Source organism: Taudactylus pleione, unplaced genomic scaffold, assembly GCF_031769625.1.
Source record: "Taudactylus pleione unplaced genomic scaffold, aTauple2 ptg000431l, whole genome shotgun sequence".
Classification (NCBI taxonomy): domain Eukaryota; kingdom Metazoa; phylum Chordata; class Amphibia; order Anura; family Myobatrachidae; genus Taudactylus; species Taudactylus pleione.
The window spans coordinates 5389612-5533790 of NW_028284833.1; the positions used below are offsets into that span (position 1 = coordinate 5389612).

Here is a 144179-nt window from a genome sequence, read left to right on the forward strand (position 1 = left end):
AAGATCCCTGGATGCAAAGGAGACCAGTGGATGGAGTGGAGTATAGGATCTTTTTTCAGCTACACCATTGAGAATCTACAGGACAAGAGGATGTGAACATCTGGCAGCAGGTAAGTATGTGTGAGTGAGGTAGGTGTGTAATAAAGTTATACTATATATGGTGTGTGTGTTCTGTCTTTTTTTAACTATGTATTTTACAGTAGGGGTACGGGTGCCGGTCACCTGCTGGCACTTATAGTTCCACAAGTGCGAAAGGGCAGACATGCTGGCACCTGTAGTTCCACTGTAAAATACAATAGTTTAATACTATTTAACACTTTATTACCCCCGTAACCAGCACTCCAGGGGTGCAGGGCAGAGCCCCAGGCTCCAGACCAAGCCTAGGGCTTCGGGAGAGAGGGGACCCCTTTTTTGGGGGGTCCCCACCTTCCCAGAGATCACCGACTTGGCCTGAGCGGCTTGGGGTGAGAATGCCTTGGCCATAGAGACCTGGTAATAGGGTCTCCTGGCTGTGGCATTACACCCTGGTCGGTTTGGACCTGGTGCTGGTTTTAAATATAGGGGGATCCCAATGCATTTTCCCCCTATATTTAAAACCAGCACTGGCCCTGCAGCCAGGTGCTGGTTCTTAAATTACGGTGGAACCCTACATGTTTTGTTCACCATAATTTTCGGAACCAGGACTGGCTGACCAGTCCAGGGCTGGATAGGTTTTTTGGGGGGAACCGCACGTCAATTTTTTCCTAAAAATTAACCCTTAACATATATATAAAAAAAAAAAAACGAGCAGCCTGCACATATTTCACTGATATGTGCAGGCAGCGTGTTCAGGAAAGAAAGTCGGGCAGGGAACTCGGGGCTTCAACACGGACAGGATCAATCAAATACACCATCAAACAAAACGATCCTGTCAAAACCGAGAGCTTGGTAAACTCCTGATTTTTAATGTGAAATAAAAACGCCATTTTTGATCGATCCTATCTGAGTTGAGAAATGGGACAAATCGGGACCAACACGAATCTTAGTAAATTTACCCTTTGAAGCGTAGAGACTGGCAATAGTATTCAGAATGGAACTTCAGTTCACTTTATTGCACTTCATTTTATCTTTACTGCTGGGCACACGGGCTCTAGAATGCTGTTCTCAAGGCATTCTGGGCACAAAATCTGCAGTTATGTCAGCAGCCAGAGACTGTCAGTGAGCCCCATTATATTGTGGTCCCCGTTTCTGGCCACTGTGGGAGGACTATTAAAGCCTTCATATCTTGTGAAAGTTCAATTAAATTTATTTTTCTAAAATCCATATCGGCAATGATGGAGGCATCCTCTTTAAAGCCATTTTCAAGTATTTAATGTATCTTGGAATTAAAATATTTTTGATGTTACTTAAAATATTCTAAGCTCTTTAAGATAAAAAATTAATGATGCTGTAAATGCATGCAAAAAGTAATATCATGTTTATAAAATGTAATTAGTTAAGCTATAATGATAGCTGCATATTATGTATGCTTTAAGACTGTCATTGCTGTTTATATTCATTATTCTGTTAATTTGAGGATGTGAAAGTCTTTTATGAATGTGATATTTATTTATCGTTAATACATGGAATTGCATTGCACTGGTTACTCATTCATTCAGTGCTATGTAATTAGGAAATGTACGTATATTGTTTACTATCTGATTTACACAGGGCCTGATTAAGAGGCGCTCGCTGTTTGAGAGCGCTCGCACTGAATCAGGGCGGGGATTTTATTTTTTCTCGGCCTCCAGGCCACTCGCTAAGCTGTGGGTGACCACACACAGCTTTTGCGAGTGGCCTGGCGATGGTCACGTTTATTGCGACAATTGGGCTTGCGAGGAGACCCTGTGGTAGGGTCTCAGCTCTCGCAAGCCCGAGTGGACTTCCTGCGTTCATAGAGCAGGACGTCCACTACTGGCATCACGAGTGATGTCAGTAGAGTCGCCCACAAACGCCAGGTGTTCCTAAGAGAACGGGGAACGCCTGCGTTTGTGCAACCCCTCCCCGCCTACAAACCCCTCTCCGCCTACAAAACGGGGTGAGTTGTCAATCAACTTCGACAGCCGCCCCGTCTTGTAGTGAGACCCGCTGCGACAGAGTTGCTGTAGCAGTACGGGTCTCGCTCATGCGCAGTCGGGGACCATCGACCTGCTTGCGAGCGCCGTGCGCTCGCGAGCGGGTCTGAATCAGGCCCACAGTCTTTTACTTGTATTTTTTATTTAGGGGTAGAGATGAGCAACATTTTGGTAGCTTATTTGCTTCATTCCCCATTGGCTGCGATATGTTGCATTATTCAACAACCTGTTTCTGAGTTCAATGTTCTTGGAGTCGAGTGTTTTCTCTTGCGCATGTGTGTGGTCACTATAAAGTCGCACTGCGCATGTGCCCACAATGTGTATGCACAGAGGCCCAATTGTGATGGAGGCACATGGTCTCAGAAATGTATTGGGCGTTCCTGGGTCGTAACTGGGAGATGGCTTTTGAGATGGACGGAGTTGGTCTGTCTTATGGGTGTGTTATGGGAGTGTCAGGACGAGTCGCATAACTGGTTGTGAACTCAGATGATTAATTGCTCACATTGGAGGCCATATTCTGATGGAAATTCTGCTCCTAGGCTGGGGCTGATGCATGTTTCAATGTTTACGCACCAAGGGGTAAATATAATAGGGTCTGAGCTTTCACTGCAGGACAAACTCAGACCTTCTTGCACATTTAAAGGTCCATGTTTGTCCCAGAACTCACCAAATGTAGTAGCCTGTGAACTTGTGAGTTTGAGGCTAATACATTATGCGAGTCTGTGCAAGTTTTTTCCTATAGAAACTCTGACATTTTAATGCGACTACAGCCATGGCCAAAAGTTTTGAGAATGACACAAGTATTGGTTTTCCGTTTTTCACAAAGTTTGCTGCTTCAGTGTTTGTAGGCCTTTTTGTCAGATGTTACTATGGTATACTGAAGTAAAATTACAAGCATTTCATAAGTGTCAAAGGCTTTTATTGACAATTACATTAAGTTTATGCAGAGAGTCAATATTTGCAGTGTTGACCCTTCTTTTTCACAACCTCTGCAATTCGCCCTGGCATGCTGTCAATCAACTTCTGGGCCACGTACTGACTGATGGCCGCCCATTCTTGCCTAATCAATGCTTGGAGTTTGTCAGAATTTGTGGGTTTTTGTTTGTCCACCCGCCTCTTGAGGATTGATCATGAGTTCTCAAAGGGATTAAGGTCTGGGGAGTTTCCTGGCCATGGACCCAAAATTTCGATGTTTTGTTCCCCGAGCCACTTAGTTATCACTTTTGCCTTATGGCATGGTCTCCATCATGCTGGAAAAGGCGTTGTTCGTCACCAAACTGTTCTTGGATGGTTTGGAGAAGTTGCTCTTGGAGGATGTTTTGGTACCATTCTTTATGCATGGCTGTTTTCTTAGGCAAAATTGTGTGTGAGCCCACTACCTTGGCTGAGAAGCAGCCCCACACATGAATGGTCTCAGGATGCTTTACTGTTGTCATGACACAGGACTGATGGTAGAGCTCACCTTTCCTTCTCCGGACAAGCATTTTTTCAGATGCCCCAAACAATCTGAAAGGGCATTCATCAGAGAAAATAACTTTACCCCAGTTCTCAGCAGTCCAATCCCTGTACCGTTTGCAGAATATTAGCCTGTCCCTGATGTTTTTCCTGGAGAGAAGTGGCTTCTTTGCTGCCATTCTTGACACCAGGCCATCCTCTAAAAGTCTTCATCTCACTGTGCAGATGCACTCACACCTGCCTTCTGCCATTTCTGAGCAAGCTCTGCACTGGTGGTGCCCCGATCCCGCAGCTAAATCAACTTTAGGAGACAGTCCAGGAACTTGCTGGATGTTCTTGAGCTCCCTAAAGCACTCTTCACAATTATTGAACCTCTCTCCTTGAAGTTCCTTACGATCTGATAAATTGTTGATTTAGAAGCAATCTTACTAACAGCAATACCCTTGCCTGTGAAGCCATTTTTGTGCAAAGCAATGATGACTGCGTGTGTTTCCTTGAGGGTAACCATGGTTAACAGAGGAAGAACAATGATTTTAAGCTCCACCCTCCTTTTAAAGCTTCCAGTCTGCTATTCTAACTCAATCAGCATGACAGAGTGATTTCCAGCCTTGTCCTCATCAACACTCTCACTTGTGTTAACAAGAGAATCACTGACATAATGTCAGCTGGTTCTTTTGTGGCAGGGCTGAAATGCAGTGGAAATGTTGTTTTTGGGATTAAGGGCCTGATTTAGGTTGGTTTACAATGCTGCGTTCGCACGCACCCCGCTCGCTATGAAAATATGCTAGTGAATGCAAACGCACGGCAACCACAGCACTATACCAAGACACCCATCACAGTATAAAGCCTGCCCACTTCCCATGACATGCATCCGCAAGTCTGCGAAAACATCAGTACCATCGAGTAACATTGGAACCATCCTCACAGTTGTGGTTGACCTCGCCCTACCGCAGAAATTGCTATGCTTCCTGTCACCATCTAGACTTCTGCCAGCGTATGCTATTGCAGGGGCTTAATTATGCATGCCCCTATAACGGCATTTAAACTCCCAGGCACGCCTGCATTTCTCTAACCATCCCCCCCATCACCACCCTCAAACGGTCACTTCCTGTCAATCACTGTGTGCTGACTCTGCAGGCTCACTGCAATCGCTTTCCGATCACTGTGGCTGGTTCGCGCATGCCCACTGCGTCACAATGCAAACATCGGCTGGCTGCGTGTGAACGCAGCCTTGCAAACCAACTTGAATCAAACCCTAAGTTCATTGTCATGGCAAAGAGGGACTTTGCAATTAATTGCAATTTATCTGATCACTCTTCATGTCATTCTGGTATATATGCAAATTGCCATCATAAAAACTTTGTGAAAACCAATACTTGTGTCACTCTCAAAACTTTTGGCTATGGCTGTAGCATTAAAAGGTCAGAGTTTTACAGAAGTCTTCACAGAACAGTGAGATCTGTGAAGGCTTCTGTGTTTAAAAAAATTGTAAAATTACATGGGGTTCCCCCCTAAAAGCATAACCAGCCCCGGGCTCTGTTGTGACTGTCCTGGTTATTAAAATACAGGGGATAAATGCATAAGGTTCCCCTGTATTTTATGAACCACCACCAGGCTCTGTTGAGCCGGTCCTGATTGTGGAAATACAGGGGACAAAATTAGTAGAGGTCCCCTGTATTTTGCATAACTAGCACCAGGCTCTATCTTGCAGAGGTGTAATGAAACAGTCAGTGCCTCTGTAGGAGCTACCCTGTTTGTCAAACTTCCCCATAGACTTCAAAGGTAGGAAAGTGCCATTGAAGTCTATGGTGGGAATCGGTACATTGTAGCCTAAATTGTTCACCCATATTAATCTTTCAGTTCCTATCATGGGCTACAATGTAGCGGTTCCCACCATAGACTTCACCTCCCCAGGGATCCCTGGTCTGGGTTGACAAGCGGTCAGGTATAATGTTTTGGTCGGGGGACCAGATTGTGGAATTACACCCCCCTGCTAGAAAGAGTTGGTGCTGGTTGCAGAGAATACGGTGCACCCCTACTCATTTTGTCCCCTGTATTTCCACAACCAGGACCGGCTCACTGAGCCTGGTGCTGATTGATGAAAATAAGGGGGGACCTCTACATAATTTTTCCCCTGTATTTTCGTGAGAAGTGAGAAGTTCTGGAAACCAGATCAAAGGAATTTTCTCTGGGGTGTGAACCAGTAACACACTTGAAGTGTGACACTGAGGAGATGTGTGACAAGAGTTGTTGTAGGCAAATTCCACGAGAGGTAAATGTTCAACCCAGTCTTTGTTACACTTGGACATGTAACATCAGAGGTACTGTACCAAGGACTGATTGACTCTCTCTGTTTTCCAATTTGACTGAGGGTGGTAGCCAGAGGAGAGACTGATGTTAATACAGTAGCTAATGAAGAACAGAAGGAGTTCCAAAATAGGGCAATAAATTGGGTACCTCAATCCATGACAATGTCTTTTGGAAGACCACGAAGATGAAAAACATGCTGAATAAAAAAATATGCTGAATAAATAGAGTAGACAGATCTTTAGCAGTGGGGAGTTTGGCAAATGGGATGAAATGGGCAATCTTACTGAACTGATTCACCGCTATTCAAATGGTATTACATCTTGAAGATAGCGGAAGGTCCACCACAAAGTCCATCACGATGTGCGACCACGGTTTGGAAGGTATCAAGAGGAAGAAGATATCCAGCAGGAGCGACACGGGGAATCTTATTCCTGTCACAGATGTCACACGCTGCTGCTGGGGTAAGCAGCTCACATATCGTCGACAGCCAAAACTGTTTGGGGGCCTCACCTGACTGACTGTGCAGTGTATTGAGTGAGACATCATATGCCCTACTGCATAATACTGAGGGCATTGCCGGCATTATATGTGAACGATTTAGACAATATAAATGATATAAGGGCAGTCTATTTTCACCACCTCTAATCACTACATTGCGCTGGATTTGGAATAGTGCCTTATTTGTTAATATACCCATATTTTATGGATTCTGGACACCAGATAAATTAGATTTGAAGGGGAACGGGTAATTTTATCCAAAGAGTTAAGCTGTCTTTTTTTTCTTTTTTAAAATTAATGTTTGTGATATTTCAAATATGCTAGGACCCATCCATTATTGTATATAATAGGTAGTTTTATAATAAACAGGAGCAGCCGCTTCTGATTGGCTGCCATTCCGCGAGCTGGGATTGGCTCGTGGCCAGCTCCATATTTCAAATGCTGTGGAGTGCCAACAGTTCCCCCCTGATGGCGGCCCTGAAACCAGCCACTAACAATTGTATGTAGTAGGTGTAGGCAACGCTTACTGTACCTAGGGCCAGCCCTTCTCTAACAAATCCCAATCCCACCCCCACGGATGGCGGAACCCACTCAGCAGATCCTGCACTGAAAGGAGACGCCAGGCTGGAGAGGCGCTCTCCCTGCAGAGCTGCAGAGTCCTCTGTTTCTGTTGCTGACAGCCGCTGCGCCTGTCAAACTGTATGGCAAGCAGCGGCAGCCCAGTGTAGACAAAGGCAACCAAGTCAGAGTGGCTCTTCCCACTACTCCTGCTATGCTGAGTGTTACGTGCTGTTGAATGCAGGCAGGCTCAGTGTCAGTCATAAGCAGCTCAATGTCAGTCATGACACCACCCGTGTCATCACAGCTCATTCTCCCTGGCCGTGGCCGGGTCTCCCCCTTCATCCCCTATGCAGCAGCACCCTCTGTGCCTGTGAGACTTCCTGTTAAATGCATGCCTGAGCGGCTTCTTCAGCGGCGGGCGGCACTGCAGCTCTTGTATTCTCCCCCTTCCGCACTGCGCGCTTCTGCCTGATGAGTCTGAGCCTGAGCGGCTCTTCACCGCTGGAATTGCAGCCCTTGTTTCCCTGCCGGGTCCTCGACTCCTCTCCTCCCCACCTGACCTGGGTCTACCCACCTGACCTGGCTCTTCTTTCCACCTGACCTGGCTCTTCTCCCCTCCCCACATGTGAATAAAGGCACTGGCAGTCTCCAGTGCTGCCTTTCCTCTCTAGCTTTCCCTCTGCTCCATATCTTCCCCTTCCCTCTTATAATAGATCAGGTGGGGAATGAAATGGTGTCCAGCCGAAGAGTAGCTTGAAGAAATTGAAAAGCAGTGGAGAAGACAGAAGAAGCAAATAGTTGCAGGAAAAAAGGTAAGTGTTTTATTTTAAATGTTTATAATATATCTATTTACTAAGGTAATACAGTATGTGCATTAATATAATAAATAACATACTTAATATTTTAAATGAAATATACACAGTGTATATTTAATTCAAAATATTAAATATACTATTTATTATTACTTATTGGGGATGCGGTTATAAACCCGACTGCTGGGATTCCTGCTGTCAGAATCCCGTTGCTGAAATGCCGACACTTATCAGAATACCAGTGTCGGCAACCCGACCACCAGGATCCCTAAGGTAAGTACTGGGGTTAGGGGGAGGGTTAGGGTTAAAGGTTAGGCACTAAGGGAAGGGTTAGGTTAAATTTAGGCTGCGGGGAGAGTTAGGGTTAGGGGCAGAGCCGGCGCAATGTACTCAGTCGGCTCTGTGCTGGGGGAAAGTGCAAGGCTGGAAAGGCGCTGCCGCTGCATACTCTATTTGCCGGGTACCGTTGAGATTTTGTTACCAGCAGGCGCCCGGCAGCTCCTTTCCTGCAGCAGCAGCCAGAGCCTAGAGCTCGCTCCTGAGCTCCGCCATCTGGCTCCTACAGTGGAGCCCAGCGTGAGGACCAAGGACGGAGCAGTTGGACAGCGGCAAGTGCAGTAGCAGGGCTTCAGGTAAGTATAATATTGTGTTGTGAGTGTCTTTATGTGTAAGAGGCACTACTACTGGCTGGGGGCACTGTATAAGGGGGCCTACTACTGCGGGCATTATGTGTATAAGGGCCACTACTAATGTGGGCATTATGTATAAGGGGCACTACTGTGGGCATTGTGTATAAGGGGCACAACTGTGTGTTGTAACACTACTATGAGTGGTGTGAATAAGATTGTGCTACTGTGTGTCATAATTTGAATTGGGGGTACTATTGTGTGATCACGCCCTTTTCGCGAGACTACTCCCATTGTGCACCGTGCGCCCAAGGCGCGCACTGTCCCTTTGAAGAAAACTGGAAGGAAGGGCGCAAATTTATAGTTTGCAGGAGGGCGCCAAACACCCTAGCACTGGCCCTACCCACCCTGGAGCAGGCGCCCTTTCCCACCCTGCAACCAGGGTGGTCAACACACTCTGCTCTGCCATAGTTACGACTGTGCGCTCTATTGGGTGAGACATCATATGCCCTAATGCATAATACTGTGAATGATGTAGACAATATAAATGATACAAGGGCAGTCTATTTTCACCACCTCTAATCACTACATTGTGCTGGATTTGGAATAGTTCTTATTTGTTAATATCCCCATATTTTATGAATTCTGGACACCAGATAAATGAGATGTGAAGGGGAATGGGTCATTTTATCCAGAAGATTTTATGCATTATTATATTTAATAGGTAGTTTTATAATAAACAATCTATGTTTTATGCAAATTGCACTTGGAAACAATATTGGCAACACCTATGACTTTGGCTGGCTGGTATAGCACAGTTCATACTTGGTTTTTATATTTTGGTTTTAAATTTATAAACTGCAGAGAGTTTCATTTTGAACAGCTGCTTAATCATACCCCTTTAACACTGACTTAAAAATACCCCGTTGATGCATGTGAACGCGCATGAACCCGGGATTTTCGTTGGTGTAAATAGTCCAGTGACCCGGGTATATGACCCGGCTAGCTTGCAGGGTAGAGCACGGGTCGTTCCCGTTTCAACCTGCAGTGTAAACGGTGCGACCCAGGTCACAATGACCGTGTCACGCCGCATGCTAGCTGATTGGCCGGCTTCAGCGGCGCTTGGAGATGACATCATTTCCAAGCGTTAACTGCAACCACCGCCAACCGAGCAGCATGGAGTAGAGCACCCCACCCGCCCTTCCTGCCTCTGGACCGCTGCAGAGTAAGGTAAGAGGGTAGCAGAAGGGAAAGGAGTGGAAGAAGCACTGCTCACCTGCACTGGAGAGCCGGGTCATCGCTGACCCGGCTCCAGAGTGAATGGTGCCGCCGTGTAAAAGGGGGTCTGTGGGTTGGAAACATGTTCCAAATCCTGGGTCAGACCCTGTACTTTGGTATAAAAGGGGTATTAGCCTATTGGAACATTTCTATTTCTGTAGAGGTGATCAGCGTCCACTGGGGTTTTTTCGTGTGTTTTGTGTTATATATTTTTCAAACACAGCATATGATATGACAGTTAGGAGATAATTGGTTGGTGTTTTATCTCCATCCACTTTATCTCTCTCCAAGGCTTAGTACAGTACATCTACCCCTATATCACTTAGTGGTAAATAATGTTTTCTGTATTGTATGACTGTCACTGTGATGCTCTTTATGTTGTATGTTGGTTATCTGAATCCTTTGTGTTGTATGTTGACAGTTACTGGTATATGTTCTGGTTAGTATGGTGGTCATTGGGATGTTTTGTGTCTAGTATTACGGTCAATGGCATGTTCTCTGTTTAGTGTACATGGTTGTCACTGGCATGTTCTGAGTTTAGTATGGTGGTAACTGGAATATTTAATACTTGTACTTGAACAAGCTAATTAATTAAAGTCATCTGTACATGGACAACCTCTTTGAGTTACGTTTGACCGTTCATAATTTTTTACAGGGTCACTTATAATTATTATTCCCCCTTCCTCGCACAATCCAATTCTCTACAATTTAATATTGAGAAGTAAAGAATGGATGGTATTTTAATAAGCACTTTTACCACCCTGGAAAATATGTCAGTCATGTTATTGTCCCGTTTGATACAATACAGCTTGGTATTTGACATCACAATAGAAGCAACATCCAATTAACACCCCTGCAAATTTAATGCGAGCTGCACAATGCAGCCACTGTTTATGATGTAATCATTCACTACAGTCAATGTCAGCCCCATTCTCACTGACATCATTCAATTATTGTTTTTTATTATTATCATGAATCTCAGTAAACTGTCACCAAGATTTCCTGAAGCAAGGCTGGTTTGCAAACTCTGCCTCTTTATATTGCTCACACTGGGATACGACAAGATGGCTTCCACTTCATGTGCCATCTGGGAGACGAAAGCCCGATTTCTCCACTTCTAAGAAGGCTGCCAGGAAAACACGCTGTCATTTTCAAAGACTGAGACACTCTGCATGCTTTCCTTTTTACCAAGATGAATAGTTTATTTTTTTTTCTTTTCATCAAATGAAGCATCACAAAAGTTCTGTTGTGTGACAAAAGAAAAAAAAATATTATACACAAAATATCTCTATTTTATACATATGCCTCCTACTATTCCTTTTTTTTTCCTTCCTTTTTTTCTTTTCCAGCTGTCACTCTCATATTATTATCTGATCTCCGTTCACTGGCTTTATCTGCAAAAATTCCTGACATAGAAAATCTTACTATTTCTAACACACTGGAGTACAGATGAGTCTCTCTTTGTGTGGAAACCGAGTCGTTTCTCTTTCCTACATTAGTTTTGTGAAGAAGAAAAAAAATACAAAAGACATATATTTGTCAATGAGAAATATCTATGACAAAATTTATTTTTTTTCAACCTCCAAAATTGAAACAGCCGCCTATATGAGCAGTGTTAAATGGGATATGCTAAATTATTTACCACATGAAACATTCTTCAGCACATTTTGTGTCTCTTCACACACAGTAAGAGTGTATTTGCATGTTCTATGTGCATTTGAAGCGATCAGTTTGAGAAATAATACACCGTAGACCGTGCATACATTTACCAGTTTAAGTGTTCCCTCTTTTGCAGTTTTCTATAGTGCTGCCATGATCTAATTTTTCCACTGTTTGGCTCACCCCTTACGTTGATTTATTTGGCATTTCAAGAGCCATTCTAAAGCATTTTTAGAGTATGGATTGCTCAAAATAAAGTCATAAAAAATAGATTGTGCTGTATTTTCCTCCATCAGTTTCTCAAAATGAACAGTATGGGAGTTTCTGCGAGAACACCTTCTGCGGCTCTTCAATTTTTATCTGAGATATAAAAATCTCCTTATGTGAGATGACGGCTCCAGAATGCCAGGACACGGATGGAACTATTTTGTTTTTAATTAGAAAAGATAGGTTAGCTTCCTTTCTGTGAATGGTTAGATTATTCTCAGGTTCTGGCATTAAGTTGGAGTTAAGAAGGACATTTATTCAGTGACAAATATAATCTTGTTACATACTGTATTGTACAGAGAAAATGGAGGTGGTAGTTTGCAAGATGGGGGGGTTTTCTTTGTGAGGTATAGAGGAAAATGTGGCAGGGGTAAGAGCATGATATTCACAGGGGGTCTGTTTCTTGTTGTTTATGTCCTCTATGGCACTACGGACACTTGATGGTGCCATATAAATACAGTAAAATAATAATAATAATAATAATAATAATAATAATAGTAATAATAATTTATTCTATTACTTTTATTTTTATATTTACCAAAGGTATACAGTATGTTATCCCTATTTTCTCAGCAAATTCACAGATATTAACTACTTCATGACTTGATAGTTTTCCTCCACTCATGAACAATCCATTTTTTTTTTTACATTTAGTGATATCCCATAGCTCTTTTATTTCTTATAATATACAAGTACATTTTATATTGTTTTTTTTCCAGAAATTAGAGAAATTCATTTGTGAGAATGTGGAGAAAAAAAAATATTTTTATTTTATAGGCAACACATTTGTAAAAAATTAGAAAATATGAAATCAAATTCCCTTTTACTGTACGCCATTATTCCCCTACTTGCTGTACTTTGACACAATTCAACCGGGTACACACTAAACAATGTGTACCCAGCACAATGTCGTTCATGGATGGACCCGGCAGGGGTGCCGGAATCGGCAAGTGTGTATGCCGGCAGTGACGGAACGACAGCAGGGGCCATGATGCATTCGACGATGTCACTGACAATGCACGGCAGCACGAAATAGGGGGTACGCACTGGCCAATGTGCACGATATGTCTTACGATCCGCCGGAGTGGTGGACATATCGTCTAGTGTGTACCCGGCATTCATTGAAACCTTGCTCAAATATCTGATTTTTTTCTCTTTTACCTAATCCTGTGCCAACACTGCACACAAAACCTCAAGGCAGAAGTAAGAAGGAATTGCGATGGGATTTGGAGAACATAGAGTATGTTGGGTATCAGTACCATTGGGACATTTTTGGGAATGGATGTCTGGAGGTGCTGGTCCATCCTCATATGGAAGCCACCACTTTGTCCTTCTGAGAATTCAGTGGGGTTGGTGGTTTGGTTTGGCGCCTCTGATGCTAGTTGATATTAGTTGAAATCCATTTGGGATCTTCCTTGTAACCTTAAGGATTCCTGAAATAGAACTCTGATGGTTTAGTCAGATAGGAGATGTAACCTACAGTACAGTAATGCTGCCCATCCACTACACGACATAGAAACGACAGCACGATTACAACATTTTAATCGTGCTGTCGTTTCTATGGGGTTTAGTTACTAAGCAGTGTTAGTAGACAGAGGGCCTGATTCAGAGCCGCTCGTAAGCGGCCGCTCTTTCTCTCTGAGCGATGTTCGCACAACTGCGCATACGCATGGGTCGTAATGCGCATGCGCAAACCAGTCATTGCGGTCGGAAATCATGCGCTCGCAAAACAGCGAGGGGCTGCTAATTTGACAGAATGTACCGTTTGTGGGTGGTAACAGGGGAAGGTGCTTGAAAACGGGGGAGTGGAGATCCGAACGCAGGCATGCCTAACGGTCAAAAGGGCGTTTAATGGGAGTGCATAATTAGTAAAGGAGCATCATCGACCACGTCACTTGGTTGTCTTTTAGCCTGAACTGCTCGCAGTGATAGCGGTAAGAAAAACCTACCACAAGCACTACGAGCAGTTCAGATGCCTTTCGATGTACCCGATTAATCTAATAAATACCGGAGATGACGTGTGATGCGAACGGCAAAGAGGCGTCTTTACAAAATAGCGAGCGCATTTTTCGTTCGCTCGCTCAGACATAGAGGCGTCAACAAACCTCAAAGAGCGAGTGCTCAATTTAAATAGCCGGCCCCTTTTTTGGAACGACCGTCTGCAAATAGCGTCTGGCTCTGAATCAGGCCCAGAGTGAAAAGTGATAAGGTGCCAGCCACTCAGCTCCCAACTGTCATTTTTCAAACACAGCCTGTGAGATGACAGTTAGGAGACAGAGTGAAAAGTGATAAGGTGCCAGCCAATCAGCTCCCATCACTGCTCAGTAAATAGACCCCTATGTCTGTGATGTACCTACACTGAACGTTCAGTCGTTCAGTGTAGGCACATCCATCATTCCCGTACATACTGGGACTGACGTGATTGTCAGGTTGACCAGCATGTACGGGCGATGATAGATGTTAAAAACGACCAGCGGACACGCGCATCGCTGGTCGTTTTTACATTAAAGTGCCCGATTTGCGGGTGTTTACCAAGCGATTGAGCGATAGCGACGGTCGTTATCGCTCAATCACTAGGTTTAATCGCCTAGTGGATGGGCAGTTGTACTGATTTTCCAACTGGTAATGTTGGAAAATACATACATATTCAGGGATCTATTTACTAAGAAGTGTTAGTAGACAGAGTGAAAAGTGATAAGGTGCCAGCCAATCAGCTCCCAACTGTCATTTTTCAAACAGATGACAGTTAGGAGCTGGTTGGCTGGCACCTTATCACTTTTCACTCTGTCTCCTAACACTTCTTAGTAAATAGACCCCTCAGTCTCTTTAAGCTATCACTGCTTCATTCCCCAAAGTATTTATTCTGGGGTACAACCACAATGCTGAAACGTGTTGCTTGGGTCTCACTGTTACGCACTGCTGCTTTCATGGCTACAATCTAATCTCTATATGGGTGGTGTCTGCACTTCTTTAATCTCTATGGTCTCCCTCTGAAGTGGTATGGGTCCTCAAATTGATGATAGTACCCCAGAAGAGATATATATGACAAAATATATTGTACTTTGTTTTCTATCAAGGTGAGTAACGTAGCATCTAAGTTTCTAATCAGCGTTGGACAATTGATAGCCTTTGTCCTGTGACCATTGTATGACAGCATGTGGACTTGCTCCTATACATACTCCAATTCCATCACTCAGGATTCTATAGGAGCCAAACTGCTGTGTACCTGCATAATAATGTGACGTATTCAGGATATGTGGCTAAGGTGTACTCACCTTCTTTCAGATGTCAAATTACCTTGAACATTCACTTCTATAACCCAATGTCCGTTGTTTTTTGGAATCCAGTGTATTTGAATTTTCACTATTGTGTGTGAATGTGAGACATGAATTATTGTATAATTTATAGCTGCAAGTGTTTATAATGTGTAAAATAATGTGTATTATAAAGTGTAAAATAATGCAAAAAAGTGAATATTTAAAAACACCTTATTTAGCACATGGTATACAAATATCTACGAAATTACTATGGGCCCTATTTATGATGTTAATTATCGAGGTTCGAACGGACCCCGATAATTAACACACTGACTTGCTGCAGACGCCGGAGCAATTCATCATTGCTCCGGTGCTGAGACAGCTGATCTGAAAATCATATTTTCAGAGCTTGATGAATTCTGTCCCCATACTAGTGTATGGGGACAGCAGGCCATTCCGCAAGAGGAAGGTAAGTAGGAGATATCTCCTGCTTTACCTTCGTGATGAATGGCCCGAATACTTAATTATTACAATTGCAGGTGAAAATGGTCAAATGAATAGGCCCGTTTATATTCCTAAAAGCACTAAAGGTTTATAAAATGAAAATACTACATCTATATTAGACTAAGGGGTATATGTAATAACCTGCAGACTGCAGGCATCAGCGAGTTCCGTGCGAGACTGCCCAATGTTTTAAAGTAGCAATCATTTCAAAGGCAAAACCAGGCTAGTTTTGCCTTTTAAATGCCTGCTACTCTAAAATAGGGGGCAGTCTCGCACGGAACTCGCTGATGCCTGCAGTCTGCAGGTTATTACATATACCCCTTAGTCTAATATAGATGTAGTATTTTCATTCAGGCAGCAGTGCTAGTGTTCTGGAGAACTTTACAAAAGTGGCATTATGGGCCTAATTCACAGATATACATCAATTTGATATTTACGTAAATTCTCGATAGTTGCCGATCTGCGTAAGCGCAGGAGCCGCACTCTGTATGTGCAGAGCTGTTTCTGTGATGTCAGTCGAAGTACCCCAAAAAAGCCGCAGCATGATTTTCTGGGCGTGCCGAAGCCAGTGACTGCGCCCTTGGACACAGCTTCACTGGCTCCGCCAGCGTGATTTATTTGGACATCCGGAATAACTTAACAACCTGAGCGTTACTCAGATGTCTGATGGTCACGCAGTTGATCCGATGCTGAATCTTTGGTCGCAGCAGCAGATTGGGCAAGAGGCGTCGCATGCGGCATATCGTACAAAGACGGAGTGGCTGCCACAATAGCGTCCATCTATGAATCAACCCCTATATGCATAGTTGCTTATATAATATGGCATTGAATATTTTTTTAACTAGTTAGGGAATTTACTTGCAGGTGTCAAACAGTGGTACTAGTTACTGAGTTTGTAGGTATGCAATGTAATATCAGCATATGGCACCATCTACCACATGTATAGAAACTTAACATGTAACATTTAGATATTATTTATAATAGAGATGTGCGATTCGGTTCTCCAGAAATCCGAATCCACCTGAATTTCACAAATACGGACAGATTTGAGTCATTTCTGATCTCCTGAGGAGATCCGGAGAGACTCACAGTTCTGATCTTTGGAATTTTGATTTTAAATCCGAATTTCAGGTTTTGGATTGCAAAAATTACATGATTTTAGCTGTTTTTTTTTTTTAACTTTTTATAATTAAAAAAAAAAAATCCAGATGCAAAACCTAAACACTTGAGGGTGATTTTGCAAAGACAATACACGAAGATAAATCCAGATCCAAAACCAAAACCAAAACATGGGGGTCGGCGCACATCTCTGGTTTATGACTACCTGAAATGGTGGTGCTATTAAGTTTTAAAAAGCCAGCAAGGATTTAGAATGTGATGTTAAGCACTGCTCTATTCCTGTGCCTTCATTTTAGTGTGAGGAGAATGAGTTACGTACTGTACAAGTATATTGGCCCACCACTTACCACATCATCTGCTTTCCGCACAAGTAAAATTAAGTGAGCAGCTGATAGCTGTACGATGCAATGGATTTTATCTCATCATCATTTCCTAGTCTAGGGATACAGCAGTGCAAGGAACAACAAGTATTTCATAGTACTTGATAACATGATTGCAAACTAAGTTTCAAGCCTCGAAGTAAGACGGAGATCAGGAGCAGACGGATGATAAGAAACGGAAAACCGCAACAGCTTGTGAAGTCTTCAAGTTCCTTTAATCTGTTTATAAGCTCCACAGAAACTTTTCTAGCATGACTTAATATTCAGTGAACTTTCCCATTTTAAACTATCAAACTGACTGCTATAGAATATTCGCCAAGTGGAGACAGAGGAGAGACGGAAGCTTGCACAGATTATAGATCGCTATGGAGAAACATGCACACAAGGTTCTTAACAAAATGGATGATCAATATGGAAAGGGGAAGTAGGGCTCGCTCTAATTGCATCCGTGGATTTTAAACATCAGTTTTGCTATATACTAGAGATGTGCGCTGACCCCGATGTTTTGGTTTTGGATCCAGGTTTATCTTCATGTTTTGGTTTTGCTAAATCACCCTAACGTGTTTTGGATCTTTATTCATTTTAAAACCAAGTTCTGAGCTGACCGCGAAATACTAAACAATGTTTGAGCAACTCTTTTTTAACGGTCGAACTGAAAGTTACATATGAACCGGAAAATACTGTATATACCCCAAGCTATAATATTTCAACATTAACGATTACGATGACAGACTTTCTATCTACATATATTAATAAATAAGGGGGCTCAATAAATATGGTCCCACAGCAGCAGAAAAAAAATCCCAAAAACACAAAGTTTTTAAACATAAAAACACTCACAGCGATCTCACCAGTTTCTAGTATCCAGCTTGTTTAACTGATCAGCTGCACAATCTCTTGCTGTGTTTGCATACAGCAGTTCTCAGTTCTACTCTTTTTACCATGTATATAGTAAATATACTGTACATATTTAAAACATGACAAGCCTTTCTTCTACCTCATCATTTCCAAATCCTAGTGCATATTATTATTTCACTGATGTCAGCAATAAGTCTGTTTTCTTTTTAATTGACACTTTCCAAAAAATCACCTATATTAAATTTTTAAAAAATGTATAGATGAGGCTCTCAGCTGCTTTAGTGATAGTGGTCCAGAGTGCGTACTTACCTACTCTCCTGGAACCTACGTTTGACTCCCACATTTTTTGGGCCTCCCCCCAAGCTCCTGGAAGAGTGAGTTTTTCTCCACATTCTTCAAGTAAATAAATAATTCCCACCACGGCCCTAACTGTGTGAAGTTTGTATATTCTCCCTGTGCTTGCGTGGGTTTCATCCGGGTACTCCGGTTTCCTCCCACACCCCAAAAATAAACTGGTAGGTTAATTGGCTCCCATGAAAATTAACCTCTAATGTGTGAGCAAGTGGTAGGGAATATAGGCCCTCATTCAGAGCCGTACGCTCTGAGCAGAGCGCACACTCTGAATGAGGGCCGGGCTCCATGAAAATGGAGCGTCCTCCTGGACGCTCGTATAGCTGTGGGTCACCACCCACAGGCTATACGAGCGTGCATTGTGATGGCCGCGATGGTTGTGACCATCGCGACCATCGAAATTGCGAGCCGGAGCCTGCGGTTGAGGTTTTCAACCGCAAGCTCCGGAGTGATTTTGGCTCTATCAGAGCCAAAATCACTCCCACTGACATCACTAGTGATGTCAGTGGGCCGGCTTTTGACGGGAGGCGTTCCCGTGGGAACGCCCCCGTCAGGGAGGCACGCCCCCGGCACGCCCACCAAAGGGGGCGTGCTGTCAATCAACATTGACAGCACGCCCCCTTTGATCGGACACAACGAGCGAAGGACTTTCCTTCGCTCGTCGCGTCTGGCGCATGCGCACGACGGAGCTCCCTCCGTCGTGCGCATGCTCAGTCCATAACATCGACCCACTTGCGAGCGGACAGCCGCTCGCGAGTGGGTCTGAATCAGGCCCATAGACTGCAAGCTCCACTGGGGCAGGGACTGATGTGAATGGCCAAATATTCTCTGTACAGCGCTGCGGAATATGTGTGCGCTATTTAAATAACTGGTAATAAATAAATTAAATTCTGGCCACTTCCGAGTGAAGTGGGCAGGATGGAGAGAATAATGCTAGGAGATGTAGTTCATGGTACATATGGCAATATGACACCTTTTTACGATAATGGAGTCATTTGGCCCCGCCTCCTCCTCACAGAAGTGTGATTCATAGCATTTTCCCTGCGAGGGGACATGGTCTAATGATGCAAATAATCTGACCCCACCCCCATCACCAGCCATATGCATTTCCTCTATGGGTTTCTCCCAGAGTTGAAACAATATAATTAAAGTAGACAATTATGCCAGAGTGGTAGGGGTTAATTGAGAACTTCACTGGGTCAGTTTCTTCAGTTGTGAGCATGCCCGCTGGCGGTAATCAGACGACCGTTGGCTTCCCGACCGCGCAAATGGTGGGGGGGCTAGGGGCTCCCTGGGGGACTTTGGGTTAGGCAGTCCGCTGGGAGGGTTAGGGTGGGATGGGGGGTTTGGGTTAGGCACCACTGGGGGGAGGTTAGGGATAGGCACCCCCCTTGGAGACTCAGGTTTAGGCAGCGGGGAAGGGGGTATTAGGTTTAGGCACTTAAAGGGAGGTTAGGGTTAGGCACTTGAGGGTGGGAAGTTAGGGTTAGGCACCCCTAAGGGAGGGTTAGGGTTAGGGGGGGTTAGGTTAGTTTATACTTACCTTTAGCGCAGTCGGGATCTTCACATCTGCCGGGCTTCCGGTGTCGGGATTTGAAACGCCGGCCATGCGCCCGGCGGTACATCATACCGATCCCCTGACCAAATGTGCACTTTCAAATCCATTTGTTGAACACAAAATGAAAGTGTTAAAAACCACATACTCATGGATAATAATATAAAGCTTATATCACATATAAGGGACAATGTATCAATCAGTTTTTAATGAAAAAAATAAGTAATCCACCATTTCCATATGTTTTGTTTAGGTTAAGTATTAGGCAGATGTATATTATGAATTAATGAATTATTATTAAGAAATGTGTCTTCTTCATGGTTGAGCCGCCATTCCTGGAGGTCAGTTTTAACAGCTAGTCACTGAGATGTTCTAAGTTCTGAAAAGCAGAGCTATTTAGAGCTTGGCCCCCTGAAAGCTAAAGCCAACTTCAGATAGCATATACTGTGGTAGTATATAGGCTACACTATTGCAATGTTTTTTGGGCCCATACAGTAGTGTTGTTTTTTTATACATTTTCAAAAAATTTTTAAATGACTTTATTATGTGTGAACCGGCTAAATCATAGTAGAACCTTATTATTGTCCTTTATTTATATGGCACCATAAGGGGTCTAGTTATACAATAGATCAAACATTTTAGAGGGGTATCAGACAATACAAGGGGAATGGAGGAGTGGGGTGAAGACATTCAGGTGGGTACATTACTCTTTTATTTTAGGGGCTTAATGCTACAGTTCCTGCCTAAAATTCCTATCTCCTTCCTGGTGGGCCCTCCTCCTCCACCTCCTCCTCACAGACCTGCTTCCTGATTGGTGGCAACAGCATAGAGAAGATGATCAGCAACAAGTTTGTGGAACTAGAGGGGTGTAAAGGGTACAGTTGAGGGAAGTTAAAAAGTATAAGGGGGTTAGTTATCATGAGTGAGTTTTACTATGATGGTGGAGGGCTTAATGCTTTAATGGAATTAAGATGAAAGTGTTAAGATGCTCTTATTGGGGTTTTTAAATGAAGGGGTTATTTTGATAAGACAGATGGAAGCAAGGATGGATACTGTAGATGCCTGTAAGGTGTGACCTGAGCCACAACATAAGAGGACACATCCATATAATGAATATGGACCATAGTAATTAGTGAGGCATTAATTATTGATGTGGATGAGGGAGTTAATGATTATAAGGGGATTAATTATGTTGAATGAGGTCAATATGATGATTATGAAAGAGTTAATGATTTTTGAGGAGGGGCTAATTAATAATGAATGGATGATATTGTGTGGGTCACAATAATGTGCTCTGTTTCATAAGGTGGTCACAAAACTGTTCTCTATTGTATCCAGTCACTAACATGCTCCCTGTATTGTATGGCTGTCACTTGGGTTCTCTAGAACTCACTAGGATGCAGTTATTGATATGTACTGCATGACGGTTATAAGAAATCTTTGTGTAGTATGAAGGTCACAAAAATGCTCTCTGTATTGTATGGTAGTCACTATAATGTTATTTGCATTCTATGGTGATCACTAGGATGCTCTCTGTGTTGTATGGAAATCATAAGACTGATTTCTGTATTGTATGACAGTCACTAGGATGTAGTCTATATTGTATGGCGGTAACTAGATGTTCTCTTTATTGCTTGATGATAATAAGAATACTCTCTGTATTGTATGTTGGTCACAAAAAAGCTCTCTGTATTGTATGTCAGTTACTAAGATGCAGTCTATATTGTGTGACGGTAACTAGGATGCTCACTATATTTTATGGAGGTCAATAAAATGCTCTCTGTATTACATATCGTCCCTTTTAGGACATATCGCAATAAATGAAAAAAATTCTGGGTCTGTTGGAAAAACATAATTTACAAAAACAGCACACCTCACCCCAATTTCATAATGATAAAAATCATCAACACAAGTTTAAATATCTGCAACATTATTTATAGTATTCACCAATCTATTGAGCAGCTCCGAGAGCCATTACTGTTACAATCCCCTGCTTTTACATATAAATCATAAACTATGCAATCTGTCTTTAACAGGTTAACATTTGAATTTCATCTTCATATTCTTGGCTTGCCCAATCTATTTCAGCTAAATCTGTGTAGACAATCAGAGTAAGCCGGTTTTGTCACAGGGCACAATCAGAAGCGAATAGCAGAGTCTAGTTATGGTAATGATTTGACAGCATGACATATGGAGAAAAGATGAGAATACTGATTCACTGCATTTGGGGGTAGGGAGAAACATTAAGAATGCATTTAGTTTGTTTATTTAAATTTGTAAGTGGTGCATATTAAAGATGACTCCTTTGTTTTCATTTATCACTTCTGCAGTGAGGGGACACCCACGTAGGTGGGTAAATTAGATTTATAAGAGTATTCTATTAATATTGTTTTCCGAGATTCCAGAAGCTTCAAAATGAATGTGCAGACTTTTATCAGACAACAGTCATCCATATTATGCTTTGAGAATCAGAAGTGAGCTGTGGAAAAATACAGCAAGTGGGACAGAAATTAAAGAAAGTGGAATACAGAATGCCATGGAAAAAATGTAATCAGGGAAATTCACTGCCTTAGACTTCAAGCAAACATTATCATAAGGGTTTATTTATAACATATAACATATCTGTTTGAATGTTTGTGTTTACATTAGGAACATTTTTAGCAAAATGCGTGGAGGCATATGATACATAGCACTGAAAATGCATGGAGGCATATGATACATAGCACTGAAAATGCATGAGATACATAGCACTGAATTGTCTGGTTCCTGTCTGTGTTCAGTAGTTCCTCACTTATTATGAATGCATACTCTCCTTTTCCCAACAATGTTTTTTTCAGTATCCTGATTTCCACTGGGAGACAGTGGATGTGGGTGGATATGTTTAAGTGTGGCTAACTATGGTCATAGTCTAGACTGACTAATAGATAACCATCAGGGTTACGGTGAATTCTAAGGGCAGATCTATGCATTAATGTTACCGAGAGCTTATACCCAAATGTGCATGCCTAACAGTTTTACTTAGAGAGACAATAAGGTGAACGTTGTCCTATTCAACCTATAATAAACTTCCAGAAACATTAGTACGGTATGCAGTTGGGATGCTGCCGGTCTAAATGCCGACCGCCGGCATCCCGACTGTCTAATCCCGGCAAGGGTCTAATGACAAGCGTCGAAATCCTGACACCTGTCATTTTACCTATGCCGGGAGCCTGACACTGGTAAGCCGGGCACTGGTCACGGACAAGGGGGACTTAGGGTTTGGCACCCCCCCGGGAGGGTTAGGGTTAGGGGGGGTTAGGTTAGTAAATAGTAAAAATACTTACCTGTCAGGATCTTCACTGCCGGTCTCCCAGCGTCGGGATTCGAACCGCTGGACATGCATCCGGCGGTATTTCATACCGATCTCCATTAGTACATACTGTACCTCTTAACATAGGAGCAGCACTGGAACAGGGAGCATGACCGTATAACAGTAGGGGCATGTCCAAGTCAGGGAGGAGGTGTGGCCACTGAAATGGGCCAGCCTTACCCTTATCTGCTTTCAGTTCTCCTCCTATCAACCTTTAATTGCCGTGCACACCAGTGGCAGGTCTGTTTAGCATTAGCTCCTTGCTGCTTTGCTATGCAGACCAAAACAGAGATACCTCACCAAGGGGGAGATGTACTAAGACCAATCAGCTCCTAACATAACTTTATCTCTCTCCAAGGCATAGCACATCTACCCCTGTAGTTCACAAAAATAAACATCATGCTAACCAAATGCAGGGGCCTGGGGCAGCGACGGTGCAGCCCACAGAACCCTATGCTCTGGCACTACTCGCAGACCGCTAGTTACGGTCCTGACGTCAAGCAAGCTGACAGACCTTTTTCCTTGGTTGTTTTCAGTCATAGTTGCAGCACCTCACAAGTTGGACAGCTCCTTTTCTCTGTCCTGATCCTCAGCAGTCAGCAGGGCAAGTCCTTCCTTGATGGTCCTTCCTTGATTTGATTCTTGTTTCTCCAGTCACAAAGGGTTTTCTTTTCCTCAGACGCTCCTCTGGTACCACAGGAACTGGACTAGTCCTTCCACTCATCCTCCACTTGGCACAAACTATGGACATGCATCCTCTCCTTAAGCATGTACCTCAGCGACTGGCTATTAATAGCTCTAGGGAGTGGGTTAGAGTTAGGCTAGGGTTAGATTTAGGCACTAGGGGCAGAGTTAGGGTTAGGCACCAGGGGGAGGGTTAGGCACTAGGGGAAACTGGGTTAAATGAAAAAAAAAATGTCGACCATTTTTGTGTCAACATTTGAACATGTCAACCTTTTAACCTTGGCAACCTTCTGCACTATTGACCTTTTGTATCTGTCGATCTTTTGACCTTGTCGACCCATAGCATGTTGACCAGTTGATGTTGAGTCTTTAACTGTCAACCTTTATAGTTTTGATCCATCATACCACACTGTTAGGATCTGTGGCTAAGCAGGTAATTTTTTGCTACTGAGACACTGCATTTCATTCCTGTCTGTCTATGTGCTGATCTCATGTGTTCAGTAATTGCTCTCTGTCTCTGTTCTATATCAGCTGCACACTCATTGATAACCTTGTCTGTGTGCACAGCCCAGGTGCTGGAATCTGTTATTACGGAGGCTTACATGGCGTGCTCAGATTGGGCCCTGTATCTGTTTAATTGCAGCCAGTCCTTTACTCCATGCTGGTGATAGAGTTTCTCATACTTCCGGGTGTTCCAGTCTCCTGATTCCAGTTGAGTTCCTGAGCTAGTGTACTGTGTTTCTCTCCTGCCGTTTATACCATCCAGGCGGCACACCCTGCATTCCACCTTCTCGTGTTGCTAGTGTCATCTTGGAGCATGGTGTGCTTCTACCTCCTGAAGCGCCAGTCCAGCCCGGCAGCTTATGTCAACCCGGTGACATCGGCCGCAATCCAGTGTTCCCAGTGCGCAAGCCAGTGCACCCTCCCCAGTGTCAATCCGGCAGCACCGGTAGCTACTCAGCATCCTCTGTGCACAAACCAGCGCACCGTCGCCAGTGTCATCCTGGCAGCACTGGTAGCTACTCAGCGTCCTCTGTTCGCAAACCAGTGCACCATCGCCAGTGTCATCCCAGCGGCAGTGGCAGCTACTCAGCGTCTCCAGTGCACATTCCGGCGCACCACCACCAGTGTCAATTTGGCGAGATTGGTAGCAACGCTACGTCTTTAAGCTACCACCATATAAGACTCATCAGCCCAAAGAGAAAAAAAACAAATAGGTGCGCTATCTGTTCAGTTGCTGTCTTAATATAAAAACCTGCAGCTGACACCAGAGGGGCTTCTGCAATAAACCCTTAAAATAATGTAGAAAAAAGAGAATTGAGGTATCTGCACTGGTAATTATATATGCATATGACACCTTTATAGTAAAACAAATATATAATTTATTCAATAGTGAACTGCAGTTCAATAAAACATACACACATGTAACAAATAATTGTTAAAAATTAATGCCATGAATAATGCAAACAACCAAATGAATGGGGTGGTTATTTCAGAAAGATGGTATCCAATTGTTCCCAACAGCTAATTAATAGCCAGTGAGACAAAAACAAGCAAATGACAATATTGTTGGTGTAAAAAAAGCTGCCCAATGTTAGGAATAAGGTTCTCAAGATGATCAATGTCACAGGTCGCTCTCACATCCCAATAAGTAAAGTCCAATGATTACAACTCCTTACCCCACAGAGGCTCACAAGAGAGAATTATAGCAGCATAGATGTTAGACTGAGTCGCACCGTTCAGGCGACTCCTGCCCGCACTTTGGGTGGATAACGAAGAACCGTGGAGGAAAGGTGCAACGTAGTGCACACTGGGTGCTGGTATGTAGCTGGATGGCACCAAAGGACCGGCTCCCACACACACCGCAGGCAGATGGACAACAGCCCGCAACAGAGGGGGCACCGCGGCTAAGGAGCCCCAGAGGATAACGGAGACCAGCAGCAATCAACAGGTGCGTGTCCGCCCTGACCAGCGCAGGAGCCTGGCGGCTGAGCGGGATGAAGTCAAATAGCCGCTAGGTGAATATAGGCAGCTGCCGGGAGCTGAGCACACGGGGATCCAGATAGCTTGAACGGAGAGCCCAAATGGCAAACACTTCAGCAAATAGGAAACAGGAGTGTATGAAATTGTCGGCAGTTCACTGCTTCCTTGACGCGTTTCTCCCCTATACAGGGGTTTTCTCAAAAGGCAAACAGCATCTCACAAGCGTCCTTTGGTGCCATCCAGCTACAGACCAGCACCCAATGTGCTCTACGTTGCACCTTTCTTCCACGGTTCTTCGTTATCCACCCAAAGTGCGGGCAACAGTCGCCTGAATGGTGCGACTCAGTCTAACATCTATGCCGCTATAATTCTCTCTTGTGAGCCTCTGTGGGGTAAGGAGTTGTAATCATTGGACTTTACTTATTGGGATGTGAGAGCGACCTGTGTCATTGATCAGCTTGAGAACCTTATTCCTAACATTGGGCAGCTTTTTTTACACCAACAATATTGTCATTTGCTTGTTTTTGTCTCACTGGCTATTAATTAGCTGTTGGGAACAATTGGATACCATCTTTCTGAAATAACCACCCCATTCATTTGGTTGTTTGTATTATTCATGGCATTAATTTTTAACAATTATTTGTTACATGTGTGTATGTTTTATTGAACTGCAGTTCACTATTGAATAAATTATATATTTGTTTTACTATAAAGGTGTCATATGCATATATAATTACCAGCGCAGATACCTCAATTCTCTTTTTTCATCAGCCCAAAGGCTGCATCCAACCACGGGGGCCCAGGTCACACTTGCCAAGGCAAATCAACCCTCAAGGCTGCTTCACCAGCCAAAAGGCTGCATCTTGCTCCAGGCCCTCAGGCCACTACCAGCTAAAGCAAACCAGCCCTCAAGGCTGCCCCATCAGCCCAAAGGCTGCCGCTTGCTTCAGGTCCTCAGGCCACTATCAGCCCTCAAGGCTGCTTCAACAGCCCAAAAGCAGTTCCTCACCTTTAGCCTCTAGTCTGTAAGTATTCCATGCCTATCAGCCCTCAAGGCTGTCCTCAAATTAGGTCAAATCAAAACAGACCCTCTGACCATAATACACACACTGGTGAGAGCAGGGTATCATGCAGAGCCCTCAGGTCTGGACTGTCCTACTGAGACCAGGTTGCTTGGGAAGTATGTACTGTAGGGATGTAGTTTATAGACCGTCGGACTAAATACCGCCAGTCTATATCCAGACAGCAGAAACCCAACAATGGACTTAAGATAGGCGTTGAAATACCGAAACTTATCTTAATCCTGATGCCGGAATGCCGAAGGATGCCGGACCGATCAAGGTAAGTCCGGCCATTCTTAGCACTTAGCCGCAGGGAGGGTTAGGCACCCCCCCAGGAGGGTTAGGTTTAGGGTGCGGGGGGGAGGGTTAGGTTTAGGTACCCCCAGGGGAGACTTAGGGTTAGGCACCACCCCGGGAGTTTTAGAGTTAGGCACCCCTGAGGGAGGGTTAGGGTTAGGGGGGCAGAAGGGTAGGGTTAGGGGACTTACCTGCTTCATCGGTATTCTCCTCTGTCGAGCATCCGGCGTCTGCATTTCATCCCAGCGGCTATTGAGCTACCCAACCCGTACTGTAGTATACATATGAAACTGGTCGAGGTAGCACTAGTAATATTTACAGCAATGTGACAAACATTGCATTTGCCTTAGTCTCATGAAAACAAGTTGTCCACAACTAGCCGAGCTTCTATAAATTGGCCCAATGTGGGTGTTTGTAGACCCCGAGCCATCAAATGGAACAATTTCGGACATTGAAATCAGGTTAGCAGATGATTGTTGTCTATGATGAAATGCTATCTATTAACACTACATTTTGTCTACAAGATCAATGATGTCAGCAAAACTTATTGTGGTAAGTTACACAATAGATTTTGTCTCATAAATAATTTTGTTAATTATAAGAACAGTAAGATAGCATATTTTGCAGCACAACAACAAATGTGGTATGAATTGCCAATTAGTTGGCAACACAAAATCAATTTTCTGAACTGTAAAATTGTTTTATTGACTTTTTTTTGTCAAGCCAGTATCATAGCAATATGATAAATCTTTTTGTGCACACAGCAAAACAAATGTGTTAATACAGAAATGGTAAACCACTGTTTTACAACAAAATTCATTTTGTGACATATTCTAGATAATTTTGTGTGCGTCTATAAAATAAGTCATAAACAGAAGTTTATATCAACCAAGAAAGACTGTTTCCCAATTGCAGAACATAGCGTTCCAAGTCCATATACTTGCTAGCTTGTGTCATACAGCATCACTTTTCCTTTTATCAAAATAGTGGGTATTTGTCATACCAGACTTAGGGGCAATTCTGAGTCACACGCTACGGCGACTGTCTAGCATCTATTGCTGTAGTGGCGTCTGTGACATATATGCTAATGCCAGTATCAGCCCTTCTCCTGGTGTATTTCAATATGCAATGACTGAGTCAACTGCAACTGCGGCTCTGTGTGTACAGTACATAGTGTCGCATTTAGGGATTTTTTGTAGTCATAAAAAACCCACTCAACTCCATGAACATCAGCATTGTGTGTGACTCTGAATCAGGCTCTTAGTTGCTAATACTGAGTTGTACATATGCGTAAAATGGTTGGGTATGGGATGCCGGTACTCAGGATCCCAGTTGTCAGAATCCCGATACTGGCATCCCTACAGGCTTAGGACACCAACACCTGTGGGTAAGTATCCTAACCCTCCCCCTTTCCCTACTCCTAACACTTCCTCCCCGCAGCCTAAACCTAACCCTCCCTCTAGTGCAGGGCCGGCCCGAGCCTAACATTTTTGGTAAGCAAAGATACATTTTGGCCCCCCTGGATGAATTTGCACACTATGAAGGTGCGTGCACCCGACAAAGGAAAGGTCTCAGTGTGGTCTCATGGGAAAAGACAGAATCAAAAGCACCAATCATGCTGGGTACATGCCCAGTGCTCTTGGAGCTGCTGGGCATGCTCCCAGTCCCTTTCTCCAGTCAATAGATGCTGCATGCATGCACATGTCATCTATTCACCATTTCCCCCCCTCCCCCATCTGGAACACTTTGTCGCCAAAATAGGGATGGTTGGGAGGCATGCTAAAGGAAAGGTCTCAAAAGAAAGGGGCGTGGTCACACAATAGTATCCTCAATTCAAACTACACCACACAGTAGCACAATCTTATTCACATTACACTACACATAGTGCCCCTGATTCACTTTACACCACATAGTAGTATCTCTTATTTTTGTTCTAACACACAGTAGTGCCCCTTTTACACAATGCCCACATTAGTGCCCCTTATACACAATGCCCACAGTAGTAGTGCACCTTATACACAATGCCCAAAGTAGTAGTGCCCCTAATACAATGCCCACAGTAGTAATGACCCTTGTACAATGCCTACAGCAGTAGTGGCACTTATACATAATGCCCACAGCAGCGGTACCCCTTCTGCAGTGCCCCCAGTAGTGGTGCCCCTTCTGCAATGCCCCCATTAGTAGTGGCCCCAGTAGTAATGCCCCCAAAAGTAATGCTCCCTGTATTAGTGCCCCCAGTAATAATGTCCCAGTAGTAAAGCTCCCTGTAAAATTGCCCCCAGTAGTAATGCCCCCTTTAAAATTATCCCCAGTAGTAATGCCCCCTGTAAAAGTGCTCCCAGTAGTAATGCACCTGTAATAATGCCACAAGAAGTTAGCCCCCAGTAGTAGTGCCCCTGTAATAATGCCCAGTAGTAGTGCCCCTGTAAAATTGCTCCCTGTAGTAATGCCCCCAGTAGTAGTGCCCCCAATAGTAGTGCCCCTGTGATAATGCCCCCAGTAGTAGTGCTCCCAGTAAACCCTGTAATAGTGCCCCCAGTAACCCCTGTAGTAGTAGCTCCTGTAGTAGTGCCCCCAGTAGCCCAGTAGCAGTGGCCCCAGTAGCTCCTGTAGTAGTGCCCCCAGTAGCCCCTGTAGTAGTGCCCCCAGTAGCCCCTGTAGTAGTACCCTAGTAGTACTGCCCACAGTTGCCCCTGTAGAAGTGCCCCCAGTAGCCCTTGTAGTAGTGCCCCCAGTAGCCCCTGTAGTAGTGCCCCTAGTAGCCCCTGTTGTTGTGCCCCCAGTAGCCCCTGTAGTAGTAGCCACTGTAGTAGTGCCCCCAGTAGCCCCTGTAGTAGTTCCCCCAGTAGCTCCTGTAGTAGTGCCCCCAGTAGCCCCTGTAGTAGTGTCCCCAGTAGCCCCTGTAGTAGTGCCCACAGTAGCCCCTGTAGTAGTGCCCCTAGTAGCCCCTATAGTAGTGCCCTCTGTAGCCCCTGTAGTAGTGCCCCTAGTAGCCCCTGTAGTAGTAGCCCCTGTAGTAGTGCCCCCAGTAGCCCCTGTAGTAGTTACCCCAGTAGCTCCTGTAGTAGTGCCCCCAGTAGCCCCTGTAGTAGTGTCCCCAGTAGCCCCTGGAGTGCCCCCAGTAGCCCCTGTAGTAGTGTCCCTAGTAGCCCCTATAGTAGTGCTCTCTGTAGCCTCTGTAGTAGTGCCCCCAGTAGCCCCTGTAGTACTGCCCCCAGTAGCCACTGTAGTAGTTCCCCCTGTAGCCCCTGTAGTAGTTCCCCCAGTAGCCCCTGTAGTAGTGCCCTCTGTAGCCCCTGTAGAAATGCCCCCAGTAGCCCCTGTAGTAGTGCCTCCAGTAGCCCCTGTAGTAGTTCCCCCAGTAGACCCTGTAGTAGTGCCCCCAGTAGCCCCTGTAGTAGTGCCCCCAGTAGCCCCTGTAGTAGTGCCCTCTGTAGCCCCTGTAGAAGTGCCCCCAGTAGCCCCTGTAGTAGTGTCCCAAGTAGCTCCTGTAGTAGTGCCCCCAGTAGCCCCTGCAGTAGTGCCCCCAGTAGCCCCTGTAGTTGTGCCCCCAGTAGCCCCTGTAGTAGTTCCCCCAGTAGCCCCTGTAGTAGTGCCCCCAGTAGCCCCTGTAGTAGTGCCCCCTGTAGCCCCTGTAGTAGTTCCCCCAGTAGCCCCTGTAGTAGTGCCCCAGTAGTGCCTGTAGTAGTGTCCCCAGTAGCCCATGCAGTAGTGCCCCCAGTAGTACCCTGTAGTTGTGCCCCCAGTAGCCCCTGTAGTAGTGTCCCCTGTAAGAGAGCCACGAAAACACACAGGTAAAAAAAAGTTTACTTACCTTAAGCCCCGATCCCACATCCACTGCCGTCCTCCGCTCCTCGTTACTATGGGAGAGACGTTATGATGTCTCTCACATAGTGCCCGTGTGGGAAGCCTACCTGGAGCTCAGGAGTGAGCTCTGGCTGCCGCTGTGGGGAGCCGGGCCACTTGCTGGCAAAATCTCAGGAGGCGCCCGGCAAATGGAGACTCCCTGCGGCAGCCGTGGGAATGAGTGTGGCGCAGGGGGGGTGGGGGAAGTGGGAAACGGGAAGGAATGTGTTGGCGGGAGGAGGGTTCCTGTATAAGTTTGGCCGCGCTGGGGATTGAGCGCCCTCTGCTGGCTGGCGCCCTGCGCACATGCGTAGTCAGCGTAACGACTGACAGGTCGGGATCCCAGCACCAGCATCCCGACCGCCGGCATCCCAAAGGTAAGTATCGGGGTGTTAGGGGGAGGTTAGGGTTAGGTAGTGGGGTTAGGTTTAGGCACTAGGGGAAGGGTTAGGGATAGACACTGGATAGGGATTGTTAGGATTTGGGTGTGGGGAGGGGGAGGTTAGATTTAGGCACTTGGGTGGAGGTTAGGTTTAGGCTCTAGGGGGGAGGGTGGGTTAGGGTAGAGCTTAGGGTAGGGGTTAAAAAATACTTACCTGTCTCCCTTATGGGTGTCAGGATTCTGGCTGTTGGGATACCGCTGACGGTATTCTGACCAGAGGCATCTCTACAGCTGGGATTTCATACACAACCCTTATGAATACATCCCGCATATAGTATGTAATTTTGCACATGCCCACCAAAAAAGCTACATGCATATACAGTATGAGTATGTAGATTTAGTTGCATCTGATATTTATTTGCACCTACAGATATTTGCAACTAGAAGAGGAAATGGGCAATCTACGTGCTTTCTCCTCCCTGAATTACTGTTGCATCACTTACTTATGTTTTAGTAGATATTTCCTTCTTGCAGCATTAAGAGCGTCTCTTTCAACCTTTTTATTTCATCTTCTCTTTCTTTTGCCAACACACTGTGAGTCTGTAGCTAGTGAAAGGATCTCTTTTTTTTCACCAATGCACTCTTGAAGAGTCTGAGAACATTACAACATTCTGCTCATATAGTTTAAGCTCTATGGTTAGATGCATCTTTCTCTAATTCACATTCCACAAGTCTTGCTTAGCTTTAGCTTTAGATAAAGAATCTCTTTTTTAACATCAGAGTTTGATGGCTTTCTTTGCCCCATGCATTATCTATTTCTCTCAGATGTCGCTGTATAACCTTCTCTTAATGGTGTCTATTCATTATGCTAATTATCACGGGCTGGGCAGACTCCAATAATTAGGTATCCAGCTCGATGCAAGCAGCAGCAATGGGTACAAAGCCCCCGGAGAAATTTAACATTGCTCCAGTGATCCGAAAATCAGCTGTCTCAGCGATGTCCTTCACTGCGGCTTCCCGCAACAGTGAAAATAAGCACTGCCGAGTCTAACTCGTCAGTGCTATCAAACCTGTGTGCATGGTGGTTTACACATGTGCGACCTCTGGCGGAAGGAGCCGGAGCCCGGAACTTCTTCCCATAGGAAGGAGCTGCTGTCCGGGAACAAACGCCATCTGAAGAGTTTGATGAATTTAGGTCTCCATACTAGTGTATGAGGACGTTGGGCCACATCGGGGCTGAAAGGTAAGAAGGAGATATCTGTAATGTAATATACCTTTGTAATGTACAGCTCTGACACTTAATTTACACAAAAGTAGGTGAAAATATAAATTTTCTCCTGCTTTTGTATAAACTAAGTGATAATGAAATATCCCCATTACTTGCTGGATACAAATTAGTTTTTCTTAACTACTTGCAGTGAAGTCTCTTTATGTGTTTCTCTTTCATCAAGGTATTTAGCCATAATTGTCACTGTTTGCATGTCTCTTTAAAAGAAGTGGTAGCTGTCTCTGTATCTTGCTGGCTCTCTAAACACTCTCTTTAAGGGCCCTATTTATCACGATCTTTTTAATGTGGGTGTGATACTTTTTAATGCCAAAATTCATAACATAAAAATGTATATTTTCAAGAAAACTTAGTAAGAATATCTTGGCGATAGACGGCTCCGATAAGAGCCCACCTTGGCAAAGAGATGGAAGCAGAGTGTAGGTTACGCTATCAGAGGGCTATCCCGCAATATTTCTCATAAAAATGCCTCTTAGAGCCTTAAGGTTTATACTCTTCTCCTTTCAGATTCACATTTACAATCTGTTTTTAAAACTCTCCTATTATTTCTTTTAGCCAGTGTGACATTTTTAAGAAAGAAAGTTCACTCTGTAAGCTTTCAGCACTTTGCTTTGCATTGTTTTCTCTCTCAAGTATTTGTTGTTGCTCAAAATGACTCAAAATTAGGGATGTGCGCTGACCCCCGTGTTTTGGTTTTGGATCTGGATTATTTAAATTAAAAATAGATAAAAAGTGTTAAAACAGCTAAAATCATGTAATTGATGCAATCCAAAGCCCGAAATTCAGATTTAAAATCCAAATTCCGAATCGCAAAAAGATCAGAACCGCGACCCGGATTTACCCGGATCTCTTCGGGAGATTAGAACCGCGACTCGGATTTACCCGGATTTGGGTGGATTTGGATTTCTGGAAAACCGAACCGCACATCTCTACTTAAAATGCACTGAAATAGAAATTGTTTCACATAATCAAGGTCTTCCATAATCACATAATTCACTCAGTCACACCCAGCACCATATTTTTGGAGTGACCATAACTCTTTTTAGATACATGTCAATGTTGCCTTTAAATGTCTCTCTCTCTCTCTCTGAAACATCTTTTTGCAGAACAGTATATTAAGGTGGTTATACTCCATCATAGCACAGAGTTGCTTATACTGTATATTTGAAATCTCTTTTTACATGCATCGACTAAAATAAAAAAGGCATATTGCAAGTTACAGTAAGTTCAGAAACAAAAAGTTGTTTGAGGAGATACAGTAGCACAGTAATGTTTTGAATCCTTACACCTATGGGGCTGTTATTCTCTACAGTAAGGCACAACCATGCAAATTTCTCCTTGTTTTATTGGAATCTAGGCCAGGATGTATGACACTTACTGTAGCTTGCGGAATGTCAGGGTAGGGGGAAATGCTGCCAATCGGACTTTACGTTACCTTTTCAACTTTTTATTTCTGCTGTATTATGATTACAGATTTTTTTTTTACTTTCCCTGTGTTTATTTAATGCCTCTCTATCAGTGTCGGACTGAGGCATGAAGGGCCCACCGGTGGAATGCAGTGGTAGGGGCCCATGCTTAAGGGGTGTGGCAAGGCACAACAGGGGGTGTGGCCAGCCACCACAGACGCTTGGCTAACCAATAGGCAAATCTTTTAGTTTCTATAGAAAGGAACCAAGCCATTATGTTGATCAGTGCGACTACTCCACCAGGTATCTGATCATCTAATGGAACCTGACACCTAGAGGAGGAGGATGGGCCCTCAGGCAGTGGGGCAGACCGGGGATTTCCCCTGTACCCCTGCGGGCCAGTCCAAACCTTCTCTCTATACACTTTAAAGCAATTTGTCTATTATGCATTTCTCTTCTAATCATGGGCGTATCTATAAGGGGTGCAGGGTGTGCAGTGCACATGGTCCAGGGGGGCCAACACCGCACATCCTGCACCCATATATAATTATACTTACCTCTCTTACATTAGCGCCCCTGAAATCATGATCACTTATGCAAAGACTTTAATTCTAGGTACAGACCATGTTGAGTGAGAGCTCATATGTAGTCTGCAGGCTGTGCATGTGTGATTGGTGATTAGCAGAGAGGGATCTGTAGGATGCATTAGCATTAGTTAGCAAGATGCCCCCAATCCCCCTGGCCTGACACTACCGGCATCCTCCGCTGCCGCCGGCACCCCCTGCTGCTGACCCCCATTCCCTGCTGCCGACACAGCTGGCACCCTGCATTGAGGACACCACTGGCACCCATGCACTGCCATTACCATCAGGACCCCCACACTGAGGACTGCTGGCACTCCCGCTCTGCCGACACAGCCGGCACCCTACACTGAGAACCCTGCCAGCATCCCTGCACTGCTGCCCCACGTACTTAGGACACCGTCAGTGACCCCACACTGTCAGCACTCCCACACTGAGGACACCACTGGCACCCCTGCACTGCCGACACTGTCAGCACATGTGCACTGAGACACCACTGGCACCCCCGCTTTGCAGACATCCAGTCCCCAATCAGCAGCAGCCAGTCCCTGATCAGCTAAAGCAGCAGCAGCCAGCCCTGATCAGCAGCAGCAGGATAGTCTCAGTCACCATCATCCGGTCAACCGGCCGCCTTCACGGAGCTGACTGAGCTTAGTTCAGCTCCTGTCGGGCGTGAAGGTGCAGCAGCATTTGTCACATGGCGTGGAGGGGGAGGAGGAGCCGGGAAACTGCGTGTGCAGTGAAGGGAAGGCTTATGAACTATGAAGCCTTCCACTGCACCTCTGGTACTATGCACTCAGGACATTGCCAGGACCCCCACTCTGCCAACACCGCCACACTGCCAACACCGCCGGCACTTCTGCATTGAGGACACCGCTTTCACTCTCGCATTGAGGACACTGCCAGTACCCCGCACTGCCGACACTGCTGTCGCAGTAAGTGCACTATTGGTGTATCCAACCCACACTGTATAACACACTGTGGCCCCGATTCAGACCTGTTCGCTAGATGCGTTCGCACACAGGGAAAGTATGCATATCCCGCGATTGCACAGCAAGGCATTAGCATCCAGCGACCAGACCCCCCCTCCCCCAGACAGATCATCTCCCCCGCCCCTAATATATCAGACCCCCCTCCCCCACAGACAGATCATCATCTCTCCAGCACCACCCCTAGTATATCAGACCAACCCTCCCCCAACAGACAGATCACCACCCCCTAGACTGCAGCCAGACCCGATTGTCTCCTCTCCACTCTGCCCCCTCCCCAGGCTGTGAAATGAACAGCCTGGGGAGGGGAGAGTGGAGAGGATGTGATCAGGCTGAAAGACTGCTCTGACCGGCCGGCGGCCCCCCATCCCCGCCGCAACTTACCCTCACCGTGGCCACGCTGTCACCCGCGGTCCAGCGCCACTTCACCTCACTCCGACTGTACGCTGGGTGGAGCCTTGATAGGATGCTGGCCGCTGGCCTCTCTTCTTGCGAGAGAGGCTAAGGCACGGCCAGGCAGTACTGATAGGCAGCCAGGCTGCTTGTGTAAAACACACAGGAGCCGGCTGGGTGACGCGAATCGGGGGGCGGGGCCTCAAATAACAAGCGGCCCCACAACCAATCGGCCCACCGGGATTTTCCCCGCAAAAAGTAATGCCCAATCCGCCCTTGGCCGAATGCATGTCCGGTGGTTCAAATCCCGACGCAGGAAGACCAGCACCAGTGAAGATCCCGACCGTGCTAAAAGTAAGTACTAACTAACCTAACCCCCCCCAGCCCTCCTTTAGGGATGCCTATCCCTATCTTTACTCCCTAGTGCCTAACTCTAACCCCCCTCTAAGGGGTATATTCAATTGGCCGCGAGAAAAGCCAAATACCCGCACCTGCGAGGTATTTCCTGCAGGTGCGGGTTTTTTGCTATTCTATTAGGTGCGTGGTTTCTATAAAACACGCGCCGGGAGGTTTTTTTTGCGCACCTCCTGAGCAAGTGTGATTTTTCCAGAAATGAATGTTCTTAGGAAAAATCACGTGTACTTGCTCTGACAACACCCCCCCTCCCCAAAGGACTAATTAAGCAATTGGAAGTATCCAATTAGCTTAATTAGTCCTTAATTACTCACCTTCCGAAGCGCTGTCTTCTCATCTTCTTCTGCATCCAGCGTCGGGAGCCGGCTCTTCTGCAGCAGTGGTGAGTATGTCAGTGTGTGTGGTGTATGTAAGTGTGTATGAGTGAGTGTGTGGTGTGTGTGTGTATGAGTGAGTGTGTGGTGTGTGTGTGTGTATGAGTGCATGAGTGTGTGTGTGACATCCGGTGCGGTGTGTGTGGCCCCCCCCCGGAATGGGCGCTGGGAGAACTACATCTCCCAGCAGCCCTTGCTCCTCCCATCAGCCCCCGGGACTCCCAGCAGCCCCCTCTCCAGTAAGAAGAGAGAGGGGATGCCGCCGGGAGCTGCGGAGACCCGGACAGGTAAGTGATTTTTTTTTTTTTTTCTTTTAATTTACGTGGCGCGTGGTTTTCAGTGCTGAAAACCCCGCGCCCACTGTATTTTTAATTGAATCCCGCGGGTATCGGGAGCGCGGGATTTCGAAATTGGCCGCGAGGGGCACGAGGTTTTTTCCTCGCAAAACCTCGCGGCCAATTGAATATACCCCTAAGTGCCTAAACATAACCCCCCCTTCCCCGCTGCCTACACCTAACCCTTCCAAGGGGGTGCCTAACCCTCTAGCCCCCCCTTAACCCTAAGTTCCCCCCAGGGAAATGACAGGCGTTGGGATCTCATCGCCTGTCATTAGACCCTTGCCGGGATTAGACAGTCAGGATGCCGACGGTCGGAATTTAGACTGTCGGTATCCCGACTGCATACCGCTAGGCATAGTCCATTTGTGCTGCACATCCAATAAACATGATGTCCACAGATGGGTTATTGCCACTTACTATAGTGTCAGTAAAATAAAAATAAAAATCCTTTCTGAAGCTGTAAGGCATATACTGTAAGCCAGCCTTATCCATCTCCTATTCACAAAAACTCTTCCAGAAATTTTAAAGAAAGTGGACACATATGGTTCAGGATGGCCTCATCACCTTGGCCGCAGCTGTGTTAGATTCCAAATGCTATATATCTGATCAGTAAATAATTTAAGGAAACATATTTATTTCCTTCATCCCCTCAGGTACACAGCGGTTACACTGATATGGATGACAGAGCAATTTAACAATGGTTCATTTCTTCAGTTTTTTTTTCCTTTCATTCAAAGGAAAATGCACTTTGAGCTACAAGAAGCTCACAAATAATAAAGGTAACCCCATGCTTTGCTCGGAGGAAAGATTAGAAACTAGTACAGTATATATTTTATTCTTCTTTATGTCTTTTTTTCTACAGCTATATTCAGCAAATGACCTCAAAGCAGTGTTATCTAGGAGACAATGATGTAGGAAACTTTTCCACTTTGATTCTCCGATATGTTTGTCACTTTATTCTTGTTGTTCAACAGAAGTAACAATCTACCGTTTTCCTCTATAACTATTCCCTGTGCATTCATATTACAAATTAATATTGCAGTTGCTAACTCAGGGCCTGATCCATTACCGATCGCAACTGTGATTACGCACACAATCGTCCGATTGTTGCGTACTGCGCATGCGTATGCATCGCAGTGGACATGGGAAGACTTCAATGCGATCGGGACAGCGATCGCAGTGGCTACGCAGACCCAGCGCAGAGTGATTGACAGGAAGTGATCATTTGGGGGTGGTAATGGGAGGGGGTTGTCGGCGAATAGCAGGCGTGCCTTTGCGTTTGAATGCCGTTACATGGGCGTGAAAAAAATTAGCCATTGCGAAGCCATATGTAGCTTGGGCTTTCACTGCGTGCGGTGAGGTTAGGGTCATACCTTGCGCAAGTGTGCGTGAGGCTGCATCTGAAGATTGTATCAACTGTGTGACTAACGCCATCTCTGATCCTCTGCTGCATCTGAAGATTGTATCAACTGTGTGACTAACGCCATCTCTGATCCTCTGCTGCATCTGAAGATTGTATCAACTGTGTGAGTGCCGCCATATCTGATCCTCTGCTGCATCTGAAGATTGTATCAACTGTGTGACTGCCGCCATCTCTGATCCTCTGCTGCATCTGAAGATTGTATCAACTGTGTGACTGCCGCCATCTCTGATCCTCTGCTGCATCTTGCCTATGCCGGGCACCATTTTGCAGCCATAAAAATAACAAACAGTAACGCTACCTCATCAATCCTCATTGGATGAGTCAGAACATCACTGGCACAGCATGCGTCACTGCCTTCATCATTCACACTCTGATCAGCTGATATAGCGATCACATGTTTGCTGCAGTATATATCGGTGGTACTATTTTCGGGCAGATTTGCGTATGGTTTTTATGGTATTTGTTTAAGCACATTTGTGAATGTGTGTGTTTCACTGTGCAATTGCCCACAAATTATGTCCCAATTTCAGTGTCACTTTACCTTACCCACTTGACTAGCTAATATATATTTTAGATATTTTTCATAATACTTAATATTTTTTCCCAAAAACCGTTCAGAAATATTTTTTTTTGCATGATTGAATTAGGTGAAGAGCATCTATTTATAACTGATCCAACAAGATTTTCTAAAACAAAATAATATTATTTATATATATATATATATATATATATATATACATATACATATACACAGTATATATATATTTTTCTTTTTTTTAAAACACATACAGTAGCATTAATATAGATTGTAAAAAACTATATTGATCAACGATATATACCATTGGTGATTGGGACATCACAACATCATGACTTTGCATTTCCCCGCTGGCTGGTCCTATAAAACCGGATATACAACTGAGGTTGCGTAACTTGCATTCTTGCATTTCCCCAGAGACTCACTGGGTGGGGTAGATCCAGGTGGAGGGCGATCAGTGCGTTCACCCCGCCCCCCCTACTTCAGCATCTTACCTTGTCCCAACAAGTGAGTCCCTCATCCTCGGCGGCACCATATTTCCAGCGAAATTCGGGAAGATGGTGCATGTGCACTAGTAGAGAGCAAAGAGTATTTGCTTTCACTGTGTGGCATCATCTCTCCGAGATGTCACTGCGAAGATGGCAACATGGACGAGGAGGGACCCATTTGCCAGAACAAGGTAAGCATACTCAGGGGGGCAGTCCCGGGTCCCCGCTGGGCTCCTCCAACAGGCCTTTGCCCGGGTAATTAGTACCCGCTCATCCCCCCTCTCGGCGCCCCTGGCTGCTACAGTAAATCCTTCTGCCAATTGTGGCTGCTGGAAGATCATCATCCAGCAGCCACTCAGTGGGCATTTCTGACTGGTCGCATTGTTAGTGACTATGTTAGGAAACGCAAGGCCTGGTATGGTTGCAAACGATGCAACCATGCCAGGCAAGTGATTAATACACTTGTTTGAAAGTTTATGTATATGATAATTGCAAAAGTTCTGTACCATCTCCTCATTGTGCGTGCAGTGGAAGCCTGGGCAAATGCTCCAATGGTTAGGTTATCTGCCGTGTGGACTAAGGGCCTGATTCAGAGGCGCACGCTATTTGCGTGTGCTCGCTCTGAATCAGGGCGTCCCTATTTTTTTTAAATCCGGCCTTCAGGCTACAGCTTGTGCGAGCGGCCTGGCGATGGTCGCGATTATTGCGACCATCAGCATTGCGAGGAGACCCTTGTGGTAAGGTCTCAGCACTCGCAATGCCAAGTGGACTTCAAGCTGTAATAGAGTCGAAAGTCCACTACTGACATCACGAGTGATGTCAGTAGGGCCGCCCACAAACGGCAGGCGTTCCAACATCGACAGCCGCCCCGTTTTGCTGCGAGCTCCGGAGCAAGTGATGGTCTCACTCGCTCCGGGGCTCGCGCGTGTGCACTGGGCCACCATCGACCCGCTTGCGAGCGTCTAACCTCCATCACACAGTGCTGACACCTATGAACATCATAGAATCTGCCAATAGTGTGCCCATCAGAGAAGAGCCACTGGCGTAGGATATTCTGTTGAAGATAAATAAATGTTTACTTGTGTTATTTTTCCTTTAGAGATAACAGGTCAGGACTTAGATGAGACTGTGTTGTCCAAGGCACGACATGATGTCATACATGCCTACTCTCCCAGGACTGTCGGGAGCCTCCCAAAAATCGGGTGCCGCTCCCAACACCCCGCAAGACTAGGCAAGTCCCCCGGAATGGCTGCCGGCACCCCGCAAACCCCTGCGCCAGCCGCAAAAGTGGGTGGTCCGGGGGTGCGATGACGCGATTCGCGCTGAATCGCATCATCGTAGCCCCGCCCCCTGCCTTATAATGCCAGTAATATTGGCATTATAAAGCAGGGGCGGGGCCACTATGACGCGATTGCATTGGCACGCCCTCGCTTCGCCTACTTGAACCGCCCCCACTCTCCCTGCTGGATGGACCTGCCAGCCCCCTCCCAGATCCCCCTACAGAAATGTCAGCAAGTATGCATGATACAGTGGCCCTCATTCAGAGTCGCTTGCAAGAAGCGAGCGCTCGTTGGGAATGAGGACGGCCACTTCTTTTTTTAAGTGCGGCCTACTGGTCGCTAGCTAAGCTGTGGGTTACCAAACGGGCCGAGCTGTCGATCAACATCGACAGCCGGCCTTTTGTAGTGAGCTCCAGAGTGAGAGAGTTTCTCTCTCGCTCCGGGGCTTGCGCACGTGCAGGGGATAAACATCGACCCAGTTGCGAGCGCTTAGTGCTTGTGACCGGGTCTGAATGAGGACCAGTATGTGTGTAACTTCATTCAGTATTTAGCAGGGACAGACTGAGGGCCTGATTCAGCAAGGATCGCAATTTGCAAAGCTGCACACAGGCTATAGATATACAGTATGATGTATGCACGCAGGCAGCTCTGCAATTGTGATCCTTGTAGATATGGCATTGCAGCATGCCTCTTGTGCATTACTTATCCGAGCTGTGTTGTCCAACTCAGTATCGGATGATCTGCGTAACATCGGCCCGCTAAGGTGACCAATGGTGTCATGCAGCCGGCCGCCACAGTTGAGATGAAAAGGCAAGGAAATCTCCATCAGCCGACGGAGATCCTGGCTTCTTCCCTCCTCCCCAATGACAAAGAAACAGAGGCCATCGCCGCCCCCTCACCACCCCCAAACGGCAACAGACTGTCAATCACTGACAGTCTGCTGACAGTCTGCGAGCGGTATCGCATACCCGTTCTGCACATGCGCAGAACGGATCATGCACCTGCACAGATTCCCGATCATTGGGAATCTGCGTTCAGCAGTGCACTAGCGTGCACTGCTGAATCAGGCCCTGAGGCCGCAGATCAGCCCTGGTAGTCCTCCTGTGCTAGCTCGCAAAAGGGGGCATGGTCTTGCCACAAAAGTGGCATGGTTAAGTCTCACGGGGGAGTGTCGTGAGTCACGGGAGGCCTTGCCTCGTGGCATGCCCCCGTCTATCAGTGTCCCGGTCAAGCAGAGAGCCGGGAGGCGGAGCTGCTCGGCAAAGTTTTAAGACTGGCCCATTAGATCATCGGCCCTTCTGACATTTGCCAGAAGTACTAGATGGCCAGTCCGGCCCTGGTATGTAGGTCTTTATAGTAATTGCATTTTATTATCTTATGTTTTCTCCATTTTTTTTTACCCCCCTGCCCTATAGTTGCTTACAGAAACAAGTCCATGTTTTAGAAATGTCTCCTATGACATCCTGTAAGGGCCAAGTAAACAAAGAGGCAAACAAGCCATGACCACCAGTCATCCCCCATTCGGCCAAATTATGTATGTATGGTGCAATTATGTCATGACAGATCATTGTTAAGAAATTATGGGCCTGATTCAGACCCACTCACGAGCGGCTGTCCGCTCGCAAGTGGGTCGATGGTGTGCACTGAGCATGCGCACGACGGAGGGAGCTCCATCGTGCGCATGCGCCAGACGCGACGAGCGAAGGACTTTCCTTCGCTCGTTGTGTCTGATCAAAGGGGGCGTGCTGTCGATGTTGATTGACAGCACGCCCCCTTTGGTGGGCGTGCCTCCCAGACGGGGGCGTTCCCAAGGGAACACCTACCGTCAGAAGCCGGCCCACTGACATCACTAGTGATGTCAGTGGGAGTGATTTTGGCTCTGATAGAGCCAAAATCACTCCGGGCCTTGCGGTTGAGAAACTCAACCGCCGGCTCCGGCTCGCAGTGGCGATGGTCGCGATGGTCAAGACCATCGCGACCATCAACCTGCACGCTCGTATAGGCTGTGGGTGGTGACCCACAGCTATACGAGCGTCCAGGAGGACGCTCCATTTTTATGGAGGACGGCCCTCATTGAGAGCGAGCGCTCTGCTCAGAGCGTTCGGCTCTGAATGAGGGCCAATGAATGCATTTGTTTCTTCTACAGATTTGGTGATGAGTTGGCTTCATCAAGTCCGATCATCTTACAATACCTGCATTGCTGGAGGACAGCATTTGAATATTTTGCTTTTTATTTTAAGCAAGGTGCACAATCCAGCTCTGCCGCATTAACCTTGCTCTTTCACATGCTCTTTAATATAAGATCATTGCAACTAGAGGCAAGCTCTAGGTTCCTAACCATATAATTTGCCTAACCCTGCTCCATCTGTACAAACCATCAATATTTAAATGTTGCAAGCACCTTTATAATTCTGTCATGGTTGGGGAAATATTTCATACAGTACAGTATATACTGTATGTGTATGTGTGTGTTAAAAAATATTGAATCAACTTTTTTTTAAATACACAAGCACTATGGTATATTTTAGTCAGCAGCAAATTAATTAACGTAACAATAAATTTTTGGAGCGCTGGTGAAAAAATGGAAATGTATGCAAATATGGGGAGACCATATGAACTCCACACATAGGGCCTCATTCAGAGGCGGTGGGAGGATGCAAGCGGTCGCTCAGAAACTGGGCGGCCACTTGCATCCTGACCGCCCGCCTCTATTGCGGTCGTTAGGCTGTGGGTTAACACCCACAGCTCTAACGACCGCTCCGGTGATGGTCGCGATGGTCAGAGACCATCGCGACCATCGGGGCTTACAACGAGACCCTAGGGTAGGGTCTCCCTTGTCATAAGCCCCGGAGAGCTTCTGGCTCTGTCTGAGCCGGAAGCTCACCACTGACATCACTAGTGATGTCAGTGGGGTCTCCCCAAATGGTAGGCGTTCCCATGGGAATGCCTCCATTTGGGCTGCCACCCCCCCGGCCCGCCTTCCAAAAAGTCTAGTTACGGCTCTGAAGGACACACACAAGTCACCTCTCTAGAACAGGACACCTCACCTTATTTCAGAGGGGAAGTGCACCACACTCATCAATCACAAACTTATGTCAACCACGGCTCCTGAAAAGCAATGCCAGCAGCCAGATTCTAAAGTAACCACAGCCTGCCACCCATGTGACCAACACCAGCCAACAACAGAGCTGGTTGTATCATAAGAAGCTCAGCCAGAGTAGCAAATGCTTCTAGTTTACTCCATTAGATAACAGTGATATATGCTCCTGGCTTATGCCAGGAAATACAGCTTTGTGGTGATAGTATCTACAGAATATATTACACAATTCATACGGTACACTAACAGCGACATTCCTATGGTTAAGATTCATAAGTGGGAGACTACGCAGGTACGCTGTACTTTACCTGAACTTACACCCCCCACCAACCTCTATTCTGCTTCTCGATGTGCAAGGGGTCATAAGTGCAAAATACATCCCAGTTCCCATAGGGCCAGATGCATTCGTAGTTTTGGTAGTTATGCAAGGTAAAAAAAAAAGTGTTTACAGGGAAAAATAAAGCGCAAATTGTGTTTACGTCCAGTACCAGCTCCAGCATGGAATATCCAAGACCTTATCTTTATACGTATGGTCTGTTGTGCTGCCTGCAAGTGGTTACCCAGGATTCTGGTTGCTTGCTATTGTTATTTTGGGGGCTTGATAACATGGTCTCTACATAATTAGTTACAGTCTCTAGGGGAATTTTGAGTGAACCCAATAATTCCAACACCAGTGATCCTCACATTGTATAGCAGGGGGCGGAACCACAATGACACGATTGCACAGTCACGCCCACCACACTACTTATGTTGGGCCACGCCCCTCGTGCCACTATGCCACTATGCCGACCTGGCTGCCTCCTGGAAAGTTGGCAAGCATGCTTAAGTTACAACAACTTCATTGCAGTTATTATATTAAAAGTTCAAAGCCGTCCTATCAATTAAACCTGATTTTTAATTATATTGCAAGCATATAATCTATGTTTAGATTTAGTAAACGGTTTAAAATTACCAACTCAAGCCAAGGGTGAATCTGTGCGGCACAAATGGATAGTATATTGTCACTGAGCAGATGATGACATAAGGGCGCTGCTGTAGAGCTGGAAGATAATTGGGAGTGCAAGGGTCAAAAGCAGCATGCACGGAAAAAGCGCATATATTATTCACCAATATGCAGATCTGTACGCATCTCAAGTTGCGACTACACCTGCGTGTACAGCATATGCACCTGATTTTCATCATTATGATCATCTGTGAGCCCTTGCACATGCCCTGTACTAGGGACCTGATTCAGAGCCGTTCGCTAAAGCGCGGTCGCTCGCTGCCGGGCGATTGTTGCTCAGTGTGTATGCGTATAATTCGCAGTGCGCGTGCGCAAGCCAGTCTCAGAGATGGGGATTCGTGCGCTCGTAGTACACTCTACTTTGAGTAACAGATAGTGCCATTTGTGGGTGGTAACAGGGGAAGGTGCTTGTAAAGGGGGGGAGTGGTGTTGCAGATGGCTTGTCAGGCTGACAAAACGGTGTTTAATGGGCGTGCATAATTAGCAAAGTAGCGTCATTGTACACGTCACCTGCATGTATTTCAGCCAGCACTGATCACTATGCTTGCAGCGGAGAAAGGCAACCTCAAGGGGTGCGAGCGGCTCCGATGGCTCTCGATGTTACCGACTAATCCTACAATTCCCAGAGATGACGTGTTGCGAGGGGAAAAGGGGCGTCTTTATACACTAGCGAGCGCTCAGTGCCGTAGCTCGCTAAGAAATAGAGGGTGTCCTTACGCCACGAAGTGCGAGCATGGATTTTGAATATCCGGACCCTTTTTTGCAAGCGACCGGCCGCGTCTTGCAAGCAGGTCTGAATGAGCTCCTAGGTGCTTACATATACCTCTACGGAGTATTTTCCTTTACCTCAAACAGATTATTATCCTTTAAAAGAGAACAGGAGTATTTTACCTCACCTCCAAACAGGCGTATTTCGACTTACTGTATGTCCAAGTCTGCATTTGCGTGAACTCACTGATCTTTGCCTACATGAGAACGCCCCACCATAACCCAGTTCCACCTCTTCAGCTGAGTGTGGCTGCGATCAAAATGAGTACGACTCAGTTTCATCTCTACTTGTGTGCGCCCAATTTTTTTGGAGCATGCACAGAGCAAATTCACACATCATACGCTCTGCAATCGAACGTGTGCTCAGCTCTTTATCAAACCCACTTTGTTTAAATCTTTTACCTTCCCATTAACACATTTCCTACGGACCATAATAGACAAGCAGCGATTGACCGTTTACAAGAAACCAAAATATATCCACCACTGTGAAGGAACATTATGGCTGCAAGAACAAGTTGAGTGACGCAGAATATATTCCTCTGTGTATTTTCCCAGCCTATAACATCTATGCCATGCAGCTGCACAGCATTCATATATGATGCACAAACTATAATAATCTGCCCTCTTGATGCCTCAAAATTAACTGGAACACTTCATCCAAAGCAAATATTGGAGCCAACTGCAGGAAAACACATAAATATATGCATGCGCCTCTGGAAAACAAGAGATACCACTCACCAAAATGGCAGGGGAACAGCATTGCTCTTCACATTTTTAATTCAGATCAGAAGTTGAATTTTTAAGTGCAAAACTCATAGGAAGAAACATGATTTTAGGTTAAGAACCCTTCACTGGGTTTTTGAAGTGCCGTGACATTACACAGATATTTAGTTAGTTAATTTTATGGCTTAGAAAACTTGTGCGCTGTACAAAAGACTGTTCCGGGCAGAGAATGCAGAATTCAGCGTGCAGCCTTATTACAGAAGGAAAAAGAGAATGCTTTTAGCATGGAAGAGAATAGGCATTTGATTAGGCCACACATTACTGAAATAATATATAATTTACAAAAATGACATGGACAGGGAGTTGCACGTATCTTAAAATAGAAATTAAATTGCACATTTTATCGCACTTAAAATACAAAAAGTGATTGGACACTGACAGCAAATAGATCAACGAGATGTTAATGACGTCAGTACTGTGTAGGTCCACCACGTGCAGTGATTACTGCAGACACCCTTCTTGGCAAACTGTACACAAGTTCCTGGACAGCAGCAGGCGGTATGTTTTGCCATTCCGTTTTAGGTACAGTGACCAACTATGACACTGACAAAGATCAAATTGGCCTAGTACATACCTGTCGCTCCAATTCGTCCCATAGGTTTTCAATGGGGTTAAGATCTGGATTCTGAGCTGGCCAGTCCATCAGGATTAGCGAATTTTCTGTATACCAGTCCAGCATCACCCTGGAAACATAACAGGTGGCATTGTCGTCCTGATAAAAACATTTGTTGTTTCCATATAACTGCAAGTGCATGGGCCTCCCTAGCAAGTGTTCTTGTCGTAACCGCCACATTAGTGGGCATTTTGGAACTCGTGTGCAATGGTACTGTATGCATGGCATGCATTTCGCTTGCACGGAAGTGTACAATCACTTTTGTCTACATAGATTATATATATTTTTGGCCTGTAGACTAGAAACAAAATAATATAAACAGTCACCTTGATGCCGTCAAGTGCACTTATTACGAGTTGCTGTCAGGATAGGGTTAATTTAAGGAGAACTGAAATAAGATGTAGCACCTTTTTCACTGGGGTGTTGTGGTGTACCCATGCTTGCCAACATTTAGGCTTCCTGCTCCTGGAAGTGGGCCAGTGACTCCTCCCTTATCCTGGAAGATCCACCTCCAGCAGCAGCAGTAGGCCTAGTGCTCAAGGATTCTTCTGAGGAATCCAGGATAAGGGAGGAGTCACCTTGCCTTATCCTGAATGCAGAACTACCTCTGATTATTAGTGAGGATATTGATGATGAAGGTGTTGGGATCTAGCTGAGGGAAGGGAGCTAACTGATGCTGGATTGTCTGTTGTTATTTTTTTAGCATCAGTTTCTGATTTTCCAAAAAATGCTCCATGAACGCGTTGCAAATGGCGTAACAGGGTGGAGTATCCTAGATGGTTAAGGTCCCTACCTCTACTTACTGTGGCTTTGCAAACGCTACAGATGGCTTGACAATTTTCGGAATTGGGTAGAAATAATTACACGCAAAAGAGGTGGATATTTTTGTCTTATGCCCAGGCATGACAATGGGCTTTTTTCACAGTACTCATATGGATACACTGGGGTACGGCCAGCCGCATCACAGTGCTTATATGGATACAGTGGGGTACAGAAGCATACACTAGGATATGGCCTGCAGTGTCACAGTGCTTATACAGATACACTGAGGTACGGCCTGCAGTGTCAGAGTGCTTATACAAATACACTGGGGTATGGAAGCATACACTGGGATATGGCCTGCAGCATCACAGTGCTTATACGGATACACTGTGGTATGACCTGCAGCGTCACAGTGCTTATATGGATACACTGGGGTATGGAAGCATACACTGGGATATGGCCTGCAGTATCACAGTGCTTATATGGATACACTGGGGTATGACCTGCAGCATCACAAAGCTTATATGGATACACTGGGGTATGGAAGCATACACTGGGGTACAGCCTGCAGCGTCACAGTGCTTATATGGATACACTAGGGTATGGAAGCATACACTGGGGTGCAGCCTGCATTGTCACAGTACTGTATGAATATTACACTGCGGTTTAACCTACAGAGTCACAATACAGATGGCAGTGTCTCAATAATTGTATGAATATACACTGTGGTACGGATAGCAGCATCACAATACTTGTACGAATATTACACTGAGGTATAAATGACCTACAGCGTCATAATACTTTATGAATATTACAATGCGGTATGGATGGCAGCGTCACAATATTTGTATGAATTTTACACTGCAGTATTTCTGACTAACAGTGTCACAATACTTGTTGAACATTACACTGAATGACCGAAAGTGTCAAAATACTTGTGTGAATTTTACACTGCGGTATGAATGACCGACAGCGTCACAACACTTTTATGAATATTATACTGTGGTATGGCCAGCAGCGTCACAATGCTTATATGGATAACCTGGGGGGGTACAGCATGCAGCGTCACACTGCTTATATGGATACACTGGGGTACAGCACACAAAAAAATATTTTTAACTTTTTTTTCATTTATTATTTCTTTATTTTTTTATATTTTACTTATAGTTACTTTTTTTTTTTTTTTACAGCCCATGCACAGACAACACACCCCTGGATTGGATACACAGCCGCCCCTGGACAGAGTACAGCACACCCCTGTTTTGGACAACAGCCCCCTGGACAGAGCACAGTGACAGCACATCCCTGGATTTGGCACACAACCCCCTGTTTTGGACTAGAGCCAGAGCACAGTGACAGAACAATGGATAGAGCACAGAGCACAACAGCCCCCTTGTCACACAGCCCCCCCTGGGGTGGACCACGAAGCACAGCACAACCACACAGCCCGGGACTCAACAAGGAAATGGCACCAATCACCGCGGGGAGGGACTTATATACAAGCCAAAACACGCGAGAATCCGACAGCGGGAGAATGACGTTTTGCCCCGTTTTGGATTCTGAGTCAGGCGGGAAAACCCCAGCTAGACTTGGATCCTACTTGGATCCCCTATGTTAGGGTGAGTCCGATCCTCTGAGAACCGGACCCGCTCATCTCCATACACTACACATACCAGGTTAATGGTGAGGCGTTCCATGTGGAGGCATTACAAATGGTTCCATTCTGCCATAATGCCACAGTCACATTTGCATGAAGGAATTGGTACTTTTTCTATAGGTTTCAAAGGTTGTGTTAGACCAGTGGTGTGATATTTCAGCAATCTCGTCGGCCAGTGCTACCTCTATGGTTTGACAGAATTTTCTGTAGGTTTTCCTGTGGCTAGTGATACTGCAGCTTAATATAACTGGTAATTTGTATTTTTTGGGATGTATTCAGCATGCCTCCACACGGCATGCCGACGGACTATATCCTGGAGCTGGAATCCCGACAGCAGTTGGGATCCCAGCTCCAGAGTACCGACTGAAGTCATGTCAAAGGTAAGTATTAGGGGGTTAAGGGGGGTTAGGTTTAGGGGTTAGGCACCGGGGAGAGAGAGGTTAGGTTCAGACACTAGGGGGGAGGTTAGGGTTATTCACCAAAAAGGGAGGGTTAGGGTAGGGAGAGGGTGAGGGTTAGCATACTGACCAACAAGTGTTGGAATATTAACCCTGTTGGGATCCCAGCATTGGGATTCTGACCACAGGGATCCCGACTGTCGCCATTACATACCCATCTCATATTTTTTAAAATCTGAGTGATTTGAGGGCGCTGGGTTTGGAAAAGGCAACTGTGCTGTGATTTTCCTATAGTTTTGCTTTAATAAATCTAGTGCTTTGTAAGACACACAAAAACACGCCACAAAGCATCAATTTAAGCAAATCGTGGTTTTATACATTTATTCCAAGGAGTCACCATCTTGGTACTTACCTCAGCCTTCTTACTGTAGCTGTATTGGATGATCATTGGGCCTAATTCAAAGTTGTACGCTATTCCGATTTTTACACAGTTGAGTGATTATTTGGTACTGTGCATGCGCGAACAGGTGATCCTGTCCATACTGCGTACATGCGAACCAAGCTCTGTGATGGCATTCACAACTTGTACGGGATAAAACAATGGTCTGACCACTGTGATTTCTGTGCGCTCCTGGCTGGACAACAGGGCGGTGGCCAAAAGTGAAACGTGAAAATTGAATGCAAAAAAAGACCTGATCATGGGCGTGTTGAAGGAGTATCCTGTGCCGAGGAGTGACACCAAGGTGCAGACTCCCCCTCAGTGACAGGACCCTGGTGCTGCACTGTAGTATTAAGTGCAGCACCTGACTCCTGATATTGTGAGGGAGCTGACACTGCAACCACAAGGCAGTCCGCACCTCCCCTCCTGCACACCCGACTTCCCCCACCGGTAAGAAGAACGGGACCACGGGAGTTCAGCCCGCAAGGCCACGCCCCTTTTTCACAGCAGGGAGGGACGCCACTGATTACCGTACACTCTGAATCATGACTTCCACACAGATGAGAAGTTCTTGCAGGGTATTTGTGTGTGTGCGCGAGTACAAAAGAGATCAGCCTGCAACCAAAATTAAGATCTTTCATAAAGACTCAACAATTGTAACCCAACATGTTGTGGAAACACTGCAGAAATCCTACTGTTAATTATACAAATTTTAGATTTCTTAGACCTTGGTCATTTCATTGTTCTTTATGGTCTATGGGATTTCTGTGTACTATGATGGTTTGCATCAACCTTTTGAAGTTGCTCATTTTAATTTGGAACATATACCATGTGATTTACTTATTTAATTACATGATAGATTATTTATGTGTTGATAATTAACCATAATCAGCTTCTTTGGGTGCAATGGTAATCATTTGTTCCCTTTTCTGTAAATTGTATACTGGAGTTGGCACTTACACTTAGCCTTTGCTGACCTAGGTAGAGATACTCACACTCCATTAAATTCCGTAATGCACACAGTATCATTTATTACAAAACAGATGTTGTCAAACGTTTGGGCTGTTTCCCAGGAATATGCTCCATCAAATTGCAACCCATCCACTGTTAACAGTTCTTGTACAGTGGTGACCAAAGAAAGAATCCAAAATATAGTGCATATATATACTGGCAGCTAGTGCTAGTTGAGTGGCGCAGAAAATTAGCCACTTGCTAAGCACCATATAGGAAAGAGAGGGTACAGATATCCATGTTTGCCATATTGCCGTGTGTACTGGAGATATATATGTATATATATATATATATATATATATATATATATATATTTATATATATAACACATTGATTCCATGTTGCTCCAGCCATGGCTAGGATGCTGCAGGTAAAAATTACTTAGTGAAAGGTCCGGAGTTGGATGCAATTCCAAATATGGATCCTGTGGTCATCTGCAAGCTGCACAAACCATGCAAAAAGCAATAATAGACTTTACATGTACCACACTACGCAAATGCACACGGATGGGGATTGAAAGTGCCGGCTGCTCAATGCATCAATCAACGGGTCACTCTGTCTGTGAAATGGGTTTACTGGGATGCAATTGGGTGAAGCCATGCACACCACTGATCCGTCTCATGGGAGTGTCATGGGCCAGTTGCAGATGACTTTTTTGGAGCACGCTTACAGAGATAGGACAAAGGGTTCAGGTGGATCTTTTGCACCCAGTATACCGGTGGGTGCAAGTCCAGTTACTACTGTGCATGCAGAAACAGTGGGCAGGCCTGCCATTCACATGAAAAATGACACATAATTAGCATAGATGGGCGGATACACGCATTAGCATAATTTAGCTAACGTGCTGCTGTTGCGGGACATAAAAACAGCTGCAGGTGCATCTGACTGAGAATGAGGTCCTTAATCTTAATCCTGCCCAAATGCAGATATAGGAGTACAGGGTGAGTCTCCCAAATCCAAATATTCCGAAATACGGAATATTCCGAAATACAGATTTTTTTAGCATGACTGAGATAATGAAACCTTTGCTTTTTGATGGTTCAATGTACACAAACTTTGTCTAAGGAACAACATTATTAAAAATATTGTATAAAATACCTTCAGGCTCTTTGTATAAGGTGTATATAAAACATAAATGAATTTAATTTCTGTACACAAACTTTGTTTGAGCCACAAATTATTGAAAATATTGTATAAAATGACCTGCAGGCTGTGTGTATAAGGTGTATATAACACATAAATGCATTCAGTGTTTATATTGAGGTCCCATTCCCAAGATATCTCATGATGGTATGGAATTATTCCAAAATACGGAATATTCCATTATCCAAAATACCCCTGGTCCCAAGCATTTTGGATACGGGAGACTCAACCTGTACAATAATATCCTGGAAACATGATAATCAGATGTGGTACAAAACTAGATACAAAGAAGATAGGAGTCATGAAGATACCACCAATAAACTGTTTTAAATGATCAGTATACATTATCTAAGCAATTAGCACAAAATAATTCTCTTTAGTTATAAAAAGACAAAGAACAGATTATAACACTAACAAAGCTTTTGAGACTGCCAAAGAAATGACAACCAACAAAACACAAACAATATCAAGAGTCCAATTTGTCCACATTTGTACCACGCTGATCAACATCTGTTATCACCGCTATTTGCAGCAGTAACAGATTACTTATGTGCATGTTAATCATATAGGGTTCTATGTACTAAGCCTTGGAGAGAGAGAAAGTGGATGAAGAAAAAGTACCAACCAATCAGCCCCTAACTGTCAATCTTCAAACACAGCCGGTAAAGTGACAGTTAGGAGCTGATTGGTTGGCAATTTATCTCCATCCATGTTATCTCTCTCCAAGGCTTAGTACATAGACCACTTAGTCATTCCAGAACAGTGCTTCTGTTAGGAGGCTGTCCCTGCGATGACTTGGCCCCATTGAAAGCTCACCACAATGGTAAAGGAGATGTTTGTACCCAGCACTTGGCACAATAGTTGCCGCAGAAAGATCCAAAGATCCCTCTCTGGCAAAACTCTGATATCTCCTGCGTTCAGTCTTGGTAAATACCAGAATAGAAAATGTCAAACTGAAGATCCCATTTTGTCTTGATTTTCGGGGCAAAGGGCATTAATTAATAGCCCCCTATGATTCTTGGGTTTGACAGAGTGCTGTGGTTCTAGTGGATTTACTACAAGCAAAGCTAGAGGCAGTGCTCCCTTAAGGAGGCAAACCAGAAGCCTATAGCTGGGTATGATATGTTATTTTCAGCCGAATCAGAGCGACATATTGTCCGCATCACTCAGTGTATACGGCTAATATGCGTGCTCCCGCGTTTTCATTCGGTTTTGTCCGGTCGACTGTGCTGCACGTCCAACCGGATGATATCGCATGCAGCCACATGGCAGGTAATTAAGGACGAAACGAGGAATTGTTGGCTGGGCACACATCGCTCAGTGTGTACCCAGCTCGTGTGTCACCGTGATTTTAGCAATGGAATGTAAGGTATTTCCTCATTATATTTATGAGGGTAGCACAGTGGTTGTAACAGACAATTAGCTGGAAGAAATATTTGAGATCCTCTGAAGGCGGCTCCACCAAGCCAATAAAGGTTGTTTTTTAAATGACAGAGCTTTAAAAGTTTTTTTCTATGTGTTAAAACTGCTAATAAGTTATGGCCTCAGTTGAGCCATCAGAGGTTAATCTAACACTGCCTTCCAAAAAACACATTTCTAAAGATTTGCAACTTACCATTTAATTTAATACTGTTTGGGGCCATGCATCATAAACTACATTAGGAATGTGACTTTTGACAAAGTATATAATAACATAATAAAATGGAATACATCACAGAATTGTACAGATCTTAAACTGGACTTAATGATCTTGTTTACAAAGACTGCAGCATACTAGTTTATCAAAAGATTGTTAATACATATATTTTCTCTCTCTTTCCATGTTTAAATTCAGCCCCAGTATTCAAAGTCCTTGTGGCAATATCAATTAATTCTCTGAGACCATTGTGTTGGCAGCCTGGTAGAAGTCTCTTCTGCTCTAGGCTTACTCAAAATTAGACCCCCTATTGTAGTGTCCAGACCAACATGGACCCCAATAGTTTAGGATAGAGAATCCCTGGGATGGGTCCTCCAGAATTCCAATAACAGTTACAATGAAGTATGGGACAGTTTGTAAATGATTTGCTAAGGTAAAGCATAGTCACGGACTAGTATTTGTGAGGTGCCGGTAGTTCTTTAAACTTATAAATAAATCCACCACTTCTAATAACTGATTTCCCACCAAGGGGTAAATCTACTAAGCAGTGGCTTTTGTAAATCGCTGCATCTCTGAGTATTGAAGCATAAAATATAAACTGGCAATGGTATTAATAGCAAAAACACCAAAGCTGTGTTATGTCACATACAGTAACATGACTGTGAGGTTGTGTTGTTAGGTTAGTAGTAGTTATAGTTAGTGTTTTGTTTTACTATACTGTATGTCACTGCTTACAGTATATAATAATACTGTAGGTGTATTTGTAATGGGTGCAGGATGTGCAGTGCACACAGGCCCCTGGGTCCAGTGGGGCCCCGCACAGCACACCATGCCCCCAAAGTAAACTTACATAGCCTCAGGAAAGCAGGTCCCTCCTCTTCCGCTGCACCTTCTACCAGTGACATCTTCAGAAAGATGGCAATGGGCAGTGAAAGCAAAAACTCTTGCACTGTGCCATGGCCTTTGTTCTCTAGTGCTCATGTGCCCCCTTCCTGAATATCACTGGGAAGATGGCGCTGCATGGATACGCCCCTGATCCCAATGTGGGGAAAATCATTTCTGTGGGGCGTATTAGTCAACTCCTTTTATTCCTTCCCTGAGAAGCAGACAATGGGAATTTAAATGAATGTCCAATGCTTTTATTTAAGATATTTGCATTTTCACTTCTCTATCCTATATATGCAGCTGTAGCTGCTCTTACCTTTCTTACTTTACACTTCACCTTTCTCATTAGAGTGATACCCTGGGGTGGCTTGGCTGAGCTGGTTTGGGGGTGTCCTGTGCTCTGGATTTGAACCCTAGTATGTTAGGGATCTACCCTACAGAGGTTACCTGGATATGGTGGGTAGGCCCATAACCTTGGCCATGATTATGGTAAAAACCTATTTATTTATTTTATTGCTTGATGTCTTTATATATAATTAGCAATTTGGAGTTGTGCACCTGTGATTTGTCTCTTTTCTGTGCCTGCATTAATAGTCTCAACAGGTAGCACCTCCCATTATATATATATATATAGATATATATATATAAAACACTAATCCACGGCACTCACCATTCCTAGTTTTGGGGTGCAACATGGTATGTGACCCTGTGATTTACATATATATATATATATATATATATATATATATATATTATAGTCAGGATGTGCAGTCTAGGACCTTTTCCTATATTTAAGATATACAAGCACCTGGGATCCATGTATTGGACAGCAGACTGGACTGGATAGCAGAAACACCACAGTACATTGTTGCCCAAGCAACCACTGTTGGGTAACAGTAAGTGGTGAGTGTTGTAGAACCCTTATGAATACCATTTCATCCACAGTGTTCACCATTGTCATTTTCTTTAGTTTGTTGGTGTACATACTGAACATCAGATACATTACATCCTTCATTTGTACTTCTATGGACAAGGCTGCAAAAGCATCAGAACTACTCTTTAAATTATTAAATGACCTATCAAGAAGCAATCTTCAGATGCTGGGACTGACTCTGAGTAGGGAGAAAAGCAAAACAAAAATAATAATAAGAAGAAAAGCAAGTAACTTTGCACCTGGGTGAAACCATGTTGCACTGCAGGTGGGGCAGATATAAAATTTTCTACAGAGATTGAGATGTGACAGGGGTGTATCCTAACTCAAATCTAAATTGCAGTGTAAAAATAAACCTGTCCAGCATTTGTGGGCTACATGCTAAAGCAGCCAGTATTTACCCTGCATGCAAAATAAATAAATGTATTTGCAGTTTGCACCCCTTGCATTGCCACATTGTTTGTTCCAGATACAAAGTTACTGTATTTGCTTTTTATTGCTTTGCTCCTGCCTTAAATCAGCTTCACTGCAGTGAGGGAGCTGTCCACAGTTTTGGAGTCCTGAAGCAGCACGGACATTTCTACAGGAGCATATTCAATGGCATATTATATAAGCAACTATGCATATAGGGGTTTATTCATAGATGGACGCTATTGTGTATCTTTGTACGATATGTCGCATGAGGCGCCTTATTTAAAAAGACGCCTCTTGCCCAATCTACTGCTGCGACCGAAGATTCAGCATCGGATCAACTGCGTGACCATCAGACATCTGAGTAACACTCAAGTTGTTAGGTTCTTCCGGATGTCCAAATAAATCATGCTGGCGGAGCCAGAGAAGCTGTGTCCAAGGGCGCAGTTACTGGCTTCGGCACGCCCAGAAAATCATGCTGCGGCTTTTTTGGGGTACTTCGACTGACATCACAGAAACAGCTCTGCACATACTCAGTGCGGCTCCTGCGCTTACGCAGATCGGCAACTATCGAGGATTTACGTAAATATCAAATTTATGTATATCTGTGAATTAGGCCCATAGGGCTCTATTTATTAACATTATGTTTACTAAAATAAAGTGAAAAGGGGTGTTTTCACACCCATTTCACATTATTTTAGTATCACCTATAGTTATTACAGGGCAATTGGAGTAGAATTCGTAAAATTCTACTCCAACCCCTAAGTATCACTTAATGGGAAATGTGATCCGACCAACGTTACTAAAAATAAATTGTTAAAAAATATCAGGGAAAGCCCAGTGATAATAACGCCACCTGGAGGTGGCGTTATCCAGGGTCTCCCCCAGTTACCGGACTCCTGCTCCGCTCTAACGGGGAGAGCAGAGTCGGGAGTCGGTCCCAGTAATCAGCTGTGTGGTCTAAACAGACCGCAAGCTGATTACTGTAAAAAAAAGAAAAAAGAATTGTCAAACAATTTTTCTACTTTCCTGACTCCAGGGACCATTGATCAGGCCTCGGGTGATGACTCCCCTCCGGTCAGCTGGTCTCCCATAGTGCACTGCAGCCCGGTCATCAGGTGATCGGGTCCCAGTGCAGTATGGGAGATCACCTGATCGGAGGCATGGAGAACATCACCGGAGGCCCGGATCATGCAGGTAAGTGTAATTAAGGGAGGGGGGGTCGCGGGGAGGGGATTCCATGATCACGGGGGGCGGGGCTTAGCGCCAGGGGGTAGCAGCGGCGGCCGGTCAGCGCATGCGCGGGCACTTTGTCACGGTATTTTTTTTGCAAAAATACCGTGACTAGTGTGCGGAGGGGATTCGCAGGGACAGAGCTTTATCACAAGCTCTGTCCCTGCATGGGATTTGTAGTAAATCCCTGTGATATTGCCTGAATTCACAATGCGAATTCAGTCGATAATATCACACTACAATCTGCATTCAATATGCGGATTGTAGTAAATAGAGCCCTTAAAGAGAGGGAGTGGAGCCTGTGAATTTGAGTGGTCTGACCACAGCTTAGTTAAAGTTAAAACTCCATTTAAATGCTGCACATATGAATCAAAGAGGTAAGAAAAGCAAACTTCCTTACATAAGGGTTATTTAGCCCTGATGCTCACATCTTCTTTTCCCTCTATTAGCCTCCTGCTATTGATAAAGAGACAGCCAGTAACACACAATCCCCACCACACTATTAAGAATGGAAGGAGTGCTACACTTTGTTCACCTATATTGATGATCTGTTTCTCAGGCTGTGGAAAGGAGCCTAATAAGGATCAGTGAGCATACAGAGAGACTGAACATACAGTATATATTTTTTAAATGCGTAGTAAATACTGTTTGCTTCTGCATGTAGCCCACAAATGCTGGACAGTTTTATTTTTATGCTGCAATTTAAATTTCAGTTTGGACACACCCCTACCAAATCTAAATATTTCTGCACGTTTTATAACCCACAACCTGCAGCGCAGCATGGTTTTACCAAGATGCAATGTTAATTGCACTGGAAAATTATTGTAATCGACAAATCTGTGATTTTTAACATGCATAATTTCCCCGATTCCCCGACAGATTGCCGATCTTTGATGGCTGCTGATCGGCATTTCAGGGAATTGAGAAAATGCACCTCAGATGTATGGGCACCTTTAGCTTAGTCATCAGATCACCAGACCTCAGTTGTGTATGGTTTACTGAGTGTACCTATCAGAATCTACCTTAGAGAGAGAGAAAGACCACATCTGATGGGGAGATGTATCAAGCCTTGGGGCTCTATTTATTATCATTATTTTTACTAAAATAGAGTGAAAAAGGGTGTTTTCACGCCCTTTTCATATTAATTTAGTTTCACCTAAAGTTAAAGTTCACCTAAGGGGCAATTGGAGTAGAATTCGTAAAATTCTACTCCACGCCCTAATTATCACTTACTGTATTTTTAGTAGTCAGATCGAATATCCCATCATCGTAATGGGAAATGCGATCTACCTGGTAGTTACTAAAAATAATGTGTGAAAAAAATACCGAGGCAAGCCCTGTGATAATAATGCCACCTGGAGGTGGCATTATCCAGGGTCTCCCCCGGTTACTGGACTCGTGCTCTGCTCTAACAGGCAGAGCAGAGCCCGGAGCCAGCCCCAATGATCAGCTGTGTGGTCTAAACAGACCTGATCTCTGCTAAAAAAAGTAAAATAGTTAGGGACCGGAGATCGGGGCTCCAGTGATCTCCTCCCTCCAGTCAGCTGGTCTCCCATGCACTGCACTGGAACAACGGCATCCAGTGACCGGGTCCCAGTGCAGGATGGGATGTCAGCTGACCGGAGCCATGGAGGACATCACCGGAGCCCCGATCACTGCAGGTAAGTGCAATTAAGGGAGGGGGTGTCACAATCACAGGGGGCGGGGCTTAGTGGTGGGGGGCGGGGCTTAATGATGGTCAGTCGGCACAGGCGCGGGCACTTGTCAAGGTATTTTTTGCGAAAATACCGTGATAAGTGTACGGAGGGGATTCGCAGGGACAGAGCTTTGTCTCAAGCTCTGTTTCTGCAAGGGATTTTTAGTAAATCCCTGTGATATTGGCTGAATTCACAATACGAATTCAGTCGGTAATATCACACTACAATCTGCATTCAAAATGCAGATTGTAGTAAATAGAGCCCTTGGAGAGAAATAAAATGTAGAAGTTGTGTAAAGCAACCAGTCAGCTTCTGTCATTTATCTAGCACAGTTTTTTAAATAACAGGACCTGAACTAAGGAGAGTATAGGTCTCGAAGCAACCGTTCTCCACCTGCACCAGCTTCAATTTCTAGAAAACGAGTGAGGGACTGGTATGCTGTTATGCTGAACTTATGCTATTGAAATTATACTATACTTTATGGTCTACCAGGAATCTTTTCAGACTATAGAATACGCACACTAGGCAATCCTAGCTAGTAATGCATCTCATTCATTGAAAAAGTAATACAATCATAAAGTGAGGCTTAAGGAGGACTTTCCCTAGAGACTCAGAGATAAGATAGGACTAAGACTCACATAGAGTTTGGACAACAGGTGGTTATATTATTGCCTTCTACAGATTAATTTCAAAAGGAGTGACTGAAACAGGAATCATATAGTCAACACGAGTGCTACACTGGTTACCTGAAGAACTAAGGGGAAATCCTGTATAACTTTATCCCCATGTAATAAAGCAAGAAGCCTAAGATCCAAACCTTATTACCAGATGATACCAGTTATTTACATACAAGTAATAAGGATAGAGTGGTTTCTCTGGACTTTAAACTGAAATATAGAATTGATAACAATCTCAGATATGAAGCTGCCACTAAAAGTGCACCAACAAATTATTTGCCACCTGTAGCTTATCAAATATCCAAATTATTGTTATGAAAAACAACAACTCATTTGTAATGATATAAGAATCTAGTTAATTATCAGTATAGTAGAATTGGTAAGTAGGGTAGAGTTATTAATCTCTTAGACTATGTGTTAGTTCAGTGTTGGCTAACCTTGACACTCCAGCTGTTATGGAACTACATAACCCAGCATGCACTGCTACAGTTTTGCTATTAGGGCATGCTAAAACTGTGGCAGGGCATGCTGGGATATATAGTTCCACAACAGCTGGAGTGTCAAGGTTAGCCAACACTGTATTAGTTAGTAGAGGGACAGTGTATTGAGGGGATATTGGTGGGGAATAACCTAATTACCCAGGGTGCTATGTGTATCTATGATAGAAGAGAACCCATGTCCATGGGATGCCAGCACTAGGGATCCTGGCGGTCAGAATCCCAATGCTGGCATTCATTCTCCCTACCCTAAGCCTCCCCCCTAGTGCCTAATCCTAACCCTCCCCCTAGTGCCTAACCCAGAGCTGTAACTAGACTTTTTGGTGCCCTGTGCCAGAAAGAGCATTGGCGCCCCCCTCATTTTTCAAAGGGACATAATGCACCCAAAAAAGGGCCATGGGTTCATGGGGAAGGGCCAGGGAAGATATAGGAGAGGCCAGGAGATGCTGGGAATGAAATAAGAGGAAGCTACAAGCAAGAATGATAATAAACAGAAATGTGACAGGCCCAAACAGCGGCTCCTGACCTGTGGTGCCTGTGCGATGGCACCGGCCACACTACCCTAGCTACGGCCCTGGCCTAACCCTAACCTCTAATGCTAACCCTCCCCCAGACCACTCTACTTATCTTCGGGAGTCCGACAGGTTAGGATGACGGTGACGGGATTCTGACAGGTGTTGGGATTCCGGCACCGTCATTCTGAGAACCAGAATCCCCGTGGTTGGGATTATGACTGCATCCCAACAAATAACTAGTATAAATCTATAGGGCCTGGGGTTCCCCAAGCCAATCCCTGGTTGGGAAGCGTAGTAGCTGAGACGGCTCAACTGGAGTCACCGCCAGAAGAAGCGACATAGAAGTCTACGGTGAAAGATTATCAACCACGACCCAGGTAATGTGGGTTTACATGAGAAGCCACCTGCTTTGGTAAGAGGTAATTGTCATAATAAATCAATATCAAAAAGACACAGCACATAGCTTAAAGGCTTTCCAAGAGAATGTTATGGAATCGGAAATACCAAGTTTCTGATATGGCACTGATAGAGTTGAGCAAAATTGCAGGGTCTTTAGCACGGGTTCAAACTTTACAGCGGAACAGGTCATTTTGCAGAGGTGCAGCATTCTTGAGATACTAGGCCTGATTGACAGATCAGGCCTAGTATCTCACAATGATCTGCATGCTGGGAAATACACGCAGATCATTGTATTCATCCTATCCATCTCCTTGTGAATCACTATCAGCACACATTTGCACCAGCCCTATACCTGGTGCAAGAAATCAGATGGCTCCCTGTGTATACTTAACAGAATAGCTCACAATTCTGGCTACACACTCACATCACGCCCTCGGAACATTTATCCTGTGTGCAAACGCCCAATTGCATATGCTCGGATTGGAACCAAGCCCAGTGCAAAACATTGCAAGATAGAACAGACATACAGCAACCTTGAATCAGGCCTCTATACTGTATTTCCCATTCTGTTTTCCCAAGTCATTATACAGAATGGCATTCCGCAGAGCTAGGTCGACAACCCTGTCATTGTATTCTGCCCTGTAGTGGGGTTTGGATAGGATTAGTAATTCCCAATGGAGCATAAATTATAAAAGGAATTCGACTGAATGACCAGTTCTGCTGCAGAAAGGTGTGAAATTCTGCAGCCAAATGAGGCGTATATTCCAAGGAACTGTATTAATAATATCGGTCATATACAGTCACTACCATATAGTATGAGCAAACATTTCATGTGAGTACTGTAAATTAATATGCACCTCAGTGATATTAATCCTGTAATTTTCTCATTTTGCAGTCAAAGAAAAGAAAAAAATCCTTAAATAAAAAGAAAATGACATAAAAACCAACAACATTGTATGTACAGGAACAACCACATCTGTGCGTACACACAGCCTTTGAGCACATTACTATGATACTTTTACCTACAGCTATGACCTCCCTGGCAGATTCCACTATGTAGTCTTAAGTGCCTTGGTCAAAATGTCTAATCCCTCATCAAGATTAAGCAGTAATAAGTAGAAATGAACCTGATACCTTCTCCGCAATAAGTGAATCTGCATCAAAAGCTACAGTATTTCAAGTCGGTCTCTATAGTGTTGAAGCAACATCAGATTTTTCCCTGGGGAAGAGCTGAAAGAAGAAATACAGAAAAAGGCTGTGAAAACAAAAAAGGCATGATAAAATATATAAGTACAGTATAGTATGATAGAGGAAAAATATCATGTGATCTTAAAATGAAATACACATTCTCATTTACACTTGCTCTGTCTAATCAGACCGCTTTTCCCTGGGGGAATAGTGGCTCTTGGAAAACACAAAATACAAAACGATTTAATTAATTTTTCCTGCTCTCTAGTGCGAAAGATCGTTTCACTTGTTATTAAGTTGCTGGACTGACGGAGAGGAAAAGGGGGATAAAAAATGTCCTGAGAATTTGTGGAAAGTGCCAGCTCCATAATTAACAAAGAGACATCAGCGATACCATTAGCTTAATCACTGGGTTTTACTGTACTGGGTCCTACAGCACAGCGAGAGGTGCCATGCTGGGGCAGCAGCGATATCATGACTGACTGCTGCTGCCAGGCTGACTTTTATTAGTTCTGTTATCCAGCGCTGACTTGCAGCTCCTGCTGAACTGTGTCTCAATTGCAGCCTTGTGCATGGGGTATTGGGAGATTAATGGCTAATTTTACATTTCATTCTCTGCTCCTCAGAACCTATTATGTTCCTCATCATTGTAAGGGGTGCTTTGTTGCTTAGCTGTCGCTGTTCCTTGCAACCTATGAGCCATCAGGGAGCACCTTCCTCAGAGGCAGGCTTCAGAAGTGCCATGTCTTTTAGAAACGCTTCGAGGCAACAATAGTAAATGAACAAATTCTTCAAGCACAACAGAGTAAGGAGGAGAGAGACTGCAGCTCACTGCTCCACAGTTCATTATGAACTATAGGACTTTGTAGGGTTGTAAAGATGACTAAGCCTTGTGTCCAGGAATGCAGTTACATTCCTATATCTTTGTATTTTTTAGCATTCAAGCTATAGGGCAAGATTCAGAGGTGCACGGAAATCCCATGGCGACTGAGATTCTGTACGCAGCAGCAGAGCCGTAACTAAACTTTTTGGTGCCCTGTGCCAGAAAGAGCATTGGCGCCCCCTCATTTTTCAAAGGGACATAATGCACCCAAAAAAGGGGAATGGCCTCATGGGGAAGGGCCAGGGAAGAGATAGGAGAGGCCAGGAGATGCTGGGGATGAAATAAGAGGAAGCTACAAGCAAGAATGATAATAAACAGAAATTTGACAGGCCCAAACAGCGCCCCCTGACCTGTGGTGCCCTGTGCGATGGCACCGGCCGCACTACCCTAGCTACAGACCTGCGCAGCAGTTTTGACAAAATTATGCTAATGATTTAGCTGATGTCTTGTGCACAGAGACGCCCACCTCCAGTATCTCACATCCGCCGCTTGTGCGCAAAAGATGAAACATCAGGAACATTGGTCGCCAATCGAACATCTGAGCAACCTTATGCTGTCTCAGAATGTTCATCTCACCTAAGATGCCGAGGCCTCTGCAGTTGCGTACGAATTCGCAGAGGTTCACTAGGGACGGTGTGCGGTCAAACTTAGAAAATGCGGGTTTGACCACATTTCTCATATGCACCAAGCCTAGGAATGTGATGCACTCTGGGGGGTTGGTTGAGGTGGGTAATGCCATCTCCTGATTGGCGCTACCCTATAGAAGCCTATGGGCTTCTATCAAGAGAGTGCTGTGAGAGGGATCCAATCAGATCCCTCCCAGCACCCCCTGTGGCACGTGCGTCCCTCTGCGCATGTGCAGAAGGACGTCATCGCAAAGAGTTGCTCTTACTGAGAGAGCGGTCCTTTGCAGTGTTCTTCATGCATAACAGCGTTGCTAACGCTGGCATGCTGCATGCAAAGGGTGGTGGAAAGCATTGCATCCTGAATGCGATGCATCAAGCATCACACCCTAGAACAGAAAACGGACTTGGCAGGCCTGTATTTTTGTAGCCACCCCTCGTTACCTCCCACAAACGCCGCTGCCTATCACAAGTTATCTCAAACTATATTTGTATATAATGACCTTCAGGCTGTGTGTATAAGGTGTACATAACACATAAATGCATTCTGTGTATAGATTTGGGTCCCCTTCTCAAGATGTCTCATTATGGTATGCAAATATTCCAAAATACGGAATATTCCGATATCCAAAATACCCCTGGTCCCAAGCATTTTGGATATGGGAGACTCAACCTGTATTTGCAGAAATGGTGTAAGCTCTGTGGAAGGCGCTTGCTTTGTACTTTCATGAAAAAAAAATAAAAATATATATATTATTTACGGAAGAGCCAAACGGTAGACAAGGTGCTTTTATCAGATGTTTTTAGTTTAGCAGGGATCTGCATAGCACTTTGCTCCTGCATTTTTGGGGGCTAAGAGAGTGCTGGTAATCAGGGATAATAACATACTTTTATTAGGATGTCTATTGCACCTTCTAGAGGCACTTTATATGAAAAGTACATGTTTAGGTGAATTTTAGCTAATGTTATTGCAATTTTCACCACAAAGAAGTAATATAGGCTCAGTGTTGAAGTGGGTAGGGAAAAGCAGCTGCAGCATACTGCTAAAGGGGTGTGAGCAGCCACCAGAGGGGTGTGACCAACCAAACGAGAGGCGTGGAATCCCCTGGAAAGGTTCTACTGTATTATACTGCAAATTAGCAAGAAGAGCACAGGCTGAGGCAGACGCTCTGGGTGGCTCTATAAGAAGCACAGTGCATGACCAAAACAGCTCTTCAGCATTCCAGGCACCCTGCAAGCCAAATGCAGGTGCCGTGGGGCAGCCACGGTGCCTCCCCCAGGACCCTGTGCCCTGGGCGGCAGCACCACTTGCACAGCTCTGTGTGTGGGTGGCTGCTGCTTGATTGCCTCAAAGTGGTAGCCTGACACTGATATGTTCCCTTTCTCCTTGTCACCATATGAGTTAGAGATATCTGTTATCAATAAATTGATGACCAAATTGATTGCCACCTCAGAGTTTACAACCAAGTACTGTATAGTTACCTGACTCCAGCAAGCGGGTCCCTCCTCCTCCATGGCGCCATCTTCCCAGTGACATTTTCGGGAAGACGGCACTGTGCAGTGACATCAAAGACTCTGCCACGGTGCCAAAGCCTCTGCTATGTAGTGTGCATGCACCATCTTCCCAATATCTCTGGGAAGATGGCGCCGCCTAGGAGGAAAGTCCCACTTTCCAGAGCAAGGTAAGATGCCTGTTCGGGGATGTAGAGGGAAGGGGATGCTGCTCAGATGAGGGGGCCGATGTACACGGGGCCCCCTCGAACTTTAATACACAATTGTGCTGTGAGTTAGACAAAATTGACTTGAAATGACTGGAAATTAATGTTAGTGATGTTAATAATACAAAAGGAACAAAAAATAGTCCAAGTTACATGATTTTAGCAGTTTTTACAAATTTTTAAAGATATCCAAAACCAAAATCTTGCACAAGCATACCAGGGCAAGCGAATCATATATCAGTTGCTCAGCTGTTATAATTAGTATGGTGCACTCTAAACAAATTGACATCTGCTCCATATTGTTTTGTCTATTTAGAGCAATCTGGCATGGTTGGTACAGTGCTTAGCCTTACTGCCTCATAGGCCTAAAGTCATGAGTTCAATTCCTGACAAAGCCACTGTCTACCTGGGGTTTGTATGTTCTCCCCCTGTTTGCATGTGTGGGTACCCTGGTTTCCATCAACATGCCAGAAATATTCTAGTAGGTAAATTGACTTCTGATTAAAACATTTTCCCTAGTGTGTATGTGTGCCTGACCATCTGATAGGGAATAGGGATTGTAAGCAGCACTGATGTGAATCAGTGGCGTCACAAGGGGGGCGCGGGCCGCACCCGGGTGTCACCCGCCGAGGTGTGACCCCAAGGTGCAGGCTTCCCTGCAGTGACAGGAGCCGGGTGCTGTACTGTAGAATTGAGTGCAGCACTCGGCTCCTGTCACAGTGAGAGAGTGCCCGCACCTCCGGCACCCCCCACCACTCCATAGAGATACATGGGCCGGGGATCGGGTTCAGGCCGCGAGGCCACGCCCCTTTCTGAGGCCTCGCCTCCTTTCTCAATTCACGCCCCCTCGCCATGCACAAGGCATCCCTCCCCGCACCGGATGTCACTGCGGGGAGGGATACCACTGATGTGAATGGCTAAAACATTCTCTGTGGTACACTGTGTAATATGTAAGCACTATACTTAATTTGACACTCTCTGCTTATTTAAAGAATACCTTGATGTTACCATTTGTACAACATTTATTTAGGCATTTTTTAAGCTTTTATCACATGCACATGGAAACAAGATGATAGTACAAAAAGTCTTGAAATGTTAAACCTGTGTAATTTCTCTAGCCTGTCAAACATTGACTATTCCAATAGGTGTCTCTGTTCTCTATTCTCTTCCAGTAATGTTCGTGTGCTATCCCCTGTGAGATAACATCAGGGACTGCAGCATGATAAGCATCCTTCCTAGTATAGAAACACCAGCAGACGGGAGTGACTTAGCTGTTCTTTAAGTCTGTGTGCATTCTACAAATGACCCCACTCCAGTCTCAGTTCTCTTCTATGGCGTCTATTCCCTTCATACACTGCCATTCTCATCTGAAAAGATTATTTTCTGTCCATCTTCCTAGATACAGTTGATGAGGCTTTTCATTTAGCTGGCAGCAATCCCAGACTGGGGTCGACAAGCTTTAAACACTACCACCTCAATCACTACACACACGCACCCTCCTATTTTTTTTTTTTAATCCTTCACCCATTATGTACCATTCACTGGCTTCTCAACCTCAGCTGCCGTTGTGTAATTAGGCCAACAAAAAAGTGAAAATCAATATAATGTTAAAAGAAAGAGATGGAAGCAAATAAAAAATACAGTTTAAATGGGAAAATGGTTAAAGTCTTGCCGGTGAACTGCAGCCGTGTTGGAAATGTACAGATCCAGGCACAAAGGTACAGTCACTCTCTCGTGCTTGTTTGCATTACACGGTGTGTACATCAGTGTAGTATTTTGTAGAATCCCTGTACAATCTTGTTCCAGTGCATTAAGCACACTGATTCTTAGAATATGTGAATTAGGAGGTCTATTATTTCCAAAGTTTTCTTCTTAATTCTAAATTTCCTTAATACTGTGTTATGGTAAATGCTAAATAGCCCTGTTATACATGCAGGTCCAACAATTGCATTGTGGAATTTACTATACTGTATGTGGGTTGCTCTGCTTAGAGATTTTATTTAGCTTATTTTATTAGCAGAGTATAACATTACCACGATGACCTGTTTGTGTAATGCGTAGCAGAGTATGCAACAGACAATGGTGGACAATTGTTTTTCCCAGATAGCATAGTAAACCAGGGTGGGAATCAGGGGTGTCTTAAGAGAGGAGGGGGCCTGTGTGCACTCCCTGTGCGGGGCCCCCTCCTCTCTCCTTGGTGGCCGGCAGCCGACTGATGCAGCTGGCCAGCCACCGGAGCATTAGTAGACTCCGGGCACTAGAGTGTGCCCAGAGTCTACTGCGCATGCGCAGAACACCGGAAAAATGGCCACGGCGGCCATTTTCCAGTGTTCTGAGCAGCGCAGACACCCGACGCGGGACATCGGACAGATGAGTTTAAATAAAGTAAACTAATATGGGTGCAGGGTGTGCTGTGCGGGGCCCCCCTGGACCCAGGGGCCCGTGTGCCCCGCAAACACTGCACCCATTATAGATACGCCACTGGCCGGAATACACTAGTCCAGTGTATATACAAACAACTGCTCAACACAGGTACTGTATGTGTTGAGCAGTTGTTTGGTGGGGTTGGGTACAGGGTGGCAGCGCTTGGGATCCCGGTGTTCAGAATCTCGGCGTTGGCATCCCAACAAGGTTAGGATACCGACACTTGTCAGTCAGTATCCTACACCTGATTACCTCCCTCCGTAAAGCACTTTTGGCCAGTTACTAGCCAAATGGAAAATACATAAGCTAGCTCTTGACACGTCTGTATTTCTTAGAGTACTGCACTTTACAGATGCAAAGTATTACACAGCATACTTGCAGACAATCAGCTCCCTCCTTCCGGGAGGGAGCTAATTGTCGGCTAACAGCGGGGGGCGTGCCCAGTCATTGATGGCACATTGTGGGCGGAGCCGCATGATCGTGTCATCGTGGCCCCTGCCCCATCTTCACAATGCCATTATTTTCGGCATTGTGAAGAAGGGGGCGGTGCCACGATGACGCGATTCAGCACGAATCGAGTCACCAGCCCCCCCACTGCGGGGTATCTAGTTTATTCTGGGGGAGGTCGGGAGGGTTGCTGGCTGCTGGGAGGCTTGCCTGCCTTTCCGGGGGGGCCAGGAGTGGCACCCGATAATCGTGAGGCTCCCGGCCAAATCGGGAGGGTAGGCAAGCCTGGTACACAGTTGTCAGCTCTTATACTTTTAGTATAAATCTGTATATATTTGCTGCAAGAAAAATATGTCCTATTGGTTCATATCGATAAAGACCCAACATCAAGGTTCTCATTTTTTGTTTATACATACTGTATATGACGGTGATATTTATGTGCTAACACTGAAGTACAGATAGAATTATGTACATTCACCTGGACTCATCTAAGACACCATTAAGCAATACCTGCAAGCAAGACAAAACAGAAGGAAACACTGGGCCTGATTCAGAGCCGGACGCTATTTGCGCTCGCTCGTTCAGAGAAAGGGGCTGGATATTTAAATTGAGCGCTCGCTCTTTGCGGTCTGTTGACGCCTCCATGTCTGAGCGAGTGAACGAAACATGCGCTCGCTATTTTGTAAAGACGTCCCTTGGCCGCTCGCATCATACGTCATCTCCGCTATTTATTTGATTAATCGAGTACATCGAAAGGCGTCTGAACTGCTCGCAGTGCTTGTGGTTGGATTTTCCTACCGCAATCATGCGAACAGTTCAGGCTAAGAAACAACCAAGTGACGTGGTCGATGACGCTGCTTTGTTAATTATGCACACCCTTAAAACGCCCGTTTTGACCGTTTGGCACGCCTGCGTTCGGATCACCACTCCCCGTTTTCAAGCACCTTCCCCTGTTACCACCCTCAAACGCCTCATTCTGTCACTCAAATTAGCAGGCACTCGCTGTTTTGCGAGCGCTCGATTTCCGACTGGTTGACGCATGCGCATTACGACCCATACGCATGCGCAGTTGTGCGAACATCGCTCGGAGCGAACAAGCGGCCGCTTACGAGCGGCTCTGAATCAGGCCCACTCTCCTTACGTAGGTGCCAGGGAGAATGTACTTACACCACCTCATAGACAGGTTAATACAAGTACTTTCCACTATTGTCATGTTTAAGCCACTTTATCAACAGAGAGCCCTATTGCTGGTGAGGTTTGGTGTTGGGATCTTTATCTCATTGTCCTATACATTAATAGAGTTACCATCATATTGGGCGGGATACATCAAACATCGCATTTTAAATTCGATGCATCCCGCTATTATTAAATACATGCACATTTATTAATACCGTATACATGACCGTTTAAGCAAAGGACAGCTCTTCCGCTTTTGCTGTGCGGGTTTATGACCCAGAAGTCCCTTGGGTGTTATTCTGCACATGTGCGGCCGTCGGACAGCGCATTTGCTAGCTGCAGGGAACCCTGCGAGGGTTCCTATTGGATCCCTCTGAAGAAAATCTCTGAAAAGAGGCCCATAGGCTTCTATTAGGCAATGCCATCTATAGACGGTGTTGCCTATCAGGTCCAACCTCCCGGAGCTTTTCGGAGCTGGAAGCATATGAGGAATGCATTTTTGAAGATAGTGGATCCCGCCCCCAGTGTTTAAACATATTAATTTAGTTATCAAAATAAATAAAATAAACTTTATTAATGTACAGTAGGTTAAAACAAATTGCATATAAATTATATATTACATTTTAAAGAATGAAATCTGGCCTACGAATGTGTACGTTGGTTTTCACCACTCCTGGTCACTAATGCCAGGACAGCTGAGTAAGTCATTCTTTTCATAAATCAGGGTAATAAAAAAGTATTAATTATTGCTGCAAATACCAAAGCTTTAATAAATGGGCTGCTAGAACACTAGGGGATCCATTAAGTAGTGTTCGTTATTGCTGGTGGCATATTTAATTTAGTATCACAGTGATACTAATGAATATGCCGCCGGCATTTAACAAGACTCATTTCTCCAGCAAGGTCTAACAAAATCCTCTTCCATGGCGCCATCCTCTGATGTATTGCTGGCAGCCTACCACTGCCGGTGATGGGCAGTTAAGTAATGTGCATGCGCATTCCACTTTCACTTGGCAGGGAATCAGAGTACTGGGAGGCTTCGCTGGAACAGGAAAGTCTTTTGCTGCAATGGGGACCGTACTGTTAACGCCATTTATAGGTCATGTAAGCATTACAGTAACAAACAGCAGTAAGCTAAGCTAAATCTCTATGTGTAGTCATCCATTACAATCTACAGCCAGGGGTTAAGCAAGCCTCAATATTCTGCACTGGTGGCCGTTGTTCCGGGTATAACACAATGGTGCAGTGTTGGCACTGTCAGCATGGCTGTTCCACTACTTCTTGCAGTCTGGGCAGGAACAACTTCAGGATCAAGTGGTAGGTCTTGTTTGTACCCAGATGTGGGTCTTGCCACATTGTGTGACATTTCTGTTCCAGCTAGGCACAGTCGTACATCGCTCCTTCCTGCACTTCAAAACTATCACAGTTCTGTAAATTCTTATTTTTGTTGGGCAAAAGCATTCTCTTGTGGAGGGCTATCTTCCTTTAAATTTTCATTAGTGGATTGCCCTGATGCTGGCATCCATGTGTCTGCATCAGGGCAATCCACAGTCTTGCTGAGACAGCATAGACTGTATCAGCAGTTGCTTCACGTCCTGGAAGAGGTTCCAACTTGGCGAGGTCTGGGATCTCAACAATTTACTGTACAAGTTCCCATTTCTGCCTTTTATTAGGGCATCTACTGGGAATCAGGAAATTCATTGGTATTTTCATTCTGTTTACATCATCACTGTAGTGAACTTTTTACAGGACTTTGGCCAACCTTGTGACCCAACTTTGTTCCAAGGCTCTATGCATGGTGTTGTCCAAAATGCCAGGGCAATGTTTACATTGACAATCTCGAATGTCTTTCCTGCGAAGTATTCTGTAAATAACCACCAATAGCTCTAGTTTTAATGAACTGCAGTTCTTAGGGTGCTTTTGGACTTATGCAGGTTCCAATTTCCATAGGTAATCACCCTGTCCTTCCCATTATTGCTCTTGAGAGAGGACAGATCCCAACACCTACAGACTCAGAGCATAGTGCAAACAGCCTTTTGAAGTCTGAGTATCACTACACTGGGGTCTTCACCAAATTTTACTTTACTTGGTTAATACCATCTCTCGCATAAGTTCTTAGGACACTTTGGTGAGTGTGCTAGGTGTTTTCCATCGTATAATTGCAATCAACTTGTCCAAGCTGGTTTCATTCCCTTCTTTGTGGCCAGGGGTCCTAGTACTTGTCTTCAGGAGATTGTATTTTCACGGCTTCGGATTCAGGCTGAATGTTTGAAGCCACTGCGGCACCAAATCGAACCAGGCCAGATGTTTCTCCTGATCATTTTTTTCTAGCCACATAAATTTGCCCATACCCACTGGCCAGATCCACAGTGGAAAGTACCGAGCTTCATCCTCTTTTGGCCAATGGATAAGCATCCCATATCATGCAGCTGTTGAGGCCATGATAATCCAAGCAGTATGCACCATTATATTGGGCTCTTGTTTTCCACTAATACGTGGTTATACAGCATCTTTTTCAAAAGAGTTTAGCTTTCTGGCACAGTTTAGGAGGGTTTTGTTGATGCCTCATTTGTATATAAGGGATGTCTTCTTTTGTGTGAGTGTACAACCGAAGTTCTCCTTGCCCGATCCTCACACAGTTGTCAGTGATTACACCAACATGTCTCTCTTTCTGCACATCACTAGTCTCAGGAGCCTCAGCCTACCTTTTAGAATCTAGGTTGTGGCTTTCTAAAACACCACCCATTATAGCAAAGGTCCAGAGTCTCCCTCTTTCATGCTGAAATGCATCTGTCTCACACTGTCCCATCTAGATTAGTATTGCACTGGCTAAGAAGGGCTTTTGCACCAAAAACTAAAATTGTAGGTGTTCTAAATTACTGCCTGGGTTCATTTAAAGGTATCTCCAGTCCAATGAGCTATATTGCGATTTGAACAGTGTTTCTGACTTTTTTTTTAATATAGTCGTCACTACTCAGAAATACTACATTTCTTTTTTTTTTCTTTTCTGTGATTGAGGCGTTGCTTGAAAAATAACACACTCCGCAACAAGAGGTAAGACTCAGCTAGAGTGAACAAATGACTGAACAAAATGTTTTTATTCTGCAGAAATATAACTTCATAAGCTAATATAACTCAGACAGAAAGAGGTTAATTTATTTACTATTTAATAGTGTTCTTACCGTGACCTACGTACTGTATAAGCCTAGACGCTCTTTGTAATTTTCTTACCCCTAAAGAAGGGCTACTGGCTATACTGAGTATGCTTTCATCTCTGTAGCTTTTGATTCAACATGATTGCTGTTTCTTTAATGTTTCAATCATTTTTAGGCTTCTAATATGCCAGATATGCTTCCCCTACACTGAATCAAACAGCAAAAGCATATTTGTCATTGGGAGATACCGAGTTTAAAAATTTTATATTACTCTCCCTTTTTAAGTAGAGAAATAACCGGCTATAAATTATTAAAATAAAACTTAAGATACCACAAATGTTTATAAATGTTTATAAAGATGTCCTGGAGAATCAAAACGTCACTTCATATTACAGATGGCTATGTTTCTCTACCCCTCCCTGATAGTAATTATTTTTTAATGTGGGTCATGGCTTTTGTTTTTACCAGATTTAGAAATGGATTGACAAAATAGTACTATACTTTTCTTCTACTCAAAAAGAAAATTACATTGTGTTAAAAATTTGCTTTCTATTAGATTCTAAATGCCTACATTAGACATGTCCTTACTTGAAACATTAATCACTTTTTTAATGCACTGTGTGGTTTTCCCAGAAGGATGAGTTTAAACAACTCGTTTATTAAAATAGGAAATGTTAAGAGAAATAAAAAATAAGGAGATTTATGTGCTTATCTGTTAAATCCTTTTCTTCAATTCCATAGGGGACACAGGCTTTACGCTGGTGTAGGTTGGTGGGTGGGTTGGTGGGAAGGGGTCTGGGCACCACACGGTTAACCTTGTTAGACACAGCCCAGGCTCCCCCTTCCCACTATATCCCACCCCCAGCCATAGGCCACTCCAGTTAAGATAGCAAGCCTAAGACAAGAAGCAAGAAGGAGAAGAAGGAAGACCGGCATGCACACAAGACATGTGACCAGGAGAACCGAAAGCAGAGCAAATTCCACAAGCCAGGTACGTCACGGTGGGAGTCCTGTGTCCCCTATGGAATCAAAGAAAAGGATTTAACAGGTAAGCACATACTGTAAATCTCCTTTTCTTTCTCCATAGGGGACACAAGCTTTATGCTGGGACATCCCAAAGATAATCACCTAAGGGAGGGGATGCTCCTGGGCTGTGCTGAGAACCCTTTGCCCAAAAGCCCCATCAGGTGTGGCACACATATCAAAGGAATTGAACCCCAGGAATGTATTGACAGAAGGCCATGTGGCCACCCTACACAGATGCTCCACAGAAGAACCACATCGTACTGCCCATGAAGTTCCCACCAACCAGGACGGTGCAGGAAGATCTGCCACAACATAAGCATAGCTAATAGTCACACGGATCCATCTGGCAAACGTCTGCTTAGTCGATGGCTAGCCCCATTTGCGAAAGTCATACAGAACAAAGAGAGCATCTGTTCTACGCATGTCCTTTGTCCTATGTACATAAATCCGGAGGGCCTCCTCCAGAGAAGAATCTGGAAACTGGAAAGCAGGAACCTATCTTAGGAAGGTAACCTAGTCGCGTCCAAAGGACAGCTCTATCCTCGTGAAAGTTTAGAAACAGAGAGCGACAGGACAAAGTGCTCAAGTCCGACACCAGTCAAACAGAAGCTATGGCCAGGAAGAAGATAGTCTTCCAGGTAAGCCGAGAAATGTCCACAGTATCCAAGGGCTCAAAGGGCGAAGACTGCAGGGCCCTAAGAATCAGAGACAAATTCCAAGGAGCCACCGGCGGTACAAATGGGGGTTGTACATGGAGGACCCCCTGAAGAAAGGTCTGAACATCAGGTAACAGCACAATCTGTATATGAAAGAGGACCAAAAGAGCTGAAAACTGCACTTTTAGTGAAGCAAGGTGTAGGCCCAAATCCAGCCGTGCCTGCAAAAAAGGGAGGATACAAGAGAGTCGAAATGACTTGAGGTTAAGATTTCTAGTTGAATACCAGTCAAAGGAAGTTCTTCAAACTCGATGGTAAACTCTAGCTGAAGAGGGTTTATGGGTATTAAGCAAAGTGTTAATGACTGACTTGGAGAATCCTTTAGCTCTTAAGATGGATGTCTCAAGATACACCCAGTCCAGAATCCAAAACGGATGTTCCCTGACCAGATGGGACTCCTGGAACCACAACAGGGAATAACGTACTACCTGAGAAAGAATAATCATCTGGGACTTGAGCTGAAGATGGAATTTGTTCCACCGGGCTAGAATCTCCAACTGGAGAGGCTGGGAATGAAATTTGCCATACTCCACCATGTCAAAGGTGGAGACAAGAGAGTCCAGCATCTGCATGCAAGAATGAATTGATACCCGGCGGTGCTGCAGAAACAAATGAATCCTGGACTGCAAGTCCCGAACCTTGTCTGCCGGGAGGAACACCCGCTGAACCCTGGAGGTTATCAAGGCCCACAAATGCACCATTTCTTGAGAGGGAGTCAGAAAGGATTTCTTCCAATTGATGACCCATCTGTAAGCCTGGAGAAGATCCACTGTGGCCCGGACGTGCTCCCTGAGAATCTATGGGGACTAGGCCTGGAGAAGCAAATTGTCCAGATAGGGAAACATTTCGGATTCCCCTGCTCTGTAGAGGAGCCGCCATGTCCGCCATGACCTTCATGAACACACGAGGAGCTGTGGAAAGACCAAATGGCAAAGCCCGAAACTGGAATTGATCCTCCTGGACCTCAAAACTGGGGAATCGCTGATGACTGAGATGGATGGGAACATGCGAAGTGATTCCATTCGGAACTTGGGAATCATCAAGTACTTGTTGAGAGACTTCAGGTTGAGAATTGGCCGGAAAGATCCATTGGGCTTCTGGATCAAAAACAGATTGGCATAGAAGCCCAAACACTACTGAGATGCAGGAACCGAAACAATGACCCTGGATGCCAGAAGACAGTGAATGGACTCCCCGAAAGCTTCTGCCTTCTCCTGATCTAAGGGCAGATCCGTGGAGAAAAACCAGGCCAGAGGATGCTCTTGAAAGGTCAACATGTACCCCTGGGAGACTACCCCTCTTACCCAGGTATCCTCCATGGTTGCCCTCCATATTTCAGAAAAAAGAAGAAGCCAGCCTCCCACCCAGGTGGAGGCTTGCCCCATCATGCGGAAGGCTTGTTGGCTGGCATAGCAGTGGGGTGTCTGGAGGTCCAGGGCTGCTTAGCTGCTGGTTTGGAACCCTTTGGCAGAGGAACCCTGGGACCTAGAAAATGACAACCCCTTGGCCTTACCCTGTAGATAGCGACCTAGGAGCTGCCCCAGAAGGGAGAAAGGCTGTCTTAGATGCCACCATTGTAGCCAATATTTTGTCCAATTCCGGACCAAAGAGAACATCCCCAGAAAAGTGGAGAGCCTGATGGGCCTTTTTAGACTCAGAATCCACCCGCCAGGAATGTAGCCAGAGAGCTCTCCTAGTGGACACTGCAGAGGCCGACACCTTGGAAATTAGTATACCAGTGTCTAGGGCGGCCTCCTCAAGTTAAGAAGCTGCCTCACGGACATGCTCCACGAGAGAGAATCATTCCTTTGGGCACCTGAAGTAAGGCCATCCTCCAGGGTGTCAACCCAGCAGCCAATAACCTTGGCAACCCAGGCATAAGCAAGGGCCGGGCGAGCTTTCAGCACCTGCATTAGAGTAAATAGTCTTGAGATAATTCTCTAACTTCCTATCAGTCTGATTCTTAAGCATCTGCCTGTGGCTGGGATCCTCTGGAATAGAAGATTCCCCATCAGAGACCACCAATAGATCTTCCTCCTGCTCAGAGGGAACATAAGAGTCATTCAATATCAGACTGGTGTATAGTTGTCCCTCTTATCAAGCTTATGCTTAGGATTGCGCTCTCTGTCCAGCATCTGTTTAAAGGACTCAAACACCTGCGCTAACCCCTGAATTGACTGCGTAAAGGACTGCATCCACGGAGGTTCCATAGAGGCAGGCAGCAATGGGGATGGCATCGCATTAGAACCCTGGGCCACACCTGAAGGGCCAGCCGCAGAGGGCACAACCACAGTAGCTGAGAGAGTTTATCCACTACTAGTAGCATTACCTGGGATAGCGAATAAATCATTGCAGGTTCCTGGCTATCAGTCGCAACTGAGAGGACTTCCTGCTGTGAAGTAGTAAAACAGCGAACACAGAGACCATCATGACCGCACGAGAAGTCAGGGGAAGCCGGTGCTGGGGTGAATTGATGGTCGATCCTAGGCTGTACCTTGACAATATATATATATATATATATATATATATAAAATCATTTTACGAGTAATTAACACTTAGGGTACACCTACATGAAAAACATAATAAGATTGTTCTTACAAATGCCCTAAATATCCGAATATGAAGGGTCTATTTATCAATTTGAGTCTAAAGATTTTTTATCACCGCTTTTCGCAGCGATAGAAAATATTCTGTCACTACAATTGCCGGTTGAAGTTCGCCTGGGCAGCTGAGTGATGCTCAGCACTCCAGTGATACTGGATGGCAGCTGTAAGAAGCTATTATATGACTTTACCTTTCCGGTTAATTATGCTGAGGGATTACCTCATTTTTAGCTATACCCTTGCTGTCCCAGTTTTATTCATATACTATAAATTCAGCTGAATGAGAATTTCTTCCATTACCTCCCTCAACAGACTGGCAATTACCAGCAAACCTCTCGCGGACGCCAAACAGAAGGCCATGTCATCAGATGTTGTCCAATCACCGTCTTATTTTCCTGCATCAGTGTACTGAGGCCAGTGATGATTAGCCAGGGGAGCAGGCAAAATCACATTTTATCTCTGCAGTCATTTTTTTACCCCCTGGTCATAAATCTGGCCACGTCAAGCAGAATTAGGACCTGTAATGGTCATCCATGGAAGTATCAAGACTATTAAATTAGTCATGTTTCCCCTGTGTCTTCAGGAAGGAATCCTTAAAACATGCACTGTCGGAGAGACACGAGGACAGGTATAAAAAATGATTGCTGCACAGACTGTCTTTGTATATAAATGTAAATCCGTTTCGCCAGTGAGAAATTCATGCATATCACACAGGCCCCAACCCTTAACAAAATAGGTGAATTTAGCATACTGAACATGTTTCAAGCCTGATTCAACACCGTATGCATTCTGCTCATAAGCTAAACAAAATAACCTTTTCTGGTATGAGATGTACTTGGGCTTGTTTTCTAGCAGAGGGGTTAGGCACATGAAAACATCCATTACAGCCACAGGGGAAAAAAAAAACAGCTGAAAGCTTCAGCAGATTACTCTATTTAGCCTTCAATAATGGAAGAGCCTGTGATGCATTGTGTAATAAGCGGCAAAATGGTTAAACAATTACAGAACAGCAAATTGGTTAAATAATGAAATTACCACTTGCATGCTAACTAGCAGGTGTGCACAATACCTCAGCATTATACTCAGATGTGTCACTCAGAGCAGAATCCAAATATATATATTTTTTAAAAATATGTCTCGGAAAATACCCTATGAAATAAATCGTACGATGTCTGCTATTTATCATAATGTAACACACATTAAGGGGGAGATGTACTGCGCCTTGGAGAGAGATAAAGTGGATGGAGATAAAGTACCAATCAGCTCCTAAATGTCACTTTACAGGCTGTATTTGAAAAATGAGGAGCTGATTGGTTGGTACTTTATCGCTCTCCAATTTATCTCTCTCCAAGGCTTAGTACTTCTACCCCTATGTTTTACTGCCAAGAGATTTCCAAATTGTGTAATTATATTTTCGTAGATAGGCTATGAATTTCATCAGCAGTATGATACAGCTCCAAGAAGCTCAGCCTTGCAAATATAGCGATGTCCACTAATTGCGATGCTTCTGTATGTGGACAAATGCACCCAGTTATCAGACCACTGCATGGCAAAGTACACACTTACTTCACGGGTTTTGGGAACATCTCCATTAAATCAATCATATGCACAAATGGGAATGACTCATACCTCTTTTCCACCAAAAACCCGGGTCTGACCTCGGTTTTGGACATGGTTCTATCCAAGGTCAGACCCCATTTATACTGCTTTTACATCTAAATCCTGGGTCTGACCCGAGATTTGGAACACAGCTCCAAAACAGGACAGAACTTTTCTATTACGGCGATGATCCAGATTATTCCCGAATCGGTGCCGTTCACACTGCACACGGGTGCAGTGGAACACTTCTCCTGGCGCTTGAAGATGACATCATCTCCAAGCGCCGAGAAACCCGTAATTCGCCATGCTGTAACAGGGCTGCCAAGAGAAATCTTGGGCACTGGTACAGCAACTTCCCAGGGCCCCCACTGGAGGGGGAGCAGCCACAGCATGTCGGGGTCAATGCTGCACCTCTTTGGGGGAGGGGGGGTCTCGCACGTGAAGCAACCACTCACAGGAGCATGATAATAATGAAATGTTGAAACTGGTGTTTTTGGGGATTAAGCTGCAACTATACAATGATCAATGGGCCTCACAGAGTTACACTCACCTTCCGGCCATCACCCCAGCAGGGTATGCAGTCGGAAAGCCGGCGGACCTAATTCCGACAGCCGGCTTCCCGACTGCTTAATCCCGACGAGGGTTAAATGACAGGTGTCTCAATCTAGACGCATGTCATTTTACCAACGCCGGGAGACCTGCGCCCGTCATCCCGATCGAAGGGATGCCGGGCACTGGGCGCGGACAGCCACGGATAGGGAAAGTTAGGTTTTAGGGCTCCCGGGGGGGACTTAGGGTTAGGCACCCCCCAGGAGGTTAGGGTTAGGCTAGGGGGAGGGAGGGTTAGGCACCCCCGGGGGGGGACTTAGGGTTAGGTGGCGGGGAAGGGTTAGGTTTAGGCACTTAAGGGGGGATTAGGGTTAGGCACTGGGGGGAAGGTTAGGGTTAGGCACCCCTAAGGGACGGTTAGGGTTAGGGGAGGGAATTAGGTTAGTCTATACTTACCTTAGGGACGATCGGGATTTTCACCCATGTCGGGCAGCCGCTGTCGGGATTCCAACTGCCGGACTTGCATAAGTAAATCATACCGATTCCCCCCAGCAGCAACCTGACACACTCCCCCGCTTAACACCTCAACCTCAACAGGACCTAGAGACACCATTACCAGCCCTACCAACACCCCAGCAGCACCCAGAGGTACACTCCCACCCCTCTGACCAACCCCAGCAACACCCAGAGACTCACTTACGCCCTCTATCAACACCCCAGCAGCACCCAGAGTTACACTCCCACCCCTCTGACCAACCTCAGCAGCACCCAGAGTTACACTCCCACCCCTCTGACCAACCCCAGCAGCACCCAGTGTTACATTCCCACTCCTCTGACCAAGCCCAGCAGCACCCAGAGTTAAACTCCCACCCCTCTGACCAACCCCAGCAGCACCCAGAGTAACATTCCCACCCCTTTGACCAGCCCCAGCATCACCCAGAGTTAAACTCCCACCCCTTTGACCAACCCAAGCAGTACCCAGAGTTACCCTCCCACCCCTCTGACCTACCATAGCAGCACCCAGAGACACACTTACGCCCTCTACCAACACCCCAATCTCAGCAGTACCCAGAGTTACCCTCCCCCCTTGACCAACACCCCAATACCAGCAGCAGTTACACCCCCCACCTAATACCAGCAGAACTTATATACAATTACATACCCCTTACCAACACCAGCAGCACTTACATACACTTACATACCCCTTACCAACGCCAGCAGCACTTACATACACTTACATACCCCTTACAAACACCAGCAGCACTTACATACACTTACATACCCCTTACCAACACCAGCAGCACTTACATACACTTACATACCCCTTACCAACACCAGCAGCACTTACACCTGTCAGAATCCCGGCCCCGGCATCCCGAAGGTAAGTAGCTGGGTTAAGAGGAGGGTTAGGTACTAGGGGGAGGGCTAGGGTTTAGGCACTAGGGGGAGGTTAGGTTCAGGGCATCGGGGAGGGTCAGGAGATGGGTTAGGATCCCTACAGACTGTAGGGATCCTAACCCTGTCAGGATGACGACGTTGGGTTTTGACCATCGGGATCCAGTGCGCCGGCATCCCGTACCTAACCCATAGAGAAAGGCAGACCCCACTCACTCTGTATGTGTGGAGTGCTGTATACTGTACATAGAGGTTTCTTTAAGGATGATGTACACCATAGGGCAATGAGCATACCCAAACTCACAATAGTGTAGTCTGTGGAAGTCTTATAAAGGTTTTTTTACTGTCCACTCACTTGTGGTAGGTCTTCTCCTCTTACCCCTGTGGTGGACTAACAAACAATAAAGCCCAGCAGTAAAAGGTAAAAGGAGTGTTAATAAAAAAACTTCTTTTTCAAGGGATAAATTCACACATGGAATAATGTGACATAAAACATTGCTAAGTAGTAGAGATGTGCCCTGTTTTGGTTTTCGATCTGGATTCATCTTCATGTTTGATTTTGGTTTTGCAAAACCACCCTCATGTGTTTTGGTTTTGGATCTGTATTTTTTTTTTTTAAATATATAAAATAAACATCTAAAATTATGTCATTTTCCCGAACCACGGGATGATCTGAACCGGGACTCGTTTCAACTTGGTACTCTTAAATTTGGATGTTGTCGGAAGGGAATAATCCACAAAAAATTTAGTTGTAGGAGTGATGGAACACATGTAAATCCAAACGTGTATGAATACAAACTACATCCAAAAAGTTGAAAAATAGAAAGCTGCTCTCATTTCTTTCATCAACGCGTTTTGGTCATGGAGATCTTTGTTCATTAAAACAGTCTGTGTCTAGTTTTGCGGGCTGGCTGATGCTATAGATGAAATGCATCCTGGAAGCAGTAGCAATAATGCACTATACAGTCCAGCCTGCTACTGCTGCTGTTGATCTTCATTCATGGCTTATGTTACTCATGAGAGTGATGGGCAATTGGGACCATCTCTGTTGGATGTGTCACATTTGTATGTGTGAAGCTTTTAATTACCATGTGCTAGGAAAATTTATTTTTTAACAGCAGTGCAACAGGAAGGTATGGGTGCAAAATCCAACGTCCAATACCTCGGTGGTGTTGGAGGATTAAAGTCCCCTTATGGAACTCCTAAAAATTCTGATATGTGGGTTATGTTCTAATTTCCCGACTGAGATTGTATTGTCCTAATTGACTGGACAGTTGAGAATGGTGTGTGTGGATGTCAAAGGAATGAGGTTGGGAACATTTCAGCCTCTGTGCTGTGGCATCAAACCCCTGTGATGTAGGACCACTGCCTCATCTAGTTGGTCACTTGCCCAGCTCCAGCCATTATTATGCTGGGAGGTATGCATGAGAGGGAGGACAAAGAGACTTTGCACAGCACTAACAATGTAAAAAGGACAAATCTAGTTATGGAACCAACAAAAGTACAGGGACAGTATTGTTTTTAATATTTTGTTGGTGGTGCTTCCCAGGAGTAATGTACCATATACATATAACACATATCTTTTCTTTTTTATGCTGTTAATTTCATTAAAAGTTATATTTTAATTACATACATATTTTTGTTAGGGATGTGCGCCGACCCCCGTGTTTTTTTTTGGTTTTGGATCTGTATCTCCTTCAAGGTTTTGATTCTGGATTTGGTTTTGCAAACCACCCTCAAGTGTTTTGGATTTGGTTTTGGATCTGGATTTTTTAAATAAAAATAGATAAAAAGTTTTAAAAACAGCTAAAATCATGTAATTTATGTAATCCAAAACCCGAAATTCCGATTTAAAATCCGAATTCCGAACCGCAAAAAAGATCAGAACCGAGACCCGGATTTACCTGGATCTCCTCAGGAGATTAGAACCCGCGACTCAGATTTATCCGGATTCACGAAATTCGGGTGGATTCGGATTTCTGGAGAACCAAACCGCACATGTGCACCCCAAAAAAAGAGTTTTAACTTTTTTCTACCTTGTCTCCATACAAGGTAGGATAGGTATGCACGAGATCTTGATGAGGCCAGGTGATAATTTTTTTCTCATTACTACAGTACTTATATTTTTTATTTTGCAACTGGCAGGTGGTTGGAGTGGGGTGCAGTGTGCAGCAAATTTTGGTGTAGGTGGTCGGGGTGATGAGGTTGGGGCTACTATGGTTGACCTGAGGCATCAGGACCAGCCCTGACATCAAAAGGGTGAACGGAGCAGTAACATGATGGGGACGTCGACCAATAATGATGCGCTAGGGGTGGCCTGACCCCTAAATCTACCCCTGTTGTAGTTGTATACTGAATGAAAATGAAGAAAGAAATATCTTCATCTGCTCAACTCGTCCCATCTACTGATACAAAATTTGCAAACATCTTGATCCACAAATCTATGCACTTATCTATAAAATTTGAGGCAGTGGTGCATGTGAGTTCAGAAAAGAATGTTTACGTTGCACTTTTATATTTTCTAAAAGACATTCATATAATGCTAAGCAAATGGTATATTTCCAATGCAGGCCTTTCTATGTTGCAACTAGAGATGAGCGCTTTGCTTTTGCTGAAAACCAAGCATACCCCAACTTTGGGGTTCCAAATAGAACTGAGTCCCAGCTTGGGTCTTCCTGCAAGTCAGACTTCGAATCTAAAAATGGATCTCAAGTGATTTTTATAGCCTTGTGATTTCACGAGTTAAAATTGGTAAAAAATTGAATGGAATGGAAATGACTGATAATTAATGTTATTGATGTTAATAATACTATTGGAACAAAAACAGACCCAAGTTACATGATTTAACTGTTTTTATCAAAACAGCAGCTTAACCAAAAACAAAAAATCATAACATTTGAGGAGGGTTTTCCCAAAATCAAAATACCTGGGTCCGTGCACATCTCTGATTCTAATGTAATAAAAAATAGTTTAAAAATTTTATAACCCCTCTTAAATATTTTTCTAATATGAGAGCATATCCATAAAGCATGCTCTGCACTTTTATATCGATCACAGGAAATACTGTATTCTGTATTGGTAATGAGAATGAGACTTTTTCCTTGGAGTGATATAATAAGAAAATTACTTTGAATGGATGGCCACATATTTCTTTCTCACCATTAAGGGTTCACATTATGTCATACTGTATTGCCCCTAGTTTGCATCATGCCACACAGTGCCCCCAGTTCACCTTATGCCCCCAGTGCCTCCAGTTGAGAAGCAGTGACTAGCTTTAACCTCTCTTATAAAAATAATTGGCAACTGCACTTTTTTTGATCTGGATGTCCCCTGGTTTTGGATCTGGATTGGTTTTGCCAAAACCTCACCTCCGTGTTTTGTTTTCGTGTTTTGGTTTTGGATCTGGATTTTTTTCTTAAAAAATAAAAAAAACAGCTAAAATCACATAAAATGGGCCTTTTTTGTTCCTACAGTATTAATAACCTCAATAACATTTATTTCCACTCATTTCCTGTCAATTTTGACCACCTCATAGCTCACAATATTGATTTTTTTTCATCTAGTTAAAGGGCCAAAAGGTTGCATGCAGCTTGCTGGCTCAAAACTGATTGATATAATTATTAATAGAGTTGAGTACTGTGCAAAGATGATGGTTGGGATACCCTTGTGGATTGAAGAATTGATAGTTGATAGTTGGTGCAGCCCCTGGCTGTAAAATTGATAATAAATTAATTAAAAAGAAATTAATTGGTGCAACCCCTGGCTGTAAATTGATAATAAATGAATTACAAAACAATTCATTGGTGCAGCCCCAGGCTGAATAATTAATAATAAAAAGAAATTCATTGGTAAAGCCCCTGGCTGTAAAATTGATAATAAATTAATTAAAAAACAATTCATTGGGTGCAGCCCCTGGCTGAATAATTAATAAAAAGAAATTCATTGGTGCAGACCCTGGCTGTAAAATTACTAATAAATGAATTTAAAAACAAATCATTGCTTCCTAAAACAACCATAACAATAATAATGGAAAGGAAAAAGGTGCAAGATGGAATAGTCCTTGGGCCCTCCCACCCACCCTTATGTTGTAAATGAAACAGGACATTCAGTTTAACAAACCAATCATTTCAGTGACAAGGACTGCCAATTGTGGCTGAAATGATTGGTTTGTTTGGACCCCCTTAAAACAAGCTACCAATGTGCATTGGACATATAAATGATCCCATACACAAACTGGATTACATTACAACATCAGATGTCATTGTCATCCTTGTCCTCGTCATCCCCATCAGTGTGTACATCCTGTTCTTCACACAATATAAATTCATCCCCGCTGGAATTCACCATAGGCGCCTCTGTAATTTTTGGATGTAATTGTTGGTAGAGGTCTTCCTCGTGGAATTTGTAAGTCATTTTAATGAACATCATCTTTTCCAGATTTTGAGGAAGTAACCTCCTACACCGATCACTGACAAGGTTGCCAGCTGCACTGAAAACTCTTTCGGAGTACACACTGGAGGGTGGGCAACTTAAGTAATGCAAAGCCAGTTTGTGTATGGGACTCCAAATTGCCTCTTTTTCCTGCCAGTACTGAAAGGGACTGTCTGACATGCCTATTAGGATATTATCTCTGAAATAGTCATCCACCATTCTGTGACTGGAGACCATATCACACATAGTAACGGTAGCAGACATGCCACTAGTAGGCAGTTCTCTCTGGCCCAACAAGGTGTAATTTTTTGGTGAACGATCTGCATGACCAGCAGGCATGCTGTTAAGAAAATTTAGTTTTTTTCCTGGCAGCTGCAGAAACTGAAGGAGGAGATGATGGCGTTTCAAATGCGGCTGCAGCTACCAATTTTTTTACCAACAGCTCTTTGCACAGTTTCAGATTTCGGTCTGTTGGAAAAAAACTCACAAGGTAGGACGTAAACCTAGCATCCAGAATGGTCGCCAAAATATATATTTCAGATTTCAATAGATTGGTGACTCGTGGATCCTGGTTAAGTGAATCAAGGGCTTGATCCGCCTGTCCGACAAACTTTGCGCAATTGCTCCGTTTCACCTCCTCCTTCAATTTCTCCAGCTGTTTTTGCAAAAGTCTGATGAGAGGAATGACCTGACTCAAGCTGGCAGTGTCTGAACTAACTTCACATGTGGCAAGTTCAAAGGGTTTGAGAACCTTGCACAACACGGAAATTATTCTCCAATGCACTTGAGTAAGGTGCATTCCCCCGCCATGGCCTATACCATAGTCCATTGTATAGCCCTGGATGGCCTTTTGCTGTTCCTCCATCCGCTGAAGCATATAGAGGGTACAATTCCACCAAGTTACTACCTCTTGCTTCAGCTGATGGAAGGGCAAATTTAACAGTACCTGCTGGTCATGCAATCTTCAACAAGTGGTTGCCGAATGTCTAAAATGTCCGGATATTTTGCGGGCCACCGAGAGCATCTCCTGCACGAGCGTGTCAGATTTTAAAGAACGTTGCACCACCAAATTAATTGTATGAGCAAAACATGGGATGTGTTCGATTATCCCCACATGTAATGCTCTCACAATATTGGTGGCATTGTCCGAAATCACAAATCCCGAGGAGAGTCCAAGTGGGGTAAGCCATTTAGCAGTGATTTCCCTGAGTTTTTCTAAGAGGTTCTTAGTGGTATGCCTCTTAGTGAAACAGTTGATGCACAGAGTAGCCTGCCTCTGTATCAGCTGTCTTTTGGTAGATGTTGCTGCTGCTGTTGCTGTTGTAGGCAATACACCTACCCAGTGGGCTGCCTTAGTTTGCCCTGTCCCACTTGTCCACATATCAGTGGTCAAGTGGACAGTGGGTACAACAGCATTTCAGAGGACATTAGTAAGGTTTTTTTAATGTCCTTGTACAGACTTGGAATTGCTGTTCTAGTAAAGTGGAATCTAGAAGGGATCTGATAGCAAAGACACAGGAAATTAATTAACTGTTGAAAACCCACTGCAGTAATGGCGGAAACTGGATGCACATATAATACCAGCATAGTTGTTATGGCGTCAGTAATCCGCTGTGCAACTGGGTGGTTGCTTTCAAACTTGTTTGACCTTGCAAACGATTGTTTGACACTTAATTGTTTTTTGGAGGATACGCTACAAGTAGTCTTTCCCCTGGTCCCCTTCTGGGATGAAGATCCAGTCACAGCAACAGCAACAGGCGTAGTCAACAAGGATCCTTCTGAGGAATCACGGATAGTAGAGGAGTCAATCATGCTTGGAATACCAACATTGGATGCAGCAGGACTACTCCTGATGACAAATGAGGATGTTTATGATGCAGGTGTTGGAGATCGAAGGCACTTGGATCTCACAGAGAGTGAGCAGGTAGGTGATACAGGACTTGTTACTTTTTGAGTTTTGGAACTTGGCGCCAAACACTTTGATATTTGATGATTGCGCTCCAAATGATGTAACAAGGAGGAGGCTCTTAGGTGGTTTAGGTCCCTCCCTCTACTCACTCTTGCATGGCAACGGTCACATATGGCTTGACAACTGTTGTCCGGATCGGGGTGGAAATAATTACACACGTGAGAAGTAGATTTTTTTGTCTTTTGCCCCGGCATGACAACAATGGGCTTTGGCTTTTTCAATCCATGGGCAACAGCTGTTGCCTTACTTACACAAAGGACATCCTCAGCATCAACATCCTCATCACCAACATCCTCATCATCCTTAGCACCTTTAACTACCAAAATATCCTCCTCCTCCATGTGCAATTCCACAGAAGCATCCTCAATGACTACATCTGCAAGATGTTGACTGCCCTTCCCCACATTTACAGAGGGCACACAAATGTTGGAACTTGGAGGATCCTCCAGTACACTAGTATCTATGTCTTTGTGATTTCAATTTCTCAGGGCACACAGTTGTTTTTTCCGAAGGACTATCAGAATCAGCAGTCTTCGTAAAGAATCCTTTCCTTGCCACTTCGTGTAGTGAAGGGCATATTGCCAAATTTTTGTTTATCTAATGGCAAATTTCCTTTTTTTTTTTTTTCTTAACTTCAGTACAAGTAGCTTTACCATATCGATGGCATGACTTAAGCCCTGGGGCATGGGCCTTCATAGAGGACGAGAAAGTTGACAGACTTGCACTGCTGGCGGCAGCTATAACATGTGGTTCTTGGCCTTGCTCTCCTGTCATGTGACAGCCCTCTATATTTTCTGCAGTCTTGAAGCAGTGCCACAAGCACCAATAGTCTAGCCAAGGTGCGGTTACAAAAAAAGACAATTGATTTTATTTTTTTGCAGCTCCAGAACTTGAGCCCAGAGCACCGATTGATCACGACTGGAGACAGGTAGCACTAGGTAGCAACTTGCGTTGCTGGCTGTATCTTGTGTGGTTATGCCTAACACTCATGCACACACACAGACAGTAAAAGATCAAAAAAAGACAATTGATTTTTTTTTCAGCTCCACAACTTGAGCCCAGAGCACCGATTGATCACAACTGGAGTCAGGCTCCACTAGGTTGCAACTTGCGTTGCTGGCTGGATCTTGTGCGGTTAAGCCTAACGCACATGCACACACACAGACAGTAAAAGATCCAAAAAAAGACAATTGATTTTTATTTTTTTTCAGCTCCAGAACTTGAGCCCAGAGCACCAATTGATCAAGACTGGAGTCGGGCAGCACTAGGTTGCAACTTCTGTTGTTGGCCGGATCTCACACACAGAAAAATATTACACAAAAAGACACTTATTGTTTGTTTGTTTTACAATTTCTTTTTTGTTTGTTTGAGTCCAGAACTTGGGCCCATATGGACGCAGCAGAGCCCAGATGTATTCTGCACCAGCCCAGATGGACACAGCAGACAGCACAGCAGCACGACCAGCCCAGGACACAGCAGACCACCAGCCCAGAATGGATCAGCAGTGCACCAGCCCAGGACACAGCAGACAGCACAACACCAAACAACACCAGCAACTCTCCCAGCCCTACACTACCCACCCCCCATGTTCAGTCTCCACAGCCGGAGTGAAATGGCATCCGCTGCGTGGTCCCTATATACTACATTGATCATAGAGACTTAAGCTCGCGAACCGCGAGATTTCCGACTCTATGGTTTTGCCTCAGTTTTGAGATCCGAGTCAGACGGGAAACCCTGAGCCTGCTTGGATCTGACTTGGAACTGCTAAATTCGGGTGGGTTCGGATCTCCGAAATCCGAACCCGCTCATCTCTAATAAATAGCACTCTGTAGTCTATGGGCCTAATTCATTACTGTTCACAAAAGCGATTACGCACACAGGACCAGCCCTGACATCAAAAGGGTGAACGGAGCAGTAACATGATGGGGACGTCGACCAATAATGATGCGCTAGGGGTGGCCTGACCCCTAAATCTACCCCTGTTGTAGTTGTATACTGAATGAAAATGAAGAAAGAAATATCTTCATCTGCTCAACTCGTCCCATCTACTGATACAAAATTTGCAAACATCTTGATCCACAAATCTATGCACTTATCTATAAAATTTGAGGCAGTGGTGCATGTGAGTTCAGAAAAGAATGCTTTAGTGAATAGCCAGAATGGGTCCTGGGGGTGTGGATGTGAGGAGAGGGAGGGCTCCATCCACAGGCCACACCAGGTGTTGGGCCTTTCAGCCTGGTAGCAGGCTTGTTAGGGCTTGCACCTGAAAGTGGCTCAGATAAGCTGGGTTTTGTGATAGCTGGGTGGCCTGCAGGGTAGTTTGCTCTGAGACACTGGGCCTCATTCAGACCCGGTCGCAAGCGCTGAGCACTTGCAACCAGGTCGATGTTTGCCCACTGGGCATGTGCAAGTCGGAGCCGGTTCTGACGTGCACATGCGCGAGACGGCCGCTCCGTCGTTCCGGGTTTCGCACCAAAGGGGGCGAGCCGTCAATGTTGATTGACAGCTTGCCCCATTTGGAAGGCGGGCCGGGGGGGTGGCCGGCCAAACGGAGGCGTTCCCGACGGAAAGCTTGCCGTTTGGGGGAGGCCCCACTGACATCAGCAATGATGTCAGTGGGGAGCTTCCTGCTCAATTAGAGCAGGAAGCTCCCTGGGGCTTGCGAGTGCCAAGACCCAAACTTAGGGTCTCGTTGCAAGCCCCGATGGTTGCGATGGTCCTGACCATTGCGACCATCACCCTGGTCAGTCGCTAAGCTGTGGGTGGTAACCCACAGCTTAGCTAGTGACCAGGAGGCCACACTTCAAGAAGCAAGCGGCCGCCCTCAATCAGAGCGACCGCTTGCATCTAACGACCGGGTCTGAATGAGACCCACTGTGTGATACCACCTGTAAGTACTGTGGATGTGAACTTTTTAGTCTTCTGTTAGTGAGGGAATCTGCTGTCTAGTTAGAGCCCAGATGGGCTAGGATTTTGTTTGTGTTTTATTTTATTTATGTGTCCAGTACAATAAAGACTGGCTCCGGCCAGCTTGCACGAGAAACCCAGAATTGTGTCCTATTTCTCCGACTGCTGTGTGTAAAGAGGGAGTCTATCTACCCAGGAGAGGGACCCCTATCCCGACTGTGTCACAATTGGTGGAGAATGCTGGCAAGCACACACTGAAATTGCAGCAAAGAAAAAGTTTTCATTTAAAATTTAAAGGAACAAACATGTAGTTGTGGAATCCATGAAGGTGGCATCAACAGATGCTTAGAGAAGCCAGATTCAGCTTCCAAACTGCAACTAAAGATAACATGGATGACATTGTTAAGGCCTTGCTCCAAGCAACAGCAGCTCAGCAGGAAACGAACAAACTTCAGCAGGAAGCTACCAGAGCTCAGCAGGAATCCACCAATGTGCAACTGTTGGCCTTGGAGACAGCCCAGAGGCTACAACAAGTCACTATCGAGGAAACCCGCCAGGCCTTAAAAGATGTAGTACAACACTTGGTAGCCCAGTCTGGAGATGCATCCACTGACACTCCAACCCACACTTGCTCCATACGTGCCAGTCATTTTTTACAGAAGATGACTCCAAGTGATGATGTGGAGGCATATCTCACAGCGTTTGAGAGAACTACAGAAAGGGAGAGTTGGCCCAAGGAACAGTGGGCAAGTCTTGTGGCACCCTTCCTGTCAGGAGAACCACAAAAAGCCTACTATAATTTGTGCCTGGCTGATGCAAAGGACTATGAAAAGCTAAAACGGGAGATCCTAACTCGCTTGGGGGTCACCTCGTTTGTTCGTGCCCAACGACTCCACCGCTGGGAATTCCAAATGGAAAAGCCTCCTCGCTCACAGATGCATGACCCCATCCATCTAACCACATAATGGCTACAGCCTGAGACGCTAACAGGACCACAGATCATCGAAAGAGTCGTGGTGGACCGGTATCTGTGATCGCTATCTGCATCTCTGCGCAAGTGGGTGAGCCATGCAGACCCTAAGTCCGCAGACCAGTTAGTTAAACTGGTGGAGAGGTATGTGGTGGCTGAGCTGTTGAGTCTGCCCCACCGAGCCCCGATGGCGCATCAGCGAACTCCCATCGACACTGGTAAGACTGTTCCAGGGTAGAAGGGTGCTGGGCAATGGAATGTACTTAAGACTAAGGGTGTGGAACCTGGGGACAGGCCAGCCAGGCCAGTAAGGTTTCTGCCCCATAAAAGACTAGATAATAATGTGATTCAGTGTTTCCGATGTGGTGGTTTCGGCCATATTGCGGCTAATTGTTCACTTTCCTGTGATAATGCTCATGTCAACCGCAGGGGGTCTTTCTTTGCACAGCCAGCCTGTACTGCTGACCGGCAGGCTGAGACAGATAAGTACATGTGTGTACTCACTGTAGAAGGCAACCGAGTAAAGGCTCTGGTAGATTCTGGTAGCCTGGTTACACTTATGAAAGCTGAACTGGTGAACCCCTTGAAGCGTAAAGGGAAAATTGTTGGTGCGACCTGCATACATGGGGATACTCGGTATTATATTACTGCAGAAGTGAACATCGAGACACCATGTGGTTCCGCAATATTCTCTGTGGGTTTGGTTCATGGCTTAATGTATGATGCAATATTGGGGAGAGACTTTGCTCACTTCTGGAAGTTGTGGGAAAGCTGATTTTGCACAGAGGTAAATCACAGTGACCCGTTTGAGAAGGTTACTGGTGTAGTAGCATAGGAAGTTTCTTCAGAGTCAGAGATGTTCCCTTTTTCTAGTATGATTGGTGAACTAGAGAATGCGGAGCGTTATGGTGGCTCGCCAAGTGCTGTGTCTCTCACTGAGGTGGGAAGTGTTATTGAGCCAGTTGATCATCTGCCTGATTTAGAGGTCAGAAGAGAGGTCTTTGCAATGGAGCAGTTAAATGACCCTACTCTGGTAAAAGCCAGGGAGAATGTCAAAGTGATTGATGGTAAACCCATAGACCCCGATAGTCCTGTGTCATATCCTCACATGGCAGTATGTCGGAATTTTTTGTATCAGGTGACTAAGAAAGGGGAAGATATTGTGGAACAATTAATACAGAAGAACAGTGTTGGATCTGGCTCATGGTCATATAATGGAAGGCCACCTGGGGGTAGAGAAAACCACTGAGCAAATTTTGCAGAGGTTTTTCTGGCCCGGGGTCCATAAAGAGATATCTGACTTTTGTGCATCCTGCCCTGAATGTCAGTATCATGCTCCCAGACCACATTTTAAAAGTCTGATAGTCCCATTACCTATTATAGAGGTGGCATTTGAAAGAATAGATATGGATTTGGTTGGACCCTTGTTGAAGACTGCCCGGGGCCATCAATATAATCTAGGTTCCCGGAAGCGATACCATTGCGCAATACATAAACCAAGTCCATTGCTAGAGAGTTAGTCCATGTCTTTAGCAGGTTGGGAATACCTAAGGAAATACTGACTGACCAGCGTACCCCATTTATGTCAAAAGTCATGAAAGAGTTATGCCGCCTGTTCAAAATTGAACAGTTAAGAAATTCTGTCTATAACTCCCAAACCGATGGGTTGGTGGAGAGGTTTAACAAGACGTTAAAACATATGCTAAGAAAAGTAGTCGACAAGGATGGTAGAGATTGGGATTACTTGTTGCCTTATCTGTTGTTGGCCATAATAGAGGTACATCAATTCTCCACCGGGTTTTCACCTTTCGATTTGTTATATGGGAGACATCCAAAGGGGGTTACTACGATGTTGCCAAAAGAGACATGGGAGGGGCAGTCCAGTCCATATAAAACCATTGTTGAGCATGTTTCCCAAATGCAAGAAAGAATTCCTACTGTTGCCGATAGTGAGGGAGCACTTGGAACAGGCCCAACAGGCACAGCAGGGGGTATACAACCGCAATGCTCGGTTACGTGTCTCTGCTCCTGGGGGCAGAGTGTTGGTGTTGGTTCCCACAGTAGAAAGTAAACTCTTGGCAAGTGGCAAGGACCCTTTGAAATTTTAGAAAAAGTGGGGCAGGTTAATTATAAAGTTTGCCAGCTGGGGAAAAGAAAGCCAGAACAGATATACCATGTAAACCTTATAAAACCCTGGAAGGATAGAGCAGCTCTGTCAGATGTCCGAGCCCCTCCAGTAAACCCAGGGCCCTTGGTTCCCGAAGTGACAGTGGCAAAAAAACCTGTCAGCGGTTCAACAGCAGGAAGTTAAGGAGTTTCTTATCAGAAATAGGGTGCTGTTTTCTGACATACCAGGAAAAACCATGGTCATTAAACATGACATAATCACTGTCCCAGGGGTTAAGGTTACCCTAAAGCCCTATAGGTTACCAGAATCCCAAAGAGAATCAGTGTCAAAAGAAATTAAAAAAATTTTAGAGTTGGATGTAAATGAAGAATCGCATAGTGAGTGGTCAAGTCCCATTGTGTTTATTCCAAAGCCAGACGGGAGTGTGCATTTCTGCCATCACCCACTGCGGGAGCCGGAAGGTGGAGCTCATGAGCGAGCTCCAGGCCAGCTCCGGCAGTGTGCGCAGCAGCCAATGAGAGTCTGTCTTACTCTCATTGGCTGCTAAAACAAACACACCGCCGCCGGGTAGTACTAGTGTACTACCCGTCGCTGATGGCGGTATGCTTGTTACTGTGTAGTGTAGTCCACATTCACTGCGATCCACACTACACTTACTGTTAGGCAGGCAGGGGGGGGGTTTAGGTACTCAGAAACCCCTCCTGCGTGCGCGTATGCCTTTCTAGCAGGAAACTAGAGTGCACCTTCATACCATTGGAGCCTTTGGTGGACATGCAAGATTCAGAAGAACACTGGACCTCAGTTAATTAGACTCAGAAGAACACTGGACCTCTGTTAAGTAGACATGTGTCATTCTGATATTTCAACCAGTGTTCTCAACTGTGTCATGTTATTGTACAGTACATACAGATGTCATCAGTGACTGATATAGAAGAAGTTGCTTCCTTCCTTCTATTCCTCCATTGGTGAAAGCAGCATACAGTAGTAAGTTTGCAGCATGAGTTTTACATAAATAAAGAGTTCCTGGTTGATAATTCTTTCTGCTGCCCCTATACAGCATATCTGATAACAAATAGGGTAGGTTATTGTAGCACATTTTATTGCAGGTTTAATCGGAGCAAAACTTTAATTCTACACAAATGTTATGGAGGAAAATCTGAAGTTCACAGGATATCTCTCCATATTCCCAATATAAATGCACACATATAAACTATAAAACATGGACAGTGATTGACAGTCTGCTGACGTTTGTGGGTGGGGAGGGGGCGGCGGCTTCCATTTCCCCCATGTTTATTGCTGCCGCTGGAAGGGAGGGAAAAGGCTGATGGTGATTTCCTTGCCTCTTTTGTGCTTCTGCGTCGGACGGCTAGAGTGACCTCATGGTCACTCAGCTGGCCGAGGATTTTGCAGATGATGCAATGCTGCATCCATGGATGCAGTTCGGATCAGTAATGCATGCAGGAGGCGTCTCCTGCTGCATTTCCATAATAGTGCTATCGCAGCTGCTACTATGTTAGCAGCTGCGATAGCAACAGCATCTAAGGATGAATCACCCCCATAATTGTACAGAACATTAACAATTCTTTTTTGTTGCAGTCTCAATACCTGAACGATCATACAGTACATGTAATGAAGGCAAATGAGATAGCTCTGGTGCCTAGTAAGCCTTCAGCAAGTAATGTGTTAGCAATTTCCCACACATAAACAGCCAAACAAACATAAATCAATCTTTCGTCTGCTTTCTGTTATGTTCTCTGCGACCTGAATTGGCAAAATATCTCATTATACCTACAAAAAATGAGAGAGATGAGGCAGAGCAGGGATCTAATTATTACAACGTGACTAAATTAGGCATTTAACGGGCAGCCTTGCATTTTGAGAAGACAGACGGTGCTGTGTGTCCAGGCATGCAAACTGAAGGACAGTGTATGGAAGATGCTGGCCATCTATGCAGGTACAGAAAGACCAGATGGAGTCTTTAACCACTTTACTGCAGAGCTAATTCCAAAAGTAGTGATGAAATCTAACAAATAAAGACACATGTAAAGGAATATGTCAATGTATGATGTGTACTGTGTTTTGTCCCAGGAGGTTGGCATATCAGCGGCGCACCCAGCTGTCCTCACTGCTGTGAGGGTTGTGTATAAATCCCCTTCAGTAGGTACATCTACGGAAGGGGATCTATCCACAACCCTGCTGTGGGCCTGTGAGCTCTGCCTCTACCGACCGCCGCATGGCGCACTGGCTTTCCAGTCTCTCCAGTGACTCAACTCCCAGTGCAAGGGATCGAGGAGCTGTTCGGCGCGGCATGGGAAGGCGGCACGGCACTGAGAGGTTAACAGGTCAGTCTCTTGTTAGTATTGGCCGGGTAGGGGGTGGGGAGGGTGGGTGTGTGTGCTAGAAGGTTAGTCTCTTGTTAGTGTGTGTTTGTAAGTATGTCGTGTGTGTATGTTATGTGTGTATGTATGCTGTGTGTGTCTCACACACACATATATATTTATATTATGGAAACCCCCCCACCCCTGAAATCCTGCTTTTGCCCCTTGCTGCCCTGTCAGAATAGAACCAATATATATATATATATATATATATATATATATATATATATAGTGAAGGGGAGGGGAGGACACACACAAGAAAAGTATACAAGTGAAGAGGGGCCAAAAATTCTTTGAGCTTATGTATAATTTAAGTTAAAGGGAGTGGGGGACAAAGCAGTATTAAACAAAACACACACACACATACATATACAGTAAGTGAATATGAAGGGTTGGGATCATTAATTATAAATAAGAGAAGGGATGAGGGCAACAATAATAAATAATTAACTATACATATAAGTGAAGAGTTGCGGGGGGACAAATTTTTTTATCAAATATAAACTAAAAATAACAATACAATGGGAGGTGTCAGGATTGGAAGTAGGAGGGGTCATAAGTAGAGATGGGAGGAGTCAGGGTTCATTCTTAAATCACACCCACCCTTCTGTGTGGTAGGGGAAAATGCAAGGGGGGGGCACTGTCTCTTAGCTTGCCAGGGGCGCTCAGACTCCTAGATACGCCCCTGGCCATTGAACTTCAGAAGATAAAGGAGCCTCCAGCATCTATCAGTGAAGATATAAGTTAATAATAATAATAATAATAATAATAATAAACCAATGACATTGTGGTTGCACAGTTTACATTAATTAATACACTGAAAGTTTTAGAACATATAAAACACATATATATTTATAAGTATAGTTAGAAGAACCGTTCCACTTCCAAATTATTCAATTAGCCAACCAAAACTTAAAAGCAGCTTTTAGTAAAATGCATTCCTGTTTTTGTATTACCCAACATTGCTCATACCTACAAATCTAACCTAAACCATAGTGACCAATGAACCTTTAGTTTGTATAATGAAAAGTAACTGATTTGCTGCCATGGTTTCTTGAGCAGTATTTACTTAATAGCCAGCATTAAATGGCATGGTCGGTTGCTATTCTTTTAGTGAACATTGATTCACCATTAGGAATGAAGAAATAGTGATGTTTTCAAATAAATTACAACATGGCATGTCATTAGCAATAGCAACTACACTGTACTGACTACAACCGGCCGTGTTACCAGGTGAGTAATGTAAAAATGGAGTTGCATTTTACAAAGAGTCCAGGGCTTCATTTAGATATGCTGGTCACTTCCTGGATATGATACGCTGGTCACTTCCTGGGTATGATATGCTGGTCACTTCCTGGGTATGATACACTGGTCACTTCCTGGGTATGATACGCTGGTCACTTCCTGGGTATGATATGCTGGTCACTTCCTAGGTATGAAACGCTGGTCACTTCCTGGGTATGATACGCTGGTCACTTCCTGGGTATGATACGCTGGTCACTTCCTGGGTATGATACGCTGGTCACTTCCTGGGTATGATACGCTGGTCACTTCCTGGGTATGATACGCTGGTCACTTCCTAGGTATGAAACGCTGGTCACTTCCTGGGTATGATACGCTGGTCACTTCCTGGGTATGATACGCTGGTCACTTCCTGGGTATGATACGCTGGTCACTTCCTGGGTATGATACGCTGGTCACTTCCTGGGTATGAAACGCTGGTCACTTCCTGGGTATGATACGCTGGTCACTTCCTGGGTATGATATGCTGGTCACTTCCTAGGTATGAAACGCTGGTCACTTCCTGGGTATGATACGCTGGTCACTTCCTGTGTATGATACGCTGGTCACTTCCTGGGTATGATACGCTGGTTAACATGTTCTTTCAACTTTAATTGTTCACAGGTCATTTACAGTATGAACATTATTTAGCTCCATGAAACCTCTCTTAATGCATTGTGTGACTACTTTGCAAGTGACAGAGTAGAGACATCCAGTGAAATAAGTACTTCATCAATGGAATCTTTTTGTCCACTTAGGCATAAAAATAGCAATATTAGTTTTCACTGACAGACCACTAATAATATTGTGGCAAACAACCATGGGTATAATTTGGACATAAGGAGCTCATTCAGACCCGCTCGCTAAGATATATACTCTCGCTGCTGCCGATGGTATGCAGTGTGTATGCATTGTGCGCATGCATATACATCGCAGTGTGCATACCTTATACCTCATAATCCGTTCGCTCGCTGCGCATAGACAGCCCAGCAGAGTGAGTGACAGGGGAAGCTGTTTGTAGATGGTAACAGGGACTGGCCATTAAAAATAGGAGCGTGGAGGTGCAAACGCAGGCATGCCTGAGCATCTCAATGGCGTTTTAGAGGTGTGCATAATTAAAAGACAGCATCATAGTACACATCACCTGGCTTGTTTTTACACTGAAGTACCTGCAGTGCTTGCGGCAAGGTATGCTGCGATAGCATCCGAAGTACCGATGGTTGCATACACTTCCTGGACATGACATGCACAAGTGGGCGTCTTAAGAAAGGCTGGTGGGTATCTCTGCATACACTATGTGATCACTCTCTAAGAAATACTGGGCGTGCTAATGCCACAATTTGCATACCTATCGTGTAAGCGATCGCATCTAGCGTGCGGCTCTGAATCAGGCCTTAAGTGCAATGTCCTGTTGCAAGTCTATATAATAAGCGAGAAAGTGTGTGTGTGTCTGTTTGTCCTTTATGCACGGCCAGAGTTTTGTACCTAGCTCCACCAAATTTGGCACAGTGGTGTAGTTTGACCAGGGTTAGGTTTCTGGATATGTTTGAAGTTTGTCGGGCCCATGGGGGTCTATTTGGTGCTCTCCAATTATGCTGTGGACTCTCTGATTTGAAATTGTGGTTTAAGCAAGTTCACTCATGATGTCTTCCAGTGCCTAAAACTGCTCTGACCTGAAGGCACAGGCTGATATGAACCAGTGGGGGGCAGGCAGAGCTCCAAAGAAAGAGCAATGAGTCAAAAAAGATCAACTGTCACACTGCACCTGCACTGACAGTTACTCATTTCCTCCAAGCACATTCTCAAATGCCATGGTCTCCAATCTTGGTCTGCAGAGCTTTTTGTTCGGCAATGATTTCCGTTCTGCAGTGATTTCTGAAACCGCAGTGATTTGGGAAGTTATACTTATCTCTGTCCTGTAAGTCACTCTGCTACTGATATACCCATTCCAAACAGTCAGAGAATACGCCAGCCAGCATTGTCCTTTTCAAGATCAATGGAATGAGGTTATAGGCGAGGACAATGTAAAAAATGAGGGCTGCAGATGTTCTTCAAGGTTCATTCTTCAACCTGGGCACCGCCGTGTGTCCCAGCAAGTAGTAGATTTGTTACAGGTAAAGTGGGAAATCCAGGCACAATGCCTAAAGCTATTAGACAAAGTAGGAAATTAAGAAACTGTTACCTACTTTGCCTTGGCATTGTGCACAATGCCTAAATGTATATAGGCAAACTAGTAAATACTTTCTGCTTCTTTACTTCCAACAATTCAATACAATACAATGAGTTATAGGTTTAAATAACTCAATAAACGAAATAACAAGTTTTAGATCAAACAGAGCAAAGATTATAACAGATCGCAATTTATTACATTTTAAATAAGTTTAATGCCAATATTGCATTTTCAAAACGCTCCAACAAAAGAAAAGAAAACAAAATTATACCATTTTCAGTTTTAAACAACCCAACAAACTAAAATATATATATTTTTTTTCAAACACCCCAACAAAACAAATTTACATTATTTTTAAACACCCCTTTTTTTTGCCAGTGGTGCAAAGAGGGGGGGGTTGATAGTATCCCGTGGCCACCCCCCTGATTATTTGAACAGGAATGCACCCCGGAATGTGCCCCCCCCCAACACCCGGGCTCTCAGCACGCCCGATTCTTACCACAAAATAACACTGTAAATTATCAAAAAACAAAATCAAATCTCACAAGACAAGACACAAAGGGCCCTATTTATCACAATCTGCATCTCAGGTGTGGATGTGATGCGATAAGTTTGCCACGATTTGCAATGCGATATTTGAATACACTGTAAGGATGCTCATCTTCCTCTCCAGACGTTCTACATCTGCTTCCCCTCTCCTTCAAGCCCTACACTGGCTCCCCTTCCCCTTCAGATGCCAATTCAAGGTTCTTAAACTCGCCTACAAAGCCCTCACCAAATCCTCTCCCACATACATTTTTGACCTTCTCCCCCTTCACACTCCAACCCGCCCACTTCACCCAACAAATGCAAACCACCTCTGTTGCCAACTGATTACTTCCTCCCACTCCCGCATCCGAGATTTTGCCCGTGCTGCTCCCTACCTTTGGAACTCTCTCCCTCTCCCTATCAGACTCTCCACCTCTCTACAAATCTTCAAACGGGCTCTCAAGACCCACTACTTCATCAAGGCCTTCCAGCTCTCATACTAACCCACCTCATGCTCTTTCCTCCCTATCTTCCCCTTCTGTGTCACGCCTGTCTGTCTGCCCCTCCCCTTTATAATGTAAGCTCTCACGAGCAGGTACCTCTACCCTCATATGCTTCTCTTTACATTTTCTTCTACTCCTTACTCCCCATAAGGGCACCTAACATGTGACTGCAACTCCCGGCTGCTTATTGTGAGTGCTTTAATTGCTATTGCAGCAATGTATATAAATCGTGTCCTTGTCCTGCACTGTAATGTACTGTAAGTTACTTGTTTCTTGTTCACTTATTAGTTCTATGTACTATGTAAGGCGCTGCGGAACACTTGTGGCGCCATGTAAATAAAGGATAATAATAATAATAAATATTGCATGCAGTGACAGAGCTTGTGAGAAAGCTTGTTTCCTGCAAAAACTCACCACACACTTGTCAGGGTGTTTTTCACAAAAAATACCCTGAAAATTGTTTTTCCCCCACCCCACAGCTTACACTAACCTCCTTCAGATGATGGGTCATCTGCTGGCGGCTGTGTGTGCAGTACTGCATCTCAATTTACAGATCAGATGACCGGGTCACAGAGATCAGATGACCGGGTCACTGAGCGGCTCACCGAATAACCAGTCTGGGAGCAGGTAAGTGGGTTTTTTTTTTCAATATGTTTTTCTACTGTTATCAGCGTTGTGGTATATCAGACACACAGGCTGATCACTGAGGCCTACTTCGGGCTCCAGAAGGCAGGGAAAGCAGAGTTAGAGCAGTTGAGATGGGGGAGGGGGGGACACGAACAACCCTGATTATCACCATCTACAGGTGACATTATCACAGGGTTCTCCCCAGGTATTTTTTCACAATTCTCTTTAGCACATTTAAAGCATAAAATTATCATTATGTTACTTGTTACAAGGTAAGCTTGAGTGACATATTACCTGATCAAGGGGCCTATTCATCATCACTTAATTTTTAAAAAAGCAGGTGAAAATGAACGCGGGAACTGATACACTGGGTCCAAATGTCTTGTGTACCGGATTGCAGACGCAGGCTGTGGCACACCCCCAAATGCTCCATCACTGTCAATCACACTGCGAGTAAAAAGTTGCTACAGTAATGTCCCTTGACGCATGCACATTGCAACTTTGTCAGGTTGTGGCCTGGGATCGGCTGCCTCTAACTTGTGTACTGCGTTTTCGATCTTTCAGGCGGTCAGACGCCAAGGGCACTGGTGAGTAGTGGACTGAGTATTCTCCCCAGGGTCCGCTAGGACTTCCATACTGTGTCTCCATGTCACGATCGCGTTCAAGGGGCGCAGCCATGTTTGTCTGTGTCATCTGATCTGGCCCCCTCCAATGGTATTATTGCAGTCACTCAACTGATCTCTGCGTCCAATGACCAGCTACCTAAGGGTATTTAAGTCCGGCTTCTTGAACAGGAAATTGCCTGTGCAAGTTCGCTTCTCTAGTGATTATTTGCTGGAACTGCGTTCTAGGCTCCACACTATTCTTTTGTGTTTTCTGTCAAGAAATCATTCCTTGTGTTACCCATTGCTATTCAGCATCTGGATACCCAGTTACCTATCCTTAGCTTTACAGTGTCGGGATCACAGGAGCTATTACCCATCGCTAATCAGCATCTAGATTCCCAGTACAGCTACTCGTGACAAAACAGTATCTGGATCTCCGGCATTGTCCCCATCGCTAATCAGCGTCTAGATTCCCAGTTCAGCTACTCGTTACAAAACAGGATCTGGATCTCCGGCATTGTCCCTATCGCTAATCAGTGTCTGATTCATCATAGCAGATATTCCTCCTGTATATTCCACCATCACTTCTCAACTACTCTTCGATTCTGCTAGTGCCAGTTCCTACATTCCTAGTTCTGTTCCTTGTCTTCTCGCATGTCTCAGATACGTATCTACTGTACTCTGGGCCTGATTCAGAGCCGGACGCTATTTGCGCTCGCTCGTTCAGAAAAAGGGGCCGGATATTTAAATTGAGCGCTCGCTCTTTGCGGTCTGTTGACACCTCTATGTCTGAGCGAGCGAACGAAACATGCGCTCGCTATTTTGTAAAGACGCCCCCTGGCCGCTCGCATCCTAAGTAATCTCCGCTATTTATTTGATTAATCGAGTACATCGAAAGGCATCTGAACTGCTCGCAGTGCTTGTGGTAGGATTTTCCTACCGCAATCATGTGAACAGTTCAGGCTAAGAAACAACCAAGTGACGTGGTCGATGACGCTGCTTTGTTAATTATGCACACCCTTAAAATGCCCGTTTTGACCGTTTGGCACGCCTGCCGCTTGGAGGGGTCACTGGTGAATACCACCAAGTGGATTAGACTCCGCACCTCAGAGTAGGTCTCGTCAACATCTGAGAGTAACCTATGAGGAAGACTTATATATTGCCTCCTCATCTTTTACCATCTACTCACCCAAGCCCACCGGCCACTGTACCCGCAACCGAGGACAATCAACTCCAGACAGACTTACAGTAGATTACTGATAATTGTCCTGAAAACATCGGCATTGTGTACAACTATGAATTGGGCCCATCATTTTCTACATACATTAGGTTCCCAAACGTGGTCCTCAAGGCACCCTAGCAGTCAAGGTTTTAAGGATATCCATGCTTGACCACAGGTGACTTGATTAGTACCTGAGTCAATCAGATTTAACCACCTGTACTCAACCATGGATATCTCTAAAACCTGCCCTGTTGGGGAGCCTTGAGGACAGCATTTGGGAACCTCTGCATTAGGCATTGTTACCAATTCCTACCCAAAATGGGTAATGAACATAACTTCCTACTGTTACTAGCACATTTCAGGCATTGGACCTGATTCAGCTTGGATCACAAGTCTGCGGACGCACACATCTGGTCGATGTTTGCGTTCTGCGCATGTGTAAGCACCGCATCGCACATGCGTGAACCGACCACTGCGTTTGCGAAAGCAGCGGATATGCAGAGACATCGAGAAATGATTGACAGGATGTGCCGTTTGGGTGTGGAGAGGGGTGGTGGTAGAAGGAACACAGGTGTGCCTGTGCGTTTGAACGCCGTTATAGGGGTGTGCATAATTAAGCCCCTGCGATGGCATACGTATCCAGAGGTCTAGATGGCGACAGGAAGTGTTGCAGCTTGTGAGTCAGGTCAACCACAACTCTGCGTATGGGTCTGATGTTACTCGATATTGCTGATGTTTTCATTGACTTGCGGATGTATGTAATGGGAGGTTGGCAGATATATAAGCTGGTGGGTGTCTTGGTATAGTACTGCGATCGCATTAATTTGCAGAATTCCGCAGCAGTCGGGTGTGTGCGTCTGCAGACTTGCAATCCAAGCTGATTGTGCACAATGCCTGAATTCCCACTATGCCTAAAACATCTACATTAATATGTATAAAATATATATCCTCCTGCTAGAAAAAAATGCTACTAATAATTTGTGCAAATTTGTATATACATGTAAGATAATGGGGGAGATGTATCAAACATTGGAGAGACATGAAATGCAGGATATTGCAGTCAAACCTCGGAAAATGACGTTTACAGAGGTTTGGCCACTCACCGCATATTCACCAAGCCCCAGAATGCGATACATTCCGGGGCTTGGATGCGATGGGTAATGCCATCTGAAGATGGCATTGCCCAATAGAAGCCTATGGGCTTTCTATTTGCGACTACCCTTGAAAGGGATCCAATATGATCCCCCCCGTGGCCCGCGCAGCACTCGTCACATGGGTAGAAGGACTTCTGGGTCATGAACCTGGAAGTTCTTCTATCGCAGAGGACAGCTCTTACCGGGAGTGCTGTCCTTTGTGATGTTATTCATGCATATCAGTATTATTCACGCTGGCATGCATGCGATGAGTGGTGAGATGCATTGCATGCAAAATGCGATGCTTGATTCATCCCACCCAAAGTATCAACCAATCTGTTTCTGCCATGTTACAGGCTGTGTTTGAAAAAATTACAGTTTGGAGCTGGCTGGTTGGTACTTTATCTGTTTCCACTTTATCTCTCTCCAAGATTTGATACATCTCCCCCAATGTCTTTTAATTTCTCAATATCAGTCTGGATATTTTTGGTCCCCTAAGATCTCAGCCACTCTGTGAAATAAATTCAGGTCATAGCCGGCCTTCATTCTTCTGCCATTTGTTAATGTTGTTTTGTTTAGCTCCTGTTTGACACATTATAAAACAATCCAGTACTAGCATCTAAGCTGAATAGGAAACATAGACGTCCTGGGGAGATTGGGGGCTTCCTACTTCTGTATCCCTAATAGCTTGTCTGATTGTCTGCCTCAGGGTGAGCACACTGCTTTGTATATTCTCTGCTCCCCTTGCTGTATGTTATATTACAAGAAGAAGGTAATTACATGTAGTACTGTCAGGTGGCCTGCTGTGTGCACATTGACTGACAGGAGATTATTCTGGAAGAGAAAGTGTTCAGCTGAGACGGTCATAAGTTAAATTTGACATTTTGGTCAAACTAAGGGAAACTATGTATTAATACTAGCAGTGGGGGAACTAGTGAGTAGTGAGTCCAGGTGCAAAAATAAGCTTTGCCAAACCCCCCTAGACCCAATGCACATCCACAAAGTATATCAAACTATATATGTATATTAGGGATGTGCGCCGACCCCCATGTTTTGGTTTTGGATCTGTATCTCCTTCGATGTTTTGGATCTGGGTTTGGTTTGCAAAAACGCCCTTGTGTGTTTTGGTTTTGGATCTGTAATTTCTTTCAAAATTGATAAAAACTGCTAAATTCACATAATTTGGGCTTTTTTTGTTCCTACTGTATTATTAACCTCAATAACATTAATTTCCACTAATTTCCAGTCAATTTTGACCATCTCACAGCTCGCAATATTGTTTTCATCATGTTTAGGCCTAAAATTTGCACCAAGCTAGCTGGTTGACCAAGCTAAGCGGCAGCAGTGAGCAGCATAAACACGTGGCAGTTCAACCCCCAACATAGCACATAAGGAAACATATGTTTTCATTAATCCAGAGGTCTGAGGGAGATGGAGTTTGTATGTAGTTAAAGGCAGGGAAAAAAAGGGTTGATTCATAGTAAATTTTATTTAATTTTTTTATTCCAAAGCAAATTTATGAGGGAGGAGGGGAGAGCATGGGTAAACAATATGGAGCTCATCCAGACCCGCTCGCAAGATGCGATCGCTCGCTGGCCAGATATTTAAATTAAGCGCTCGCACTAGTTGCGTAAGGACGCCCACTATGTTTTAGCGAGCTACAGCAAAGTGCGCTCGCAAATGTCTGAAGACGCCCCCTTGCCACTTGCAACACACGTCATCTCCGGGAAATGAAGGATTATTTGGGACCATTGTGAGCCATCGGAGCTGCTCACAGCCCTTGGGGTTGCCTTAGCCTGCCGCAAGCACAGCGATCAGCGCTGGCTGAAATACATGCAGGTGACGTGTACAATGACGCTAGTTTGCAAATTATGCATGCCCTTTAAACAGCGTTTTGGCGGCCAGACACGCCTGCGTTTGCACATCCACTCCCCTGTTCACAAGCACCTTCCCGTTACCACCCACAAACGGCACTATCTGTCACTCAAAGCAACGACCTGATAGTGGTTAACGAGCTACCAAAATCAGATCGCAACGAATGGCTTGCACACGCGCACTGCAAATTATATGCATGCGCAGATGGGCGAAAATCGCTCAGAGCGAGCAATCGCGCCTTAGCCAGCGGGTCTGAATCAGGTCCTATGTCCCATGTTTTGACCACAAAATCAACTTTGTGATTCAGAATATTTTTTAAACTTAAAGGGGCATGCAGGAAATGCTGTCTGTGGCCATAAACATTTCGGCATTCAACAACTGCATATCAAAGATTGCAGCAGCTGTGGCAGATCAACTTCCAAAATGGCACATCAAGAAACACATGTTTTTATTATTCAAGAGGCCTGAGGAAGTTGGAGTATGTATGGAGTATGTGGCAGGGAAAGGAAGGATTGATTAGTAGTAAATTTCATTTCATTTTTTGATTCCAAATCAAACTTATAATGGAGGAGGTGAGGCATTTACAAAAAATATTTTACTCATTCACATCAGTCCTTGCCCCAGTGGAGCTTCTCGGTGGTTCCAATTTTTTTTTAAAGAATCAAAGGGGCATGCAGGAGATGATCATGTCTGTTGCAGCACACAAAATGGAAGTTCTGAACAGGAAAGGGGCAGAGGAATTTTAAAGTCTGTTACTAAACATCTCTTACCATTATGCTTCTGGGATTATCTATGGGAAGGCTGGGAGGGAAGGAGGGAGAACATCTCCAGATACCATCACAAAATAGCCTCTTCATTTGGTGTTTGAGTTGCATCTGACCAAACGTGGCTGTTATGATCAAGGAAAGCCAAGCCCACCAGGTTGGTAATCAAAGATGAAAAATGGCATAAGAGTATCTTGCAAGTATACCTATTTGTAATCTTAGTTTAAATAAATAAAGTATGAACTAAAAAAAAAAGGTAGCATCATAGCAGCGGCACAAAAGCACGGCAGTTTAAAAAAATATAGGATATCTATAAAACATTTGCCACACAGCAGTGGCAGACAGGATGGCAGTTTAATAAACTATAAAATTAAAAATGTCAGACAGCAATGCCTCAAACAGCACATAATGCAAAGAAACGAGGTGCAAGTTGTAATTGTCCTTTGGCCCTTCCACCCACCCTTATGTTGTATATAGTAAACAGGACATGCACAGATAAACAAACCAATCACTTCAGCAACAGAGACATCCAATTGTGGCTGAAGTGATTGGTTTGGGCCCCACAAAACAAGCTACCAATGGGCAGCTGACATTACTGGCAATGATATCTCCATGCACACACTGGCTTTACAGAGGCAAGATATTGTCACCATCATCATCCAAATCCTTACCCTCATCTGTGTGTACATCATCTTCACACAATATTAATTTGTCCCCACTGGAATCCACCATTACAGCCTCAGGTGCCTCTGTAATTATTGGATGTAATTGGCAGTAAAGATCTTCCTTGTGAAATTTGTAGTTCATTTTCATGAACATCATCTTTTCCACATTTTGAGGAAGTAGCCTCCTACGCTGTTCAATGACAATGTTCCTGGCTGTGCTTAAAACTCTTTCTGAGTACACACTGGAGGGTGGGCAGCTCAAATAAAGCAAAGCCAGTTTGTGCAAGGGCCTCCAATTTGGCTTTATTTTTCCTGACAGTTGTGAAACGGACTGTCCAACATGCCTATTTGGAAGCTATTATTAAAATAGTCCTCATCTAGTCTTTGAATGGTGACTGAATCAGATGGAGTCACAGTAGAGGTCTCATTAATTATAGGCAATTCTTTTAGGCCCAACCAGATGTCAAAACTTGATTCTGTTAACTCATCTGCATCACCAATGGGTCTTTTTTTTTAGAAAAGTTTAGTTTTTTCCTGCCAGCTGCATTTGCTGAAGCTCCTCCTTCAGTTTATCAAGTTGCTTTTCCAACAGTCTAGTTAGAGGAATTACCTGACTCAAGCTGGCAGTGTCTGAACTCACTTCACAGGTGACTACTTCGAAGGGTTTCAGCACTTTGCACAACACGGAAAGTATTTTCCACTGAGCTCCCCCTCCTCTGCTTATGTCATAGTTTGTTGTGTAGCTTTGGATGGGTTTTTGCTGTTCCTCCATCCTCTGAAGCATATAAAGGGTGGAGTTCCACCTTGTAACTACGTCTTGCGTCAGCTGGTGACAGGGCAAATTCAACATTTCTTGCAGGTGCTGAATGGGGAAAATGTCCAGAAATTTTGCAGGCGACAGAGAGCATCTCCTGCACAGCCCTATCATTTAAAAAAAATGGCACCACAAAGTTGATTGTGTGAGCAAAACGGGACATGTTGGAAAGAATTCACACTGCTGTAATGCTCTCACCCTGCTGCAATGCTCACACCCTGCTGTAATGCTCTGCTGTTGTCAGAAATCACAAATCCAAAGAAGAGGCCAACCGAGGTAAGCCATTCTGCAATGACTTCTCTGCGGTTCTCAGCGGTATGCCTCTTAGTGAAACCTGTGATACAGAGTAGCCTGCCTTTGAATGAGCTGCTGTTTCTTAGATGTTGCTGTTGCTGTTGGTGGCACTGAAGGCAATACACCCACCAGTGGGCTATTACAGTCATGTAATCTTGCGTTTGTCCTGTTCCACTTGTCCACATATCTGTGGTTAAGTGGACAGTAGGTACAATGAATTTTGAAAGACATTAAGTTTTTTTTAACGTCCCTGTACAGGCTGGGAATTGCTTTTCTAGTGAAGTGGAACCTAGATGGGATTTGGTAGCAAGGACACAGGACCTCAATTAACGGTCTAAAACCCACTGCAGTAATGGCGGATATCGGACGCACATCTAATACCAGCATAGATGTTATGGAGTCAGTTGCCAATTTTATGTCTTTCTGCAGTTAACTTTCCCTTTTATGTTTTTTCTTTACCAATGTAAAGAATAGTTCTTTGATTTTAGATGCCCTGTATGCCCTTGGGCATCGGCTTTAGTAGACGGACTAGTATCGTCATTACTGGTGGCACTGGCAGCGGCTTCAGTCCTAGTATGTGGTTCATGCTCTCCTCTCAACTGATCATTCTTCATATCAACAAACACGAATGAAGAGGGGTACAGCACACACGTCAGTTTGTACCAATTTTAAAATTACTCTGCTGTATCAATGACATACAGTGTCACAATATTTTTTATGAATAAGAAAAGAATAACACACTGCGCTGCCACTTACAGTGATGTCTTGTAGTCGGCGTGTGGACTAATCATGTATTCACGATTGAGGAAAGAAGTGAAAAGTTGAATATTACACTGCGCTACCACTTACAGTGTCACAAGATTTTTTATGAGCAAAACACTGCGCTACCACTTAGTTTCACAATATTTTTTATGAATAAGAATAACACACTGCGCTACGACTTACAGTATGTCACAATACGTGGATGATAAACATTAGTCTGGCCGGCAGTGTCACTCAACAATAACAGTGCAGCTAAGTTGCTAACACACACACACACAAAAATAAAATAAAAAAAGATCTTTTCTTTATTTTTTGAGGAATTCTATTTTTATATTTCAATTTTTTTTTCTTACACTGGGAAAAAGCACCACTAGATGAGACAGCAGCCCCTTGATGATCAACACAGCACCCCTTTATGGACAACAAAGCCCCCCTGCAGAGCGACGGAGTGCGGACAGACCACCTGCAAAGTCACAAATAAGTGGATGATAAACTGCGGTCTGGCCGGCAGTGTCACCGAACAATAATAGCGTAACTAGTTACTAACTAGTAACTACCTAGCACACACAAAAAACAAGAAAAAAGAAAAAGATTTTAATTTTAACTTTTGTTTTTTATACACTGGGGAAGAGCATCCCTGGATTTACAGAGTACCCCTGGATGTAACAGCACCCCTTTATGTACTGCAGCCCAAGCCCCTTTATGGACAACACAGCAGCAGCCCTCTATATACTGCAGCCCCTGCCCCTTGATTGACAGGACAACAGTGAGTGACACAGCAGCACTCCCCTCTTTATGTACTACAGCGCCAGCCTGACAATACTGCACCCTTGAACAAATAGTGACAAGTCACTGACAATAACACACAACACTGAAGAACAGAGAACACGTCTGCTCTGTACACTGAATGAAAATGGCGCTGATCACCGGGACCTTTATACAAACCAAAACCCACGAGAATCCGACAGTGGGATGATGATGTTTTGCCTCGTTTTGGTTTCTGAGTTAGGTGGGAAACCCCAAGCCGGACTCGGATCCTACTCGGATCCCCTATGTTCGGGTGGGTTCGGTTCTCGGAAAATGTGTATACTGTATATATATATATATATTTTAGGGATGTGCAGGCTCGGATAGGTTCGAGTTTGCACGCCGAGTTCGGATTTTTCCCTCCAAAAAACAGGACTCAGAAAGAGGCAAAATGACATCTTGCATGGACAAACATCATCATTCCTGGACAAAAGTTCAGGAATGATGGATCCAGCCAGTGCAGAAACTGAGATACGACCACTGTGTTCATGGAGAAATATGTGATACTGTACATTGTATCACTATAGAGGTGCACCCCAATTGAATACATTGGAGCTGCTGCTGTGGGGGATGCGAGCCCAGTGACAGTTCATGTAGTCCCTGTCTGCTATCGCGCTCTGGCAGCCAGTAGAACCAGTGCATCTGAACAAGAAATCTGAAAAGAGGCAGTTGGTGTGTGGCCAGTACCTGGAGAGAGGTGAGGAAGAGTGGCAGTTAGCAGCTCTGCAGAGAGATGGTGTGCTGATTCGAGATTGGGGCAGATGCAGCAGTCCATGTGAGCTGAAGGGACCGGCGTCTGAGAGGTGGTACTCTGATCAAGCATTACTGAGTGGCCACCAGAGGGTGAGAGAGAGGGCAGTCAGCAGTGGAAAGGTGGTGACAAGAACGAGGAAGAAACATCCATCAACCAGCAGGGTAGGACCTTCAGTGCCTGTTAGCAGCTGAGCCTTCACTACAGATCTGAAGCAGAGACTCCAGGTGTGTAGCTGGTTGCAGGAGCGGTGAGCTTAGTGAACCCTTGCACACACTGTCACAGCATCAGAAAGGGAGAGCAGGGGCATAGGGAGGGTGGTGCAGCAAGTGCCTCCACACTGGGCGGAATCCTCCAAGGCCACCGGCCGCAAACTGCCCGGCTCCGGAGGTCTGCAGGAAGAGACCTCCTGCAGTGCTGCACGGCGCTCGCACAGCAACGCCGATGAAGGTCCCCGCCCTCTGACCATCCCCTGGCGGAAAAAGATATGCGCTCAGGGGGAGGAGGAGGCGGGGGGGAGTGAGAGGGGCGGAAGTGCAGCACAGGGCACACTGCCATCCCGATACGGCGCTGAGGGAGAGACTAGGCCCCCTCCGTCTCCTCATCCATTTTCATGACGGTGTAGCCAGTCTAACTCAATAATACCTGGCTGGCCTGTTGATAATGCTGGGGGCTGCGGGCCCCTTCATGGCACCGCCGCTAGTTCCACCCCTGAATACTATATATACTACTTTATTGACCTTTGGGGAAATATTCTCAGAATTTACCTTCCAGTACAAGACATCAAGTACTTACTCTCTCCTGGACATTTTGGGAAAGTAGGTAAGTCACCGTACCTTATCCATCCTACTTCCTTGATAAATTCTCAGTAAATCGCATTGCCATTTGCTGCATTGCATCAGGCGGCAAGTGGGCACATTCTTCTTCCCTGCAGGCTTTCTCCAGGACAATAACACATTTAGGTAAGTATGGTACAGTATGATACCAGGACGATATTCTAATTAACACTACAAGGCATGCTGTATAAATTAGTACAGTTCCCACAAAGTGTTGAGCAAATTGGATTACAGAGAAGGATGTTATACAGATATGTGATCGTTATAAGTGACAGAACATCCAAATTCCTTTTCTGCTTTCCCATTCCTGGAGATGGCAATTCTGTAAAGTTTTTGTAAATTTGCACTTTGCACAATTTATAGTCTGTATAAATGGAGGTGAGAAAAGGACACGCTTTCTGCTCCGTGGTCATGTGAATTTGGGGCAAAACAGAATAGATAGAGGGAATTAAATGTGAACCTCTCAAGACCAAGGGCCTGATTCAGAGCTGAACGCTCTGACCAGAGCGCTCGCTCTGAATCAGGGCCCTCCTCCATGAAAATGGAGCATCCTCCTGGACGCTCGCATAGCTGTGGGTGACCACCAACAGCTTATGCGAGCGTCCATGATGGTCGCGATGCTCAAGACCATCGCGACAATCGGGCTTGCGAGGGAGACCCTGCGGTAGGGTCTCCCTGCTGCAAGCCCTGGAGTGATTTTGGCTCTATCAGGACCAAAATCACTCCCACTGACATCACTAGTGATGTCAGTGGGGCCGGCTTCAGATGGTAGGCGTTCCCATGGGAACGTACGTATCCGTCTAGCAGCCACGCCCCTGGCACGCCCACCAATGGGGGTGTGCTGTCAATCAACAGCGACAGCACGCCCCCTTTGGTGCGAGACCCGTAGCGACGGAGAGCCTGTTGCCCTCCGGGTCTCGCGCATGCGCACGACGGAGCTCCCTCCGTCGTGCGCATGCGCAGTGGGGCAACATCGACCCGCTTGCGAGCGTCCTGTGCTCGCGAGCGTGTCTAAATGACCCAAGTTCCATCAGTGAAACACAGTATTCATAGAACAGTTCTGAAAATTCGCCCCACCTATGTACTGTAAGCCTGCATTAACATTCAACATTTTCTCCGAACCAGAATACCCTATTTTCCAATTTTTAGAAAGTTTCCTGGTCATCACTCGACCTGGTAATAGAGATGGGGAAAGCTATAAAAGTTTTGTTATGAAAAAGGTCATTTTGCACAATTGCAAAGTCTCAGTAATACAATATTCATATGTCAGTTTTAATTTGCTGTTGAGCGCATGCTACATTTGTTACAGTAGTTTGACAGCAATGTTCAATTCATTATGCTGTGTGATTGGAATTGGGTAGGACTGGTACCACTTAAGTCCAAATTGTAATGGCAAACATGGACAATGGACAATGAGGCAAATAATTCCACAAACAGTTTTAACATTTTTATTCAACTCTAACTCACATCAGCAAAGCTATACTGTAGACAAGCTGAGACTCTTCAAACAGAGAGCCATTGTTTCTGTCTTTGTCCCACAGTCTCTATTAATAGTCAAAATCCTTCTGTTGAGATCATTCATAAAGTGAGAAATTGATGCGCTGCAGCAGAAATACAAGTTTGGGCTATATGTATGCCTCGATTTGCAAGAATGTACCTTAATGTCCTCTGTCTGGGTCAAAAGCATCAGCAATGTCTTCAAAGCTCTGATTGAGTCTATGGCACCCACCATGTGTCACAGATAATGCTTGCAAGTGAACTGATTGTATGCTACTGTACTTGAAAGAAAATGAGCATTGTCTTTACATGGTCCCAGATCACATAACTGACCTCCTCTTGTCCGAGACGGAACGCCAGCTCTGGAAGGGCAACATTGCTTTCCAGAACTGTTGACTGCTGTGAATGCCCAGCCGCAGGTAATGCAATATGAGTTGTTGTTCTAGGCTAGAACTGCTGCTGGTGGCATCGACAGAAGGTGCTGGCAGACACTCCTGCTATCTGGCCTGCTTCTATGTGATCACTACCAACAGGGTCCTGGACAAAAGCCAATGTGCTTGATTTCCTCTTCATTCTTTAACCGCAAAATTAATTAGGGAATAAACTTTGAGACGTTCAGCAATATAGGATATCTCACAACACTTGTATTAGTCATTCCTAATCACAGCCTGGACTGGCAGTCCCAGGGGGAGGAGACACCTCCCTCGGGGGATTTCTGTCCTGTGCATGACTGGAAGGTGGCACTTCCAGTGGGAAGCCACCTGCAGTCACGGACTGCACTGGCTCACTGAAGTGGCTGATTTTACTGGGGGGGGGGGGCTGCAGCCCCGCAGCCCCTAGGTAAAATCCGCCACTGGTCACAATAGCAACTAATTGTGTTTAAAACAGGTGAATTAAATTAAATAAACTATAAATTAATATCTAAAAAAAAATAACAAGAGAAACCTAAAAAATTATATACAGACTTACAAAGTAAAAAAAAAAAATTCTCAAATACAAAACAAAATTGATCTCTAAATATGTACGTATTTATTTACTTAGAAATAAAAGGGAAACATCTTACATTTAAACTTGTAAGTACATACCCTAGTTCACATGTACTGTGTTGTACTACCTACTACATCTACAGAAACGGTATGTGGCTGACATGAAGCATTTTGACGGGGATGTAATTAAGTCCCAATCCCGACGGCAGAAATCCGACAAGGGGTGTATGATAGGCGTCGAGATACCGACGCCTATCATAAATCCCAACGCCGGAATACAGAATGACAAGGGCCCGAAAGAGGTAATTCCGGGACGCGCTTCTTCTTAGCCGCGAGGGGGGGATAGGTTAGGGGGCTCCTGGGGGGTCTTAGGGTTAGACACCCCCCCAAGAAAGTTAGGGTTAGGCTAGGGGGATTAGGGTTAGGCACCCCCCGAGAGGGTTAGGTTTAGGGAGTGGAGAGCGGGGTTAGGTTTATGCACCCCTGGGGGGAGTTTAGGCACTAGGGGAGAGGTTAGGGTTAGGCACCACTAAGTGAGGGTTAGGGTTATGGAGGGGAGAGAGGAGGGTTAGCTTTACTTACCTCCGCTGTCAGCATTTTATCCTTTCGGGCTCACGTTGTCGGGATTTGAACGGGCGGCTAAACAGCCCCCGGCTTTACAATCCCATTACATTCTGACAAATGCTTTTATAATTTTAAGATTCATGTTTCCTCTAAACAGTTACCTGAAAGATGGTACAGATGGAGTGACACTTACTGGGCTTAAAAGGTTTTTTGCTTTTCTTTAATATTTTTTTAAGCATTTTACATTGTGATAAACAGATAACAAATAAATATACATGGTAAATGCTGATAAGACTCACCAGTCCCTTCAATTACCTATAGAAAGAAGACCACATTCATAGTGTCATAGCTATAATACACTCTTAAGATCACAAATATGTACACATATTCATCTTTTGCCATTTACTTTCCATAGAAATAGAAAACACATGCTGCTAAGACACCAATGAGTTAAAAGTCACATTTTATCAAATTACATTATTAAGATTCCTGAAGGCTTTCTCTTAGCTGTTTTATTCCTTCTAAGAAACCCACCATTGCTTATTCTTAAAATAATATTATATGAAAGTCCCATATTAACCAGCTGTTTGCTATTATATCTAAGATCCTTGTGTAGAAAGTGCCTTAGTGTTTTCTATGTAACACAGAAGTTGGGCAGGGGGACCTGTGTTTAATATTGGCTTTCTTGACCCTGGATAATGCACATAATCCCTCGTAAGCACTAAATTAGATTGTAAACGGGGTTTATTGTGCTTACATTGTTCTAATGTAGCACATAGAGCCTTTCAAACTCTGGCAGAGCTACATGAAAACAAATAATAATTATAACAGTATGCAACTGAGTTTGGCACCCAAAACTGCAGGCATGGAACGGCCACATATTTCTAAGGGGATTGTTTTTTTTCTCTTGATAAGATAAATCAGGATTGATATTGTGCACTACAAATAAACAGTTGTAAATCAGTACTGTCTTTATGTCAGGGAAACAAAAGTAAGAATGAATACATTGCCATAGTAATACAATTCTAGAATACAACTAGGGGAGGGAGCAAAGGTGGCACATGACCCGGGTGCCGGACTTGAGAGGGTGCTGGGCAGAGGCTGTCGGGAGGCTAGCTTGCTGCTTTTGTGGGTTTGGAGCCGCATCCCGGCCTTGAGAGGCACAGAGACACCATCAGTCTAATGTGGTGCCGGTCGCAAGTCAATCATTGCTCGCAGACTGGCAGCCAATCAGCAGAGGCTGCCGGTCCGTGAGCTACAAAAAGGGTTCGCGAGCGGCGCCACTTTACAATGACGGCAGTACTGACAGTTACCCAGCATGTGGCAGCTTCATCCCGTGCCACCCCGAGCTCACCCACTGCACTGCCCTGGCAGGTAAGAGAAGGGAGATGGGGCCTTACTGTGATATAAAGTGCAGGGAGCCTTACTGTGGCATAATGTGTAATGGGCCTTACTGTGGCATAATGTGTAATGGGCCTTACTGTGGCATAATGTGTAATTGGCCTTACTGTGGCATAATGTGTAATGGGCCTTACTGTGGCATAATGTAAAAGGGACCTTACTGTTGCATAATGTGTAAGGGGCATTACTGTGGCATAGTGTATATAGAGAGTTACTGTGGCATAATGTATATGGGGCATTACTGTGGCATAAATGTATAAGGGGTATTACTGTGGCTGAATGAATAAGGGGCATTACTGTGGCATAATGTGTTGAAAGGGGCATTACTGTGTTGCATAATGTGTTAAAAGGGGCATTACTGTGGCATGTGTTATAAGGGGCATTACTGTGGCATAATGTGATATAAGGGACATTACTGTGTCACAAAACCACACACCCTTTTCGTCCTATGTTGTATTTTATTGGGGGGGCGCCAAATTATGGCCTTGCCCCGGGTGGCAAAAATCCTAGGTTTTGGCCCTGACATACACAGGGTATTTGTAACAAATGCAAGGCTGTAGTACAGAGTTCTTGCTGTAAGTGGCCAAGAACCATCAATATTCATTGTTTACTCACTTATTCATGCTGTACTACTCAAATCTGATCGCTGTACTGTATGGTTCTGGATGATAAATGATTTGTCGTTTTTATATTAAAAAAAACTTTCAGCCTTGTTTTTTTTTTGCCTATGAGTCAAACACTTTCAGTAAATGTAGCTCCTATCAGGGGCAGTGCAAGGTCTCTCAGCACCCTAGGCAAATCTTCAGCCTACTGCCCCCCTTTCCCCCAATACCCACTTTCCAGCTCCTGAGATGAAAGTCTGGAGGTGACGTCTTAGAGGTTACTACAGTTGCCGTCTGCATTAAGTACACCAAAGATGCCTCTCTCAGAGATAGCCTTCATTTTGTGTTAGGCAAACTCAGGGGTGCCCCCCAGATCCCGGCTCCCTAGGCAGCTGCCTAATGGTAGAGCCAGCCCTGGCTCCAATATATTGACTCCGCCTCCAACAAACTCTAATATCCCTGCTAAAACCTACAATCCTAAGAACCCATAGGCCCTAATTATCACATGATTCCCCACACTGGTCCGCCCCCAGCCTAGCAGGTTTAACACTCTCCACTCCTATACAGTCATTTCGTTTATCTAATATATGTAAAGTACAAACAGCACCGGATGAAACATAAGCAAACTTATAATTAGAGAATGGGAATGAGTACGCCTGTTTTCAGAGCATAACCTGCATGTTTCCACAAAGTCATACACATTCTCAGCACATCTGTATGTACGAGTAGATGTGACTGGGCTGTGAACTTCTCATGGAGACAAAGGGCCTGATTCAGCCAGGATCGCAATTGCAAGGCTGCAAGCAGGCTATAGATATGATATATGAACGCAGGCAGCTTTGCAATTGCGTTCCTTGCTATTATGCAAATGCAGCAGGTGTATGACACCCCCTGCTGCATTTATGGTCTCAGCACTGCGACAGAGGTCGCAGGCTGGGATCACCATCACAACCATCGGTGGCGATGGTGGATGGTGCCAGGCCTCAAGCCAGCTGAGTAAGCCTCCGCAGATCCTGGGATGGTCACTCCTGGAAAACGGAACGCCGGACGACCCCACCCCTGTACCGCCCCTTAAATACCTCTGCCTGTCAATCAGGCAGAGGCATTCAAGGGTCTGCTTGCGACTACACAGGACTCATTCTGCACACTAGCAGAATGGGTCCTGCGCATGTGCAGGTTCCCGATATTCGTGAATCTGCGATCAGCAGTGCACTTGAGTGCACAGCTGAATCAGGCCCAACGTTCAGTGAGAGCGTGTCAACGGGGCTGCGGGCTATACAGATTTGGGAGTAAGCGTAAATTTGCCTGTTTCCAGGTATATATTTTGTACCTAGTATAGGTGAGGTGCCAAGTGAGGAAATACATAAATAAAATTATAATTTTATATTTTTCCATATTTGTTAGTTATGGCTTTGTAACACTTGTGTAAAATGCCTGCTGATATGTAATTACAGATAGGGGCCTCTATCTTTGATTAAATGCGTTGCTTTGTCCTGCTGCTCAGACAAATTGTAATGTGCAGCCCTTTTGGTTAGAGGTGTTGAAATATGATATGCACTACTGCACTGTCTCCATGAATGCTCCATAACTGAAGCATTCTCCTTTACCAAGATGGCCGCTGTTTGGTCTTCTGCTCATGTGCAGCGCCATCTTGTCACTGTATATGAGTGCCACAGTGGGACGCAGACGTGCTCCACTTAGCTTCAAAGGCCCAGCCAGAATTGCTGCATTCTGGCCCAGTACAGCACATCCTGCGTACACAAGCACCACTACCTACATACATTTCTAACTTCCCAGGTAACTGCACAGTTGATATTTCCCCTCTTTGCCATCCTGAAGTAACAGCTGTTCTTGTCTTAGGTATAGAACATTTAATGATATTGTATAAACAGGGCCGGCCCTAGCCCAAAATTTTTGGTAAGCGAATATATTTTTTGGCGCCCCCAAGGCATATTGTTGTCCGTGCCAGAAAAAATTAAGGAGCCGTGGTCTCATGGAAAAAGCCATACCCATGAGCCAAACCCCATTTTGTCACAATGGATGCATGCCCAGCACTCCGGGAGCTACTGGGCATGCCCCCAGACCCCTTCTCCAGTGTATAGATGTGGCGCGCATGCGCACGGCAATTATTTCAAAAAGCAGCTACCCGCCTTTTCTTTTTTTACTGAGGATAGATATGGCTACTATGAAGGTGTATAGAAGTCACCCATTGTCACACATACCAGTCAGACGTTGTCACCCATTCTCGCTCACACACACACATTCACTCATTTTCTCTCTCTCACACAAAGTCACCCATTCTCGCTCATACACCGTCACCCATTCTCTCTCTCACACAGTCACCCATTCTTTCTCTCACACACAAAGTCACCCATTCACACACACAGTCACCCATTCTCTCTCTCACAGTTACCCATTCACACAGTCACCCATTCTCTCTCTCACACACAGTCACCCATTCTCTCTCTCACACACAGTCACCCATTCTCTCTCTCACACAGTCACCCATTCACACACAGTCACCCATTCTCTCTCTCACACACAGTCACCCATTTGCTCTCACACAGTGTCACGCATTCACACACAGTCACCCATTCGCTCTCACACACAGTCACCCATTCACACACAGTCACCCATTCGCTCTCACACACAGTCACCCATTCTCTCTCTCACACAGTCACCCATTCTCTCTCTCACACAGTCACCCATTCTCGCTCTCACACACAGTCACCCATTCTCGCTCTCACACACAGTCACCCATTCTCTCTCTCACACAGTCACCCATTCTCTCTCTCACACAGTCACCCATTCTCGCTCGCACACACAGTCACCCATTCTCGCTCTCACACACAGTCACCCATTCTCTCTCTCACACAGTCAGGGCTGATGCAAGGTTTTTCAGCACCCTAGGTGAAATTCTGCCTACTCCCTCCCCTCCCTAATACACCCCCCCCCCCCCCCCGGGTTAAGATTAGATAGATAGAGCCTGATTCAGGGTGAAGTGTGGGTACATAGTGACAGGTACAATATGGAGGGGTGTGGGCAGTAGTGCAGAGATAGAAGCAGATATTGAGGGGTCCGGGGGGTGGTGCAGAGAGGCAGTGGTGGGCATGGAGGATTCAGGGAGCAGTGCAGATACCTAGTAGTAGGTACAGTATGGAAGGGTCAGGGTGGTAGGGCAGAGAGAGGAGAGTATGAAGGGGCAAGGGGGATAGTGCGGAGAGGTAGAGGTGGGCATGGAGGGGTCAGGAAGGTAGCACAAAGCGGTAGTGGTGGGTATAGAGGTGTCAGGGCGGTGGTGTAGGAGCTTTTAGCTGCATGCAAGTTGTAATATGTAGGATACCCCTCAGCCATACTGACACTGCTCACAGTCAATCAGTAGCTTTATGAGTGATGTCATGCAGGTGGTCAGGGGAAGTAGGAGTCAGAGTGAGAGTGCATATCAGGAATAGGGCTGAAACTGCAGGGAGAAGGCTCTAGATACCTGTTGCTGTTCTGCAGGTGGTGACAGCATCCCTCCTGGTGACAGGCTGGGAAGAGGGGGTTTGTGTATAATGGAGGTATTCCTGCTAGTGACTGTGCATGTATGCTGTGCCTTCCCATTCCCCAGTGCATTGGAGGCAGCTATTGAGACAATGAAGTTAAAAGCAGTTGCTTACTTGCTCCTTCCTCCTTCCAGGAGAGCATTACAGTACTGCTGCTTCCAGAGGCAGAATAGTAGCTTGTGGAGACTAGTGACAGCCAGGCAACTCACATCTCTGCATGTGCCCAGACCTGGATGGGGGAGGTGAAAATCCACTGTTCCGTGTAGCAGCAGTTTAACCCTTGCATTGCTGGAACTGGCCAGTGTAGATAATGTAGCAGCAGATTAACCCCTGCATTGCTGGAACTGGCCACTGTAGATACATACAGTATCTACAGTGGCCAGTTCCAGCAATGCAGGGGTTAATCTAAATATGCTGCTACACAGAACAGAGGGAGATTCTCACTTCCCCCATCCAGGACTCGGATCCGGAGCCTGTCTCATATCGAGCAGACAAACGGAGTGTGGGTCCTTCCTTGCATATTTGTTTTGTGTTATAAAGTAAACACAATTTGAGCAGTAGGGGGCCGGGTGCATCCTTTACCTGTCCCCCGGCGCCAGGCATGAAAAGAACAACTGAAGACTGCCTGCACCCTGCGGCTACTTCCTCTCAATGTGCCCTGCGTAATTAAAGGGCCGACCTGGCTGCACAGCTCCCCCTCCGCGTCACTGGCAGTCCGGACGGGCGGTCTCAGCCTGCTCTGCAGTAGGAACACGATCCTTCTGAAAGGCTGGCTACAGCTGCCACTCTCCTCCCGCCAGCCCTGTTTGCGACCTTGCTTGCAGCGTGACGTCACTGCATACAAGCCATCGGACGGCCGCCCATTGGAACCGCGGTGCAGCTGTGTCACAGTGACACAGTCTGTCCGCAGTCAGCCTCAACGATGCTGGGTGCCGGCTAGTGGTAAGTCAATTAATTAATAGCAAGGCCGCGGCGCCCTTCACTATGTGGTGCTCTACGCGGCCGCGTACCTTGCGTAATCATAGAACCGGCCCTGTGTATAAACCAAACAGGAAAGACTTGCAAGCACAGGGCCCGATTCAGACCTGTTCACTAGGCTGCGTTCGCACGTAGCCTGCCGATGTTTGCAATGTGCGCATACGTATAAGACGCAATGTGCGTGCGCAAACCAGTCCATCCGATCGTGAAACGATTGCTCCTTGTACATTAACGCCTCGCTAGAATGAGTGACAGGACGAGCCTTTTGTGGGTGGTGACGGGGTGGTCGAAGGAAACGGGGGGGGTGGGTGCGAACGCAGGCGTGTCTGTGCATCTTAACACCGTTTCAGAGGCGTGCATAATTAAAACAGTGTCATAATACACGTCACATGGCTGTTTTACACACTGAAGCACTCGCAGTGCTTGCGGTAGGGTATGGTCAGCCACATGTGCTGCGGATGGGTCCGATGTTACCGATTGTTGAATACACTTTCTGGAGATGATGTGTGTTACTAAGGGAAAATGGGCATCTTAAGACAGGCTGGTGGGCATCTAAATACACACCGCGATCACACACCAAGATATAGTGGGCGGGCTAATGTCTTGCCGTGCGATCGCGGGATCTGCATACTTTGGTAGCTGACGGCTGCGTGCGAACTCCTCTAGCGAGCGGGTCTGAATCGGGCCCTCAGTCCTTTCTGCATAAAACTGAAATTTACAGTAGAAGAATTACAGCCATTACTGTCAATAATCCCCTCAGCATTTAATATCACGTTAAAAGACCAGTCTCTTAAACATAGCTCTCGTGATTATTTGCTACTAAAGGGATTTGATACCTGTAACCATCATAATCTTATCAGTACTTATCTTTCCTTTTACAAATGTCAGCCTCACCACTTACTGCAAATTACGCACCATACGAACAGTTTTGTGCAAATATGGTCATGCTTACATTTATGTATTGTATATATATTGCAGGTGGCACAACATACTGTACCAAACAATGTATCCTGTATTTACATATCATGAATGCCTATCAACCTTTTTTACAGATAGATTTTAAGTGCATTAGTGGCTTACAACATCACAAAGGAATATCCCTACCGATATTTGCAAGTTTTCAGTATATGTAAAGTGACTGTATCTGAAAGTGCATCCATTTCCCATGCCTCCCACACCAGCGTTAAGGTGTAAATGCTGCTCGTTACTGCAGTTACAAAGCACTTTGCGTAGCTACAGTATTTGGATAAAGAACCCTAAGTGCAAATTATCTTTTCCTTTATGCAGATAATATAAACTGATGTATAACGGTAGCTACAGACTCTACCTAGTCAAAGAGATTAATTTTATTTACGGTTCAAAAACATTTTCCAGAGATCCACGGTGAAATATTTCCAGTCTTTTGATGATTTGTCTTGTGGTTAATTAGGCAGGGAAATGGTTCTTGCCCCATGGAAATGTCATGTCATCTGCATGACATCCCTTGTAAATCGCAGACGTGTCACGGACCATTTCGCAATAGAGCTACTGACCTGCCTTTAAAAGCACCTTGACTGCAGGGAGACGTGTCAGGATTTCCAGCGCAGGGTACGAGAACACTAAATGAGAAGGAAAAAAAAAACGTTGTGTTGAAGTTATTCGTATGATATAACTTTGACTTTATCAGGATTAAAGAAGCTAATGCTTTGTTTCAGTTATGGGAAAGGAAGACTGCTTCTGCAAAACCAGAATTTCATTTTGGTTTTATTTGAAAAAAATATTTAATAACAATTTCTGGCTGATATTATTTATTTTTAATTTATTAACAGTTATTATTTGTTGAGCAAATACATATTCCACAGCACTTAGTCATTCACATCAGTCCCTGTCCCAGTGGAGCTTACAATCTATGGCCCTGATTCAGAGCCGGACGCTCTGAATCAGGGCCCTCCTCCATTAAAATGGAGCGTCCTCCTGGACACTCGTATAGCTGTGGGTCACCACCCACAGCATATACGAGCGTGCAAAAAGATGGTCGCGATGGTCTTGACCATCGCGACCATCGGACTTGCGAGGGAAACCCTGCGGTCGGGTTTCCCAGCCGCAAGGCCAGGAGTGATTTTGGCTCTATCAGAGCCAAAATCACTCCCACTGACATCACTAGTGATGTCAGTGGGGCCGGCTTGAGACGGTAGTCCCCATGGGAACGCCTCCGTCTGGCAGGCACGCCCCCGTCACGCCCATCAAAGGGTGCGTGCTATCAATCAACATCGACAGCACGTCCCCTTTGGTGCTAGACCCCGAGCGATGGAAAGCTCGTCGCTCGCCGGGTCTCGCGCATGCGCACGACGGAGCTTCCTCCGTCGTGCGCATGCGCAGTGGGGAACATCGACCCACTTGCGAGCGTACTGCCGCTCGCGAGTGGGTCTGAATGACCCCCTATATTCTCTATCACATGGACACTCACATATACACTAGGGTTAATTTTTGTCAGAAGCCAGTTAGCCTACCAGTCTGTTTTTGAATTGAGGGAGGAATCCAGAATCCCCGGAAGAAACCCACGCAAACATGGGAGAACATGAAAACTCCAATCCGATGGTGGGAATAGAACTCAGGACCTCAGTGCTGTGAGGCAGCAAACTAATCAATGCGGCACTGTGCTGATAAATTAATGATTTAATAATGTACAATCTCTTGCTTATCTTTAGACTGCACCAGTTGTATTAGGGTCCCTCTTCATGTACAATTGGGTTAGCCCCAAAATTTCCCTTAGTTGGGGATCCTGACCCAATGGGAACTATTTAGCAACCAAGCGCCACAAGTATTGAAAATTGTGTATCTAAAATGGGTGCAGGGTGGGTGGTGCATCCGTGTCCCTGAGTCAGGGGAGTCTGCAATGCCACCCTGCTCCCATGGCACTGTTTCACCCAGCAGGGTCCATGCCATGTATTTGGTGGTTTCTGGAAATATGATGACAATGCAAAAATTTTTAAGGAATATTACAGAAATATGGTGCATACGCAGCAGCTAGTTTAGACTATGACAATACGCCAGAGCCTTTGGTACATTTCACACGTGCCATATTTTTCGATGCAGGGGATGGGCTCCTTCTGGTGAGAGGACTTACTTGTCTGAGTTGTCCGTAAAAACACCTCAAGAGATTCAAGCTTAGTATGACCTACAAAAACCAAGCTGTCAGGAGCCATACTTACTATGCAAAACTGTTGTAGCTGTTTAAACCGCTGAAATTCCATATGTGAGGTCCTGGATCCCCAAAAGACAAGTGGGTGTGTGGGATTACGGGCCAGGGTGACTAATCAGCAAGGGTTGTACTAATGTTGACAAACTTTAATTGCAGAAACATACATTTGTAAATAATGCAATTTAGGATTGTAAAAAGTAAGCATGCAATATACAATATAGTATGTGCAGATGTGTCCTGCGACATCTTTGCTGTATACGCAGCAAATCGTGCCACGCATAGCATGAGGCGTGCGCCCGCGAGCAGATACGCACAATGCATTCGCACCTGCAAATCTATCGGATTGCATGGTGCGATCGTAGTGTGCGTCATGGCGTACTGTAGCGTATGCTGCTGCGGGTAATTGCATGGCGCGATGCATGCGCACATTTGTAGAATGATCGGCAAAGATGTAGCAGTACTCATTTTTTAAATGCATAACTTGAGCAACCAGGACACTTATACATTTTTTATTTTATTAATATTTCCTAATATAGCAGCAGTATACTATATTATGCTTTGTAATTAGGAACAAATACAGTTAAAAAACATGATTGAGGGGTCTATTCATCATACCTAAACTTTCTCTGGAGGTAATTACGGTAGGTTTAGAACTCGCATGGAGTTCTACCTAATTACCGGAGGAATTCATCATTCCTCCTCTCCATAACTATCTATTCCAAAAAGCTGTCATTTTTGCGATAAAAGCTTTTCAGGAAATAGGTAGTTTTCCCTCTCTACACTAACTTACCGCAGCTGGAATCCGTTCTGCGCATGCGCTGTTACATCTGTAAAACCAGCGCATGTGCAGCTGCGGTAATTTTGTGAATACCATAACTTCCATATCCCCATACTCATGTATGGGGAGTGTGGAATTTAACGCAGGGGGACTTAGCAAGGAGATATCAGTGATGGTATACGTTCAGGAACCCGGCAGACGCAATGCCGACCGCCGGCTTCCCGACTGCTTAAATCCCGGCAAGGGGTAAGTGACAGGTGTCTAAATCTAGATGTCTGTCATTTTACTAATGCCGGGAGACTAGCGCCCGGCATCCCGATCGAAGGGATGCTGGGTGCCAGGCGCGGACAGCCGCGCGGGGGGGGAGGTTAGGGACAGGCTAGGGGAAGGGGGGTTTAGGCACCCCCGGGGGGGAGGTTAGGGTTAGGCACCCCCCCAGGGGACTTAGGTTTAGGCGGCGGGGAAGGGGGGTTAGGTTTTGGCATTTAGAGGGGGGATTAGGGTTAGGGTTAGGCACCCTAAAGGAGGGTTAGGGTTATGGGGTAGAATTAGGTTAGTTTATACTTACTTTTAGGACGATCGGGATTTCCTCCTCTGTCGGGCTCCTGCGGCCGGCGGTAAATCATACCGGATGCATCAGTGATATCTCCTGCGTTAAGATACTTCATGAATACCAAAATAACGTTAATTAAGGAAAATGTCCTTAAAAACTTTATTTTAGTGTCGATGCATAGGCCCCTGTGTATTAATAAAGTTTAGAATATATGGGAATATAGGAATTTGGTTATTGATATTGAAGTTAAGCAACACTAGTTGCTGATTGGTCAGCCAGGTTGCTTTGGGGCAATATGATCCAGGCACACAGCAATGTTGGGTTGGTGGTCAGAACGTTTACTGTAGAAAGAAAGATATTCAGCAGACATACTGTACAGCACATTCCATCCATAATCATTAAGAAGCTCTAGAAAATAATTTTTCTCCTGCAATCCAGGTGCGTGGCTTCACAGCCCCTGTTTACATCACTCTGGGGGGGTGTCCAGCATGGTAGATGGCTAGGCTGTTCCTCAGCGACTGTGTCTGCACTGCCAGCTCCTCCCCAGTGACAGGAGCCGGGTGCTGTATGGCACCCTCTGGAATTGTGGTACTTGGGTGCAGCCCACTCCCCGCACACCCCCCTTGTGATAGCTCTAAGATACCAGGTTTAGTGACACACATTGAGCCATAGGGGTAGATTTACTAAGTGTTGGATTTGCCTTTTCTGCAAAGGCTGAGTTTAGAAAACAATTGAATATCGGCGGACCACCATTATTAACATGACAAGAAACCCCAGATTTACTGTCAGTTTTGAAAACCGATGGCAATCCTGCCCAAGTCATAGCACTGTCTCTGGCAGGGAAGTTGGTGTGAAGGAAATACATAGGAATGAATTGGGACATGCTGATTGATCAGTTTGTAGCAGTTCCCATGCTCTAATCTATCAGAACGTCAGAACATCCCCATTCTGTTGACGCGGCTTTCCTCCTCATCGTTCCCAGAGACTGGACGACGTGCCCTCTGAGACTCCCAGCAATAAGAGTCATACATTGCCCTACAGAGTACCGTAAGTACCCTATACCCCAAGTGCTATTACTAAAGGGTATAGCTCCACTAACCACCTGGGTATAAACCGTCCTGCTGCCCAACGTACTAAATGCCCAGCAATATCCTTAAACTCCTGGCTGCTCCAGCATTGTTATTGCACATGTTCATGCCTGTGTTTCTATGCCACCTTGTTGTTCTACCTGGTTAAATAAACCTGACCTGGTTAAATAAACCTGAAACCTGGTTAAGTTGTACCACGTGTGGACTAATCACCACCACCACATCTACTGGTCAACTCACTTAACATCCTGTACAGAAATGCTAAAGAAGCTTTGATAAATCTCCCCTTTTTGTTTTATTAAATAACCTATATGTAAGAGCATTATCAAATCAAGTAATACGTGTTTTTTTATAGAGCACAAATGGTAAGTTTGTGACCTTTCTCCTGCTTCCTTATAGCTCTCATCCACTTACTATATAGCCACTCTCTAATAACAATTTAATGCGTCACAGTTTTTTCTATTTCAATTTTGCTTTCTTTCTTGTTTTCACTGCGTATCTTGACATTTAATTAACTTGTTTATGGTGTAATTACCTTCTATTGACAACCCAGATGGCATTTCCTAAAGTACAAATAAACATGTTAATTGTACATCTAGGGTTGTTGCCCTTGCTAACTGTGATGATGATGTACATGCTGATCATTGGGGGACTGAAGATGAGCATCTAAGTACCCACTGTACAATACAGGGAGCATCTGAGTTAGCACTCTGCACATGTTCTTAGAGAATGTACCAGGGGTGGCATGGTAAGTGTACGTACTGCCCTCACCTACAACAATTCAGAGGAGGTTCACCAACTCCAGTTAGTATGCAGCCCGCAGCTCTTCCTGATCCTGTAATGTACACGCCTCCAGTGTCAGGGGACACAGTATGAGAGGGGAAGTAGAGGAGTCTGGCCATGAGCACAGATCAGTCAAGGCTGATACTAAGCACAAATGAGAATGTGGCTGGTACCTGCAGAGGGGCAGTCACAAGTTTTCAGAGACCAATTCACCCCTGGTGGCACCCTTCCCCATATGTCATAGCACACTAGGCTGTAGCCTAATCAGCATAGCTTTGGAGAGAGATAAAGTTGAATAGTTGTCCAAAGCAACTAAATGTAATTTCAAAGACTATGCAAGATAACTGGCAATTAGAAGTTGTTTTACTGCTACAGTATGGACCACTTCTCCACTTTATCTCTCTCAAGGCTTGATACATATCCCCCTTAATATGTATATACAGGTATAACGCTGTCCTCGTGTGATCCGACATCTCTGGGGCCTTCCTAAACCTGAAGTGATCTTGGCGGGCTGCGGCTACACTGGCACTGGCGGCTGGTGGCATGCACCCAGAGGTCATGGACTGGAGGTTGGAGATTGCCTGGGTTTAATAATACCAAAGCCAAGTGGTAACCAGCCCACTCAGCTATTTATTTGGTACAGGTTCACTCTAAGGGTGTATTCCGGCACTTTACTATATATGAATTTTATTAAACTTTTATGCACTTTTATATTTTTGTTTTATTTTAGTAGATATACATGTTCCCGTGGGATTCCGGGACTTTCTTATTGATGGGGAGCTGCAGTTCTACAAGTGGGGTCTTGTAAAATGTAAAAAATATTTAAATAAAAAACTACGTGGGGTTCCTCCCTAAAAACACAAAAAGCACTGGGCTTTTCTGAGCCAGGCTTGGTTGTCAAAATACAGGGGAAAAAAATGTAGGGTTCCCCTATATTTTCAACAACCATCACCAGGCTCAGTAAGCCAGTCCTGTTTGTGGAAATAAAGGGATTAAAATGAGTAGGGATCCCCTGTATTTAACCTTTAGCAACATTAGGTAACATTTAGCAACCTAGCAGTTCCCAACATTGAAGTTAATGGTGGGAACCACTCATCGGCTGAGAGAGGTGGAGGCTCACCTCTCTCAGCCAATGAACCGCTCAGCCAATGCATTTCTATGGGAAATGCCGTGGCTGAGCCCTCTTTCATGAGGTACCGTCCTTAGAGGATGGTACCTGTCCGTGGGTTCTGGGGTTATTTTGTTTTGTTTTCTGAAGACGTTGATGCCTACAGTACATGGACCAAAAAGGACAAATATCAAAGGGAAGAGCCAACCCTAGGCATAGACATTCTAAGCAAATGCCTAGGGCATCTGGAATGCCTAGGGGCATTCCATGGCTCTGCATCTCCGCCCATGCACTGCTGCAGTGATCGGAGCTCAGCTCTGATCAGGCAGCGCATCGGTCAGCCTGGCCGGTCAAGTGACTGTAATGACAGTCACTGATAGCCAGGTCAGCCTGGCTGATGGCTGCCACGGGCCGCCCAATACCTGCCAACTGAAACTCCCCACTTGCCCACCTCACTGGTGGTTCAGGCATAGTACCAGCAGTGCAGTGGAAGGCTTCATAAGACAGTGACCACCTTGCGCTAAACACACAGTTTCTTGGCTCCTCCTCCCCCTCCACACCATGTGACAAGTACCAAGTATGGCCGACAGCAGATGAGCAAAGCTCCATCAGCTCCTTGAAGACGACTGGGTGCTTGAGGTTGTCCAGCTTCTGCTGCTGATCGGGGACTGACTGCTGCTGCTGATCGAGGACGAACTGTTGCTGCTTATCGGGGATGGACTGCTAATCGGGAAAGGACTGCTGCTGCTGATTGGAGACGGGCTGCTGCTGCTGCTAAGGATGGATTATTTTGTCCATCTCCTATAGCTTGAGCTTCAGTGCAGTGCCTCACAAAAAGGTATGCTCCACTCCCTGTTAGTGCACTGCTATTGAGCAAAGATTTTAATAATATTATTGTATTGTGAGAGATATACTGTATATTGTGATATATGACTATGTATATATATATATATATTATTATTATTATTACCAGTTATTTATATAGCGCACACATATTCCGCAGCGCTTTACAGAGAGTATTTCCCCATTCACATCAGTCCCTGCCGCAGTGGAGCTTACAATCTATGGGCCTGATTCAGACCCGCTCGCAAGCGCTGAGCACTTGCAAGCGGGTCAATGGTGCCCTAGTGTGCATGCGCACGACGGAGGGCCAAGCCGTCACTATGGGTCTCTCACCAAAGGGGGCGTGCTGTCGATGGTGAGTGACAGCACACCCCCTTTGGTGGGCGTGCCGGGGGCGTTGCTGCCCAGACGGAGGCATTCCCACTAGTGATGTCATTGGGAGTGCTTTTGGCTCTGATAGAGCCAAAAGCACTCCTGGGCTTGCGTCAGCGAGACCCTACCGAAGGGTCTCGTCGCAAGCCCGATGGTCGCGATGGTCTTGACCATCACGACCATCTTTTTGGCCGCTCGCATAAGCTGTGGGTGGTAATTTTTTTCTATGGGAAATGCCGTGGCTGAGCCCTCTTTCGCGAGGTACCGTCCTTAGAGGATGGTACCTGTCCGTGGGTTCTGGGGTTATTTTGTTTTGTTTTCTGAAGACGTTGATGCACCCCCCATAACACCTCCTGTGTGCTGTCCCGTCCACCACCAGCGCTAGTGTACCAATTTGTTGCCCTTCTCCCCTGCAGGTGGCCCGGTTTGCTGCTCCCATCCCTGATGGTTAATAAATTCTAAAAAAAACATTGAAATTCCATAGACAAAAAACCTTACGGTTTCACATGTCCCATTAAGGCTTCTTAGACATGATCTGAAATTTCACAAAACCTATAAAATTTCTGCCAATCAAACTTAAAAAAGCATTGAAATACCGATCATTAAGGCTGACGCCTTAATGGATGTGTTCCTTGTGCAATACAGATATGGTATGCCATCACACCCTGTGGTTAACTGCAGATTCAGCACTCTCACAGAGTGAGATTGCTGTCACTCACAAAATGGTGGAGCTGCTAATTCATAGTATTGTGTGCTCTTTGGAATACCACATGCAGTCTATGCAACTGAGGTCTGAGCAGACGATAGAGCTGCGCAGATGAGATAAGGTGGTGTGGATGGGGGAGGAGACAGGGCGGCGTGTAGAGAGGAGAAGATTAAGCGGTACAGGGGGGGGGAGCCAAAGTGAAGCAGATGGGTGAAAAACAGTGGTGCAGAAAGGGGGGAGGAACAAAGTAATGCAGATGGGTGGAAAACAGTGGTGCGGATGGGAAACAGAGTGGCACAGTTTGGGGGGACAGAGCAACGTGGAAGGGGGGTAGAGAGTGGCATGAACATGGGAAGACAGAGCAGTGCAGATGGGTAAAGACAGATTGGATGCAGACTAATGGGAGAACACACAACAGTAGGGATTGAGGAAGACAGATTGGTGCGGAAGAGGAGGAAGACAGAGTGGTGCGTGTGGGGGGGAGACAGAGTTGCATGGTTGCTGGGACAGAGTGGTGCAGAGGGAGGAAGAAAGAGTGCCACAGATGAGAGGAAGACACAGCGGCGTGGCTGGGGATAGGCAGTGCTGCCTAAGGAAACAGAGTGGCATGGATGCAGGGTAGTGCAGCTGGGGAAAGACAGATTGGTGCAGATGAGGGAACACAGACTAGCACAGTTGGGATTGGGGAAGATCTAGCAGCATGTAGGTGTATAGGGGAAGAATGTCTACATGCATAGACAGAGTATGATAGTGTTTAGGGAGCTGAATATGTATTTTGAATAAGATGGATGTATGGAGTGAGAAGAATGTTGGAACCCAGTGAGATTGTTGTGATGATCCAATGGGAAGATTGTAGGCACTGAGCGGGATGTGGGAGCCACATAACTGCTCAGACCTCAGTTGCATAGACTGCATGTGTGTATTCCAATGAGCACACAATTCTGTGAATTAGCAGCTCCACCATTTTGTGAGTGACAGCAATCTCATTCTGTGAGAGTGCTGAATCTGCAGTTAACCACAGGGTGTGATGGTATACCATATCTGTATTGCGCAAGGAACACGACCATTAAGGCGTCAGCCTTAATGATCGGAATTTCATTGCTTTTTTAAGTTTGATTGGCAGAAATTTAATAGGTTTTGTGAAATGTATAAGAAGCCTTAATGGGACATGTGAAACCGTAAGGTTTTTTGTCTATAGAATATATATATATATACAGTATATATACATACAAAAATATAGATTTAAATGTACATATATAAATATATATTGTGGACTGTCTGTCTCTGGAATTAGTATGAACAAAATGTGCACCTACAGTACCAACTCCCACTGAATATAAAGCAGACGATAACAAAGGGGCCAAGATTCCTTGTTGTAATCAGTTCAAAGGCAAAGTAAAAAGAAGGGCATGGAGCAATGCAAGGTAACACAAGTTCTGGTGAGTGATGTACAGAACATTAGATATGTTATATAGTAGCTTGTGTTTCAGGAAACCACCTGCTTACAATGTTTAATGACTAATATCCAGGTTATTTTCAAGATCATTTAAAAATTTTCCCCGCACCCAACAATGAATACAATGAATGAGTAGTTCACTATCAAACCAAGGGCCAATTTGGCAGTACATGAAAGTGCACTGCTGAACGCAGATTCCCGATTATCTGTGATAGGGGCCGAGTGCTGCAGGAGAATGTCACACTGCAGCACTCGGCTCCTATCACAGAAGAGGAGCCGACAGGGGCAGCCCAGCATCACTGGGGATGCTGGGCACTCCCCCGGATGGATTTCCCGCGAGTCCATGCCCATTTTATGTTACACCATGTCCCCTTTTCGGGCACGTGCGGCTCCCCCGCTCAGAGGGGGATACGGAGTGCGCACCGAGTGTTACCAGACCCAGTGACGCCTCTGGCAGGGGGACCACTGTGTAACATGGCATGGTGGTGGCAGGGGCCAGATGTGAGCAAGATTAAAAACATAGAGGGGTAGAGGGGGTACATTTTTTGGGGGGGAGGGCACACAAGTTAGTTGCCCTGGGGCCCCCACAAACCGTAATCTGGCCATGCAAAATGTACCTACCCATGTGACTGACATTGCAGTGTTTAATCATTATTATTATTATTATTATTATACAATATGATACAAATCTAAACAACTCTTTCCCACCCCTTCGGGAAAAAAACATAACTGCGTGGTTTGTTTCTTGCAATTGCCATCTTTAAAAGCCTTTTAGCATATGTTAGCCGAAATGAATGCACTTTAAACAAAAGAGTCAAAGCAATAATTGCTTCTGTATATTGTCTGATTCCGAGTTTTTATAAGTCCCAATAAAAGGTAATATAACTTAACACAGATTACCAAATAGAAACAGGAGAAGTAGTCTAGTTGTACTATCAGTCAGTTGCACTATATGCAATTATTAGGCTTGGGGGACCAATAGGATGTTTGTAACATTTACATCAGAGATCAAACACTCCCTGTGCAATGAAGATCGAGGGCTAAAAATCAGCTAGAAACAGCTCCTGTTCATTGGTTTCCACGTACACAAATGCTCCTTCCCCACAAGCCACATTGCATTCGCCTCCTCTCGTCATACTGTTAGTGTTCATCATTTTTTTTTCTATTGTAAAACCCGCAGAAAGCTCTTGGACAGTTTCACATTGTCTGATTAAGCAGTTTACACTATGTTTCATTTTAAGTTGAGGCAATTCTCTATAAGAGAGGCCGAGCATCTGTGGGCTGGAGAGATGATTCATGAGAAGAGAACAGATGGCTCAGCGAAAGACACCGAGCTTCATTACAGACCAATATGGAACTTGTCATTTATTTAAAAAAAAAAAAAAGTAGAACATGTGTTATATTTGGTTTCAAGCACAACATGGAGTAAACGACCCTACTTAGTGTTAATGAGAACTGCGGCTTGTGAGGCTGAGCAAGACCATCGTTTACAACTGTGGGTCAGAAACATCCAGTGTAAAATAGCATCACAGGAGTTAAACCCTGGGCCAGACAGCACAACATACATGCAGTGACTGGTCATAAGGTTTTACTGCCATCTGTCTTTGTCTCAATGTAAAATGTCATACTTATTTTCTACCATTCCAATGAGTTTCGCATGAATGTGTTGTATATTGTAGACATTTTTTACATTTTGAAAAATATAGTTCTTGTTCTGTTTAATATTTTTTGAAATCTATGAATGTTTAAACATTATATATATATATATATATATATATATATATATATTTATATATATTCCCAAATGCGGCTCTCATCTGGACTAAAAAGACACGTAACTCCATATGAATTGTTTCCGACGTTTCCAATGTTACTCCTTTATCAAGGACCAAAATATAAATGCAAGACATACTTACAAATAATTTCTTACCTAAATAGCGTTCACAGGAAGCGTCCCTCCTCTCGCTGTTCATCCGGTCCGGTGTCCGCACCCGCCATACTTCCGGTTCTCAGTCACTTCCGGTTTCCAAAACTGGAAGTGCGTCAGCGGGTATGTTGACTCAGTGACCATGGAAACCGCGCTGTCGGAGGACCCACACCATGCTCACTGCCGTAACAAAACAACAAAACACATACATATTACCAAAACATACAAAAAGATTAAAACCAATGTGCAACAACGGCACATTCCAAAAGCCATTGCATGGTCAACACTATCAAGGATATCTACAAGCAATAACGTTCCGTACCCCAATGTGCATATACCAAGAGCATATATACAGTGTGAAATGCCCACAACACTATGGCCTTCATTCAGAGGCGGCCGTACGGTCTACGACCGCACGGCCGCCTCGATCTTTGGCCAGTGCACATGCGCACGAGGGTGCCGGCTCCCTCGTGCGCATGCGTGAGACCCGCTACGACCGACAGCGCCGGTTGTAGCGGGTCTCTTTCCAAAGGGGGCGAGCTGTCGATGTTGATTGACAGCTCGCCCCGTTTGGAAGGCAGGCCAGGGGGGTGGCAGCCCAAACGGAGGCGTTCCCATGGGAACGCCTGCCATTTGGGGGAGACCCAGCCCCACTGACATCACTAGTGATGTCAGTGGAGAGCTTCCGGCTCTGACAGAGCCAGAAGCTCTCCGGGGCTTACGACAAGTGAGACCCTACCCTAGGGTCTCGTCGTAAGCCCCGATGGTCGCGATGGTCTGACCATCACGACCATCACCGGAGCCGTCGTTAGAGCTGTGGGTGTTAACCCACAGCCTAACGACCGAAACAGAGGTGGGCGGTCAGGATGCAAGCGGCCGCCCAGTTTCTAAGCGACCGCTTGCATCCTCCGACTGCCTCTGAATGAGGCCCTATGTGTCTAGTATATTTAGGAAGACACACTATATATGATGTATATGTCAAGTATACTAATAACTCCCATAAATGTGTGTGCCACAGCGAAGAGCAGTGCTTGTCACATACACACCTGATAGCTACTGTGTAATATTCTAATCGAGAATACCACTGTAAAATTAAACGCTTGAAGAAATGCATGCAAAAAAATACATATGAAGAACAAAATTCATGCAGGGACAAAAAGATGATGCAAAACAGCCTAGAGAATAGTCTGTATGTGGTATGCCTATGACCACATCAATGGGTGCAGACCCAGGACCTCATTCAGAGGCGCTCTCAAAATGCAAGCGTTCGTTCTGAATGAGGGCGGCCGCATGTGTTTTCTGACCCAGCCTCCTGGCCGCTCGCTAGGCTGTGGGTGACCACCCACAGCTTTAGTGAGCGGCCAGGTTGATGGTCACGATGGTCCATACCATCGCGACCATCGGGGCTTGCGATGACACCCTTGTGGTAGGGTCTCACCTACCGCAAGCCCCAGTGACTATTAGAGCCGGAAGCTCACCACTGACATCACGAGCATGGTTGTATGAAGAAATCCCAACATTTAGCTACTGGACTGAATAGACTCTCCCGGACCGAAATTATTGGCCTGCCCGGTGGTCTCTCCGCATTCTTATGGATTTTGGGGATACAGTACAGTACAGGGACCTTGGGATGTGTGGTCTTTAAGTATACTCCCAGTTCTGCCGGAATTACTTTCTCCATGACTGCTGTATCAAGAATGGTGACTAGCTCTGCCTTGAAGGAAGAAGTGGGATCGGATTTTAATTTTGTATAGACATCGTCATTGTTCAATTGCGAGTATACTTCAATTTTGTAATCCTCAAGATTGAGGAGTATTATGCCCCCACCTCTGTCGGCGGGGTGGATAACAATGTCCTGATATAGTGAGAGTTGCTTCAATGCCCCCCATTCTTCTTTTGTCAGGTTAGAGTGTGTCTTGGTGTCCTTGTTACGCTGATTGCACACCTGCGTGTCCAACAGCTTCATAAAGCTGATAATAGCAGTGTTGTTGGTGTTAGGGTCAAACATAGACTGTTTTTTTAAAGTTTTATAACGCATCTCGGGAGCTTGTGTTGTATCCTATCTGTCGCTAAAGAATTCTCTCAATTTGAGGGTTCTATTCAGTCGTGTAGCATCGACCTTCCAATCTAGTTCTTCAAACTTGTTAGTGGGTACGAAAGAGAGACCCTTATTGAGGACTGTGATTTTTGATGGTAGTAAAGTCCTATTGGAGAGGTTGAACACTATGTTCTCCTGGGGTGACACCGCTTTCTTCCCCCGACGACATTGTCTGCCTTGCCTCGTAAGTCTGATCCTCGTCCGTGTCTGGCGCGGGTATGGACCCCTAAAGGGTTTTTTTTTGTTGGAATCCATGGTATCTGAGGGAATATCCCGGTTTTCCTCAAATGAAGAGTGTGAGTCTCTTGTGGAGTCGGTATGAATGGTTGTCTAAATCTACCTGGACGTGGTTTGTCATCCGTAGATCCCGTAAGCCACTGATAAACTTTGTGCTCATTGTAATCTTAATTAACAATTTCCAGCTTTTTACTTTTGAATGCTAATAACTCTTTTTTGTAGACACCTATCTGATGTCCTAGTTTCTCCAATAGAGGTGTATCCTTCATGAAGGTGCTTTTATGCATCTCCTCAAATGTGGCTATATTGGAACGAACCCCAGCTAACCTGGGGTTCTAGCCGCCTCCTCTATGACCAGGACCATCAAGTCAAAGGAGCATTTATTTAATATGGCAACCCACCGACAGCAAAAGCCATTGTTGTACCTCCCAATGGTCAGAGTGTTCTTGACCCTAAATCCTCTAGGGATCTTCTTTTCACAATGATAATCGGAAAGTGTTATCCCATGCAGTAGGTTGTCCATCTCTTTCTTTTTCAGTTTGAATAAACTATTGTATAAATCATCCAAGCTGCTCAATCCGGCTGTGTCCACAAACCGCTCTGTGACCATTCTGTCCTCAGTTTCACTGTCCGAAAAACTCAGGACATCCCCCAGCATCAGAACAATGCGACCCCTGAGTCTGTGTCATGTTTAACTGATTGTGACATGGCTTTGTAAAGTTAAAACTTCTGTTATCACACTCTGTGTCCCTTATGTAGGGTTATGATAACGGCACGTTGAATTCATGGTCTCTGTTTGCCTGGTGAAGAAATAGTCACCAATCAGCAGGGTGCACTTTCCAATGTGTGTTCTGATAACCCACCTGAACACACAAGCAATACTCCTCCAAGGGATGGCACTCCCCTTTTCAGTAGTCAAAGTGCCAGGGTGCTCAGCATCTGTATCAACAGTAACGTATATTCCCAATTGCGGCACTCATCTAGACTAAAAAGACACGTAACTCCATATGAATTGGTTCCGACATTTCGGATGTTACTCCTTTATCAAGGACCAAAATATAAATGCAAGACATACATACAATTAATTTCTTACCTAAATAGCGTTCACAGGAAGAGTCCCTCCTCTCGCTGTTCATCCGGTCCGGTGTCCGCATCCGCCGCACTTCCGGTTCTCAGTCACTTCTGGTTTCCAAAACCGGAAGCGCGTCAGTGAGTATGTTGACTCCGTGACCATGGAAACCGCATTGTGGGAGGACCCCCACACCATGCTCACTGCTGTAACAAAACACATACATATTACCAAAACATACAAAAAGATTAAAACCAATGTGCAACAACGGCACATCATCTATATCGTAGAAGCATATGAACGGCACTCCATGGACTTAATTACATCAAAAATGACACATACTGTAGTTCAATCACTGCTTCTGCAACGTTTCGAGGTTTATTACCTCGTCCTCAGGCAGTGTATTTTGGACTGAATATTAGAATATTATATATATATTATATATATGTATATATATATATATATATATTGTGACACAGTTAGGTTAGGGGGTCCCTCTCCTGGGTAGAGGACTCCTTCCTTACACACACACACAGCAGCAGGGAAGCAGCACACCAGTCTGGATGCAAGTACAAGCTGGTCGGCGCCAGTCTTTATTGTACAATGTCAGAAATAACATAAAGAAAACGTAAATCCTAGCCCTGTCGGGGCACTAACTTCACAGGTAGTTCCCTCACTACCAGAACCTGGCAGGGCCTAATGCCCTCACCAGCAACAAAGGCACAGCACAACACTCACAGTTAGGTTTTCAAGTGTCTCTGAGCAAACTCCCTGTCTGCTCTCCCAGGTGAGACAATCAGCCCTAAACAAACTAGGCTTATATTGGCCACTCTCAGGTGGAAAGCTAACAAGCCTGTTACCAGGCTGCGAGAACCAAAACCTGGAGTGGCCGTGGGTGGAGCCCTCCCTCTCCTCTCACCCACAACCCCCAGGTCCCAAACCGGCTTTTCAAAAAGCCGAGACTCAAGCCTGCTACACTGCAGACTTTCTCCTGGGGGTTTAAAACACATAATGACAGGAATCTGGGACAAATGTACCTGCCACAGACCACTTTACCAGTGATCCTATCACATATCCCCCCCCCTTTGTTTCGACCTGTGGGGCGGAACAACTGAAGCCCCCAAACAATGAACGCGTGACAACGCGTCTGCTTTAGACAACAGGCCCCTTGGCCTGTGTTCCACTGAGAATGTAAAAGTTTGTAACGCCAAGAACCATCTCGTAATTCTCGCATTACTCTCCTTATTTTCGGACATCCACTTCAAAGGGGCATGGTCAGTGATCAGTTTGAACTTTCTACCAACCAAGTAGTACCTGAGAGCCTCTAACGCCCACTTTATGGCCAACGCCTCCTTCTCCACTGTGGCATCGGGTAGGCATCGAATTTTGAAACCCTGTTCAACTTTCGGAAGTCATTGCAGAAACGCACACTCCCGTCGGGCTTTGGAATCAACACAATGGGACTTGACCATTCACTATGTGATACTTCAATAACCCCTAACTCTAGCATATTTTTAATTTCTTTCGACACCGATTCTCTTGGTGCTTCTGGTAACCTATAGGGCTTTAGATTAACTTTAACCCCTGGGTCAGTGATGATGTCATGTTTAACGACCGAGGTTTTCCCAGGTACGTCAGAGAACAGCACCCTATTTCTGACCAGAAACTCCTTGACCTCTTGTTGTTGAATTGCCGACAGTACCGTTCTATTTATCCAGGGCTTTAACAGATTTATATGGTATATCTGTTCCGGCTTTCTTTTCCCCGGCTGGTAAACTTTGTAATTGACCTGTCCCACTCTTTCTAAGATTTCAAAGGGCCCTTGCCATTTAGCCAAAAGTTTATTTTCCACAGTGGGAACCAACACTAACACTCTGTCCCCAGGAGCAAAGCTGCGTAACCGAGCATTGCGGTTGTATACCCTCTGCTGTGCCTGTTGAGCCTGTTCCACAACATCTTCCCCCTTCTTAGTCACCTGATATAACAAATCCTGACACATTGCCATGTGGGGATAGGACAAAGGACTATCAGGGTCTACGGGTTTACCATCAACTACTTTTACATTCTCCCTGGCTGTTACCAAAGTAGGGTTATTCAACTGCTCCACGGCAAAGACTTCTCTTCTGACCTCTAAATCAGGCAGACGATCAACTGGCCCAACAACACTTCCCACCTCAATGGGAGGCACATCAGTTGGCGGGCCACCGTCACGCTCCGCATTCTCTAGTTCGCCAATCATAGTAGAAAAAGGGAATAACTCTGACTCAGAAGAAACTCCCTCCTCCACTACATCGACAACCTTCTCAAATGGATAAGGGTTGTTCACTTCTGGAACAAAACGGCTTTCCCACAACTTCCAGAAGTGAGCAAAGTCTTTCCCCAATATTGCATCGTACATCAGACCAGGCACCAAACCCACAGAAACTATAGCAGAACCACACAGTGTCTCGATGTTCACCTCGGCAGCAACATAATATCGAGTATCCCCATGTATGCAGGTCACGCCAACAGTTTTCCCCTTACGCCTCAAGGGGTTCACCAGCTCAGCTTTTATAAGTGTCACCAAGCTACCAGAGTCTAACAGTGCCTCTACTCGGTTGCCATCTACAGTGAGTACACACATGTGCTTATCAGTCTCAGCCTGCCGGTCAGCCGTACAGGCTGTCTGTGCAAAGAAAGACCCCCTGCGGTAGACACGAGCAGTATCACATTGCATAGGTTCAGTTGTAAGTGAACAATTAGCAGAAATATGGCCGAAGTCACCACACCGGAAACACTGAATCATATTAATGTCTAGTCGTTTACGGGGCAAGAACCTTCCTGGCCCAGCAGGCCTATCTCCAGGTTCTACACCCTCAGTCTTAGGTACATTCCACCGCCCAGCACCCTTCTCCCCTGGAACAGTCTTACCAGTGTCTGTGGGAGTTCACCGGTGCGCCATCGGGGCTCGGTGGGGCATACTCATCAGCTCCTCAGCTGCCATGTACCTCTCCACCAGCTCGACCAACTGTTCCATGGATTTAGGGTCTGCATGGCTCACCCACTTGCACAGAGTCACAGGTAATGATCGCAGGTACCGGTCCATCACGACCCTTTCCACGATCTGTGGTCCTGTCAGCGTCTCGGGCTGTAGCCATTTTGAGGACAGATGGATGAGGTCATGCATCTGTGAACGTGGAGGCTTGTCCATATGGAACTCCCAGCGGTGGACCTGTTGGGCATGAACAAAGGTGGTGACTCCCAAGCGAGTTAGGATCTCCTGTTTTAGTTTTTTATAGTCCTTGGCATCAGCCAGGCATAAGTCGAAATAGGCCTTTTGTGGCTCCCCAGACAAAAAAGGTGCCACCAGACTTGCCCACTGCTCCTTGGGCCAACTCTCCCTTTCGGCCGTTCTTTCAAATGCGGCGAGATAGGCCTCCACATCATCGCCCGAAGTCATCTTTTGGAGGAAGTGACTGGCTCGTACGGAGTGAGTGGTAGTGGGAGGACCAGTATTAACATCTCTGGGCCGGGCGACCAGGTGCTGTATCACCTCTTTTATGGCCTGGCTGTTTTCCGCCAAGGCCTGGCGGGTTTCCTCGATGGCGACCTGTTGTTGCCTCTGGGCTGTCTCCAAGGCCAACAGTTGCACCCTGGTGGATTCCTGCTGAGCCCTGGTAGATTCCTGCTGAGCTGCTGTAGCTTCCTGCTGGGCCCTGGTAGATTCCTGCTGAGCTTTGTTTGTCTCCTGCTGAACTCCTGTAGCTTGGAGCAAGGCCTTAATAATTTCCTCCATTTTGTCCTGTGGGGTAGGTTGGAAGCTGAACCTTGCCTCTCTAAGCATTGGCTGATGCCTCCTCTATGGAACTCCAAGGACACAGTGTTATTTCCACACTCACAAATTGGGTGTCTGTCCCTTTAATTTTTAAATGGAAAGTTTTCCTCTCGCTGCAACTTCAGTGTGTGTGGATGCCCGCATTCTCCACCATATTGTGACACAGTTAGGTTAGGAGTCCTTCTCCTGGGTAGAGGACTCCTTCCTTACACACACACACAGCAGCAGGGAAGCAGCACACCAGTCTGGATGCAAGTACAAGCTGGTCGGCGCCAGTCTTTATTGTACAATGTCAGAAATAACATAAAGAAAACATAAACATAAATCCTAGCCCTGTCGGGGCACTAACTTCACAGGTAGTTCCCTCACTACCAGAACCTGGCAGGGCCTAATGCCCTCACCAGCAACAAAGGCACAGCACAACACTCACAGTTAGGTTTTCAAGTGTCTCTGAGCAAACTCCCTGTCTGCTCTCCCAGGTGAGACAATCAGCCCTAAACAAACTAGGCTTATATTGGCCACTCTCAGGTGGAAAACTAACAAGTTGCCGTGGGTGGAGCCCTCCCTCTCCTCTCACCCACAACCCCCAGGTCCCAAACCGGCTTTTCAAAAAGCCGAGACTCAAGCCTGCTACACTGCAGACTTTCTCCTGGGGGTTTAAAACACATAATGACAGGAATCTGGGACAAATGTACCTGCCACAGACCACTTTACCAGTGATCCTATCACTATATATATATATATATATATATATATATATATATATAGACAATGGAAACAGGATGGCACTCCATAGACTGATAGTATACTTGTTAAAACGGTCATTTAATGACGTTTCGGGGTTTCCCCCGTCAAAATCTCTATAATAAAAACTAACACTTTAAATCAAAACAAATCTAATAAACACAAATGGTATCACTACATACATAATAAACACAGTTCAAGACATAAGTCTATACAGAAGACCACGGACATAGCGAAATAATGCAAATAAGCTGAAGCATATAACTGTAACCAATGAATATATAAAATAACCATTTCACACCCAAGGAGGATAAATATCTAAATTAGAGGTAACACTGCAAACCCAGGGTCTCATTGAGACCCCTGGACGCAATGGTATCTAGAATGTGTATCCATATACTTTCTTTCTGCGTGAAGATTTTATTTCTATTACCACCCCACACGAGAGGAGGCACGCGATCAATAATGATTGCTCGAATATATATATATATATATATATTGTGACACAGTTAGGTTAGGGAGTCCCTCTCCTGGGTAGAGGACTCCTTCCTTACACACACACACAGCAGCAGGGAAGCAGCACACCAGTCTGGATGCAAGTACAAGCTGGTCGGCGCCAGTCTTTATTGTACAATGTCAGAAATAACATAAAGAAAACATAAACATAAATCCTAGCCCTGTCGGGGCACTAACTTCACAGGTAGTTCCCTCACTACCAGAACCTGGCAGGGTCTAATGCCCTCACCAGCAACAAAAGCACAGCACAACACTTACAGTTAGGTTTTCAAGTGTCTCTGAGCAAACTCCCTGTCTGCTCTCCCAGGTGAGACAATCAGCCCTCAACACACTAGGCTTATATTGGCCACCCTCAGGTGGGAACCCAATCAAGCCTGTTACCAGGCTGCGAGAACCAAAACCTGGAGTGGCCGTGGGTGGAGCCCTCCCTCTCCTCTCACCCACAACCCCCAGGTCCCAAACCGGCTTTTCAAAAAGCCGAAACTCAAGCCTGCTACACTGCAGACTTTCTCCTGGGGATTTTAAACACATAGGACAGGAATCTGGGATAAATGTCCCTGCCACAGACCACTTTACCAGTGATCCTATCACAATATATATATATATATATAATATATATATATATATATACATATTAGGGGTGTGCATCGGCCACTTTTCGTGTTTTGGATCTGGATTGGTTTTGCCAAAACCACCCTTCCGTGTTTTGGGTTCTGGGTTTTGTGTTTTGGATCTGTATTTTTTTGAAAAAAAGCATAAAAACAGCTAAAATCACAGAATTTGTGGGTTTTTCTGCTCCTATGCTATTATTAACCTCAATAACCTTAATTTCCACTCATTTCCAGTCTATTTTGAACACCTCACACCTCACAATAGTGTTTTTATGTCCAAAAGGTTGCACCGAGGTAGCTGGATGACTATGCTAAGAGATACGAGTGGGCGGCACAAACACGTGGTCCATCTAGGAGTGGCACTGCAGTGGCAGACAGGATGGCAGTTTGAAAAACTAGGCCCCAAACTATACATAATTCAAAGAAAAAAAAGAGGTGCAAGATGGAATTGTCCTTGGGGCCTCCCACCCACCCTTATGTTGTATAAACAGGACATGCACACTTTAACAAACCAAACATTTCAGCACCAGGGTCTGCCACACGACTGGCTGAAATGATTGGTTCGTTTGGGCCCCCACAAAACAAGCTGGCAATTAATCTGTCCCTGCACAAACTGGCTCTACGGAGGCAAGATGTCGTCCTCATCCTCCTCATCCACCGATTCCTCACCCTCTTCAGTGTTGTGTACATCCTCATCCTCACAGAGTATTAATTCGTCCCCGCTGGAATCCACAACCACAGGTCCCTCTGTACGTTCTGGAGGCTGGTCTCCCTGGAAGAGTTGATAATTAATTTTATGAACATCATCTCCACATTTTGTGGAAGCAACCTCCTACGCCTTTCGCTGACAAGGTTCCCGGCTGCACTAAACACTCTTTCGGAGTACACACTGGAGGGGGGGCAACTCAGGTAAAATAGAGCCAGTTTGTACAGGGACCTCCAAATTGCTTCTTTTTCCTGCCAGTACAGGTACGGACTGTCTGACATGCCTACTTGGATGCTGTCACCGATGTAATCCTTTAACAGACAGATGCACGCTTGTCGCTGCTGCTTTGAGGATGCAAGTGCGGCTACAGCCCACACAATTCACAAAGACAGAAAAAAAAGAAGAATATTTTTATTGTTTGTGGAGCGCACTTTGAGGGTTACACCACCCTTTAACAGACAGACGCACGCTTGTCGCTGCTGCTTTGAGGATGCAAGTGCGGCTACAGCCCACACAATTCACAAAGACAGAAAAAAGAAGAAGAATATTTTTATTGTTTGTGTAGCACACTTTGAGGGTGTCACCACCCTTTAACAGACAGACGCACGCTTGTCGCTGCTGCTTTGAGGATGGAAGTGCGGCTACAGCCCACACAATTCACAAAGACAGAAAAAAAAAGAACAATATTTTTATTGTTTGTGTAGCACACTTTGAGGGTGTCACCACCCTTTAACAGACAGACGCACGCTTGTCGTTGCTGCTTTGAGGATGCAGGTGGAATCTAGACAGGATTTGGAACCGGGGACACACTACCTCCATCAATTGTCTAAATCCCACTGCACTAATGG

At 45.1% G+C, this 144179-nt stretch overlaps 1 long non-coding RNA gene across 1 annotated transcript; it reads right to left on the reverse strand.

Moving 5' to 3' along the window:
* Positions 1-12829: 12829 nt before the first annotated feature.
* Positions 12830-120017, reverse strand: LOC148506042 (uncharacterized). The gene is made up of 3 exons (XR_015869826.1): positions 119878-120017; positions 62381-62476; positions 12830-12992 (listed from the first exon to the last, which is right to left on the reverse strand). It is a non-coding gene; the product is annotated as an uncharacterized LOC148506042 (long non-coding RNA).
* Positions 120018-144179: the final 24162 nt, after the last annotated feature.